The 141,195-nt window shown below is 52.5% G+C and overlaps 2 protein-coding genes and 2 long non-coding RNA genes across 9 annotated transcripts; 1 reads left to right on the top strand and 3 right to left on the bottom strand.

The window, feature by feature from the left end:
- Positions 1-7,382: 7,382 nt before the first annotated feature.
- DUSP7 (dual specificity phosphatase 7) lies at positions 7,383-14,955 on the bottom strand. Of its 2 annotated transcripts, XM_055274895.2 has the most exons (3): positions 14,267-14,949; positions 12,356-12,790; positions 7,383-9,522 (listed from the first exon to the last, which is right to left on the bottom strand). In XM_055274895.2, exons 1-3 carry the CDS (start codon positions 14,781-14,783, stop codon positions 9,215-9,217), a joined length of 1,260 nt encoding a protein of 419 aa, XP_055130870.2. In that variant the 5' UTR covers positions 14,784-14,949; the 3' UTR covers positions 7,383-9,214. The 2 variants fall into 2 exon arrangements, with proteins under 2 accessions (XP_055130870.2, XP_055130879.2); XM_055274904.2 differs by lacking the exon at positions 12,356-12,790 and having other exon boundaries at positions 14,267-14,955.
- Positions 14,956-26,055: 11,100 nt separating this feature from the next.
- Positions 26,056-30,396, bottom strand: LOC134736194 (uncharacterized). The gene is made up of 2 exons (XR_010120023.1): positions 27,931-30,396; positions 26,056-27,763 (listed from the first exon to the last, which is right to left on the bottom strand). It is a non-coding gene; the product is annotated as an uncharacterized lncRNA (long non-coding RNA).
- Positions 30,397-33,580: 3,184 nt separating this feature from the next.
- POC1A (POC1 centriolar protein A) lies at positions 33,581-113,992 on the bottom strand. 5 transcript variants are annotated; one of them, XM_055274985.2, is made up of 11 exons: positions 113,653-113,992; positions 110,341-110,425; positions 109,143-109,314; positions 108,537-108,716; positions 106,309-106,416; positions 105,172-105,287; positions 97,474-97,607; positions 83,629-83,697; positions 80,900-80,998; positions 54,823-54,966; positions 33,581-34,295 (listed from the first exon to the last, which is right to left on the bottom strand). In XM_055274985.2, exons 1-11 carry the CDS (start codon positions 113,668-113,670, stop codon positions 34,197-34,199), a joined length of 1,224 nt encoding a protein of 407 aa, XP_055130960.2. In that variant the 5' UTR covers positions 113,671-113,992; the 3' UTR covers positions 33,581-34,196. The 5 variants fall into 5 exon arrangements, with proteins under 5 accessions (XP_055130960.2, XP_055130980.2, XP_063492304.1 ...); XM_055275005.2 differs by having other exon boundaries at positions 113,892-113,913; XM_063636234.1 differs by having other exon boundaries at positions 110,341-110,496; positions 113,653-113,716.
- On the top strand, positions 92,929-97,499 carry LOC129480794 (uncharacterized). The gene is made up of 3 exons (XR_008657131.1): positions 92,929-92,974; positions 94,160-94,356; positions 97,374-97,499. It is a non-coding gene; the product is annotated as an uncharacterized lncRNA (long non-coding RNA).
- Positions 113,993-141,195: the final 27,203 nt, after the last annotated feature.

Below are 141,195 nucleotides of genomic sequence, written 5' to 3'. Positions count from 1 at the left end.
CTCTTTGTGCACAAGTCACACAGGTCTGACACCCAGAGCTAGGTAAGTTCCCAGAGGTGCCCCAGACATATGGCCAGGGGTGCTGATGAAGTCCAGCTGGACACAGCACCCTGGCCACCAAGACCTCCAGGGATGGACCTGCACAGAGGGCCATGGGAGCTAGAGGAGGCACCAGAACCCCAGCTGGGGGACAAGGTGAGGGAAGGCTTCCTGGAGGTGGAGACATGTGCACTAAACTCAGGGAAAGAGCAGACAGGCCAGGCACAGTGGTTCACACCTGTAATCCCAGGCGGGCAGATCTCTTGAGGTCAGGAGTTCTAGACCAACTTGGCCAACATGGCAAAACCCCATCTCTACAAAAAATACAAAAATTAGCTGGGCATGGTGGCTCATGCCTGTGATCCCAGCTACTCAGGAGGCTGAGGCAGGAGAATCACTTGAACCCGGGAGGCGGAGGTTGCAGTGAGCCGAGATCGTGCCACTGCACTCCAACCACACAAGAGCTTGGGATTTCTCTGGACGTGGCATGGCAGGTTTGAAGCTAGGGTGGAATCCAATTAAGTTTTGTTTTTAGAAAGTTCTCACGGGGGACAGCTGCTCAGGGGAGAATGGATTGAAGGGACAAGGGAGGAATGGGGGGCATGGAGAAGGGCCCTCAGGTTTCCAGAGAGAATGGAGGTCCATCATGTCTGGGGGCTGGTGGGGAGTGAGGTCCAGCCTGGGCATCAGCCCACGAGCTTGTGCTGAATGGCCCGGGGCCGCCAACTTCCCTTCTCTGGCCCTCTCTCCCTCCAATAGTCAGAATGAGACTATGTCAAGAAAGAATGAAAGAATGGAAGAAAGGGAAGGAAGGAAAGAAGTAAGGAAGGAAGGCAGGCAGGCAGGCAGGCGGGCGGGCGCAGTGGCTCACACCTGTAATCCCAGCACTTTGGGAGGCCAAGGTGAGCGGATCACGAGGTCGGGAGATCAAGACCATCCTGGCTAACATGGTGAAACCCCATCTCTACTAAAAACACACACACACACACAAAATTAGCCAGGCGTGGTGGAGGGCGCCTGTAGTCCCAGCTAATCGGGAGGCTGAGGCAGGAGAATGGTGTTTACCTGGGAGGCGGAGCTTGCAGTGAGCCGAGATCGCACCATTGCACTCCAGCCTGGGCAACAGAGCGAGACTCTGGAAAAAAAAAAAGAAAGAGAGAGAGAAGGAAGGAAGGAGAGAGAGAGAGAAAGAAGAAGAAAGAAAGAAAGAAAGAAAGAAAGAAAGAAAGAAAGAAAGAAAGAAAGAAAGAAAGAAAGAGACAAAGAAGGAAAGATAAGAAAAGAAAAGAAAAGAAAAGAAAAGAAAAGAAAAGAAAAGAAAAGAAGAAAAGAAAAGAAAGAAAAGAAAAGAAGCCAGACACAGTGGCTCATGCCTGTAATCCCAGCACTTTGGGAGGCTGAGGCAGGCGGATCATCTGAGGTCAGGAGTTCGAGACCAGCTTGGCCAACATGGTGAAACCACATCTCTACTAAAAATACAAAAATTAGCTGGGTGGGTGGTGGGCACCTGTAATTCCAGCTACTCAGGAGGCTGAGGCAGGAGAATTGCTTGAACCTGGGAGGTGGAGGTTGCAGTGAGCTGAGATCGTGCCATTGCACTCCAGCCTGGGCAACAAGAGTGAAATTCTGTCAAAAAAAGAAGAAAGAAGAGAAAGAGAGACAGAGAAAGAGGGAAGGAAGGAAGGAAGGGAGGGAGGAAGGGAGGGAGGGAGGGAGGAAAGAAAAGAAAAGAAAGAAAGAGAAAAGAAAAGAAAAGAAAGAAAGAGAAAAGAAAAGAAAAGAAAAGAAAAGAGGGAGCCAATTGAAGGGGGTGGTGGCAGGTGGAGAATATTGCAGGGGGAGGAAATAGCACGCACAAAGGCTGGAAGCAGGAACAGCAGGAGGTTCATCTCCACTAGAAGATGTCCCCTTCTGGGAGATGCCCCCAGACTACCTTACCTGTTGGAACTGGGTGTCCCTGACTCTCTGCCCCTCCAGCCTGTGCACTCCAGGAGGACAGCCCTGACTCGACACTCCCTCCCAAGCCTTCCCAGCTGTTGCCAGCTCTTCTCTTCCATTTCCCCTGCCCCACCCAGGTAACCTACAGGTGCATCGCAGTCCCTTCAGAAAGGGAGCTCCGGGCTCCTTCCCACAACATGCTGCTTTCCTCGGGCTGGCATGGGTGGGAGCCCAGCTGGTGTCAGGGATGGGAGGGGGTCAAAACCCAAAGGTCTCCTGACCTCTCAGGCCTGGGGTAGTTGAGAGCAGAGACTCTCAAGGCAGCCAGACCTGTGCCCAGACCCCAGTGGGGCCCCTTCCTGACACATGGCTTCACAGTTCTCTGTCTTGGCTTCCTCATCTGTCCGTGGGGGATAATCCAGAACCTCCCTCCGAGAGCTGCTGGAGAGATAAGTGACTTTATCATGTAAAGTCTGCAGGACACCTGGCCCAGCGCAAGGGCCATGGCTGTGTGTTATTATTATGGCTTTTACTGCAATTTGAACTGCCAGGTGACTGACTACATCGGAACAGATCCCAGCCAGGGCCAGGCATGAGGGGCAGCCGTGGCAGGACCTCACGCCGAGGAATGATTCAGCCCCCAGTGCTGTCCTGGGCCCCTGCCGTGTGCCTGGCACTGCCAACACGTGGCTTCTCTAAATCAGCAACAGTAATAGCTGAACGTAAAAGACAAACAACTCTGCTTTCCTTTCAGAAGCCAGTCTGGAAAAATGGAAGCAGAGGTGTTTGTCCCAAAATGCCACTTCTGGGCACGAGGCCCAGGGAAAGAATCTGAGATGCGGAAGAACCACACCCAGACTCCCTGCCCAGAGGTGCTGGTGAGACCACCTGAGTCCCAGCAACCAGGGAGGGACAGTGGTATCCAGCCTGCCTCTCTCCCAGCTGCCAGGGAATAGGGCTGCAGGGGCCTGGCGCCAGGGGTCCGGGGAGAAGTGTGAGCTGGGTCTTTGCTCCTGTAGTTTCTCCACCGGGAGCCCCATCCCAAGCCCCCATGCTAGGTTCTGTGGGGTGAGGAGAGAACTAGGTTTCGGGCATGCGAATTGGGGGACCAGACGCAGGCTCAAAGGGGTGTGGTGCTGAATCTGAGGGCCAGGTCCCTCAGGGTCATTATTCTATCTCTCGTCAGTGGAAACACGGAATTGGAGAACTGAACGGGGGAGGAGGCTGGTCTGAGATCACACAGCAAATTGGCAATGGTTGGGCCAAAGAGGTGCCCCCAGCAGGGGTGGGGATGCCACAGCTAAATGAACTCACCTGGGCTCCTGTTCCGGAGGTCTAGCTGAGCGACAGGCCCTTCATCCTGCTGTCTCCTCTTGAATTGGCAATTCTTATCCCCACTGTACAGATGAGGAAACGGAGGCCCTGAGATGGGCCGTCAGGGCTGTGCTTTCCTGGGGGACTTCCAGAATGCATAAGGATCTTGGGGCCCCCTGGCTCTCCCTGGGTGCCTAGCATGAGGCGGCACAATGAGGGTGAGGCAACCTTCCCTCAGGGGAGGTGAGTGGGGGCTCAGGGTCCTGTGGGCCCACGCATGCCCCGGCTAAGCTTAATCCTTCTGCGTGGCACAGTGGCTGGCTTTCAGGCTGTGGACGTGGCGTCAGACAAGCTGGGACCCTCTGTTCACACCATGGGTCTCGATTCCCATGGGGCCCAAGTCCTGCTGGTCTGCAGATGTGTCCTTCCCGCACCCTCTCCAGCCCTCCTGACCCACCCTCAACAACTGTCCTGGACTCCTCCCTGTCCCCTGGCCTGCGACCTTGTCTTTCAGGCCGCTCTCACTCACCAACTAGATCTTCATTGTGACAGCCAGACCCATCAGCCCTGTGCCTGATGCCCTCTAGGGGCTCCCCTGTCCCCTAAAGAGGCTCCTCCCTGGCCCATGACGCCCTGTGGAAAGGCACTGCAGCTTCTTCTCTGCCTGCAGCCCTGAGGCCAGAGGAGGAGTTGAAGGCACGGAGGGAGGCGTGTGGAGACCCCACACATGCACGGAAGCTACACGGCAGACAATGGCCCCTGGAGGTGTGCGACAGGACAGCCCTGGGAAGGGGGCTGGCTGCCTGGGCAAAGAGGGGTTCTAGCAAGGGCCGGAGTCTGTGTCACAGTCACCTGTGGGGGCTCATCCGACCCAGCCAGAGACAATGGGGCCCAGGCCTCTAAGAGTTGCTAATGATGGTCTTTAATGACCGTGCCTGGAAAGGGATGACTTCACCCAGGACGCACCCTGATGAGAGGAGGCTACAGTCACAGGCAGGCGGCTCCTCCATTGCTATGAGACCTGCATGGGCTTGTCTAGTCAGAGGATGGCGAAGCCGTGTGCGTGTGTGTGTGTGTGTGTGTGTGTGTGTGTGTGTGTCTGGTCCCTCACAGAGCCAGGGCCTAGTGAAAAGCCTCAGGGCAGCAGGATGGGGGGCCCAGCTTCTACCTTGCCTCACTCTATGACATCCCTCTGCAAACCTCACCTTCTCCATCAGCACAGGGCTGGGAAGCAGAGTGATTCTGAGCCTTCCCAGGGCTCTCAGGTCGGCTGGGTCTTAGGAGTCAGGTGAGAGCACTGTGACCTGGTGGGGCCCAAAAAAAGCAGGGGAAAAGATGTCAAGGATCAGGACCTGAACACCCTCCATCGGGGCACCCAGAGGTTAACATGCTACTGTGCTCCCTCCAGAGAAAGCTGGCTCCCATATCAGGCCCTCTGGCTTCTGCCAAGGATCTGGGGGTAGGTGTTGGTGTCCCAGACACATCCATTCTGACACAGAGGGAGGTACAGTGCAGTCATGGTGTTGGCCCAGGTGCACAGTACATGGGCAGTGGCAGGGAGGGATGGGCTCCAGTGCAGGCTTGCCACCTACCCCCACGCTGGTCCATTCATGAGGCATGACTGCCCTCCGGGGAGGGGCCCCGTGGGGGTGGCAGGCAGAGCAGGGCCCCCTCCTGAGGGCTCCCTCTGCCCCCAGGCTCAGAGCGGGACCACCCTAGGGAAATGTTCATCTCTACTGCGGTCTCCTTGTCGGAACCCCTTCAAGGTCACCGCTCCACAGCGCTCCAAGTGCTTCCTCGTATCCAGCCTTAGTCCTCATGTTGCACTTGATTCATTTATCAGAGGACAAGTTGAGGGCCCCATTATCTTGCCACCCAGTGTGACATCACCGAGCTTCCCTCAGGCATATTCCCTCCCTGGGACTGCCCAGCCGGCACAGGAAATGGCTGCTGGATGAATGTGCAAGTGAGTAAGTGTCTTGGATCCTCCTCCCATGGGAACACTAAGCGGCTAAGGAGTGGACCAGGTCCCCGGGGCCAGGGCTGAAACGGAGGCAGAAACAGGGACCAAGGAGGCAAACAGACTCAAGAGAGCAACAGGACTGGGGACAGAGATAAAGCAGGTGCACCCCCGGAGAGCCAAGTGTCCAAGAGCTCAGGACCGCTGGCACGGAGGGCCTCAGCCACAGATGGCCTGGAGCAAGCAGGGCCCGCGGGGGAGAGCATGGCAGAAACGGGGTGGGATAGGAGGAGCTCAGGACACGGGGCCATGAGATGGGAGCCCAAAACCCAGGGGTGGGGGACCACAGTCCAGTAAGTGTGGCCCGGCCCAAGGTCACAGAGCAAGGACCCAGGGCCCCAGCCACTCAGCCATGACCTGGCCCTCTGTCCCCCAGCAGGGAACCTTAGCCAGGCCCAGTGCTGAGGTAGGAGTTTCTACAGGTAAGGAGGACACAGACGGTCAGAGAGACCACTGGCCCCAGAGTGCACAGGGGTAAGTGGTGGGGCTGGCCCTCTTCAGGCACTCCCAGTCCTCCGTCTGAAGAGCCGGCTCAGGAGGTGGCTGCCGCTCCCACCCCCACCCCGTCCTGTGCTTGGGCACGCTGGCACTGCCAGGCACTTACTCGGTTTGTCGAGGGCCCAGCCTCCAGCCCAGCACCCGCGGGCTTCCCCAGGCCTGGGCGAGGGCAGCAGGAGGGAACAAAGGCCCAGTCTCTGCCTGCTCAGGCCCCCACCCCCTTTGCCTGCCCCTGGCACAGAAGGAACAGGGCCCTGAGGGAGCCCAGGAGCAATAGCAGCACCGCCCCCTTGTCGAGGATGCAGGGAGAAGCCCCCTCCCACCCACACAGGCCTGCCGGCTGAGCGGCAGGATTCTCCCATGCTCCAGATGGGAGTGTTGGGGGGTAGAGCTGAGGGACTGCAGTCACATAGCTGAGATTTGCACCCAGGCCCCACAGTGGGCAGAACCTGCCCTCTACCCCTCGCCACAGGCTGCGCATGATGGTTGTGACTGTGTTCTGGTGCAGAGTAACTGAAGAGCAGAGATGAGGGAGAGAAGAGGAGAGCCTGGGCACCCCAACAGGGCGAGTCCCAGGCTGAGCCGCCCTCACCCTCTCGGCCCTCCGCACCTACCTTCCACCTGGGTCCAGCTCAGTGCTGATCACACAGTTTGCTGAAGGGATAGAGCTGGGGAATGTCAGAAATGGGGAAACTGAGTCAGCTTCCAGGCCTCTTAAGTCCTTGACTGGGGCTCACCTGATCCAGCCAGAGGCAAGGGAGACCTAAGCCACTCTGGAGCCTCCATTTCCTGATCTGTAACTCGGGGCTTGTTGCCTACTGGAGGCCTCACTTCCCCAGACTGTGGCCCCCATCCTTCTCCAGACCTCCTCCCTGCTCTAGCTCAGGGCCTCGCTTAGACCCCCACCCCCAGGGGAGCCTGGACCGAGGCCCGCGCCCACCCTTCCTTGTACATGCCTGAGCACGGCTCATTCCTCCCTGTGAGCCCAGGCCAATCATGTGCTCATCATTGCCACAAAGCTGAAAAGCACTCAGGAACCAGGGGCAATCGGCCTAAGGGACCTGTCCAAGGCCACCCAGCCCTTAAGAAGCAAAGAAGGGCTGATCTGTCACTGCCCACTGACATCCCAGGACCTGCAGGGGCAGGGTTAAATGCACATTCCCCTCTCACCCACACAGCAGCAAGAGAAAGGGTTAGGGTTCTGGGGGCTGCAATCTGGGCAATGCCTAAGCAGACAGCCTCGGACAATGAAGGGCGAGTCAGGGCTCAGTTATGTGAACTTGGTATATACAACCTCTCAAGCCTTGATTTCAGCAGAAGCCCACAGAGAAAGCCCTGATGCCTCTGCCTGCCAGTGCCTAAGGGCTGGGGAAATGCCACCTGCCCCAGCTTCATCCAGAAACTTTGGCTGCTCCCTCCCATCTGCGGGGCACCTTAATTGGTCTAAGCAAGTGCCCAGCAGACCCCAAGCAGAACCAGGCAAATGCCTCACACAGAGCAGGCACTAGGATGCCTGTCGACAGTACTCCTTCCCCTCCTTCCCAGGCCCCAAGCCCTTATCGGACACGACTCATTTTAAAGAAAAAATAATATTTATTTGCAATATAAACAAAGTCCCGTTGTTGGTTCGGGATATATATATGTATGTGTGTGTATATATATATGTAGGGTCACAAATCTTCCTTCATAAGATCATAAAGCAAAACTGGCCACCTTCTGGCATACCCTCATTTACACAAATCTGGTACATCTTTCTGGGTTTTCTTTTTAAAAATAAAAGAGAGAAAAAGAGAACCATGTACAGCATGGAAGCTTGTTGTCAATTTCTCGACTGTGGCAAGATTTTAATCTGCTGCCCTAAAGAATCCCTGAAAGCCACCCCTGTGAGGTAAGAAGCAGTGGGGCAGAGTTTTTCTGGGGCCTCACTCACATGCTGAGTGCTGCTCCCTCAGGGACCCTGGCCTGACCCCTCTGCCTGCCCCAGGCCCCCATGCAGTCCTGACACCTGGTGGAACTGAGGCTGGAGAAGGAACAAAACTGGAGGAAGATAACGGAATCCGTGGCTTTGTTCTGTGGAGGCAGGGGGAAGTGAACAGAGTCTCACTCCCCTTCTGCTGATCCATCCTTGCCCCACTTGCCCCTGCCCTAGGGTTGAAATGGGTGCAAGTCTCCTGGCAGTAGAAGGCATGGGCAAGATGAGGGCAGGGCAAGCTTCCAAGGGGACAAGGGGGCTGGGAGTGGCTAGACCAAAGCGACAGCTAGGGAGAGGGAAGAACCTGGAGGTAGGGCTGGGCCCCACCACCTAAGCTCTCCCCAGCCACTGGGCCTCCACTCCCAGTTACAACAAGAGAGAGGAGAGGGAGAGAGAGAGAGAGAAACAGACAGACAGACAGAAGTAGTGGCTAAGTATATAAAAGGGCTCAGAGCCCAGGCCCTCCTAGGGGCTGAGCCCAGGGGGCTAATGCTACTGCCTGGCAGCCCCCTGCGGCCCACCTCCTGGGGGACAGCGGCAGGGCCCCAGGTTCCCCACCTTCTGCCTCAGGGAGGTCTGCACGGACCATCAGAGGGATGGATGAGAGGGCAGAAAATGCAAAGACCACCATCCAGCCCACCAATCACAACTTGCAGCAGTCATCACAGGCGAATGCAGGGCTAAGTCAGACTAGGCCAAGGGTGGGAGGCAGCACGACCCGGGGTCCCAATACCTGAAGAGCAGTAAGCCACCCCTTCAAGAAGGGCCCGCCGAGGAAACGGAGGCTTCACACATGTGCAAAACGCATTTGGTCAAGGTCAACATGGGGTCTGTCTTTTCCATTAAAAAACAAAAACAAAAACAAACACGATACTTGCTTTTTGAAATTGAACAAAAAACAAAACTGATAACATTTCTCTCTCTTGCAGGATCAGGAAAGGGATGAAATACTGGGTTATACAATCCACTGTTGCATGTAGCCTGAAAATAACACTTTTTGTTAAAAAAAAAAAAAAAAAAAAAGAAAAATCAAGAAGAGCTCAAACACTCTTTGTGCTCCAGGGAGCTTGGATTTACCTGCCAAAAGTAAAAAGTAAACTCAGGTCCGTGGATGTGTCTTTAAAAAATAGCCAAACTGGCTGGGCCATCAGCAGAAAGGAGCGTCCTGGACAGGATGAGGCCCTGGTGGACGCCCAAAGCCACATGTCCGAGAGACGAGGCCTCTCCAGCAAGCCCTGCAGTGGGAGACCTTGCCTGTGGGCCCCGCCCCCAAGGATGGTGAGGGGCGCTCCGACACCGATCAGCCTCGGTCTCTGGGCACAGGCGACATCTGGGGGTTCCTCAGGCCAGAGGCGGCAGGCTTGGGCTCTCCCACCTAGCCCTGTGGAGAGCCGAGCAGGGGCCTGGTGCCATGCCCCCCCGTGCACCAGGCCTCACGTGGACTCCAGCGTATTGAGTGGGAACAGGTTGTGGTTGGTGGGCGTGGAAAAGTAGAGCTGCTCACTTGGCGCGTGGTTGTCGCACGGGCTGCTTAGCCCCAGCGTCCGCTCAAAGTCCAGCAGCTGCCCCATGAAGTTGAAGTTGGGCGAGATGTTGGACTTTTTCCTCTTGACAAAGTCGTAGGCGTCATTGAGTGACAGGTTCATCTTCTGCATCAGATAGGCCACAGTGACCGTCACTGAGCGGCTGATGCCTGCCAGGCAGTGCACCAGGACACCACACTTCTTGGAGCGGGCTTCGTCTGAAACACATTGGCATGGGTCAGGGAGGTGCCTCCTTCAAGGAGCCTTCCCACATGGGTGGGCAGGTAGGGCTGGGCCACAGAGGGCAGCATGGTCGCTGGCTGGTCTTGCCCGACCCCTGAGGGACTTGGCCAAACCCAGTGTGGGTAGGGCAGCAACTTGGAATAGAGGTCAACAGCACTGCTGTGGAGAGGGCTCTGCACACTTTAGCCCCAAGGCACTGGACACCCGTGTCTCAGTTTCCTCATCTATAAAATGGGCCTATTTATGCACAGTGGTCTCATAAGGACCTGAGCCAAGTGAGGGGTCAACAAACATGAACTACTGTAATGCCTGTGATCATGGCTAGTCCTACCACTGCCATGTGCGTTACGACTGCTGTCACGGGTGTCACCTGCATCCTCTTGGGTCATCTGCACCATGGCCAGTAAGCCCATTTTATCAATGAGGAAACAGACACACAGACAAAGTGGCAAGCCCAAGGCCACACAGAAGCTCCTCCTAGCTCAGTGCCCGCTGCTGCCAGGCCATGACCTGGGACTGGGGGCTGGGCTGGTTCTCTTGGAGCCGCTCCCATGGGTTGTCCCTGAGAGTCTCCCAGGAAAGTGGCCTGAGGGAGGCTCCTCTGGAAGGAAATAGGTGGCCTGGCCCTGCACTTTGCTCTGCCCTCTGCCCAGTTAGTCCCCAAGGCCTTAACTCCAGCTCCTAAGACACAGGGACTGGGATGATGGCCACACTATCACTTGTGATGGGGCTTCATAAGTGAGGTGTGCTTAAATGGGCCCCACCCCTGCCACTTGCTAGACTTTCCGCAGCAGGCCCATGTGTCAGTGATATCTCCTACCACAGCCAACTGGATGTGGCCAACCTTCCCATCCCCTTTCCCCTCCAACCCTCCCAGCTTCCCCCAGTGCCACCCTCAGACTCCTCTGTGACACATAGAAGCTCAATAAATACTGGCTGAGCTACTGAACAACTCAGTCCTGTAATCTCTCCTGGACCCTGGGGCAGCTGGCCTGTGTGCCACAGCTGTGCCAGGGACATAGATTCACAAGAGGCAGCCATGGGGTCCTAGATGTCCCCACCACCCTGACTCTGAACCCTCCAGGAGCCAGGCACACAGCTAGCACTCAATCAATGCCTTCCTACAAGATGACACACGGGTTCACCCACTGTTCTTCGTTGCCTTTGTCCTGACAGAGCTTCCTCTCCCATCCCCGCCCAACCAAGGATTAAGCATACAGTAGGTGCTTCCTCCAGACTCAGGGACTGACAGGGGGCCCCATGGCTAAGGCACTGAGGCAGGATCATCTGGCGAGGAGACAGACATTGTGGCTTCATGTGGAGCTGTGTGGTCTGACCTCGAGATTGGGGGTGGGAGAAGGGGGTGCTGGGACCAGCCTCCAGTGGTGACACCAGGATGTGAGGAATGCCTGGCCTCCAAACCCACTTCCAGGTGATCCAAAGAGAGTCTGTTTCTGCTGGCTTTATTTTTGGCCTTTTCAGGGTGTAGCTGGTGACTGATCCTGTCCCACTGACTCCTAAGGGATGCCTGGGCCTCAATTCCTTCACTTGTCAAATGAGGAAAAAGGTCCCCCTACCCATATGGGGAGGGGCTTTCAGGAAGGATAAAGGTACCCACTAGCCAGGCCCAGCCTGGCGAAGCCTGCTTCCCTCTCTCTATTCCACTCCCTCGTTGGGGGAGTTCAAATGCTGAGGCAGCACCCCTAGCCCTCTTGGCCCAGGGGGTGGGGGGCAGGGCTGAGAAGCTCCAGGCAGCCCCAGTTGCAGCCCCTCCCCCAGGCCTCAGCTTCCTTCCTTCCTCCCAGCCAGGCACCTACTTTTGGTTCCCAGTAAGCGGATGAGGCGGGGAAGCCTCCCACTTCCTGTTGTTAAAGCTAGCCCAGCCCAGCCGACACCAAAACGCCCTCCACTGGACACAGCTGCCATCGGGAAAAGACAGCCCAGGCCACCCCCACACCTTGCCACTGGAGGCTGGGCAAAAACATTGGGTTACCAGGCTCAGAGACAGAGCATTTACATTCATCCTGAGCCCCCGTGCCCCTTCCTTGCACCCTGGGCCAGGGGAGATGACCTGTGGTCTCAGCATCCAGCTGGCCAAGGAGAAAGCAGCGGGGACCCGAGTCTGCTGAGGCTGGGGATACAGGGACTCAGAGGGCACTAAGCCAGACAGCAGGACACACTGCTCTGGGGAAGGCCTTTCTCCACTCCTCCACCTTCTCTTACACTCCTCCACCTTCTCTTACACTCCTCCCTACACTCCAAGCAAGTCCTACAGGCTGCAGAGAGCATCTGGAGCTTGACTGAGCTAGCAGTCACCACATTTCAACAGCTGCCTGTTTGGGGTGTGCCTCTGGCTCCAGGGCTACCTTTCAGCCCATCTTAGGTCCACATTAAAGCCCAAAGAGGCATTATGACAACCCCATCCTGGAGAGACACGTGTGCTGAGGCGTGATGTGGAGCAAGTGAGACCAGTGGGAGGTCTGTGCGCTGTGATGTTTCAGCTTGCTAAGCCTGAAACAACATCTAAGCCAGGAAAACACAAGCTGGACAGCAGAGAGCCCATGAGGTGCTGCCAGCTAGGGGGAGCTCAGGACTCAGGAGACTGCTCAGGCCCCAACAGGTAGAGGGGCCCAAGGGACTCGGTGACTCACAGTAGGCATAGGTACACCCACGGGCACATGCTGGCACACGCAGGGCACACACAGGTCTCAACAGGCCCAGAGGTACCCAGTCAGGCGGGGGCGCCACCCAGAGTCCTGCATACACCTTGACGCGCACACACCCCCCTGCCCAGCACACAGCACCTACCAATGAAGCTGATGGCCTCAGGGAAGAACTGGGAGAGGTTCTGGCTCCAGTGGTCAGAGATGGGGATCTGCTTGTAGGTGAACTCGCCGCCGTGCTCGAAGGCGTTGGGCAGGTTGGGTGTGACATTGAGGATATACTTGATGCCGTACTTGCCGAGCACGTCCAGGTTGGTGGAGTCCTTGGCGCAGCCGAGGTAGAGGTAGGGCAGGATCTGGACAGGGAAGGCTGGTTGGCTGGATGGCACAGGGCTGCCGTCCGACTCGGTGGCACTGCTGGGCAGCTCTCGGTCCGACTCGCCGTCGGAGCAGTCAGAGCTGATGCGCAGGCCCCCCAGGCCCAGCACTGAGGTGGGTGGCGAGCTGCTCGGCGAGGAAGAGCTGTCCACGTTGGTCTCGCAGTGCTCAGAGTACTCTGTCTGAAACTTGTTGAAACCACCTGTGTCCGGGGTGAGACGGGGCCTGGGTGAGAGGCTGGCGAGAGCCCAGATGGGCTGCACAAGACCAGAGATGGCCAGGACTCCCCACGCCAAACACCACACCACCGACGGTCAGCATGGGCCATGCCAAGCGTGTTACACGTGTGCCCTCTCTTGTGTTCTCTCCATCTAAACCATGACCACTTCACAGATAAGGAAACTGAGGCCCCAGGAGGTGAAGTGATATGCCTAGACTCCAAACTGGTACCCATAACACTTCAGGGCCCCCAGCCATGCCACCAGCTTTAGGGCACTTGAGGACAGGCCCCAGCTAATTCCTCTTCTGCAGCTCCCACGCACACCTAGCACCCATGGGTGTTCAGTAACAGCTAAGTGGTAAAGAAAAGCAGACAACCCCATCTTAGCCAGCACCTCTGGGTTGGCAAACTCCTCTTATAGATGAGACCACAGGTGCCAGAGCCACATCTGGCTCAGAGGCAGAGAGGTCCTTGGCTTCCTGAATGGGAGTCTAGTGGTTGCCCAGCCCCGAAACTAGAGCTGGGGAGGGTAGTGGGAAGGTACTGGCTGGCCCCTTCCCCCCAGCAGGGGCAGGGTTTTGAAGGGGGACCTGGCTCCACTTCTCTAGAACCCTCCCTTAGAACACAAGCCCCCCCCCACCCTTGGACCTGCAGCGGGGGAGGGCCACTGGGGCGATACAGGGACAGGAGAAATGGGGAGCCCCTTGCAGCGAGGCATGGGCCCTGCGCCCGAGGGTGCCGCAGGCCTCCCCCACCTCCCGCCCGCACGCCCGCCCCGCTGCCAGCAAGAGGCCATTTTGGAATGTTAATTGGAAACACCGGCCTCAGCCACTCGCCCCCCGGTGCTGCCTCTCCCTTCTGCAAGGTCCGGGGCAGCAGGCTAGGGACCTGGGGGTCCCGAGAGACCCGGGCCAGAGCAATGGACCCTGCCCATACCCTGCCCCAAGCGCCTCCTAGAGGCGGCAATTCTCCGGTGGAAGGAGCAATATCCGGATCCAGGAGACCCCAACCCAAACGGTCTCCATGCGCTGGAGATGAGGATGGTGCTATGAAAGGTGCCCTTCCTGATCCTGGCCTTCCAGAAACACGAATTCCAGGCTGGACCTGGGCGCCCTGCCGCTTTTAGGGTTCTGGGAGACGGCGCCTTCCACCTCTGAGGGGCTCCAATGGAGCCTAGGCACTACTGTCGCCCCATCAACAGGAAAAAAAGGAAACCTCAGGCAGGGGAAAGTTTGTTCCACCCACTCGAATCGTGCCGAGAAAGGGGGCGCAGAGGGAGCACCGCGCCTGCCAAACCACACAGTGGGGACCCGGCTCCAGGAGGGCGGATGCGGGCCGGGGACGACGTGGCGCCCAGAGGGGCAGGCCGAGCGCGTGGAGAGGAAAGCGCCTCCGAGGGGGGCGTCAGGGAGTCGCGGGGAGCCCCGATCCCGTAAGGCGTCTCCGTGCTGCCCTCACCTTGGAGGTAGTAGGCCTGGCAGCCGTCGTCGCGCAGCTTCTGTAGGAGCAGGCCGAGCACGGAGGCGGGAGCGCCGGGCTCAGGCTGCCACTCGGCCGTGGCCTCGTCGTAGAGCAGCACGGTGGCCGCCTTGCAGCGCGTGGCGAAGCGCTCCTTGTCGGCGTGGTTGGGGATGATGGAGCGGATGGGCAGGTTGCCCTTGCGCAGGCGGCGCAACATGAGGCCCGGGATGGCCAGGTTGATGGCCGTCTCGATGTGCGACGACTCGAAGAGCTCGTGCGGCCGGCAGTCGAGCAGCAGCAGGGACGCGCCGCCGCGCGCCTCCAGCTCCTCCTGCAGCCACTCGGCGCTCTTGCAGGGCATGGCCCCTGCCCCCGTCGCCGCGCCCGCCCCAGTGCCTGCGCCAGACCCCGATCCCGCACCGGGCTCGGACCCCGCCCGGGTGCCCCCAGCCGCCGCCGCCCCCGAAGTCGACATGTGCGCCCGCGCTGGGGGGCCGCGGAGCTGGTTTTTCATGGGGAGCGCGGGCGGCCCGGGGCCGGGGCCGGGCAGCCCTGCTCTGGGACGGCGCCCCGGCCGCGCGGGCCCCAGCCGCGTCTCCGGGCGCCCGCCTCCCGCCGAGCTGCGCGCCCGCCGCCCCGGCCTCCCGGCCTCCGTCCCGCCCGCCCGGCCCTCCGCGCGCACCGCGGCCTGACAGCCCCAATTAAACAGCGGCTCCGGCGGCCGCGCGCCGAGGCGTTCTCCGGGAGGCGGGGCCGCGGGGGCCGGCCCCCGGGCTTAAAGGCGCAGCGCCTCCACCGCCCCTCCCCACGGGGTACGCGGGCGCGCTCGCGACCCGAGCCCGGGAGACCAGCGGCGGGGCCCTCCCCTACTGCCTCCGCACCGTAGCCCCCTGGACTAGCCCGGAGCTGACTACGATCCGCCTAGGGGCCCCGGCCCAGACGCCCTCACGGGTTCACTCTGCGTGTGTTCCCAAGCTCTTCTGGACACTACGGGAAGAGAGGACCTGGGGGCGTCCTATGCCTGGCATCCCCACCCCACATTCACAAGAGCATAGTTTTCCTGGGACGGGGCGTGGTGGGGGGGTGGTCAAGCTGAGCAACCTCTCCTCTTTCCGCCTGTCATCCCATTCATTTTTTCTGTCATCCAGTTCATTCAACAAATGGGAATTGAACGCCTACTACGTGCCAGGCACTGTGCTAGGCGGTCACCGTTTCAGGGGACCTCATCGTTCCCCTGACGGTCACAGGCTCCAGACCTGAGGCGGAACGTCTCACGCCAGCAGGCCTGATGGGAAATCAGAACCTGGGCAACTGGCAGGGTAGGAAGACTCAGGGCCGTGCCACCTTCCGTGGGCAGGGGTGGAGAAATCCTGGAAAAGACCAGCTCTGGGAAGGGAACGCCAGCCCCTTAAGAAAGCTTTACAAGCGGGGTGGTGACAGGCGCCCAGTGAAGCGCCACGTGACTTTTTCCACGGGGCCGGTGGGAGGGGAATGCTCCTTTATAATCAGCTTTCCTTCCCCTGCCTCCCTCTGAACGGACCAATCAACTTCCGCGGTAGGCGGGCGCCTGCCATGCAGATGGCCAATCCTGGCCGAAAGAGGCGGTGGCGGAGGGAGGCGGGGCCCGCCGCGGTTTCCACCCAGCTCGGGGAAGTGGGCGGGGCCTCCGCCAGCCCTGTGTGTCGATTTGCAGGCAGGCGGGGCAGCGGAGGTGAATGGACCCGCAGGTAGCGCTAGAACAAAGCGGCTAGACGCAGGCGGCGCGCTTGCGCAGGACCTGCAGTGCTTTCCCTACGGAGCCTGGGTAGCAGCTCAAGGCTGGATCCTGCCGTCTGTCTGGTCCATTCTTTTGCCTGGCGGGGTGCCCCTCCTTGGGGCTTAACCCCCCGACTCCGCCCGAGGCTGGTCGGCTCTGAGACACCTTGCCCCCATCCCTGACTGGGGGAGCGGTGATGCTTGAGGGACGGCCTCTGGAAACCCGAGGATTTGAGCTTTCCGCTAACCTCTGACCAGAAGGCACGAAAAGGGGTGACTCAGGAGCAGTCCCCGCCCGTCTTTCAAGCGAGCGATAGTCTTTCTGAAGGGTTTCATCCTGGGCCACAGGGCTGTGTCCCAAAGGAGCAGGGGTCTCTCCCACAGTCACACTCTCAGAGTGTGAAAGGAGAAGCAACTCTCCGCCCAAGGTTGTCCTGGGGGTCCTGGGCCCGTGGAAAGAGCTTCCAGGGCCCGTGGAAAGAGCTTCCAGGGCCCGAGAGGCCAAGACCCAGATTCTGTCCTGCCACTTGCAGGTGTGTCGTGTGACCTTAGTATGGTTCTTCCCTCTGGGCCTCGGTTCCCCCAGTGTAGGAGAGTGCTAGTGTGGACAGAGCCCAAGCCGTCTATGAATCCATCCAGCTGGGAGGACATGATCTGAGGCCAGGCCTCTCGGCTGGCAGGCTGGATGCTGCTTGTCAGGGATGGAGGCAGCACTCAAAAAAGAGGTCTGAGCAAACTCCCAGGGGAGGGTGAGCTGCTGAGCAGTGCACCATTCACTCAGCAAGCCTTGCTGAGGGCCTCCTGAGTACTAGCCTGCCTGGAGCCGGAGTGACAACAGTGGAACCTCCATCCTCCACTCAGGCCTGGCTACCTCTCCCCTCTGCTCCACCATGGGGCTGGATGCCGGTCTGGGTGCTCCCCCAGGCCTACCACAGGATGAACACAGACCCCCCTTTCTCTAGGGAAGAGACTGGTCTTGGTGTTCCCTCCCCAGACGGGTACATGGTAGCTCAAGAAGGTGTCCAATAAGTCAGGGTGACATCCCTGAGGGGCAGGCCAGAGTCACATCAACAAGAGGCTCATGCCGTCCTCAAGTGAGACTGGGCGCGTGTCCCACGGTGCTGAAGCATACTCGCTTCTGAGTGCCTGGTGAGGAATGGGCCATTGCTCTCACTAGCAAGGGAACAACTGAAATGGGAGCCTTCTCTGAGCCTCCCCAGCCCCCACTACCCACACATGAGGAAGAACTACCCTAGAGAGAGGAAAGGGGTCCCGCCATCCCTCACATTAGCCTGCAATGACTCCTGTCTCTCTCCCTTTAGACTCCTCTAGTGGGGCATACGCCCTGGAGGAGAGATCTGTGAGAATGTGTGAAAAGCTCCCGTAGCAGGAGGAGAGGGCGTCCTCTAACAGGGAGGTAAAGAGAGGCAGATTTGGATGAGTGCAGGAGAAGGGGGAGCATGTGGAGAGGGAGTGATGGTGGAAGCAAAGGGTTGGCAGGAAAATTAACCAGCCCCTGAGGTGCCAGCAGGACCCTGGGCCCCCACTGGGCAGGTTGGAGGAGGTTGGAGGAAAGGCCCTAAGTCTTGATTCTCACTGTGGGGAAGAACCCTCAATCCCAGACTTACAAGGCCCAGAGCAGTGCAGGAACTCGCCTGTGGTCATATGGCAGGAGACCAGAGCTGTCCCTGTCCGGGGCCTTGCCTGGCAGCTGTAGGCTTCCCTCAAGGGAGAGGGTCTTTCTTGGCAGGAACCTGGTGCCCTGGGTGATTCCAAGGCCTTGGAATCATTATTCCTCTTTAGAAATGTGGTCTTTCTTGCCTTTAGGGTTCAGGCCTTCCCTCACCTGCAGCTCCCAGGAGAGGTGTCCAGCTCACTAGGGTCTCCCTGAGGGGCAGGGTTGGGGAGTGGGAAAGAGGCTGCCGGAAAAGGTCTGTCCCTGGGGATGAGCTGGTTTCAGGAGGGAGAGGGGAAGTGCAGGTGGGACATGCTTGAACTCTCTGAGAGCTGTCCCTCCTTCCCACACAGCCTCAGGCCTTTTCCCCTGCCTGGACAGTTTTCATCCTCAGCCTTTGCCTGCCTTCTGATCCCAGCTCAGAGTCTCTGAGCACAGAGGCCTCCTCTCATCATCCGGGCCCAGATTAGCTTCCCTGCTGCGTGCTCCAAGGACCCCATCCCCTCCTCACCCCATCTTTGCTCTGCACCCTATCACAGTCACTGTCCACCACCCAACACCATCCACCACCACACCACACTTGTCACCCAGAACGCCCAGGGGCAAGTATGCCCTACCTCAAGCCTGCTGCTCCTCCTGCCATCCCTTCTCATCGCGTTCAGCCAACTGCCAGGCCTGAACCCACAAGGCACGTCTGGAGCTGCCTTCCCGGTCTGCACACATCCAACCTCAGAACCACACAAAGAAGGGGCCTTCCTGGCAGCACAAGGCCTCGCCATGGTGGGAATGTTTCATGGCCCTTTGCTATTCCTCTGGGAGGAGCTGAGGGTCCCTAAGAGCAGATGTGAGCTAGTGTGTACCCCCTTCCCCCCAACACACACATTCATATGGCTGGTTGACCAAGGAGCTGTGTCATCAGAACAGTTCAAGTGCCTAAGAAACAGATTTACCTTTTCCCACTAGTGCCCATGATTTCTTGCAAACGGGCCACCATGCTTCTAATGGACAGGCTGAGGCGAGGGGAGGGTCAGCTCCCTGCCCTCCTGGTCCTAAGGAGGCTGGCACAAATCTAAGCTAAGGAGGCGGCTTTCTACTATGGGTCTGTCTCACATCCCACTGTAAGGGATGAGCAAGGGCTGAGCAGTCTGTGGTGCCTGTTGCTGGAGAGTAAGCCAGCCTCTGCCCAGACCAGCTCCACCAGGCTGGAGAGGTGCTCCGATGGAGGCCTGCTGAGACATAGACTTGCTCTGCTTGCCCTTGAACTTTGGGACAGCTTCTTCCCCAACCCTTGGTGGGGTGCCTGCCTGGGCCGGTGTTCAGACAGCAGCATCTAAGCCAGGCCAGGAGAGGACTGTGAAGGGCTGGCAACTCTTCTGCCCTGTACAGAACTCCTGGCTGCACACATACACATATACACGTAAGGATACATACAACACAGGCACCAACACACATAGTCCTACCCATATAACCACATATGCCCATGGGCACATAAGTGTATGTACAGAAATACACAGATACGGACCTATACATCTGTGCAGAAATATACAATACACGTGCACACACACTCTGTTGTATGTAGACACACACGCTTCCAGACCCACGTCTAGGTGCTCGCCACTCCTATTAGGGGAATACCCACAGACATGTCCTCCAGAGGGGCGGTTACCAGGCTGGTGGGATCCACGGTCCTCTCCCCTCAGCCCTCTAGTCACCTAGGCTCACATTGTCCTATTGGCTGTTGCTGGTATCTCCATAGCAACAGGTTCTGGATGGAACCGGAGTCCACCCCTGCCTTTCCAGCAGGGGCCTGCCAGGCCCTGGGTAATGGCAGTGTAGTGTGGGAAAGCTGGGACAGCTCTGGGGTGGGGGAGCCACGTGCCCATTTATCTGCACCCTCTCCTGCCCAGGTGTGCAGGGCAGACCTGGTGAGAGTGCAGGGCCTGGGGGAGCAAGTAGCCCTGGCAGAAAAGTGGGTCACACCCAGGATGATTAGAGCACAAGACATGGCTAGACGGAAGCAAGGGCCTGGGAGATCTGTGGGGAATCCCCAAGGCTGCTTGGAGAAGGCAAAGGGAAGGGGGAGGAGAGAGCCCGGCCAAGAGGGAAGCCTCCCTGTTCATTCTCAGACATTTTCTCAGCACCTGCCCCATACCAGGGAGTGTGCAGGACAGTGAAGGCGGGACTCAGATGGCACAGACCAACATAATTCTTCTCTCTCAGAGCTCCCCACCCAGCAGTGACAGAGCAAGCCCTTGGCCAGCCTCTCCACATGGAGTCCCTGGGGTCACTCACTTGAGAGTGTACCTTTCCAATCACAGCCCAAGGGGCCAGCCCAAGGATGGAAAACAGAGGACACACATCTACTGCTCTTCCATGCTTTGTCCCTGGCAGACATTACTAGTCAACCACAGCACATTTTCTTGCTGAGCCATGCCCTGGTCTCAAAACCCTTCCAAGCAGGCATGATCAGCCGATTGTCATAGGCAAGAAAGCTAAAACCTATTTGCTTAGGTTTTAGTTCATAGCCAGACCAGCTATGCCCTCCCTGTCCCCACTGCCAGCTCAGTTCACCCTGACTTCCTCCTGCTTGCTCCCTACACTGTGCGCCAGATATAGTGCCCCTGCCTCCACATGTGTCTTCATTCCATGCCCCCACCCTCTGAAATCATCTCCAGCTTCTGAGGGGCCACAGCTTCAGAAGGCCTTCCCTGCCTCATTGCAACAGTCTGCACCTTCTCCTAATCCTTTCCTGTGGGGCCCAGCATTTTACTTCATTTTGTTTTATTTTTATTGTTAGTTTTTTTGAGACAGTATCTTGCTCTGTCACCTAGGCTGGAGTGCAGTGGTTTGACCACAGCTCACAGCAGCCTCGAACTCCTGGGCTTAAGTGATCCTCCTGCCTCAGCCTCCCAGAATGCTGCGATTACAGGTGTGAGCCACCACACTGGGCCAAGTCCAGCATTTTCTACCCTCTACCCACTTAAGGGCACCTCAGCCTGCAGGGTCTAGGGTGGGGCTTCACCTCTGTGGCTTCTTCCCCTAGGTTAGCCTTCCTTTCATCATTGAAGTCCCATTTCCCATGAGGTCACCAAGGTCCTGGGCCCCACCCTGCCCTCCATTCCAAGCTCTCCCAGGCATGGGGCGCCCCTCAGAGCAATGGGGATCTGCTGGGCTGGTCAGCCTAGGCAAGTGAGCATTTAAAACTCTGCTTGGAGCCAAGTTGGGACTGATGTCAAGAGGGCCTGGTTTCTGTTCCCGCAGAAAGACCACACCCTGCTTTGTCCCCACTCCATTGCAGCCTCTTGCTTTCACATCCTCAGCCCTGTATTCACCCCAGATTCCCCAGTGGGGTGAGCAGAGCAGGACCTGTCTGGCCGTTCTATAGATAGGAAAGCTGAGGCCCAGGAAGGGAAGTGTCTTGCCCAAGGGCCTGGCTCCAGCCTCAGCCAGTTACTCACTCACCCACCAGGCCTGGGGTGAGTCATGGTGGCCCAGGTGATGGGAAGGAAACACATAAACACGGGCAATTGGGAAGGACGGTCTGCAGGGAGGGTGGATGCCCGCCTCAGGCTCCCAGTGATGAGTTCCCACACAGGCTGTCTTGGGCTTAATGGGCTTGCACACTTCCAACTGTCTCAAAACATCTTCCATTCTGGCCTCGAATCCAGGCTTTGCATCAGCCCTGGGAGCACTGCCAACCTATTTTACAGATGGAGAAACTGAGGCCCATGGCCACAAATCAAGCAGTGGCAGGGGGCTGGGCCCCAGACTAAAAACCTAGAGCTCCTCTGACTGTGGCTCCAGTCTCCTCCAGGCTCAAGTACAGTCCACAGGGAGCCCTGCTCTGCCAGCTCTTTCCCGTCTCTGGGGAGGCCCAGCGCTAGCAGGGTGGGAGACAGACTGGGAGGACAGGCAGCTGTGCATGCCCATAAAGAGAAGGGCTCTGTCTTCCACAGAGCATTCGTGCTACCAAATGCCTTTTCCACTTCCATGACAGAGATGGCTAATCCATCCCAGTACTCAATTTCAGAAGCCATCTGGCCACCACTACACAGCCCAGATTCTCCCCCTTCTCCCCTAGACCACCTGCTGCGCCTCCTCCCCGGGCCTCTGCCTCCATCCCGACAGTCATTCCCCACACAGCAGCCAGAGGGATCTTTTGAGAAGGTGGAGGCAGCCTCTCCTCCTCCACAGCCTCCCACTGTCCCTGGCATAGAGTCTACACTCTGCATAGAGTCTACACTCTGCTCTGTGACCCCTCCTCTCCCTCTTCTCCTCGTCCTGGATTCTCCAGCCGCTTTCACTCTCTCAACTGAACTTCCCCAGCCTGGGCTCCCTCTGCAGGGCCTCTGCCCTCATTGATCCCCCTGCTGAAACGCTCTTCTCCCAGCTCTCACCTTTGACTACCTTCTTATTCTGTCCCCCAAACCCACTCATCCTCTAAGGGCCACAGTGGGCACCTGGGAAGTGGCAGAGCCAGGATTGGAACCCTGGCCTACTTCTAGACTCTTCTGTGTTGTCAGCCATGAGCACATGGTCCTGTGATTTAAACATGTTTGGGGCCAGACGTGGTGGCTCACACCTGTAATCTCAGCACTTTGGGAGGCTGAGGTAGGTGGATCACTTGAACTCAGGAGTTCGAGACCAGCCTGGGCAACATGGCAAAACCCCATCTCTACAAAAAAAAAAAAAAAAATAGCTGGGTATGGTGGTGCTCATGTCTGTAGTCCCAGTTCCTCAGGACACTGGGTGGAAGGATCTCCTGAGCCTGAGGGGCAAAGGCTGCAGTGAGCCATGATCATGCCACTGCACTCCAGCCTGGGCGACAAAGCGAGAAGCTGTCTCAAAAAACCAAGGCAAACAAAACCCACAAACGAAACAAAACATCTTTGGCCCTCCGTTGCCACACTCGATGATCCCAGAAGCCTCTTACTTCCATTCCCTCCTTGGGCCTTGGCCTGTTCTGTATGACCTGCCCAGAGTCACTCAGTGAGAGTCTCTGGAGCCAGAGGGCTCCCTGCCATGAAGGGATGGACCTGCTGGCACCTTGCCTGGCAGGCCTCATCTTGGCCTTGGACCATAGCCCTTGATCTCCCCCCACCCAGCTACAGCTCCTCCGTCCTCCACAGAATGAGCCCCAAATTCCCACCTTTTCATGGACCTGAGGGTCCCTGGGGTCTTAAGCCTGGGTTTTAGTCCTATACTACACCACCACCCCCCTTCAAGCCTGGAGGAGGGGCTGGGCTGGGTCAGGGGCTCTGACTCACCTGGGCACCCCATCTGCTGACACTGAGGTCATCCCTAGAGAGCCAGGAGAAGACACTCAACAGCCCGGGGAAATCAGGTGTGCTGCATCTGATGTCCTCGGGCCTCAGAGGCAGGCAGAGGAGAAGGGGAAAGGACTCAGATAAGCCCAGGTGGACTGGGTTCCCTGCTCCAAAGCCACAGGTGAGGGCTACACCTTCGCCTCTTGCATCCCCTTCCCCACGATCCTCAGCATCTCTGCCCTGGGATGATCTCTCGCCCTGCCTTACACTCCAGGGCTTGTGGGCTGCACGCCATGAGCCCGCCTGGTAGCCTGAGGGATGGGAGCCAGGGCTTTGCAGGAGCAGGAATCCTTAGCTGCATGCCCACCTGGCCACCATGGCACCCTTGGCCCCCTGCTCAAAGTTTCTGATCTTTCGAAGGCCACCTCTGCCAGGAAGGGCCTGGAGCCCAGGTGGTGTTAGCAGGGGATGGGGAGGGGGAGAGGACATCTCGGGCAGGCATTTGCTCAGCCAGTGCAATGGCAAGAAGTAGTGATGGGGCTGGGGGTTGCCCTGGTTCTGTCTTTGCCAAACCAGCCTATGGTTTTTTGATTGGGAGAGCTGGCAGTGGGAGGTTCCTGACAGTGAAGACAGTCCAACTTTTGAGGCGGGGAGGGCAAAAGAGGCCAGGAGTTCTCATGGCACCTCGTGGGCGGACGTGCCAGGGGCTTAATTGCCTCATTAGCATCTGCCTGCTGCCTGGGCCTGTCTGGTCCCCTCCCTGCCTGCCCACGCGGCCCCGTTTTTCAGGAATCCTTCCTATGAGGCATTGATGGTGACAGTGAAGGTGACCATGACGAAGCTGGGAAATGGCTTGGGAGCCAGCTGGCCTGGCCCAGGTGCAGGGTTGCTGGCTTGAGGCCTCATAGCCCAGCACCATTCCACGTGGTTCAGCTGGCCAGCTGCCTGCTGGGACCTGGGTGCAGGCTGTTCCCAGGTAGGCAACAGCAGGAAATAGTCTAGGGACTCCCCTTCCTGCCCTGGCCCCGCCCAGCCTTAATCCGGCCACAGGGGCACATGCTTGGATGACTCCCTTCCTGAAAAGATCAGGCCCTCAAGGAGGGAGGAGTTCAATGGCTCTCTCAGGGCTCCTAGTGGGCCCTCCAAGGTGGGGACAGGATGGACGAGGGCCTACTCTACCTAGAACCCTGCCCACCTCCCTGCCCCTCCCCGTGGCTTATGTAGTCTCCCAGCAGAGGACAGCACTGCCCTGATACCCATCTCCAACAGGACAACCCTCTAGCCTGAGCCCTAGGAGCAGCTGAGAGCCCAGGGCTGGTGGGCTGAAGAGTGTTGGGAGGCATTTGGCTGGAACTGGAGCCCTCCCCAGAGACCCTGAAGCATCAGCCAGCCCACAGCCCCAAGGCCCCGCCCAAGAACTCAGTTTGAGGGGTAGCTGGATTCCCCAGGCCATGGGCACTACCCAGACTTGGAGCTCCCAGGAACAGCTAAAAGGCCCAAGTTGCTGGAGCCCACGGAGCTGGGGAAACACAGCTCTGCTGCCTGCTATACACTTGGGGGGCCTCTGCAGTGCCCCAGCCCCTGGGCCTTAATCTCTCCATCTATAAAGCAGGGCAGTACCTTCTGCCTCCCCTGATTCCCAGGGAGTATGGGGCAGCCAGGGAAGTTCCACACTGGGCCCATCAGAGGAAAAGGAAAGGCCTCTTTGTCCTAAGTGGCTGGGTATGGGCCCTCGACTACCCCTATGCACTTTGGGCAGCAGGAGTGGCCTTGGCCTGACCACCTGTGCCAGAGAAGGTCAAGTGCTGACCACCTGGCAGGCCCTTTGCCAGGCATAGCAGGACAGCCCTATGTGGCCCTCAGGTGACCAAAGTGTGAGTGTGCCATGTGTGTTGGGACAGAGCAGGGATAAGATTGGGTTGGGGTGGAGATAGGGGAGCTCCAATCTTGACCACCACTGGCCTCCCCTCTCCAAGCCTCAGTTTCTTCCTCTATAAGGAGTCCCCAGATCCCGGGCTGTGGAGAACCGCCTGAGCTCCACCTCCTATCAGGTCAGCGTCGGCATTAGATTCTCATAGCAGCGCGAACCCTATTGTGGACAGTGCATGAGAGGGATCTAGGTTGCATGCGCCATATGAGAATCTAATGCCTATGATCTGAGGTGGAAGAGTTTCATCCTGAAACCATGCCTCCAGCCCAAGTCCATGGAAAAATTGTCTTCCACGAAACTGGTCCCCGGTGCCAAAAAGGTTGAGGACCGCTGGTCTATAAAATGGGGCTTCAGTCTACCAGGCAAGAGTGTTGCAAGGCAGCAGATGAGCTATGTTAAGGGCCTGGTCCTGCCTTCTGCTCAACCTCTTTGTGCCCAGAAAGTAGAGAGAGGACCTAGGGGTAGTCAAGGATTCCGTGTGGGAAGCCCCCTGGAGCAAAGGGATGAGAGGGGGCCTGTGAGCAGCTGTGCCAGGCAGTGTGGGCAGAGGGGGCTCTGAGCAGAGAGGCTGGCCCCCATAGGGACATGGGGACAAAGGAGCTCGTCTGAGCCTAGAGCCAGGGGCTGCCCATCCCAAGGCTGATGTCGCAGTGGGAGAGTAGCGTGGACACTCCCAACACCCTGGGCCTGCCCGTGCAGGTCCCATCTCCTGGGGAAGGCCCTGCCTGCCAGCCTTTGCACCCACGCCGGCCCACTCGCCTGCCTGTTCTCCCACGGGGAAGAAACATCAGCGTAGGGAGAAACTCTGGGTCATCAGGACCCAGCTGGCTCAAGTGAGGTCCCACCAGCCCCCGCTGGCTCCTGCTCAGCCATCCTTTGCTGTCACCTCCATCAATTCCTACCCTTTGCTCAGACCCAGCAGGTAACAATTCCTGATGGGACCCTCAGGGAGCTTGCCCTGTTGTGGGGTTTTGACCCATCCTTACTGCCTACTCACTGTTCTTTCTGTACCATTTTCTAAAGTGGGTTCTGTAGAATCTCAGGCCTGCCAGGTATGCTGCAATAAAAATGACCATGTGGTCAAATGTCTGGAAACACTGTGAACTCTATGGCCCAGTGGCTGTACTGCATGGGAGTGTATTAAAGGCTCTGACAATCCTTCAGGGAAGTAGTTGTCTTTACTTTGTTCATCCTGGCATTTCCCAAATCCTGGTGACCATAGCACCAGTTTGTTTTGCATAACCTCCGCTAACAGCCCATGGAACCGGGCCTTCGCTGTGTCCTCTAGGGAGGATGTGGAACTCTGTTGCCTGGTGGCTGTTCTACGTACCATATTCTCTTCCCTGGACTTCCGTTCCCGTTTTTCAGATGGGAAGCTGAGGGCCATCGAGTTCGTCACTCAGAACTCCATACCCTTGGGCCTGCTCAAGTGGCCCTGGGATCTGCTTTTCACACACAGGTCCAGCTGCCCCGGTGGGATCAGAAACCACCCTGGCCCAGCTGCTGGGGCTAAGATGTCTCACCAGGCGCCAGGATGCGGCTGGAGAGGAGAGGAGTGAGATGAGCTGGCCGCCAGGCCATGCTTCCTCCACTGGCACCGGCTGGCTCCTTGTGCTTTCCAGCCTGTGACTGCACAGGGCCAGACAGGGGCCAGACGTGGGGAAGCCTCTGTGGCTCAGCATGGGGGCTGCGGACAGGGCCCCCTCCCCAAGCCCGGGCCAGAGTTGGGTTACGAGCCCTGAGGGTCTCCTAATGAGTTCCACATGCTAGTGGATGCCTCAGAGAGGAAATGGGAAGGGGCTGGGGAAGGGAGAGGGGGCCTGAGAGGGAATTGGAAACATGTGTTTGTGGAGGAGGAGGAAGAAAGGGAGGAGGAAGGGAGAGGGAGGAGGGGAGCAGGAGGTGGGAGGAGAAGACGTTATCCCCAGGCGTTCTGGTGCTCATCCCCAGCAAGGTTGGCTGCCAGGCACACAGGCCCCTGCAGGAGGCCCCCAGGCCAGTGGTCTGCTGTGGGAGTGGTGGGAGAGGCCCCTTAGAGGCCTACTCCTCTCCTTCAGACAGAAAAAGCCCAAATCCCTTGCTCTGCTTGGCTGGGGTTCAGAGCCACTAGCTGGGGCAGGATAGAACCAGGTGGGTGGGAGGGTCTGTGGGGGCATGAGAAAGCCACCCCACATCTCATCGGCCAGCCAACAGTGAGATGCACATTTGAATCCAGCCCAGCCACCTGCACCCTACCCGAGAGGCCATGGTGCCTCGAGGCCACTGATCCCTCCTGCCCTGACACCACCTCTGCCTCTCTCAGCCAGCAACCGGCAGAGAGGCGGCCCCACTCTCGCACCCTGTCCTGTAGGGCTGGGTGAGGCACCTGGCTTGGCCTGGTGGTTGGAAGCCTCAATAGGAAAAGGCTGTGCAGGAGTCACGCGGGCACGTGGGGTGGGGTGTCCAGTGAGCAAGACCCATGGCAGTTACTGAGCAAAGTCCAAGGGCCTTACAGGGCACAATGGCTCCCACTCCCAGGAGCACTGGTTGAGCCCCAGGTTGGCCCAGCCGAGCAGCTGAGGCTGAGCCTGGAGTGGGCCTTGTAGCCAGCTGGTAATCAGCTCCCATTCCCACCCATCTCCCTGGGCCACCGATTGCAGTCCAGCAGGGACAGTGCCAGCTCTTAGCGCTTTGTGTGAATTGTCTCGGCAAGTCTTCCCAGCAGTCTTATGGGGTCACTTTTGCTCTTACCCCATGTTATGGATGAGGAGGCCGAGGCACAGAGAGGTGAAGTCAGAGTATTCCCAGCAGCAGGAACAGCAGGTGCAAAGGCCCTGGGGCTGGAATGTGCCTGGTGTGTCCAAGGAACAGTGAGAAGGCAGGTGTGGCTGGAGGAGAACGAGGGGAGGGGGGGAAGAGACAGTGGGTAGAGGTGGGCAAAACCGAGCAGGCCTCAGCTGTGGGGAGCACTCCTGTGGCCTGTACTTGGAGGAGGCTGGGAACTGCTTGGGAGGTTGGGCAGTGATGGCATGAGCTCTTTTACAAGTGTTCTTACTTTTTACTCTTGCATCTCAGCAGACTCTGGCTGTGTTGAGAACAGATGGGGTGGGCTGGGGGCAGAAGTGGGAGACCAGGTAGGAAGTGAGCAGGCAACATCTCAGCAGGTCTTGGCTCCTTGAGGGTCTCGCTCCAGATGGCCTAAGAGGTGGGGAGGCCTGAAGCTGGGGCGGCTGGAGGTATGCTCACCTGACCCGCCCCAGCCTGAGGCTTCCATTCCCCACCAGAGGGGACCACGGAACTAAGACTCCCCTAAACCAGAGGCATTTATCCCCAACAGGAGATTTCGGGATACCTCTCAAAGGGCCACGGTGGGGCTTCACAGTGGCCCTATTCCTGGACACACTGTAATTACCTGGGGAGCTGGACCCAACCCCAAGAAGCAGGGGCAGCCCTGGGAGCACAGGTCAGCTTCACGGTTTCAGCCAAGGCGGCTCAGGGCAGCAGCCTAGATATGGGCCATTGCTGGCCTCTGCGACAGAAAGTACCTTCTGTTTCCAGTTAGCAGGTGCATGAGTGCTGCTGCCTGGAAGGCCAGGGAGCACTAATTACGTTGCTTCTCTTGCTTCAAGTTTCAGAGGCTTCTGAGGAACAAATCCAGGAGCAAGTTGTCTTAGGAGGGAGGTTCTGGGACCTGAGCTGGGGTGGAGAGGGTGGATGTGATGGCCCTAGAGAGCATGGCCAGCACTCCCATTCCAACCTTGGGCACGAGGACATGCCTTTGGGGTGGCTGTGGCTGGAGTCAGAGTTTGAGGGGCCCAGTGCAGAGGTGGCGTGGGCACCATGGGAACCTCTGAGGGAGCTGGATGGTTCTAGAGAGACCTTCCAGGTCAAGGCAAGGACCCTGCCCAAGCCTAGCCAGGGAGGGCGGAGGTCTGGAAGAAGATACCAGGTGGGTAGGGCATCTGCAGAGCACATATGGCCTCAGCCAGGCTGGAGACCAAGACGACAACATGGGCTGGATAAATGTGGGCCCAGGTGCTCCGGCCGCTCATGGCTCTGAAGTCAGTCCTGACTTCAAAGTTGAGTCCAGATGCCAAGCTGGGAAGCATGGAGATGGACAAGGGCTGGCGTCAGTATGTGTGGCTGAGTGACACTGCTCAGCATGGGCCTTGGCTTCTGCAGGCCAGGCCTCTGCCCACTGGGTACCCACAAAAAGATGCCAAAGTCCCACTTTCAGGAACACACGCTGGTGCCTAAAAGAGAAGCTTAGGGCTGAGAAAAGGAAGCCGTAGGAAGACATCACTTCCTCTCCTGCCAGTGTTCCTTGTACCAGCGTTCCGATTTCTCATGGGTGGCAGGAGAGAGCGGGCAGGGGCAGAAGTGTCTGCCACAAGCAGCACTCCAGGCGGACAGGGCTCTAGATGGCCTCACCTAAAGTGAAAACAACTACTGGCCTTGCTCTATAAATAGGTTCTTGGGAGAGTGTTTCCACACGGGTAGCTCCTGGCAGGAGGAGGGGTTGGCACAGGATGCACTTCCTAATGACTTTCCTGCAGGCTCTATGGGCTGGCTTCAGCCTTGTCTTGGGCATGGCCGTGGGGGCCCCATGGGTCACGGAGGCAGGGTGAATCTTCTAGGGAGGCACCCCCCACAGTGGCCGAGCGAGGGAACCCAGGGTGCCAGGGCGGCCTGGCTGGGGCAGGCTGAGCCTACCAGGCAGCAGGAAGAGGCCCTGTTCCAGGACGGCAATGCTCACAGAAAGTGGAGCCATGCCCCAGGGAACCAGGACCGCCTGGCCTGCCACCGCTGCCTTAGCCATGTGGTTTCCTCAGCAGCCTGGGCGGGCAGAGCAGGGGTGGTAAGGAGAGAACCCCCAAGGGTTCTCTAGGGAGATTCTGCTACCCCTTAAATGACCACACACCAATTAAATTTGGAGCCATCAGGGGCCCATCTCAAGCAAATCATTTCGGAAATGAGGTTAATGACAGGGCACTGGGGTGACAGGACCAGTGTGACTCACCATGCCCTCGCTTATTCAGTGGGCTGGACTTCCGGGATTCGGGGCAATCACAAACACCCACCCTCAAGCCTGTGCTCTCCCCAGAGGTGGCCTTAGTGACAGCAGAAGAGATAGCCTTAGAGTGCTTGCCTTCTCGGGTGGGGAGGGGCCCAATCCCTTCTCACCACCGAGGACACCCATGGCAGGGGCCATGGGATCAGGAGATGAGAACTCTAGCTACCTAACATTACAAAGCCAGAGGGACCCTAGGACCACAAGCCCCCCATCCCCACTGGCACATGGGGCCAAGTTCCAGGGAAGGGGCCTGACCCGCCAGGCCAGTGGTGGGATAACATCAATGGTGATACACTAACCACACTTACTTGCACCAACCACTGTAGTGAGTGCCCAATGACACAAGCACTATTGTACAGAGGCCCATAAAGGTCACAGAACTAGTCGGAGAGAGCCAGGGTTTGGACCTGGGCCATGGGTTGGGGACCTCCTGACCTCACCACTCTGCCCTTGCCCCACAGAGCACCCCCCCGCCCACCCACCACTGAGAAATCATGATGCTGTGGCAATCAAATCACAGGACAGAAGGCCAAGGACTGTGCTGGGTGGCAGGATGGCCAAGTTCCCACAGCAGGCTGGCATGTGCTACCTGAGTCTCTGAAGTGGGTGACTAGGTGGCCACAAGCCTGTGGCAACCCCTCGACACAGCCTGTCAGGTGCTCCCAGGGTGTGGTGACTTGGGTGAGAGGCGGAAAGGCTTGCCACAGGCCGGGGCTGGACTTGATGGCTTCTACCTGGAAGCTGCCTGCCTTGGTCATCTCGGCCACCTCTCAGCTTCTCCAGCAGGAAGTACAGGTTTATCCCAGGAATCCACAGAAACTGGACAATGGTAGGCAGCAGGCTGCAGTTTAAATCACAGACATCTATTCTTTTATTTCACATTGGGAAAATTAGGGCATGAAGGGGTTGGGGAGGCGAACGATGGGGAATTGCTGCTGATATGCACTTTACTGACAAAAACGCTAAACTAACTTCATCTTCCTAACACAAAAGAGATTCCTGCAATTTGGTTTCTGAGAGCTCAGTTACCAAATCCAAAATTAGGAGAGATGACGGCTGAGCCGAGCCATTTGCATTTCCAGAAGGGCTGCTTTTGTGCTTGGCAGCAAGAGTGGGGGATCAGTAGCAGCCCCAGCTACAGGGAGCCATCGGGTAGGGCTGGCAGAGTGTCGCTTAGGGAGATTCTGCAAGAAAGGCTCCGTCATGTGGCCCCCACACCTCGCCAAGCCACCTCAAACCCACCCAGGCCCCACACTCCTTGCTGCCTGTGAGGGCCCTACACTCCCAGGCAGTGTGGTGTGCAGCTCAGGGGGCCTGCAGCATGTCCACACGGGGAGCGGGTGGGGGTACAGAACTGAGGCTAGAGGGACAGTGCCCACAGCGGTCACAGCTGCCTAGGACCCCGTTTCCCTCCCCCCAGATTCTCACTCAGAGCAGTGAGGTCCTGAGTCAAGCTTCGCATGAGCAAGAAAAGGAACTCAAGAAGAACTCAGGCCCCAGGTGAGAGCCTTAGCACCCACCCCACCCCCAGCTCTGCCCTCAGCATGGTGATACACATTGACCCCCTGGCTTGGTGGAGGCAGTCTCTGTGCTGTTTTTTGTTGTTTGTTTTTGAGACGGAGATTTGCTCTGTCCCCCAGGCTGGAGTGCAGTGGCATGATCTTGGCTCACTGCAACCTCCGCCTCCTGGGTTCAAGCAATTCTCCTGCCTCAGCCTTCCAAGTAGCTGGGATTACAGGCATGAGCCACTGCCCGGCTAATTTTTGTATTTTTAGTAGAGACGGGGTTTCTCCATGTTGGCCAGGCTGGTCTTGAACTCCTGGCCTCAAGTGATCCTCCCGCCTCGGCCTCCCAAAGTGCTGGGATTACAGGCATGAGCCACCGCCCCCAGCCTGTGCTGTTTTAAAGAGCAGCATTCCAAGAAGAACATCCTGCCCACAAATTCCGGGTCTGGCTGGTGGCTCCATCAAGGGAGGGGTGTGGGCGTGGACACCCAGACCACTCTAGCAGAGCCCTCCGACAGTCCGTGGGGCTTGAGCATGGGCCTATCCAAGCTTGGCCCTGGCTCTGGCCTGTCTATCTGGACAGCCCACGTCAGGCTGTCCCAGGACACGCCGATATCATACTACAAGAAGTGTGTGGGGGCGAGTCCTTCCTCCTGACCCCTTACATCTAGTAACCAGTGGAGCTTCCAATGGCAGTCAACAATCAGGGACAAATACCACACCACTACTCCTAAGACCACCTCCCGCAACTCCACATGTCCTCCAGCAGACAGAGGTGGATTTCACAGAGATTCCAAACTCGATCCTGATGTAAACTGAAGACAGGGGTGATGGCAACCTAGGTCTGGCCTGAGAGCAAGACCTGCCACACAACGCCTTGGAGACCCTGCGCATGTCCTGCTGCCCCCAGCGAAGGGCCGTCATCTGTCTCTGGAGATGACCTTGCCCTGGGCTGGTTGCTCAAATCATCACAGTCTCCACCCATGGTAGGTCCAAGCCCAGGTCTGGAAGCCACAACAGGCAGCCCAGTGCTGGTCCAGTGGCAGGAGGGCTAGCATGGGAGGGAACCGACATGACTGGCCCCACAAGTTGCACCTCCTCTTAGCAGGCTGACCTGCAGTTGCCCAGACTCTCCTTCAAAGCCTCCTGAGGTAGCCAAGAGACTTACCTGCCAGCATGGACCAGCAGGCCTGCCAGGCTCTTCCACACACCGGCAGGGCCACGTGGGAAAAGTGCGGCAGGTCCCAGCAGCCGCCAGATCGCCCTGAGCCCGCAGCTTCTTCCCATCAACAGTGCAGGGGGAGTATGGTGTTGATAGCAGACCCTGTAGATCCAGTGGGACTGGTGGGGATGGGGAGTGATGGGCTTCTCTTGAGCACCTGCTCTGCACTGAGCACAGTGCATTGCTTACCTTGTCACCAGAGGAGGGTATCACAACTGCTTCACACAATAAGAACCCAAGATTCAGAGAGGTTAGGTCACAATGTTGAGGCCACACAGCTGGCAACAGGCAGCTCCCTCCCCACCCAGTGTAGGCCAGAGAAAGCGTCCCGTCATCAGGACTCAACACAGCTGCCCTCTTGTCAGTCCAGGCTCTGAGGCATGCAGGCTCTGCTTCCACCTGGAGGCTGCAGAGGCTGTGAACCCACTGACCATGTGGTACTGACAGCGCTTGGGAAGATCTACCATCACCTCCCATTCCCCAGGGTAGGGCAGGTGTGTTTAAGGATAAAGACCTCCTTGGCTGGCTGAGCCCCAAGAAGCTGAAGACAGAAGGCATGGGTGACACATAGACACAGGGAAAACACTTGCCCTGGGTTCCCCAGCACAGGGGCAGAGGTAGGACCCTATGGAAGCCCTCAGGAGCAAATGGAAACTCGGGTGCCTGAGGCCTCTGAGTCCCAACAGAAGCAGTCAGTGGGGGCCAGCCAGAGGGAGGTGGGTGCATGCAAGGGCTCTGACTGCCCTTGTTCCCCGACACCCTGAACACCTGCAAACAGGGGTGTCCTGGCCTCGGAGGCAATCCTGGTGGAGGCCCTCCCAAATCACCATTCTCATTCTGTTTGGGCCCTGGGGATGGGAAGATTGATTAAGTGTCATCCAGCATAAGCCACTCCTGCAACAAGTGCAATGAAGTCAGGTTTAATTTCGAGATTCCTGTGCCCTCACTCACGCAAGGAGGAAGTCACCTGGCTCCAGTGAACACATGTGGAACAGAAATCAGGGCCACTGAAAAGCCACCACCCACTTGAGAGGGCTTGTTCCCAACAAACCTGACTCAGATGGGCGCACTTTGGGCCTTTAGTCAGATTTAGAGAAAACCCCCGGCTCATCCAATCAATGTGCAGTCAATTTCTACGCCATGGCAGAGGTAGGAAAAGCCAGTCGTGTGTCCAAATGATGAGTGAAAATCAAGGCATCGTGGGGCCACCTCCTCCAGAGGACCCTGAGGGAGCAGACATTTTCAAGTGGCTCCTTTACATTAAGCAAAATGTAGTCCTCTCAGTTGGGTCTGAAGCATCATTTGTGTGTGAGCCCGGCCCACTGGGGACCTCTGGCTGTCAGGTGGAGAGCCTCCTGGTGCAGATAGCAAGGTGGAGGGCAGAACTGCAAAAATCCAGGGCTCCAGTATGGATGTGATTCCCACAGAGTTCAGTCCCTTTTATTTACCCAAGTCCCACAGTACAAATCCCTGGCCTGCCACCCGCAAATCAACCGAGCTCCTGATTCTTGCTCCCCTGATCACGGTGTTGCTCTCTGCATTATTAGCTGCTGGTTCTCCAGACACTGCTTCAGCTTGTCTTCTGTCAGTGTTAACCGCTGCTCCAGGATGGAGACTGTCTGCAAAATAAACAGTGGTTGGGTCAGAACACAGAAGGGCCACCAGGCTGCTCTAGGGACCCCCTTGGCCAGTCCCCACTTGGCCGCCTCAGCCACTGCCCAAATGCCAGCTGGCTCTTTCTACCCAGGGGTTCTGTCAGGCCCCTTGTCTCTGGTGCTATTGGGACAGCCCTTGCCTTTATGTCTGCTTCTCCTGGCTCTGGATGGCTGATCTCTGATGTTTGTGGGCAGGGGGTGGGGACACAGTGAGGGAAACTAGATGGCAGGTCCCATAGCCTTTGGTCATTTCTAAAGAGAACCAAGGGGTCAGGAACCCCCCACCCTGGTGGCCTGGCATTTATATTGGAGTTCTGGAGCAAAACCAGCTTCCTTGTCTGAACCAGGCACTGTCCATAAACAACTGGAGACCATCAACCATCTCCACTCCAGCGGTGAGAAAACTGCACCCACAAATGATGGCACTCCACTTGGGTCCTTCCCCTCACACCTGGAAGAGCCTCCCGGGCTGGCAGGGGCAAAGGCAGGGAGGTGACTCTCCTTATCCCAGGAGGGTCTCTGCCTGTCCAAGTCCAACCGATACTACTATAGGATATGTCATCTGGGACTTCAGCCCAGGGCAATCACAGGACATGACAACTTCATCTCTCTGAGCCCACTTTCTCCTCCCAGTGCACAGGACAACCAAGCTCATGGCCTAGGTAACTCAGCAGCCCAGTAGTTGCTCACTCTGACCATGCTTGTCATCATGCTGCCTTCCTGAAGCTGGGCCCTTGCTCTCCTGGCCTCTCTTACACACCCAGCACAATGGCTCACCTGCGGACCTGGCTGCCTGGCCTGCCAAAGGCCCCCAGCTGCTGGAGCTGCATGTGCTTCATGGGCCAGGGCCAGTCTTGTAGACATAGCTCCCAGAGAGGCTGGGAAAAGCTGCCTTCCTCCTCTGGCTTTGGACAGAGTGTCAGCAGAGGGGCAGCACTGTCTGGGAGCCCGCATGCTCCCCAAAGAGGGGCTGGACCAGAGCAAGCCTGCCCCACTCATCACTTGTGCAGGTTGGACCATGCTGGCCATGACGCCTTTGGCATCATTTCACTTCCCTCTTTAGGGTTGGCTGAGTGCCTTACTGTATGCCAGGCCCCTGCTGGCCACTGGATGAGCCCATGTGAGTATGGCAGCCTTGACTCCAGTACTGTGCAGCCCACAGGCATCAGGAGGGTCAGTTTAACCTCACCCGTGTGCTTTCCCAAGAGGTTTTGCCCCCTTCCCTGGGGCTCCATGAAGTCCTGGGCCTTGGTCCAGTGGAAAGGAAACTTTCTTTCATACATGTAATAAAACATTGAAACATTTTAGGAGGGAGTTTCCCCCTCTAAGGCTGCTATAAATTCTTGCAGCATCCTGCACAGACATCAGCTGCTGTGGAGGGTGCTCCGCCTGGTGGCCGGCCCCTTCTAAACGAGCCAATCGGGGCTATGAGGGCTCTGAACCCTGTGTCACTGGACAGAGCCGGGAAAAATTGCTGCCCATGGAACACAAACTGCACCCTGAGAGGCAGAGCTGAGCTGAAAGAGACCATCATATTCTCCCTGTGCTGGCCAGCCAGCCGGGGAGGGGGTCTGCAGCTTGTAAAAGTGGCAGCGGAAACAGTCCCTGGCTGGCCTGGGGCAGCATTCCTGGAAGTTTCCACTGGCTGCTGTGAAACTCACAGGGCCAAAATCATTCTTCATCCAGACTTTTTCCGATGGCCCCAAACTCAAGGCCGCAGCAGAGGAGCCTGTTTTTCCTCTTCTGCCTCTTTTTTTTTTCAAACTTTTCACAGGAACCCAATTTGCAAACGTGGAGATAGTGGGCCCAGAAAACGTGGGTGAGGTGCTGGGCCAATGTCAATACAAGCGCCTCCACTTAGTTCCATAGGGGCCCATACTTCAGCTCAGTAGGAATGTGACCACTGAATGTGTCTAAATTATTTGAAAAGAGAAGCATCACCTGTTTCACAACCAGCCCCCTGCATGAAGGGTGCCACCCCGTTGAGGCCTTCCTCTCAGAGCTTTGAGGATCACTTCACAGCACAGTAGACAAACAGGCTTTTACGAGGCCCAACACCCCTTAAGGCAATTTATCCCCTCCAGCCTAGCTTCAGAGGAGCTGTGTCATCTCTGTGTTGGTCTCAGCTTCCCCTGTTCCTTCTCTGCCAAGGTGCCGGGTGGTGGCCACCATCAGGGAGAAAGAAGTCCACCAGGCCCTTCCCAGCACATGTGATCCCAGCTGCCCCCACTCTGAGCCAGGAGAAGGCCTGGAAGAGCAGGATGCTTTTTGGATTTCTGTACATTAGAATGCTGTCTGGCATTCTCTGCTCCATGTAGTTTAAAAAAAAAAAAAATCCTACTTTCTTAAAAATTTTTATATTTTTCTTAAAAATCAAATTTTCTTAATAAACCATAGGGCCTCATTTTCACAGAAAATGGTGACTCCTCATAGACAGTGAAACATGGAAATCTCTTTTTTTTTTTGAGACGGAGTCTCGTTCTGTCACCCAGGCTGGAGTGCAGTGGCACAATCTCGGCTCACTACAAGCTCCGCCTCCCGGGTTCACGCCATTCTCCTGCCTCAGCCTCCTGAGTAGCTGGGACTACAGGCACCCGCCACTGCGCCCAGCTAATATTTTTGTATTTTTAGTAAAGACGGGGTTTCACCGTGGTCTCGATCTCCTGACCTCGTGATCCGCCCGCCTCAGCCTCCCAAAATGTTGGGATTACAGGCGTGAGCCACTGCACCCGGCTGAAACATGGAAATCTCAAATGCTGCTGGTGTGCCTTCCCTCTACAAGGGGAAGGAAGGGGTTCCCCCATGATAGAAATGCCCCATCGGGCATCCAAGTGGCAAAGTGGAGACACACTCAGGGCTGGTGGCACACACAGGTGGGAGGGCTAGCAGGCCACCTGCAGGGAGTCTGTCTGGGCCACAGGCCCAGAGCAGCCAGGACAGGCCACCACAGTGCCACCGTGCTTCCCCAGCTGCACGGGAGCTGTGGGAGGAGGGCAGGAGAGCATCTGAGGTGGCAGAAGGGGTGTGGGGGGGGCATCCCTGGCACAGACTGGTTTGGAGCCATATCATGTGGCCTTGTTCAGAATATGTATGATCTTTACCTGTCGGTTCAGAACAAAAAGTAAGCACATCCCCATATACCCATATGAGGGTTCAGAAAATATGTGCTACCTGGGTGTACACAGGCCACTGCCGTTTCCGCCTGCTGCCTAGTGGCCCAACCCCCAGCGGGGCCCAGCCAAGCAGGCTGCTCTCATCGCCTCATGCTCCATCCAGCCCGGGAATTCTCCTGCTACACAGCGCCTGTCCTCACCAGGCTGGAGACAAGGCCACACCTGCCCTGGAGGGTGAGGAGCGCTCTGCAGGCAAATACCTCTGCGGCCTCCCCGGGTCCACACTCCATAGCCTGGAAGCCACGACTTTCATTTATTCAAGGAAAAATGAGCGCTGACCTTCCAAACAGCTCCTTGATCACACTGCCTCTCACCCTGTGCTCTGTACAGGGGAGCAGGGGCCAGAGGTCTGGTCCTAGCCCCTCAGAAGGTCCCCAAAGAGGTACAGGCTGTGTCAGGTGCCAGGTGTCAACAAGGGAAACTGCTTTGCCTGACACAAGCATCCATGGCTTCTGGCTTTGGGGCAGGGTAAAGGGAAATTGACGAAGGGGTTGAGGAGTCCAGGGCTCTGGCTGCTAGAGGGGCAGCCTGGGCAAAGTGGCCAGGAAAGATGGCCCATCTCCCAGAACTCCCTCTTGCTGGGGTCCAACTCTCCCACAGTGCGGCCCCTTCTGTCTGCCGACCTTGGAGAAACCAGGCAGCTCACTCCCTCTCCTGGGACTTGGTGCCACCCTGGGAACATTCTTAAGTCCTCCGTGTAGTTGGGGTGTGGAGCCTAAACATGAGGGGGACCAGCAGGAGGTCCTGGGACTGGGCTCAGGGCGGTTCATCCTGATGATTGACTCTCTGCTCTGTGGGCTTCTCTTGGCAGCTGACTTTCATGGGACGCTCATGTGTGCCAAAAACTTCAACAAACCTTAAGCGTAGGGGCTTTTATCATCCCCATCTTACAGATGAAGAAACTGAGGCACAGTGAGATTAAGTAACTTGCCTAAAGTTACACAGCTTATCAGTGACAAGCCTAGGCTGTGAGCCTAGGTGACCTGGCTGCAGCGCGCATGCTAAAGCACTGTGCAGTGTGCATCTTGGCTCTGTCCCCATCAAGAATGCCAAAAGAGAGGCCTGCTGGTGTCCCATCACACTTCCAGCCCTGATGCCCAAACCCAGGCAGCCTGAGGAAAGACTCGGGGATACCTGTCCTTACCCAGCAGCGGCACCTGCTGTCCTGGTTTAGGCTGCCTGGCCTAGCTGCTCCAAATTAAATGAGCAGAAGCTCCTACTTCAGCCATAGTGGGAATGGACATCCCCCAGGGTCACCCACGCCCTCACATTGTCAGGCCTCATGTGTCACCTCCCCCTGAAAAGCAGTCTCTTACCTGGCTAAACATTTAGGTTTGGAATTATTACAAAGGTCGTAAGGATAATTCATGTCAGCCATGAAAACTCAATGCTATAGGAACTCAAAGGACATAGTAACAAGAACCTCCTCCTGGATGCACCACGAGAAGCTGCCCCAATCGCTTCACTGTCAATGCTTCTTTCACCAGCACTTGTGCCACTGCAGCATTAAGTGATCAGCCCCAAAACACGCTGTGGAACTCGCCTAGGTCACTGCTGGGTGCCCCATCCCCTGAAGACAAGGTTCATCTTTAAACAAGGTACCTCTCTCGCCCTAAATCGGGGTGACAGGAAGCCGGAGTGAGGACCCTATGGCCGGGGCACTGTCACTCCTCACCCGATACTGTCTGCCTCCCAAGTCAAGGCCCTCATGGCCAGTGTCAGGAAGCTTCATGGGGTGTGGTCAGCAGGGCTCCAGAAGTTTTATCTTCAAAGTCACACCTGCCCCAGGTTCACCTGGGGGCTCATTTCTGAACCCTTTTCCTACTCTGTTATCAGCAATTTCCTGGAAGCCATGGCCCTTCTCAAGAAAACCTTGGCCTTGAAATCACTTGTTTGCCATCGAATGTATTCTGTTGTTCTCGAGACCAAGGGTTAGCAAACTACAGCCAGCTGCCCCTTTGTGTAAATAAGGTTTTATGGACATGCCTGCTGGCTTCCGTATGGTCTCTGGCTGCCTTCTGGGTCCAATGGCAGGTTGACAGAGGCTGTATGGCCCACAAAGCCTAAAATCTTTACTGTTTAAATTTGCTGACCCTTGCCTCGCTCTTCACTTACTCAAACTCTCACAAAGCACCTCCCCGTGCTGGCCTGTGCCTGGCCCAGGATGATAATACGCAGACTCGGCTGGGTCCACAGGGTGCACCCCAGTTCAACGAGGCAGATGCCACGCAGGCGCATAGACAGTGGGCTGCACTGGGGGGACAGAGGGGCAAGAGGGGCAGGAAGAGGCTCGGGACCCAAAGAATGGTGTGCGCGAGGCCCTGAGCTGGCCACTAAGTTAAGAAACAGGAGGGATAGACCAAAGGAGGCGCGTGTGCTGGAGCAAGAAGAGGGGGCCTCGGGGGAGACAGGAGATGGGGCTGGGCTCTGCAAGTCACGCCGAGCAGCTTCATCTTCACCCTCAGAGCAGGAGGGTGCTAGGCTGAGGGGATTTGAGACCCCTCTGGCTACTACACAGGGACAGTCTGGGAGTGGCTTCCTAGCTGTGGGAAGGTGAGGTGCAGGCAAGAGAGAACGAGAGGGGATGACAGTGGCTTGGACTGGGGCAGGAGAAGCCAGGAAGGAAAGTGGACAGAACCAGACAGAGCCACAAAGAATGAAGCACCAGTACCTGGTGACGAGTTAGATGGGGGTCTGAGAGAGGAGATGTGCTCCAAGACCAAGAACACAAGACAAGGACCGGCCCTGCAGGAGAGGCAGAAGACGGGCTCCAGATTGCACAGGCTGAGTATGAGGACCTCCAAGAATGCTGAGAGGGTCTGGCAGGCATGGGGTGGCCTGAGAAGCCTGAGCCAGCAGCAGAGTTGCACTGCATTGTTAAGACTGGGACTACTGAGGATCCTATCGAGGGCAGCCAGTGGATGAGGAGGGAAGGAAGAAGGGAGAGGGGGGAGGGCAGTGGACCCACAAGGCCCCTGCAGGCTGGAGAGCAGAGTCCAGCGCAGGGGAGCCGAGGGCCTTGACAGGACCCAGGGTGATGTCAGCGATTGGGCTGAACATCCTGGAAAGCTCCTTGGTGGGGATGAAGGAGGGACTGCCCAATCCAGGTGACCCAACAGGCAGGATGCCGAGATGCTGGGGACCAAAACCAAAAGCATGGTGACAGGCTAGCTTGGGCTGGCTCTCAGTAGCTGGACAGTGGATCTAGGGGCTCGGGCCAGGTGGTAGGGCTTCCAGCCGTGATTCATCAACCTGAGCTCTCCAAGGAAAATCCCCCCAAGAAAGGGTGAACAATGGCATTCTATTTGAATCCTAATTTTCCTGCTCAGGGGAGACACTGTGATCTGTCCTATTGGGGCAACATTCAGAGAGCGAGTGTGCCTTCTCTCACTCGCAGTTCAAGATGTGTAAGAAGTTTTATGTAACACCTTAAAGGGCCTTCTGAGCATGGTATAAAAAGAACTGATTTTAAAATGACAGGCTTTTATTTTTAGCCCCCTAAAAATTGTAGTGATGCCCAAAGAAATTGCACTGAAATACAAGTCCTCAGAGACATGTCTGGCACCTGGGCCCCCAACTCCAAGTAGAAGAGGAACACTGGGGACATTTCAACAGATACCCCCAGTCTGCACCTCACTACCTCAGATGCGTCCTTCTCTACTGACATAGAGTAATTAGGTGTCTGCTGAAAGCCTGCTATGGGCCCCACAGGCCTCCGAGATTGGAACAGTTGAGCCCAGATGCCATATCATCCTCCACACCCACCAATGGCACAAACTGACCAGTTCAGGTGTCCTGCCTGGGACAGAGCCTGGGTTTATGCAGCTCTGCTGGCCTCTGAGGTGGCTGGGGGGAGAGCCTTAGCTCCTCTGAGGTATGTGATGGGGACTGGGGCATCACGAGAGTTCAGAGGGGCCTCCGTATGACCCTCCAGCTGGCGAGGGGCATGGGCAGTGTGACACTCCCATGGGCTCTGTAGAGGTACAGGAAGAGTTCCTCTCTGGACAGGAACAGAGGAGGTGGGAGCATAGTGCTTCCGGAGAGGGTGAAGCCCCCACCCTCATACGTGGCGAAACAGAGCAAACAAGGACAGGTGCGACTCACCTGGCTGCGCCTCACACCCCGTGGAGTGACGTACAGTCCTTCATGCCCACTTTCTCCCCCCAGGTCTAGTTACACCCCAGCACTCTCCCTGGGCTACGTGGGCTTTTCCTTTGTCCCTCCTTTCTCCTGCTGGCCACCTCCTCCCAGTGTGATCTCCCCTTCTTTCAGCCCCAGCCTCTTTTTCTCCCTGGCCTGGTTTTCTCTTGAGGTGGGCTTGTCCTGCACTTTTTTCTTAGCTTTTCTCCCAGTTCTCATTTCTATTTCCTTTCAAGGCCTCTTCATTCCCTTTTCACTCTGTGTTTGGTGAGAGGGCGAGGGGAACAGGAGCAGAGCGTGTGTCTGGCCACCTGGGACTGAGCTCCGGGTGGAGTCAGGCCCCTGCCACGGCTCACCTGCTATAGGGCTGATGCCAGGGCTGCCCGGCCTGGGAAGAAGAGCATCAACTCTGACAGGAAGCCTCTGGGAGAAAGCAACACAGGATGAGCCAACGCAAGTGCTTTCCAAGTACTAGGTGCAGCAGGTGCAAAGGCCCTGAGGCACACTCTTGGAACTGTCAGGAGGCCAGGGTGCTTGGCCTCAAGTGGTTGAGCAGGGAAGAGGTATAGGCCCCAGGGCCCTCAGCTCAAAACAGAAGGGAACAGAGAAGCCTCCACTCCCTGGCACTGCCTCACCAGGCTCACAGGTCTGAGTAGGCACAGCCAGGGAGGATGCTGCTACCACATGCCTGTGGGCAGTTTGTAGAACGCTGGTTCCAGAATAAACTCTGGGAGAAGAGCCTCGACCTAGGAACTGACCACAGCCACCTGGTCCTACAGTCCATGAAACGGAAGTGAATGGACAGACTGGCACTTCAGAGAACAGACCAAGGGCACACCCTCAGAGACAGGTCCCTTCCAGGAGCTGCTCCTCCTCCCATGACCATTGTCGTCACCACCTTTGCTGAAGGCTTCCCTCATGCATTCATGTACAAATATGGCAGGGAAGCTGAAGCCGTAACTTCTCCAAAACTGAGGAGTTGTGGGACACTCACGACCCTCCTTGGGGGCAGCCAACATCATTCACTCCCATACCTCTGTCAGGCACCCACCACAGGCAGCCAACAAGGGACCCTAGCTCTTGGGGGCTTCCAAGCACTGACACGGCTGCAGCACCAGTCCCGTCTGGGCTGGGAGGAAAGCTACTCCACCACCACTGACAGCAAAGAACATCTTAGGGGCAGGAAAGAACAAGGGTGGCCAGATCCTTAAAAATATTTCTCCAAGTACAGGCTTCACTCGAGGCTTCCCCACTCCATCCCCCTGCCCCCCAGCTCTGGGGCAGCCCCTCTCCCCAGGGGCCTCCTGCTCACCTTGGCCAGGGCCCTTCCCCATATCCACAACCTGCTCTTAGCAGAGCCCTGGGTGGTGGTACCTGGGGCCCTCCTTGGTGAGTGGTACTGGTTCTTATGGGAGCCTCCTCTGAGCTGGAAGACAGGTGGCATGGAGGTGGACAAGGTGGTTGGGCCAGACTGATGGGTGGAGGCGGAGCCAACATCCAGCCATGTGTCCCACCAAGCACTCTGCCTGAGCTGGGAACACAGTGGCAAGGGGAGCTGCAACTGGCCTGGGTTGTCAGGTTTGCAGGGAGGCCAGGAGATAAGGAATCAGTGGCTGATGAGGCAAGATGGAAAGCCACACTGACTGAGAGAAAGGAGAGGCAGCAGCTGGGTGAAGCCTGGGAGAGGCAGTAGGAGGGTGAACACACAGGGTCATGCTATCCCAGGCCCCCTGGCGGCCACACTGGGTTGGTCAGCGTACCATTGGCAGGGGCAGCCACATCAGGGCTCCGCCCTCACCAGACTCAGGCAGGCACTGCATCCCCCGCCCCGGCTGGGCTCCTCCTGCACTAGGGCCTCCCAGGCAGGGCTCAAGGCACTTCCCTCTTGGCACTCAGGTGCCCCTCCTGCCTGCTCCTCTCAGTCCCCATCCTCACCCTAGGCTTCCTGGTGACTCCCCTTGCCCTGCTCCTGGGACACCTTTCACCTTCTGCCTCCTCACTGCTTCTCCGTGCCCCTTTCCTATCCAAGAGCTCAGGAATAAAGGCCAGACTCTGCGGCATGGCATTCCCGTGGCCCTCCAGGCCCTATGCTGCCCACCAATACTGCCTTCCCTGCCCAATCCCGCCCACCTGAGGCCCGCCCGCTCTCCTACCCTAGGAGCCTCCTTGCCCTGGCCCCGCTGCTAGGATGCCTGCCTTCCTCCCCTCATGGGTGTGGGCCCTTGGAAAATGCCACTGAGGGATTCCTAGTGGGGAACCTTGGTCCCATGCGGTAAGCACGAAGGCTCCTCAGCTACATGGCCTAGGTTCAAAAGGAAACTTGACCACTAACTCGCCGAGCAGCCTTGGGCAAGTTACCAGACTCGGGGCTTCAGTTTCCTTGTCTGTAAAACACATCTTTCAAAGTCACTGCAATATTCATATTAATAGCTAATGTGCATGTAGCACTTGCTCTGTCTGGCTGGGCACAGGCATGCACTATGGGGAACATGACTCCTCTAGCCATTGCCCTGGCTGAGCTCTGGGATGTTGGGGGAGCCATGGGCACAGATGGGGCTTGACGAGGCCCCAAATAGGGCAGCATGTGGTCAGGTTTGGGAGGGTGTGAGCCATTGATGCACGTGGTGGTCTGGCTGCTTCTTTAAGTTCTCCTGTGATGAAAAGCTCCTTTTAATCATTTCCCGGGTTGTGGTTGATGTGGGCGCCCCCACGAGGTCTCCCTGGTGAGGCCGGGGTTCTCCAGTCTCCTCCCCACCAACACAGGAGCCAGATAACTGGGCCAGAGGTGGCGTGGCCCCCGCTGCTCTGAGTCTCAGGGAGAGGGCACAGTCACCCAGCCACACCACTGAGGACATTTGTGGCAGGCCAGAGCAAATGTCCTGGGGCTGGCCATTGACTCAACACCCCTGGTCTCAACTGTGCTGCACTGAATGTCTAACTTTCCTTTGGCTTCACTGCAAAGATGAAAAATGTTGAATTAATCTCCCCTGTAGCACGGTTTTAACTTTACTCAGATTCTCAAGATCTAAAACAGATACAATAAAGGGGGAATCTCTTTGCTGTGGGGTCTCATGAGCTATCAAAACAAAGCAGGGCTGCCGGGCCCCACTGCCTACCCTAGCTCTGCGTTGTATCCTGCCAACTCCAGCTTTGTCACTTGGTGTACGCCTGTGTGTGTACACATGCAGGACCCTGACTTGCTGGTGGTGCCCTTGCTAGCCTGCTGCCACATGTCAGCAGTGACTGGGGGACCAAGGGGCCAGCCTAGCCCTCTGCAGACAGGGCCTGCAGCACCTTCACACCACCCAAGGCTCTGCCTCCTGGCCCTAGCCACCAACCAGTACCTAATGGTCTGCAGCTCAGGGGCCTTCATGTCAGAGGGTACAAACGATGCCCCTCGAGCAGCCTGTGGACATCAGTCAGTCTGCATGCCAGTAACGAGGACAGAGATTGTTGTCTATTCTTCCTCATCACTGTCTTCCTGCTCCTAGGCAGCACCTGGTACACAGCAGGTGCACACTGAGTACTGACTGGATGGACAAATGCCCAGCCCTGAGTGCTGCGGGAATGCAGGGAACACAGGTCTGGTGCCTGCCAGCCCAGGTCCCCCAGGCCAAAGGGCAGGCCTAATCTAGGGATGGGCCCACCCAGCTTGTGAGGAATACTCACCCCAGCGTGGGTCTTGGACCTGGTGAGCTTGAAGGGATAGAGGGAGAGTGGGGCGGGCAGTAGGAGGGGCCAGGCCCCACCAGCTAGTCTTGGGAGGGAGGAAGCCTTATTGTTTTGGCAGGTAGGGGCGGGAGTAAAGGAAGCAGTCCAGTTCCTCCCCTTCCCACCTCCGTCCTGGTCTGATGATGACTAAAATCTTTGAGGCCTGAACCTCAGAGGGGAAGGAATGGAGCTCCCCTCTCATGCTGATGTCTGACATGCTAACATGCCCAGGATCACACACAGCCGATTCACACAAAAAAACAATTTCTAAAAAAATTCCTCCCAATCTCTCTAGGCCCAGCAACCATCTTTTTAACCACTCCCCCAACCCCACAGTCTGCTGCAAACAACAGAAAATGAGCTTTTGGTCCCTTGAGCCTACGGTCCGCGGTTCTGTTTCACATTATCTCAGGGATATAGGATTTCTCTGACGGTTTTGCATCCCCCAGCCCCCACCTCTACTGAGGATTAGCTCTCTTTGGGAACTACATGAAACACTATTTTCTATTAGTGGATTAGCCACCAGATTAAGGAATCTTGGCTATTTGCCTTCCTCATGGCTTAAAAGCAACTCCTTTTAAATGAACACAGCTCCCTTTTCCATATCACTCTTTCTCCCAAAAGGAGAAGCTATAAAAAGTGGGTCCACTCAGACCATTCATAAAACTGGATGCTCCTGGGACCCATGGGGTGCTGCTCACACCCAAAGGGAGGACCTGAGCCACAGCCCCACTGACACTGGGGTGGGTTCAAGCACATCTCTGCCAGCCATGTACAGGCCACCAGGGAAGCCAAGTAACTGACCGGGATAAACCCCAAGATGTAGGACACCAGTCATGCTTGGCCATAGGCTTTGCTGGACTCTGACTCCAGGGTGGGTCCAAACAGGGCTGAGCATGGGGTGTGGACCTTGGCCTTGGCCGCCTTCTGCAACCCATTTCTTCAGAGGCTGACTTTTCCAACAATCCATATAAAGTAGTTAGTTAACTACTTTCCCAAGACCCAATAAGACATGATCATCCTAAGCCAGACATCTTGATAGCTTGCTGGAGGCCTGGAAGTCTCAGTATAGCCTGGCAAGTCAGGCTGCAGCTACCACCCAGCAAGGCCACCTCCGGGAGGAAGAAGGGCACAAGCCACCAGGGATGGAGTCTTAAGGCTCCCCCATCCTGCCAAGCATCCACTGATCCACAGTGGGGAAACCTGGGCAATCATCTTGGCGGGCTTTCTGGAGCCACTGGCTGGGCCCAGATCAGAAGAGCAAGGGGCACATAATTGCTTCCCAAATGCCATGCTAAGTTCAAGACTTCCTGTGCTTCCTCTGCTTCCTCAGCCATGGCCACTGTGGGCATGATGAGGTTCTGTACCCATAGTACAGGCCTAGATCAGGGCCCTTTACAGACTGCATGGGAGGAAGCAGCAGGCCCGACTACAGCCCTTCCTGGCCCTGCTGTGGTGGTGCCTCATTCAGGAAAACACCAAGAGGTCACGGGGTCAGCTGTGATGAACTAGGCTGTGGCTTGCTTAATCTCAGAGCCGTGCAGGCCAGTTTGGGGCTCCTGTCATAACACAGGCCCCTTTCTTGTGGCCGTGTTTGGCCTTTCCTTGGAGGGCCCTCAGGTCCCAGAGGAGCAAGGGCAAATCACGTGGAGTCCCCTCCCTTCCTCTTCTCAGAGCAAGCCTAGATTCAGCCCGAATGAGATGTCCCTGCAGGGGCCTCTCTCCCTGCTCCCTGCCTCTGCTCTCCACCACCCGCTCCCACCCACCACCTCCCAGCCCTCCCCCATCTCCAAGCCTGCTCAGAGCTTCATAGAGGAAATCTCATATGTCCGACCATGAACATTCCCAGGCCCCAGAGATAACCACGGCCACTGCCGAGCCCATCTGGCAGGCAGGGGCCTTCAATCTGCAGCCTCTTTGGGAAGGGGGTGCTTTCTGCCACAACCACAGACGGGATAAAAGATGGAAAACAAGAGTTTTTTGCCAGACTCCCATGGGAGCTGCCATCCAGTCCCCCTGCAAACACGAGCTTGCCCGTTTTTGAGTGCTGTTCACAGGCTGCGTGTCACGAAGGAGGAAGGGCACTGGCCCTGACCTGCGACTTGGGGAAGACAGGCTCCCCTGTCCTGCCACATTTGCGAAGCCAGAGGAGCCTTTGGGAAAAATGCCAAAAATAGTAACAGGGCTGGGGAATGGCCAGGGGCCCAGGCAGACAGACATTTCCCCCAGTCCCTCTGCCACCAAGTGTGTCCCTGGCACAGACCAGACAGTGTCTTGAGTCCCTCGTCCCCCAGAAGTAGCCTCTTAACAGAAGGAAAACAAGCCTCTTGTTTCCAAACCCCCACAAAGAAGTTCAGGTTGTCCTGAACATGACTCTGACCAAAAAGGCAATCCATGAAGGTCCACAACAAGGAGGGTGGCTACATCCACTCTCGACCAAGTAGGTGAGCTGGCTAGATGTGCTGACGCAGAGAGGGGACCGATTTTTGCAGAAACAACCCACCACCACCCTTATGGCCCTGTCTGCGAGTGGGAGCAGTGTTAGGAGGGCTGCACACGCCCTCCTAGGATCATGGGAAGACACACCGGGTAACTTTCACTCTATGCCCTCCCAACGAATTCTGTCTGGGTGCACGTGGGAGGACCAATCCCCAGGAAAAATTGTATAACTATAAAATTAGGGGTCTATTTCCATAAGCAACAGCAGGTCCTCCCAGGAAAGAGGGATACAGAGAGCCCCTGAGAGTAGTGAGGCAGCTTGGCCCACATCAGGGCCAGGCACTGCCAACTTCCCTGCCAGTGTGGAACCAGATGCCTCACCTGAGCAGCCTGTCAAATAGGAACTTCCAGGACTACCATGGGGGTGGGGGTGGGGGTGGGGGGGAGCAGGTTTACGGTATCTCAAAGCAAATAGGCCATTCTCTATCCCCAAAGCAAACAGGCAAAAATCCTTGGCCTTGATGAGTTAGGACAGCAAAATGCAATGACTTGAACATTTAACAAAATCAAATGCCAAAGAGACCCAAACAAGCAGGGCTGGCGGGCCTGCTCCCTGCCTGCTCCCCACCACATGCATTTTCAAGTCCCGGAGCCCAGCAGCCTCCATGAGTCACAGGAACTGGAACGTGACATCACAGCATTGCTGTGGCCAGCCTGAAACACTGGGTGCCATAAAAAAACAGTTGGAGCAGGAATTTCATGGCTCGGTATTTTTAAAAAGCAGCAAGACGTGAAACTGGAGTCAAAAATAACTTTGCTGTGGGCTTCTGAGGCAAAACCACCAAGCCGCGTGTTGGGCCTATGCGGGGCCCCCTCACAGCAGCCTCCCCAGCTCCTGGGTCATTGTCCACACCCCCGAGATCCACCTCCTTGCCCTAAGGAAGGCCCAGGGTCTCTGCAACTTCCAGACACCACTGGAACCTGTTACTCCTGAGGGCAGCTGAGCACTGTGCAGCAACCCTCTGGCCTCTTGAGGGTCCATGAAGGAAGCCACGGAGCCAGCGTAGAGGTGAGCTCATGTAGCAGTGGCTGTTTGTGGAAACAGCCTCTCTCCCTGCTCACTGGTGAAGTTTTCCGGCATCTGTGAAAAAGACCTCTAGATCACCTGGCAGCACCCCCAAGAGCACAAGGGGAAAGAGTACCAGGGTCAGGGCCAGGGCCTCTGCTTGCACACCTACTGGGCGCCCATCCCTGGGCAGGCAGGCCTAACAGCCTTGGGGTCCGGCCTAGAGTCCTCCAGGGGTGCTCAGAACGGAGGAGCCTGGCCTGGGGGCAGGCAGATGAAACAAGGCCCCAGGGGAAGTCCTGGCCCCACCTGAGAGGCTGACCTCTGCTGCCCACCCCATGAGACAGGCAGACAGAGGGGCAACGCTTAACATCTGCCCTCGGTGGAAAGCCAAAAAGAGGCAGAGCTGGGTCTGAGCAGCTGCAGCTTCTGACTCCCTGTCTGGTTTTTCTCTGGAACCCCTGGGCCTCTGGGGTCAAGCCAACTTTCTCAGAAGACTTGAGGCAGGCCCAGCAGGTGAGTGACCCCAGGGCAGCCACAGGCGTGTGCTCTCTCCAGAGGGGATAGGGGAGGGGTGGGTCTCAGGACAGGCTCAGAGCAGGGCCCTTGGACCCTGAGGGAGGGGCGTGCGATCTCTTAGTGGGGCAGGGAGCTTGCAGCATGTGACGCCCATGCTCCTGACCTCAGGCCCAGCAGCTCCTGAGAATTCCCATAGGGGGCTCGAGGAACAAAAAGCCCTCCAAAGAAAATCTTCAGTTCCATTGTTAGGAAATACATGTTCCCTAAAAACCGTTACAATATCTACATTCAAAGAACAGCTGTCACAGATACACCATATATATCTTCAAAGAGCTTCCATCTTGGCCCCTGTTGCCTAGGTCCAGGTGGAAGGGTCTGATCTAATGGGCCCCATGACCCATGCCTGATTTTCAACAGTGTCTATGTGCACCCCAGTGCCTCTGTCACCTCCTGTGCCCTCCTCCTTCCTGGGGTTGGGGAATGACTTCTTTCTCCCCTCTTTTATCCTCCTGCCTAGCCAGACACTAGTCTCACTGGCAACTCAAAAGCATTTCTGGGACTTGAGTCCAGCAGTATGGGGACTGTGGAATGTCTACTCCTGTCATTCCTGTGCCACAAGCCTGCCCCAGAGCTTTCCCATATTGCTCCCAGGAGAACATCGACTCACTGCTGTGCTTCACAGAACAGCTGGCACCAGTCTAGCACACCCAGTTAACCAAGAGCCGCACAGCAGAGCTCAGAGGACCCAATGAGGCGTCTCTCCCCATTTTACAAGGGAAGAGACTGAGGCTCTGGGATTGACGTCACCTGCCCAAGGTCACCCAGGTGATGAATGGTGGAGGTGTGCCCAGGCTGACGGGCAGGTGGCTCACTGGGTGAACAGAGCAGCCCTGAAACTCAAGGAGGAACAGTTGCTCCCCACAGCTGGTGGGGAAGTGTAAAGCTGAACAAACCCCAGCTGCTCAAAGTATGGCATCAGCTGGGATCAGGGCCCAGAGAGGCTTAGCGAAGAAACCAGTGACGCCCCAAACAGCAAGCTCAGTGTTTGCTGGGGCAAGGAGGGGTCATCCCCACACAGGGGCAGGCCAGGGCAAGGGTGTGTGTGCTCTTTGGCTGGTGACCTAAGGGGCTTGGCCTGCTGGGCTCTCTGATCACAGAGCCCTGGGCAAGAGCTTCTGGCCTTACCTTTCAGGGAGGTCAAGTTTGGTTTGCAGAATTTCTTGATGAAGCCATCCCTAACTCCACCAAACTGGCAAGGGAAGCTAGGGAAGCTCTGACCCACAGTGGTTGAGATCAGGATCACCTGGCCTCCTGGAGAAGCCCCAGGCTGGCTGGACCACGAGGCTGGTCCAGGCACAACAAGCCGTTATTAACACGTTATCTGCACCTGGCATGATGCTGCTGCCACGCGCCAGGTGGGAGGATAAAGTGAGGGCCACAAAGGGAAGTCCTTGGAAAGTGGCAGGACTCAGATAAAAACCAGGAGGATGACAACTATGATGAGTATGTGATCCCCACACTCTGAGGACTTTCCATCTAAAACAACTATGTGGGGAGGCCTGAAGACTGCACCTGCTCGACTCACAAGGTCACCCCAAAGTCTATTTTCCCCATATAAATACACTTTTGAAAAATAATGTATGGATTTTATAAAAAAGGCACTCAAAAAAGTAAAACACCAACCCCATTTCTGGAGTTAAAGGGTTTCTGATGCTGTACAAGTCCCACGGGCAGTTTGGTTTCCTCTTCATCTGAAAGGCCTCTTGGCCTGGGAAGGCTGGGGGAAGCTGCCCCACTTGCTGGCTTGCTCCAGAGACCAGGAGCCTTGCAGGGGCCAGCCAAAGTGCTGTTTGTCTCATCGCCCCTGGGATGGGGCCATGATAGCACTGCCCTTGTTTGCGTCTCAACTTCTCTGTGTCCCTATCTCCACTCTACCCCAGACCCTCAGCATGGGTCAGGCCTCGACTTTTCCTGGTGTCCCGTCAGGTGAGGGTGAACTCCTGGGCTGCTGCTTCTGTTACCCCACACCAGAGGACCCATGGCCTTGACCCAGTGTCTGGACTCCCACTTGTTTCCAGTGATTCCAGTTGCCAGCTCCTCTGGGGAGGCCTGGCTCTGACCTCGGCAGATTCAGTCCTGAGTTCTTCCTGAAGGTGGGACTGGGTCTCACACAGGGCCCACCACACAGAGTGGGCTCAGTAAATGTGTGTGCATGGAAGGAACCTGCCACCTCTGCTCTGAGGGCCAAGGAATGGCTCTCCTGGGTAGGGAAGGGTCTAGCTTCATGAGGCAGTGGAAAATTGGGAGAGCTATTTCTGGTGCTGTCATGCAGATCCCCCTGGCCCCCAAGCCTTGGATAACAACAATGGCAGCAACAGGAACAGCACCCAACACATCAGCAGTGCACGGCGTTGTCAGGTACTGTTCAAGGAGCTTCCCAAGAGGCCTATGAAGTGGGTACTATTATCAGCTCTGTGTTCCAGATTTGGAAAGTAAGGCACACAGACTCAAAGTGACTTGCCCAAGGTCACTGAGCTAGGCAGTGGGGAAGCCAGACAAAGCTTGAGCCACTCCTCTCCCTTGGCTCATTCAGCTTCCTGGCTTCCAGGCCTTTCCTTTACACAGAGGAGCCGCTGAAGGGGTCACCCTGGGGAGGACTGAGATTGGGCCCCTGACCCTCAGACTGGTGCCAGACAGGCCACAAACATCCAGAGAGGTGACCTTGCCACATGGGGCCATACCAGCCTGTTGAGCAGGAAGGCAGGCTTTGAAGACTGTGAGCCTCTGAAATAGGGTGTCCTACCCAGGGGCTGGAGACTCTGTGACTCACTCAGAAAACATCCCTGGCTACTGCCCCCTGCATCCCCATGGCTCTCCCCTGGAAGGATGTTCTGCAGGATGGAGGCCTGAAGGACCCGGAAGGCAGCTTTCCTCTCAAAGGCCACTCTGAAGTAGACTTCCCTGTAGGAGAGGGAAGGGATGGTGGGGGCGACAGAGGAGAACAGCACAATTCACATGGATGACTTTGTAGTAGGAATCAGTATTGGGGTGGCTGGGCATCCCACCCCTCCAGAACACAAAGGCTCTTCAGGACTGGGCAGATGGCGAGGAGTGCTTGCTGATGGGGTGGCACCCGAGACCAGTATCCACAGACCAAGTAGGAAGCCCAGCTGAACAAGCCGCTTGGGAAGATGGATGGTGGTGGCCGCCTGGCACTAAGCTTCAGGGGAGGGCTGGGTCAGTCTGGACCATCCAGAGCAGGGCCTGCTGTGGGCCTGCCTCTGCTGGGCCAATGCCAAGAGAAAGGCACAGGGAAACTTTCAATCCCCTGGTGGAGATAGCTCTGGCTGTGGCTGGAACACCTCAGCTAGAGAAAGCCCCAACTCCAGGAGAGAAAGGTTGGCCTAGAAGACAACCAACAGCCAAGCCCGATGAGAACTTGCCAGGATTAGCACAAAGGTGCTATGCACAGTTCTGAAAATGGGTTGAACTTTAAGGCCTCAACTGGTGCTTCATCTGCAGAACTCAAGTTTCCTTGGGACGCATTGAGTCCGTCAAGAACATGCCTCGCTTTATGGCATCCAGAAACACACAGACACTGTCCGTTTTGCAAAGCAGGTGACTGGCTGATATTGTTGGCATCTGGTCGGGGGTGGCCTGCCAGTTGGATTTGCAAAGGGGCTGAATGGTGTGAGGTAGGAACAGGGTGCCACAGAGGCATTGAGACATCCAGACACCCAGCCATGGGCCAAAGGCCACAGACCACAGGCCACAGGCCAGCCTTCACTTATTCTCTGCAATGCAAGTTTTTTAAAAGTTACTATCATACTCCTAACTGTGAACACATAACAAAACCTTCCATGTGCACCCCCAAAACACAGTGACAGGAAATGTTTTTAGTGTTATACTCCTCTGGATCCAATGAAGCTATTTTTAACCACCTTCTCAGACTTAATTTCCAATTTTATCCTATAAAGTTCTAATTGATTCCACCTCCCCTAATCTCTCACTTGGCGAGGCTGTGAAAAACATGAGGCAGTTGCTGACGGGTTTGAAGTGGGGTGGTTTTTAAGTCTTTGCATGCTGCTCACATCTCTCTCAGCACATGCCTTCTTCTCAGGGCTTAACAGCCTCTCAGCAAGGTCTGTACTCTGTGCCTTGGAGTCCCACAGCCCCCAGTCATGACATCTGGCCTTTCCCTTCAAGAGTGCTTTCTTCAGTGGGCCCAAGGTGTGCCATCCCAGCTGGGCTCTGGTGACACACCCTGGAAGAGCTTTTCTCACTTAGCCCATGATCCCAAGCTGGAGAAAGGATACCATGCCATCCCAGCTCTATTTCCATTAGTGACATCAAGGGTCCTTTGCATCCTTCATGTAAGCTGGATTGGAGACCACTCTTCCTTGCTTCCCCATCCCCTGCCCCCTGGCTTTAACACCTCTTTTCCTAGTGGGCCACATGTGTCCCTCTTGCAGCCTCGCTCTACCCATGTGCTGGCATGGCAGAGGATGATCTGCAGAGTCCCAGCCTGGCCTCAGGAGCCAAGGAGATGAGGAATCGGGGAACCTCTAAATCCTGCCTTGCCCCCCACCCCATGACCACATATCCACATGCCAGCCACCTGGAGCTTCACTCATTCCCTGGACGTGCCCATGGCCTCTCCAGAGCCGCAGGCAGCCAGGACCTCTCTTCTTCCCTCAAGTGAGATGGCCCTGCCAAGCATGCCCCCAGTGCCGGCCACCACTTGTCAGGGGATTTTGCTCTTACTGAAACTGCTACACTATGAGCCTGTGTTATGGCTGCCAACCTACGCTCCAGAGGGCAGGGCCCATATCCATCTCAGTGACGAGAGTGGCCAGGGCCACAACTAACATTTATTGAGCAGCTACCTAGGGCCAGGCATGGGCCAAACATTTCCCAGATTCATCTCCCTTAATTCTCACCATGAATGTGGCAGGGAGAGCCCACAACCACCAGCACATTACAGATAAACACAGCAGGGCTTGGAGAACAGAAGGGATTTCCCCAAGGTTGCACAGAGGATAAGGAAAGGGCCAGGCTCAAACTCAGAGCCTAGGCTCTCAGAAGCCCTGACTCACTACTCAGTTCCCTGGCGTGCCCCTGCAGTGCCCATCCAGCAAAGAGTGGGAGGAATAAACAAACACAGTGTTTCTTTCAAAGCTCTTCAGTGGCCCAGGCCAGCTCTAGGTGAGCACACTCCAGTAGTACCCAGCATTGGGGATTCTGGAGTCTAGTGGCCTGGCCAGGGCTTGAATGGCTCCAAGAGCCAGGATCCCCGGGAAGGCTCTGCAATGTCATTAATCTGGGCTGGAAAACAGGTCCATTATAATTATGTTTTTAAAAATCCAACACCTGTTATCCAACTTCAAATGGTCCAAATGCGGGACCAAGTGCAGATGACGGGTGAACCCACAGTGTGGCCTACCTGAGTGAGGACATCCAGCTGGCCCACAATGTGCTCCAATGTGCTAGTCAGTGTCTGGGGCACGCTCACAGGCTCCTGGGGCTGGCTCTGCACAGACTCCACACTCCTGCCTTTTCCTGGGGGGACAGGGAAGTCCACTTCTGGCTAAAGACAGAAAGAAAAAAGTTCCTCAGTCTATCCAGTGCTTGAAGAAATACTGTGAGAGGAATAGCTCCTCCAAAGGATGAAAGGGAAAACCACCAGCAAATTTGAGAAGGTAAACTCTAAGTGTCAGTGAGAAACAGCAGCGTGGCGGCGTTCCCACATCTGGGTCCACACACACACCTTTCCAGGAAGAGGCCTTAAGTGGGGAGTGGAATCAGAACACCTCGTGGTCCAGGCAGGAAGGGGCCTGGGGAGGAGGGCAGGTAGGCCAGTGAGTGGCCTCAGCCTGCTCTTGGAGCCCCTCAGGGAGGCTAGCTGCCTCCCATCTCTTCAAGCAGCTGGCACCCACCAGCAGGCATCCAGGTGAGTCCAGAGATGCTGAAGCCTGGCCTGGGCCTGAAGTCCCTCCTCTTCCTGGTCAGCTCAACTCTAATTCCCCACCCTTCAATATGGGGATGTGCCAGGCTTCACAAATGTCTTTCCCAGGCCCGAGAAACCGTGGCCCAGAACTTGGTGGAAGTGTGTGTGTGGCAGGGAGAGGGGTGTTCCAACCCCACCCTGGCCCAGATCCCCTGGAAAAACAAAGATTTCTATGTGCATGTCCCAGGCTGGCACATGGCTGGCAGGAATCAGAATCCACAGGAAAGGCACCCCTGGGCTGCTTCAGATAGGACTCCAGGAGGTGAGGGGCTTCGTGTTTCTGTGTAAGGCCCTTCAGCCCCTAAATTCAGCAAAGTCAGCTCCTTGCCTTATGCACAAAGGCTTCTGTGGACCGAGGAGGTGCTGTGCACATGTTCAGTGGGCGGGATGCTGGAGCCATGGGTGTCCAAGGGCAGGGCTGGTCTTAGAGCCTGCAGTTCCTCTGTGGACTTGTTCCCGTGGGAATGCGGTTCAGCACGTGGACCCTACCTGCATGTTTTCCTTTATTAGGTAAGTATTCTATTCTCATAGATCACAAACTTTCAAGGGCATGCTGATTTGAACTTGGAAAAATGCTGGCCCTCATGGTAGCTACAGGAGAACTTGAATGTGAGACATGAGCCAGAGGGATGTTCTTGAGATCATAAGCAGCACCGCGTCCACACACCTATCATCAGCATGTCGGCCACTTCCGTGGCCATTTCTAAGACTTCGGCCATCAGGGCTGGGTCTCTTCCAGTCCTCCAGGAATCAATGTGCTTCAGATCTCAATGCTTACCCAGAAGCCCATCCCAAAAGGAAATTTCAGAAGTCCACCAGTCTTGCTAGGAGAGACTTCAGCCTACCACAGTGGCCCCTAGACTAAGGCAGTTCTGTCAGGAGACACAGCAGAGTGCAGTGGTGAGGAATGGTGACTCAGACAGTCACTAACCAGCTCTGGGCCTCCACTTCCTCATCTATAAAATAGGGATGAAGACTGGGCCAGTCCTTCAAACGGCTGGGCTGTGAGACATGCTTATCTGAAGCTACCAGCAGGCCTTTCTTAAGAAATGTTCAGTGCTGTGCCCACTCCTTCCAGAGGACCCCCTAACAGTGCAGACACACACTCTTCCACTGGAAGAAGGGTGTGAGCAGGGAACTGTTTTGTCCCACAGCCAGCATTGTCATGGAATGGGCCAGAGTCTGGTGCTGCTGGCTGCCTAGGAAGGAGGGAATGGAAAATGTGAGTTTCCGCAGAATGGCCCAGAAATGGACAGTGCTGAGCTCAGCCTCTGGAAGCACAGTGGACGCTGCAGAGAGGCAGTGTGAGTACCACTGACTTTAGCAATAGAAACCCTCCTGGATGAGCCAAAGCTGAGCCAGCTCCAAGGGAGTATTAAAGACAGCAGCCACGGCGCTCCAAGCTGGAGAGGTGGCCTTTACAACAGAGGGTTGCGGCAGCCACCATGTTTTCCCACCTATACCACACTTTCATGGGCTGTCTCCATTTGACAATAAAGAGAACTCAGGCTCAGTCAGAAAATGACTGTCCAAAGGTAACCAGCCTCAAACTCCAGGGCTGCCTTGAGCCATTTCCCTGCCTGCTTGCCCATTCCCATCAGAAAATATCACAGCACTTAACACTCCATCAGTCCAGCAATCACCATGGTTTACTTGCCATCCACTGTGTGCTCTCATTTAATGTCACCTCACTTAATACATGTAACCTCACTTCATCCTTATGATGGCCCTTCCCAACAGGCATTACTAACCTTATTTTTCAGACATGGACCCTTGGGCTCAAAGAGGTTAAGTAACTTCTTCTAAGTTACCCAGCAAATAACAGAATTGGGATCTGAACCCAAAGTGCAGGCTCTTCCCGGACATGAGACAGCCTCTGGCAGGTGACATTGACTGTGGCTGGGCTTCCATGTGCACAAATCCTCTCCAACATCCCCGTGGAGGCCTCTGAATCCTGAGTCTAATGCCTTTTGCGTCACTTGCCCAACACAGCTGCCCTGGAATGATTGCCCAGCACAGAGCTGAACGCAGAGCAGGCCCTCCACAAACACTCAACACCTCAAAGAACGGGGCCCACCAAGGTAAAATTCCTGTGTAATGAAACCTCCCCACTGTCTGCACTGCAGCAAAGGGCCAGTATCCCCGCCCCTCAGAGCTCTGTAGCCACTCACCTGCATGCCAGCACTCTGGAGCTGTGGCATTTCCCTGAGAGCTGGGCAAATAAGCAAGAAAGCAGAGATAAGAAAATGACACCCAAGAGTGGAAAGAGACAGTCGTACCAGAGCCATGAGTAATGACAGTGGCAGAATAACCCAAGCAGCATTTAAATGCAAAAGTCACATCAGCATTTTGTCTGTTCAACATCAAGGAGTCCTAGGGGTTTTGCCTGGTGGTTCTCAGTTAAGTATAACATGAATAAAATGACACAAAGAGGCCAGACACAGTGACTTACACCTGTAACCCCACCACTTTGGGAGGCCAAGACGGGTGGATCACTTGAGGTCAGGAGTTCAAGACAAGCCTGGCCAATATGGTGAAAACCTATCTCTACTAAAAATACAAAAATTAGCCAGGCATGGTGGTGGGCACCTGTAATCCCAGCTACTCGGGAGGCTGAGGCAGAAGAATCACTTGAACCCAGGAGGTGGAGGTTGCAGTGAGCTGAGATCACACCACTGCATTCCAGCCTGGGCAACAGAGCAAGACTCCGCCTCAAAAGAAAAAGTAATGCTCACTAAAATAACAACAAAGATTAACCCACACATATACTCGTATAGGCCTACAACAATTCAACAACATTTCACTTTTGCCAAATATAAACATCTTAATACCAAAACAAAAGAAGTTGACTCTCAAGAGATGGCTCTAACTTTGGGAAATATCACTTGGGGTCTGCAGGTGTCTCCTCTCATGCCACCCTGGGGTGGGACTCTGGCCTCTCACAGTCGGTTAATGTGTTGCCCTCCTCAGTTCCTGTTTCCTCTGCTGCCTGCTTTTCATACACCACCAGGAGCTCAGCACATCACACACAGTAGGAATTGCCTAAATGTCTGTGGCTGATACTCAGCTACCCAGACACATGAAGAACCAAACCATAACATTTCATTAAAAACAAAAGAAACAGCTTGTAGATCTTCCTTGTGACAAGAAATCAACCCATCTGGAGTTGACTTCTTGAGAGGTCTCTGAATTGACCGTGATCTCACTCTTCCATCAAGATACAAGTATGGATAAGGAGCTGTTGCCTAGGATATATAAAGCTGGGGAAAGTGTTAATTCCATCCTAACAAGAAAAAGACTGACAATCTAAAAGAATCATAACTTCTCTAAATCAGAGAGCTGAAGTCACAGAGCAACCAGTAGCCTGAAATCTAAGGAAAGACAGACACTTCCAAGGAAAATAGAAAGTGAGCATCAGCTGTGGGTCACCTATGGCAAAGCATGAGGAGAAGAGACACCAAATGCCATACGAGTGGGTAAGTTATAGTTTTAACAAATTGCTGGAGACCAAGTGCAGATTAGGGTAAGAGTGCAGAACCCCCAGGTGCCATAGACACAAGTAGAGCTTGCACCCATGCACAAGTTCTCCTCCACAGACCTCCACTGGTCTTTCATGACAAAAAAATGGGGGCAGAACAGTAGATGGAAGAAAACCATTCTTGGAGGTGCAGGCCTAGGGGAGGGGAGTGAGTAAGGAAAGGTATGAAGCCCTGCCAGGACCTCTCCCCTGGAGAAGAGCATCCTGAAGCTACTAGGGAGAAGCAAATATAAAAACACCTCTTCCCTTGAGAGAGAGGCAGCAAACTATCCTGAACTGAGATTATCAAGGTCTCCTTTGAATGAGGAAGGAGCAGGACCGCTAAGAATGTCTCACTTTTGAGACCCAGGGAGACAGTGTCTGCTTAAGACTGAAGCTGGGTAAAGACAACAGGGCCCATGCCAACCCCCTGCAAAACAAAACAAAACAAACAAACAAACAAACAAAAAACAAAGAACAAAGAACAAAACAAAACAAAAAAATAGCAAGCACCAAGCAATAAGCAACAGCAGCCTATCTAGGGAGGAGGGCCAAGAGCATGGAAAAAAGCATGCCCCTCTGAGGGGCATGCCCACAGGGCTGGCTGAAAGGTGAGAGTGAGAAAAATGACTGAGAAAAGCCTCCATCACCCAGACCTCATCCTAGGTACGTTAGGTAACACTAAACTAAGCTCAACTCCTGATGAGACTATTTACCTCAGTCTTTACTGTCCTAAGCATGATGCCTGGCATTTAATAAAACATTATGAGACACAAAAAGGCAGGGAGAAAAAAAAACCCCACTGTCAAGAGACAAAGCAATCAGTAGAAGCAGACTCAGATGACCTACATGTTGAAACTATGAGATACAAAATTTAAAATAACTATGATTAATATGGTAAAGGCTCTACTGAACAACACACATGATCAAATGGAGAATTTCAGCAGAAAGGCAGAAATTATAAGAAAGAGTCAAATGGAAAGAAAAGAAATAAGAAACCCAGTAACAGAGAAGTATGGCTATAATGGGCTCAATGGGAAAATAAATTAGTGATCTTAAAGATAGATCAATTCCTCAAACTGAAACACAGAAGGATAAAACAGAACAGAGCTTCCATAAGCTACAGGACAATACTGTCTCTAACAAATGGACAACTGAAATTCTAGAAGGAGAAGGGAGAGAAATTAGATATTTCTTATAATACAAATTTGCTGGTAAAAAATTGTCAGCTTTGGTTTGTCTGGAGGGGAAAAAAGGTCTTTATTTCCCCATCATTTCTAAAATATTTTTGCTGAGTACAGAACTTTGGGTTGGCAGTTTTTCTTTCAAACTTTAAAGATGTTACTCTTTCAGTTTGCATAGCTTCATGAGAATTCTTCATAATTCTTACATTTGATCCACATATATATGTCTTTTTTTCTCTGGCTACCTTCAAGATTTCTTAATCCTTGGTTTTCAGAAGTTTGAATATAACTCATCTAGGATTTTGTTTTGTTTTTCTCCAGCTTGTTTGCTGTTTCTCTGAGCTTCTTGGAACTATGGTTTGATGCCTTTCATTATTTTTTGAAAATTCTTGGCCATTATCTTTTCAATAGCACCAAAACAACATGAAGTATATATTATTAATAGTTTCCTAGGGCTGCTGTAACAAATTGTCATGTTTGATGGCGTAAAACAATCTAAATTAATTCTCTCACAGTTCTGGAAGTCTGAATCAAGGCAGGGCCACATTTCCTCTGGAGGCACTAAGGGAGAATGCTTCCTTCCCTCTTTCAGCTTCTGGTGGCTCCATAATTCCTTGGCTTATGGCTACATAACTCCAATCTCTGCCTCTGTCTTCACATGGCATTCTTCTCCTTTCTCTGTGTGTCTCTCTTCTGTGTGGCTCTTCTAAGGACACTTGTCATTCAATTTAGGACCACCAATCCAAGACGATCTCATCTTGAGATTCTTAATTACATCCACAAAGATCTTTTCCCCCAAGTAAAGTCATCTTCACAGTTTCTGGGGGTTAGGATGTAGACATATCTTTCAGGGAGGCTCTCATTCAACACACTACAAAATGCTTAAGTATAAATCTAACAACATATGTGTAAAATGTGTATGTTGGAAACTACAAAACACTAATGAGAAAAATTGAAGACCTATACCAATGAAGAGATATATCATGTTCACATATTAAAGGCTCAATGTTGTAAAGATGTCAATTTCCTCCCAAATCACCTATAGACATCAAGAAGTTGATTCTAAAATTTACATGGAAAGGCAAAGGAACTAGAAAAGCCAACACAATTTTGAAAAAAAGAATAAATTAGAGGAATCACATTACATGATTTCAAGACTTAGTCTAAAACTATATTAACCAAGACACTGTGATATTGGTAAAAGGATAGACACGTAGATTAATGGAACAAAGAGAATCCAGAAACTCTAGACCAATATCCGGCCAGTTAATTTTTAATAAAGGTGCACAAACAACTTAGTACAGAAAAGTTAGTATTTCCAACAGTTGATTAAACAACTGAGTATCCACACGCAAAAAAATGAACTTCGGTACATACCTTGCACCACATACAGAAACTAATTCAAAATGGATCATAGACCTAAGTGTAAAATCTAAAACTATAAGGCCGGGTGTAGTGGCTCATGCCTGTAATACCAGCACTTTGGGAGGCTGAGGCAAGTGGATCATCTGAGGTCAGGAGTTCGAGACCAGCCTGGCCAAAATGGCAAAACCACGTCTCTACTAAAATGCAAAAATTAGTCAGGTGTGGTGGCGGGCACCTGTAATCCCACCTATTAGGGAGGCTGAGGCAGAAGAATCGCTTGAACGTGGGAGGCAGAGGTTGTAGTGAGTCGAGATTGTGCCAACACATTCCAGCCTGGGCAACAAAGCAAGTCTTCGTCTCAAAAAATAAAAATAAAAAACAAAAAACAAAATCTAAAACTATAAAACTGATACACATTTTTCCTGTAAAACATAGAAAATCTCTGTGACCTTGGGTTGGGCATATTCCTTAGATATGACACCTAAAGTATGATCCATAAAAGAAAAAATTGAAAAAATGAACTTCTTCAAAATTCAAAACTTCTGCTCTTTGAAAGACACTGTTAAAAAGGATGGTGTACATCATTAATCATTAGGATAATGGAAGTTAAAACCACAGCGACACACAACTATATGCGTATTAGAATAGCCTAAAGGTAAAAAAAACTGATCATGCCAAGTGTTGGAAGGGAGGTGGAGTAACTTGAACTCTCATATACTGCTGGCACGAACGTAAGATGGCATAACCATTTTGAAAAGTTTGACAGTTATTAAAAAGCTAAACATACACCTATTATATGTCCCAGCCATTCCACTCCTACGTAATTACCCAAGAAAATGGAAGCATATTTCCATAGAAAAATATGTACATGAATGTTCATGGCAGCTTTATTTATAATAAAATTGCAAATAGCCCAAATGCTCACCAACAAAACAAAACTGTGGTATATCCATTTGATTAAATAAAAAGGAATGAACTACTGATACATATAACAATGTGGGTCAATCTCAAAATAATTAGGCTGAGTGAAAGAAACCAGACCAAAAAGAATATATAACTGTATAATTCCATTTATATCATATTCTAAAAAATACAAACTAATCAATAGTGACAGAAAGCAGATTAATGATTGCCTGGGGCTGGGGGTGGAGTGAGTAGATTGACTACAGAGAGGCAAAAGAGAACATTTTGGGATGATGGAAAGATTCTATATCTTGATTGTGGTGGTGGTTACATGACTGTATCTGTCAAAACTCAGAGAACTGCTTGCTTTCTAACACGGTGAATGTTACCATTTGTAAATTATAAAGCCTGACTAAAAACAAAAAACATGTGGTTACAACTAAAATGTCCTTAGGGGACCAACCTACCCATCACAGGACACAGTTGACACCATCCATCACTGCCACTCTGCTCTCAAGGTGAAAATCACCAGCTCTCCACTGGGCATTACCAATGGGCCAAACCCAAGGCTGAAGACCCAGGTGAGGCCCACAAGGTCCACCATCAGTCTGAGAATTACAGTTTCCAAATGCAAAGCCAGAGTCATAACTCAATGCAGTTCAATTCCCAAAGCCCCAGTTTCCCAGTGGAATTCGAGAGAGCAGCAGAGATTCCCAGGCAGGGTCTCCCAAGTAGCAGCCATGCAGTCCATGGAGTGTCAGGCCTCCGCTGCTTAGGAGTCTGCACACACCTGGTCAGCAGGCTGGAGCTTGAGCAGAGATGGAACACACCCCTCTTAGGGGGTGAAATGGACAATTCTTAACAGCTGCTCAAGGTGGAACTTTCTACTTTTAATTTCTAACACTGGACCATGCCCTTTGCCCAGCCCGCTCCTGAAACTGCAACTCTTAATAAACAAAAGCATCCAGGAACTGGTCCAAAGCTTGATTCTAGGCAAGAGAGGGGAGAAGAAGGTGACCTGGGGCCAAGAGCTGGACTATCACACTCACCCTTCCTGTACAGACCCAGGTGAACAGCATGTCTGGCCACTGCTCACTGAAAACTAAGGCACGTCACTACATTTCCAAAGCAGAGCTGCCCTGTGCAAAACTGGAAGAAACGGACACAAACACACCCCCAAGATTAAATCTTTTTAACTGAATCTTTGATTGGACTGTTCACTGTACAGCCTGCTAAGTGTGGATGAGGAGACTCACAGACACAGATGTTTCTTAGTCCTGGCCTCAGGCCTTTGACAATTTGCCTTCATGAAAAGTTGACAGGCAGCCGTGTCTGTCTACCTCCATGTTTGCTAAACCTGCCCCTGAGGCGGGAAGCAGGGAACACACCGAGCTCACTTGGACTCAGCCTCATGTCCATCTTCTCAAGAGGAAAGGCACGGGCGTTTTCTCAAATCAAAGCTCAAAAGAAGCCTGTACTGAATTCACCACACGTATCTGCAGACTAGATACACTACAGCCTTATTTGCCCTGTAATTTAGGGTTCTGGCCTAGAATCCAACAGGAGAAGAAACTTCTGATTCCAAACATAGCCCTGAACCCAAGAGAAATTCTGGTTTCCTAAAACCATCTAACTTTTGGCAGTCCTGCCAGTCTTGCCTCCAGGCAACCTGAGCATGAGGGTGGGGTTTTGTCCCACCGCTGGCTTTCATCTAGGGGGTATGAAAATGCAGGGTGCCTTTTCACATTCCCCATGCCAGACTGTGAGTAGGGCAGGTGCTGGGTCATTTTTGAAAGTTCAGGCCGGGCGCAGTGGCTCACGCCTGTAATCCCAGCACTTTGGGAGGCCGAGGCGGGCGGATCATGAGGTCAGGAGATCGAGACCATCCTGGCTAACACGGTGAAACCCCGTCTCTACTAAAAATACAAAAAAATTAGCTGGGCGAGGTGGCAGGCACCTGTAGTCCCAGCTACTTGGGAGGCTGAGGCAGGAGAATGGCGTGAACCTGGGAGGTGGAGCTTGCAGTGAGCCGAGATCGCGCCACTGTGACAGAGCGAGACTACGTCTCAAAAAAAAAAAAAAAAGACAGTTCAGAGACATGGGGCCTGGAGGTCCACAGTCCACACAGCAACCTCCAAAACCAAATCAGATGCTCTACAACTATAGATCACAGTCAGGCCTCAGAGCCACCCCTTGACCTCAGGCCCCTCTCTGCCTATGGGAAACCAACATGGTGTCCTTTGGACTAAAACTTGTGAAGGGGCCAGGTGTGATGGCACGCGCCTGTAGTCCCAGCTACTCATGAGGCTGAGGTAGGAGGATCACTTGAGCCCAGGAGTTGGAGGCTGCACTGAGCTATAATCCAGCCTGAGTGACATTGCGAGAGATCCTATTTCTAAATAAATAAATAAAATAAAAATCGTGAAGGGGTTGAGGGGTAGGTCTAAAATGAAGGATGGGGAATCTGCATGCCTGACCAACCCCTGGATTCCAGGCCTTGTCACACACAGAACCAGGACCACCTGGTTCCCAGGACCACAGGCCATCTCCCAGTCCCCTCTCAGAAAGTGGTCCCTTTGAGGCAGGGATCACAGGTGCCTGTCATCCTATTTCAACCTGTGTTGCTCACAGGCCTTGGGCATGTAGGAGATGCTGTATGCACAAACCAAGACTCCGTTCTCCTCACCCAGGTCCATGGCAAGATGGAGGACCTGCCCCAGGGCTGTGATGGCCACTCCTGGGCTTGACCCCCATCAATCTGCTGACTCCCCAGCCTCTCTCTGCAAGTATTTCCAAGAATTTTCCCCCACACAAAGGGGTGATTTTTCAAAACAGTGAAAGGATTGCCTTGATAGGCAAGAAATGGCAAGTTATTTGGTGTCTGACATGCCCCCAGGAGAAAGAAGTTGATCTGGGAGGTCTATCTTACTGAAGTGACACACATAGGTGAGGGAAGCCAGGAAGAAGAGAGCGAGATGAAGCAGGGAGGTGACGGCTAAGTAACTTCAAACCAGTAGAGGCAGTGAGGAAGCAGCAAGAACATGCCTTGGCACAGTGCGGTTCCTTCCCTGGAGGGGTTCAGAGCTGGTTGGAAAACAACCCCAGCCTTTAGGGGCTGGAGCCCTCCAGGTCATCACACTTGTTACAGTGAGAAATGCACACAAGGGTGGGGGGCAGCAAGGTGGAGCCGGTTTTAGGAACACAGAGCGGGAGGGCTGCATGGTGGAGGCTAGGAAGCCTCAGGAGGAAGCAGGTCCATCCTGGGCCAGGCCCACACTCCTGCTGAGTCTGTTCTGGAGTTCCTGGAGCAGATGCACCTCTGGAGCATCTTCAGAAACCACCACATAGGCAAGCAGGTGACCTGCCCTGCCCAACACCTATGTGGGAACATTCCCTCTCAATACACACCTGCTTCCTTGAGGGCGGCTCTGGTTCAGTTCAGCTCCACGTACACTCCCAACGGCTCACTACAAGCTGGTGCTGAGTATCTTAGGGTTACCTGCCCCCTACCTGGAGACATAAATGCCTACCCTCTCATAGCACATACCTGAACCGAAGTACCCTGGGAGGGAGATCAAGGATTCCGATAAAGCCCGAGTGCTGACTGTAGATTTCTTTTATATTAAACTGCTTTGAACTAATTTTAGAATTGGAGAAAAGTTGCAAAAAATAGTACAGAGAATTTCCATATATCCCTCTGCCAGTGTTAATGTCTTACATAACCATAGGACAATGATCAGACCAGGAAACTAACATTGTGACAATACCATTAACCAAAATAGGAACCCCATTTGAACTTTACCAGTTTTTCTACTAATGTCCTTAGATCCTGATGTTCCAGAATTCCACCAATGCATTTATTATGTATTTAGCCTCCTCCCATCTGTGTCAGTTCCTTAGTCCTCCCTTGTCTTTCATGACCTTGACACTTCTGAAGAATATTGATCAGTTATTTTATCAAATGTTCCCTGACTTGGGTTTTATCATTAGATTCAGGTTATAAATGTTGGACACAACCAGAAAAGTGATGTGCACAGTATCACAGGGTTCATGTGGAAGGGCTTATATTACAGGGAATGTTGACCTTGATCAATGGTGACACTGACCTCTCTGCCAGGTTTCTCCAATGCAAAGTTACTATCTTTCCTGTGTAGTTAATTTTTGGGGACTGTGGATATTTGAAAGGGAATGTGTTGCTGTCATTACAAACTCTCTGTGTCAGCTCCGCTTGCAGCTGCCCCACAGATGAGGCATCTAATGAAGACGAGCGGCAGAGCCGACATCTCTGGGAGACGCCACAGCTCTCAGTGACAAAGAGGAACAGTAGCGGTTTATTTATAGATCCACTTGAAGACAGCTCATTGTAACTACTGGAGTTGAATTTTTAAAACCTCGGAACAAAGGCTGGCTATTTTAAACTCTCCTTGCACTTAGTTCAATGGAGAGTGTTAGAGCCATCGACCACACCCCAGGCATCACTCCCAAGCTCCGTAATTCATACTTTGTGCAGCATCACAGGACACGAGCAAAGCCTGCCAAGATAGATAAACAGGACTGGCTCTGCCCAACCCGCAGAAGCAGCAGCCCTCCAACAGAGCCCTCAGAGCCACCAGAGCAGATCAGCCAGAGCCCTCCACCAGCAGCCCCACGATTCCCAGGGAGGAGTTGCAGGAGGCTGTGTCCCATGGGGTCAAACGGCCTCTCCTTTCCTGGAAAATGAAGTCGCAGACAGCTGTTATGAACCAAGGTTACATCACCTCTTCCCTTCTCTCCCCCTGCAGGCTTCAAAGACAGCCAGTGCCCCCCAGCGGATGCCTGGCCCAAGATAGCTAGCAGTAGCTGGCCCACCTGTGCCTGACCCACCTCCAGGAAGGAGTGAGGAGCTCACAGTACCAAACTCTCCTGGAGGACATCAGGAGTGTGGTGTGAGCCCAGACGCGCCCCTTTCCCCAAGCCCAAGACAGCTCCAGGCCAAAGCCCTCTCAGCTACTCCATCTACCAGAACCATGGCTCAGGGAAGGGGGAGCAGAGAACATGGGTTTTCTCAAAGCTTCCCGCATCCTTATTTGAACAATGACACAATGTGGGAAAATGTGAATGTGGACTAGATATTTGATATGAAGGAACTATTAATTTCATCAGATGTGATAAGAGCACTGCTATTATATAACTAAGAAATGGCCTTATTTGGAGTAAAAAATGATATATCTGGGATTTTTAAAACCACTCAAACTCTTCTTTAAAATGTGGGGGCAACAGATGAAATGAAATTAGCAGAATGTTGAAGCTAGGTGAGTGGTACATGGGGTTTGTTACATTATTCTATCTTTTGTGCTAGCTTGAAATTTCCACAATACAAAGGTTTTTCTGTTTTGTTTTGTTTTAATTAAAAAAACAACAAAAAAAAAACCTTCCTGGTGACTGAAAGGAGCTGTGGAGCTGAGGCCAGGCGAGTGGGACTCCAAGAGGAAGCTCAGCCACAGGATCACCTCCACTCTGGTGTCCTGGGATTTGCAAGCATAGGAGGCAGATGACTTTGTCTAAGTCCACGGAACGTTCTGACCAGCCTTTAGCACTGCCACAGAGAAAGCCCCTGATGGCAACAAGTACTCAGCGAATCCTGCAGCAATGTCCGGACCTTCAAAGAAACTAATTGTAAGATAATCTCCATGGAAACCATCTATTCTGATTTTTTTTCCATGGCAACCAATAAGAACATAAACACAAGCACTATCCAACACCCTTACACCACATGGCAATGCTGCTGTCCAATCTGGAAAATATAAACCACAAAGGGTTTTTTTCCATTTAAAATGAAAAGAAGTTCTGAAACTTCTAGTCTAGGCATGCAGACGTAGTACCACCCTCTGTTGCCCCGCCACTGCCCACACCACCCCATGTCATCTGCCCCCCAAAACTGACAAATAAGGCCAGAAGGTAGCTTCCTTCTTTTAGTCTGAGACCATCAAAAATGCCAAAAGGAAAGACAGCCCGCCTTTAGCCTTACACACTCAACTTATGCTGCCCACAGACGTGAGAATGCTTTGACTTCCTGAGCATTTTTTATGTGCCAGACACATACTGAGCACCATGGCAAGAGCAAGGCCCCAGCCCTCCAGGGAGAAAAGTTAGGCCTGTAAATAACAGACAACAGGAGAGGGGGGCTGCTCCAGGTAGGAGAGTGCTCCGGGCAGGTGGAGCAGGAAGAACTCACTGCTGCCGGCCTCCCAAGGAAGGCTGCATGGAGGAGGTGCCATCTGGAAAGAGACTAAAAGGATGAGCGCAACACCACTAGGAGCAGTCAATGGTGGCCCCAAAAATCAGTCAGACTTAAGAGACAGGTTTATTTCTACCTGTGGCTCATTTATTTCATTTTCAGGTTTCTGAGCTTAAAAAAGTAGAATGAGGCCGGGCGCGGTGGCTCACGCTTGTAATCCCAGCACTTTGGGAGGCCGAGGCGGGCGGATCACGAGGTCAGGAGATCGAGACCACGGTGAAACCCCGTCTCTACTAAAAATACAAAAAATTAGCCGGGCGTGGTGGCGGGCGCCTGTAGTCCCAGCTACTCGGAGAGGCTGAGGCAGGAGAATGGCGTGAACCCGGGAGGCGGAAGTTGCGGTGAGCCGAGATTGCGCCACTGCACTCCAGCCCGGGCGACAGAGCGAGACTCCGTCTCAAAAAAAAAAAAAAAAAAAAAAGTAGAATGAAAACAAAAGAACAGAATAAAAGGGAAGAAAGATCCTTAAATGCCAAAGCCCTCGGTTCTTGTCTACCCTCTCTGCTTTGCAGCAAACAATTGTTACAAGACGATTCTTGTGGCCTCTGTGGGCTCTCCTGTGGAGAGGTGATGATGGGGCTTTAGATTGCCTGTCATCACTATCGGCAAAAAGGCAGTGTCATAGCAGTGGCCCCAGTGTGTGAAGCAAAAAGTCCTTCAAGGCATGCAGCCTGGCTCTGCCTGGGGCCATGTGTGCCTTGTAGGAAAGCATCACAGTGTTGAGACCCCACTTTCTGTCCTGTGACTCAGGTTCATTTCCCCACACGCACATGTGGAATCTCCAATAACCCTGAGCCCAAGCTTTGGCTGCCAGGGGAAAAGGAAAACCCAAAACAGTTCTGGAACTCTTGAAAGAGATAACGAAGCTCTCAAAGGAGTGTGTGGGCCTGGGTTTATATGCCAAATGTGTACTGATGCACACAGAGCTGGACCCAAGGGCCTCCAGACTTTGTCTGGATTCCTGAGTCAGGTTGCTCTGTCTTCCTGATACTGTGATTGTCTTAATACGCTTTTCCCTGGATGTCTGAGAACACACCTGCCATTGGTTTAAGTCATTAAATAGGCCTTCCTTCCTCAACATCATGCAACTCTCCTCTGGAGAGGAACCTACTTGCTTTTAGAATGGATGGGAATTTTTCTAGTGACAGGAAACACCATTAGCCCCTCAAGGGGGCAGTTCAGAGAAGGGAGTTCTGGCTTCCACTCCAACCTTGCCACCTCTACCCTAATCGCTGTTTCAGGGCTTGTTTCTGCTCTTGCTACCTGGAGGCACCTCTTCAAAAGGCTCTGCAGGCCGGGCACGGTGGCTCACACCTGTAATCCCAACACTTTGGGAGGCCAAGGCGGGCAGATCACCAGAGGTCAAGAGTTTGTGACAAGCCTGGCCAACATGGTGAAACCCTGTCTCTACTAAAAATACAAAAATTAGCCAGGCGTAGTGGCAGGCCTGTAATCCCAGCTACTCAGGAGGCTGAGGCAGAAGAATCTCTTGAACCGGAAGGCAGAGGTTACAGTAAGCCGAGATTGTGCTATTGCATTCCAGCCTAGGCAAGAACGGCTAGACTCCGTCTCAAAATAAAAATAAAAATTTAAATTTAAAAAAAAAAAGAGGATCTGCAAATAAGACCTTCATCTGGGGTTCAAATGTTAAGCCATATACACCCAAGCCATCTCCGGCTCAGATAGAGACTCTCACCATCTGCTTCCCTAAAGCCTAGCAGGCTGTCTGGAGGATGGGAGCTGGCCTAGGCATCCACATGTGCAGGGTGAGAAGTGCGAGACAGGACATCAAGACAGCAAGGGAGACACCAAGGATAACATGGGAGACAGGTGGCCTGGAGAACACAGATCCAAGAATAGGTGACTGGACTAATGGCAGGAGTACTAAGGGGCAGGACAGAAGGCGGGACAGAACAACAGGCCTGGCAGAGGCTCACAGCAGAGCCACAGCGAGTCCCATCTTCCTTACTACTGATGTCCTCAGCTGGTAATAAAACCACACGCCTGCCTGTCTGGTTGTAAACAGAGCCTTGGTAGATGCCTTTGGGTTGAAAGGGCCCACGAGGCAGCACTGGACTTTCTTTCTTGCTTTCTTTCTTTTTGAGACAGGGTCTCACGCTGTCACCCAGGCAGCGATGCAATCATAGTTCACTGCAGCCTTGAACTCCTGGGCTCATGCAATTCTCCCACCTCACCCCTGAACAGCTGGGACTACAGATGCATGCCACCAAGCCTGGCTGGGCTTTCTTTAAACAGTGCACTGAGATTAGAACCAAGGTTGGCTGGGCGTGGTGGCTCACACCTGTAATCTCAGCACTTTGGGAGGCCAAGGTGGGTGGATCACCTGAGGTCAGGAGTTCAAGACCAGCTGGCCAACATGGCGAAATCCCATCTCTACTAAAAAAATACCACAAATTAGCCGGGTGTGGTGGTACATGCCTGTAATCCCAGCTACTCGGGAGGCTGAGACACGAGAATTGTTTGAACCCCGGAGGCGGAGGTTGCAGTGAGCCGAGATCATGCCACTGCACTCCAGCCTGGGTGACAGAGCCAGGCACTGTCTCAAAAAATACCAAAACCAAACACATAAAAAAAGAACCAAGGTCATACCCTTTTCCTCTTCTGGAAAGCAGCAGACTACAGCGGGCTGCGAAGGACACTGATTTTCTGATTGCCTCTCCCAAGCTGTACCCACGACGAGTCATAGAAACTTCGAAGATAAAGAGACTTACTTCTTCCCCTAATTCCCCTGCCCAGGATGCCATGGTCACAATAGGCTAGACTGTTTTCCAAAAGACCAGTGGTTCTCCAAGTGAGTCCCTGGATCAGCAGCATCAGCATCACCTAGAAATCTGTTAGAAATGTGAATTCCCTATTAAATCGGATACTCTGGGTGTGGGGCCCAGCAAGCTGTGTTTTAACAAGCCCTCAGAGTGATTCTGAGGCACACTAAAGTTTGAGAACCACTGCAGGAGGCTTACTACGATAACTGTCAAATGTTAAAAGGCCTGTTTCTTCACCATCACTGCCTGGGAAGCCCAACTAGCATCTCCTAATGGATTTCTGCAAATGCTGTCCTCGTGCTTATCAAAGGCAACTCCTCCCTCGTGGGAAACATAGTGACTATTTAACATTGTACCTGGCAATAACATCAGTGGTAGCCTCTGGACGAAAAAGGAGCTGGGACCCTGCCCTGGGCCTGGGTGGCCCCACTTCCAGGAGCACTGGCATCTTTGGTGCTCCTGGATCTTGCAAACACCACATTACTCACCAGCCACTGGCCAAAGGTGCTCTGTTTCAAGCCCCAAAACTGTAGTTTGGGGGCTGGGCATGGTGGCTCACGCCTGCAATCCCAGCATTTTGGGAGGCCGAGGTGGGTGGATCACCTGAGGTCAGGAGTTCAAGACCAGCCTAGCCAACATGGTGAAACACTGTCTCTACTAAAAATACAAAAGTTCGCTGGTGTGGTGGTGTGCACCTGTAATCCCAGCTACTCAGGTGGCTGAGACAGGAGAATCGCTTGAACTCGGGAGGCAGAGGTTGCAGTGAACCGAGATCACGCCACTACACTCCAGCCTGGGTGACAGAGAGAGACTCCGTCTCAAAAAACAAAAACAAACAAAAAAACAAAAAAAACAAAACCTGTAGTTTGGTAACAAATATTGAATCTTTTTTATTTTTAGTATCCACTCTCTTACCACTGAAACTAAGAAACCCAGAGCACTTTCCACGAATTCTATTGAGATAAAGGTGGAGGAAAATGCTACCCGAGTATGAAAGGGGACATCTTATCTGGAGGCCCCTGCCACCCAAAGCAAAGGCTGCTGTGGCCTCTCTTCTGCAGGAAGGTCTGTTGCAGAGTGAGCCCATGAAATGAAAAATGCACAAAGGACACAATGTCAACTGCTGGGGAGAAATCGGGGTGCAGAGAATTGAGACAACCTGCGTGAGGTTACAGGAGACACGCCACCTCAGGCTGGGTCCCAGCCTCGGCTCAGACCAGCACACTGGGGCAGTGCAGCTCTTACTGCCAACTAAGTTCTTGAAGTGGCTCCCAGAGCCAGAAGTTTCTAGCATCTACCTTCCACCTTCCTAGTGGGGCTGCCTGAAAATCCTTTCCAGGAAAGACATGCTTGTAAGCTGCCTGTTCTCATACCAGGAAGGTGCCTAGCCAGATCCCTGGCATCCCCCATGCTGTGCCCAGCCCCAGTACATCCCATGTAATCCGGAGATGCCCCACAGAACTGGAACCACAGGGTCTGCAGGGGGATTACACGGATGAGTACAAGGGAGGTGCACTTGACAGAGCATTGTGGGAATGTAGACACCAGGAGACCCTGAAGCAGCACTGACAGGGGTCCACACATGAGCATGTATGTGCACACACACAGGGGAAGGCATGGTTATCTGTCCCAGGGGTGAGGATGCTAGGCTCCTTTTTCCCACTGAGAAACGAGGAGACGCCCCCTTGCTCTTTTCCAGTCGGGGTCTCTTATTAGTGTTCCTGCGCTTCAATCCCAGAGACAAGGACTTGGCTGGGGCCCAGGCTATTCACCAGCAGGTCACCTCTGGGCTCAAAGTTCCTCCTCTGTGTGGCATAGGGGGCAGGAATGAATTTCCCCCAGGAGCCAGAGATGGGCCACCTGGTATAAGTCCCAGGAAACATGAAAAAGAAAGCCCCCACTGTTCCTAAGTCATCCCATAAAGCTGGCCCTGGCAAAGCCCCACAATAGCCACACGAGGTGGAATGGTGCCCCTTAGAAGAGGGTCTGCTTTGCCATTTCCACCAAGCTCTCATTCACACTGATAAAAAGGACTGTGGGCAATGCCAGCTATTCAGCCAAAGGGTGTGAGCAAAGTGAGAGCCACAACACATTAATAGGCACATCTTGACCCCCAGAGATGCCCTGAGCCCAAGGGCACGGGCAGCTTGAGGTGTTGGGGGTTTGGGCCCCATGAAGCCATGCCTTTTCCAAGTTGGGTAACTTGCCTGGGCATCTTCTGACTTGCCTGCAGCAGGCAGAAAGCCAATAGTTCCCTTTAATGGTATTGTTATTTTAAGAGATGGGGGTCTCACTACATTACCCAGGCTGGTCTTGAACTCCTGGGCTCAAGCCAGCCTCTTGCCTCAGCCTCCCAAACTACTGAGATTACAGGTGTGAGTCACTGCATCCTACCAACTTTAATGGTCTTGAAAAAATTAGATGCCAGGATTGGGGTCAAGTGGAGAAGGGAGAGGCTCTTCTCTAAGACATATAAATCTGGGGTTCACTCCTGCTCCAAACACCTACAACACCGCTCTTGCTAAGAATCCCTTGAACCCACACTTCTCCCCTCTACAGAAAGCGAATGCCAAACCATAAATCTGTGTTCTCATTAAGCGACCCAAGTCCTCCCAAGTGAGAAGCAAATCTGCCGCAAGGTCTGAGGGCTAGTGTCCCCTAAAATTCCTGTGTTGAAATCCTAACCCCAAAGTAATGGTATTAGGAGGTGGGGCCTTTGGGAGGTGATTAGGTCATGTGGGTGGAGCCATCAGGTTTGGATTAGTGCCCTTATGAAAGAGACCCCAGAGATCTAGCTAGCCCCTTCCACCACACGAGGACACAGTGAGAAGGGGCCATCTATGAAGCAGAAAACAAACCCTCACCAGACACTAAACCCGTTAGTGCTTTGCTTGGACTTCCCAGCCTCCAGAACTGTGAGAAATAAAATTTCTATATTTATAATCTACCTAGTCTATGGTATTTTGTTATGGCATCCTGAGCAGACTAACACATAATCTATGAGGCAAGGGATGAGAAAATACTTAACCAGTATAATGTACATTATTTGGGTGATGGTTACACTAAAAGCCCAGACTTCACCCCTACACAATATACCAAGTAACAAAACTGCACTTGTACTTCTGAAATGTATACAAATAATTTTTAAAAATCTATGAGGCAGATGAGGTGGAAATGGGTCTCCTCTCCCTGCTTCTCCAACCCTCTAATTCCTCAGGCAAGGCACCTGGAGTGAGAACCCAGATCTTAAAAATCCACAGGCACCCAGGACCCCCAGATCCAAAGCATAAGGGAAGATCTAGTGCCAAGAATCTCTAGGCCAGGAATCAGGGTCCCACAAACCCCTAAGTGAAGCCCACCCCTGTGGCAGTGCCCCAAAACAGAAATGTGGGAGCTGAAGGACAGGCACAGGAGGTGGCTGGTGCTTTACTCTCAGTATCAGAGGAACTAGGAAGAAGAAATAGGCCATCCTTCGGCACGGATGAGGCTCAGGTCAGATGTTCTCAAATGACCCACCTCCCTCTTCCAGAGGACAGTTCAAGCACTGAGGCTCTGGGGATCCTGGGCATCCTGTCCTGAGGAATTCCATGGCAGAAGGACAAGTCTGTTTCCACCCACTCACAGATCTGCTCTCTCATCTGGGAGCACAGAGGACTTGGGTCTGCCATCAGGAAACACAATTTTGATGCCTGCAAGGGTCTAAAAACCTCACTGGCCCTCACTACAATGACCTGTGGAGAGGGGTCAACATGGAAAATTATAAGTGCTCCCATTATTGCCCACTGTCCCTCACCCCAGCAAGTTTTGAACACATAATCTCCTGGATTGGCTTTCAGTCAGGGAGGGGAAAAGAACCCTTTTTAAAGTAGCTAAAGCTTGGTGGGGCAGGCATGGTAGTTCACACCTATAATCCCAATGCTTTGGGAGGTGGAGGCAGGAGAACTGCTTGAGCCCAGGAATTTGAGACCAGCCTGGACAAGACAGGGAGACCCTTTCTCTACAAAAAATTTTAAAAATTAGGCCAAGTGCGATGGCTCACGCCTGTAATCCTAGCACTTTGGGAGGCCGAGGCAGGTGGATCACCTGAGCTCGCGAGTTCGAGACCAGCCTGGCCAACATGATGAAATCCCGTCTCTACTAAAAATACAAATTTTAGTCAGGCGTGGAGGTGCATGCTTGTATTCCCAGCTACTCGGGAGGCTGAGGCACAAGAATCTCTTGAACCCGGGAGGCAGAGATTATAGTGAGCCAAGAGAACGCCATTGCACTCCAGCCTGGGTGACAGCACAAGACTCTGTCTCAAAAAAAAAAAAAAAAAAAAATTAGCTGGGTGTGGGGGCACACGCCTATATTCCCAGCTACTCAAGAGGCTGAGACAGGAGGATCGCTTCAGCCTGGGTGGTTGAAGCTGCAGTGAGCCACAATTGTGCCACTGTAGTTCAGCCTGGGTGACAGAGCGAGACCCTGACTCAAAAAAAATAGCTAAAGCTTGATGAGCACTTGTCATGTGCCAGGCAGATGCACCATGCATGAAATCCCATGAAGGAGGGCCCAGCTTCTCTCCAAACGACAGAAGAGAAAACCGTGCCTCACAGATGTCTGGCCACTTTCCCAGGGCCACACCCCAGGCAGGGTAGAGAAAGGATTTAATCACAGGTTGGCTGGAAGCTAGAACCCAGGCTCTTAACCACAGATGAGCTTTCCTCCTTAAAATGAGATCTTGAGAGGTGAGTGGAGAAAAGCACTCAGCCCTAGAACTCAAGGTTAATGTGTGAACCGGACAGCAGCCAACCCTTAGAACTCAGAAAGTGGGGTTTTTTTCCTCCCATTTCATTGAATTACCTAGAATTCTGTGTTCTCCTCCCACCCCACCCAGCGCAACCTTTCTTCCCCATTGCATAATTGGCCCTCAGACATTTGGAAGGAGGGCAAAAATAAGTCAATCAAGCAAATGCATTTTTGCTATTTAAAAAGTGGTTAAAAAATGCTTCTGTGGTTGAGCAGAAGTCCATCCTATAGTGGCGGGGGTTTGGGAGGTGTTAAATTCAAGGTCAGCCAAGATACAGGGGTCTTTATGCCTCGGGGACAGGCCCCAAAGAACAGACAGCAAGAAGGTGGACAAGAGTAGAGGGGGCCAGGGCTGTGGCAGGGAACAGAGCTAAGCACTAGACCCTTGAAAACACTAGCACGGGCACCCAATGCAGACCACTCCCAGGGGCTCCCATCCCTTGCCCACACTCAAGCCCCTCTGGGAGGTGCTCATTTGCCTGCAAATGGCTCTTCTAACCTTCCTCTAGCCTTGTAGCATGTCACAAGGCAAAACATGGAGCTTCTGTCCACCCTCGGGCCAGAGCATGGCCTGGAATCCTTCATCTGCAATCTTCTAAGCAGAGAAGGTTCCCCAGCCACAAGCCCTGAAATCCCTCCTCATGCACAACTCAGCCAAGAATAGAGGGAAAATGGAACCCATTATTCTCATTCTGAATGGCTGGGAAATGGCTTTTGCTTTTCAACATGAAATGTGCCTAAAAATAAGCTGTGAATTTCAACCAGAGGTTGAAAATAGCTCTGCAGTGAACAGAGCTCTATTCAGAGTGGGCTCAAGGACAACCTTCATTCCAAGATCTGAGAGCTGAAGTACTGCAGTCAGAGAAAGGGTCATGGGCAGGGGGTTTTCCTGGGCAGAAGGACCATCATAGGCTCACAGGGCTGCCCCTGCCGTGGTCTGCTAGTGGGTAAGTAAAGTAGGGGGTCCATGCAGGGTCTGCCCCTCTGGCTTTCGAATGCTACACTGGAATGGGGGCATGGTGAGGAATTCAACACCTACACCTGCCCAATGGGCTTCCTAGAATCCCTAAATGCCCAGGAGTGTTTCACAAGGCTTCAGGGCCTGAGGCCCAGGGCGTAGACAGAGCTGATGTAGGCAGAGGATCATTAGATTCATGAGTTCTTGGGGCATGGCTATGGTGCCCATGAGCTCTTTGAGAGGTCGAGCCACACTGGTCAGCCACCAAACCACTGACCAGATATTCTCCCAGAGCCAGGGAAGCCTTTAGTCAGGAAAGGCAAAAACACTCTCCAATTTTTAAGTGAAGAAAACCAAGTAGTTGCTAAAGGCAAAAGGTTTTTTTTTTTTGGTTGTTTACCATCACCTCCAGAAGACTGAGACCAAACAAGATTCCTACAAAATGACTTCTGTTAGAAACCCAGGCTGAGACACCTGAGCCACTATTGCTGCTGGTGGTGGGAGCCCAAATCTGGCCCAATTGAACAGAGTCCTCACACTCAGGGCTGCTGGAATAGCAGTCCTCGTCTGCATGCCCCTCTCCCACCTCATCCCCGTGCTCCTCCCACTGCTAAGACAGCCCCATCTCTAGACACATTCCCACACTCCTCCCACTGCTAGGTCAGCTTCTTTTCTGGGCTCCCCACTGAGGCAAGACTTATTGCAGTGATTCTAAGCTGGGGACAATTCTGCCCACCAGAGGGACATTTGGCAGCATCAGAAGACTTTTTTTTTTCCTTCCAGAGACAGAGTCTCACTCTGTCATCCAAGCTGGAGTGCAGTGGTATGATCGTAGCTCACGATAGCCTCCAACTCCTGGGCTCAAGCGCTCTTTCCGTCTCAGCCTCTCAAGTGACTAGGACTACAGGGGAGTGCCATCATGCTCAGCTAATTTTTAAATTTTTTTGTAGAGACAGGATCTTGCTGTGTTGACCAGGCTGGTTTGAACTCCTAGGCACAAGCGATCTAGTCTCAGCCTCTCAAAGTGCTGAGATTACAGATATGGGCCACCATGTCTGGCCTAGAAGACATTTTTGGTTGTCACAACTTGGGTTGGGGGGAGGGTGAAGATGCTACCGGCATCTAGTGAGTAAAGGCCAAGGATGCTGCTAAATATCCCACAATGCACAAAACGGCCCCCCACAGCAAAGAATGATCTGGCCCAAAATATCAATAGTGCTGAGGGTGAGAAACCCTGGGTTACTGGAAGGCCAGTACATGGACAGTGCTGGAGGGACAGAGGCTCATCAGACTCACAAGCTCCTGAGACATGGCTGCAGTGCTCCTGGGCTCCCTATGGGGCTGAGTCACTCTGGCCAGCCATGGAACCAGTCTCCAGATATGGTCTCAGTGCCAGGGAAGCCCTTGGGCAAGAAGGGCGAGAGCACACTCATCAGCTTCCCTTCCTATCTCAGAAGAAAACTGAACCACTGAACAGTGTTATAAAAAGTAGCTCTCCTCAGTTTGGAAAGATGAAGATCTGGAAATAGACGGTGATGGTTGCACAACACTGTGAATATATTTAATGCCACCAAATTGTACACTTAAAAATTGTTAAATTGGTAAACTTTGTGTTATATATGTATGTATCACAATAAAACAAGGCAAAACAAACTAAAAACCTAGCTGTCCTCTTGGCCTGGGAGTCCTCAGATTAGAGAAGTCCTGAAGGTTGACACCACATGGCATGTGTGTGTCAGTGAAAGTGTATCTGGAAGAGGACTTACATCCACTCAGGGTCTCAGAGGGGCTTATGACAAATAAGGAAATGAGGTCCGATCTGAACCAAGAATGATTTTAGGATTAACAAGTCACTTGGCGGGGGTCTCAAAGTTCTTGTCAGAGCCTGCCTATGGGGGTATTCAGGTACCATGTGCAAATGTTGGTTTGGGAAGACCAGGTATTTTGCCTGGGGCCACACATCCAGGGTTCAGACCCAGTTCTCTGACCCCAGGACCCACATCCTTTCCCCTATTTGAGGCCCACGCAGTGAGGGCCAGTGGGCAGAGCTGTGACTACAACTCCGACGTGAGTCTGTAGATAGTATGGGAACAAGTGGTTGCTCTAAGCACTGCCGAGCTGTTCACCCACTCATGCCCCATCCTGCCATGCTGGGATCTCCCACTCACAGCTCTGGGAAGCAAAGGTGCTCCATACTCCATTGCTGAGCCAGGACTAAAGGAACAAGAAGCAGTTCATCCAAGTTATTTTCCTAATAGCTGTAAGAACATGGGATTCTCCCCCAGCTGGTAGATATTAACCATTCCCAAGCGGCAGATGTCAGTGCCCTCCCTTGAAATGCGGAAAAGCAGCCAGCAGTCCTCTGCCACCTAAGTTTCTAGCTTTGCTCAGAGGGGTCAGCCTGGTGGGACCCCAGGTCCAGGCATCTGGGGAAGGTGACTGAGCCCCAGGTGTCTCATCTGTGAATTGAGCAGTATATTTACCCACTCATTCTGATGAGATAAGGAATAAACAGGGTAGCGAGCATAAAAGGCCTTGGCTGTGGCTCACCAGAAGTGCCTAATAGAGAGAGATTCACAGGAAAGAGGGCAGGGACCTAGAGGTCTGCTGGGTCCCAGGCGCCTCAACCCTGCAGTGTGAAATGCCTTTCTGGGTAGAAGATGAACTGGCAGCAAACAGTGCATCATGCAGCCCAGTCATCCCCCAACAAACCCAAAAGCTGGAAACTGGCCACGGATTAGCAAGTACAGAGGACAGCCAAGAGACCAGCCAGGACGGCAACCCTTGTAAGAAAAACCATAAATCCCAACTGGGCCAATGCCTAGAGGCAGCCCAGGACACAAAACAGGGGGCATGTGTGTGTGTTGGGGTGGGGAGATGGAGGGTCTATCTGCTGCAGCCACAGAAGCCCTGGGACAGACTCAGGAGGCTTCCTAGTTCTATTCTGGGCCCCAGCCTTGACTTGCTGGAGGCCTTGGGTGAGCGGCTTCCTGTTGTTTGGGCCAGTATCCGTGTGGGGGAGGCCACACTCTCTCTATGGTCGAACGGAGAGACATCTGAAGAGCCTGTGGCCATAGGAGCTTAAAACCCTCAAGGTTCTACAACCTTGGCTTCAATATTTATTTCAGCCCAAGCTGAATATGACCTTATTTAATGAGACTGTATCAGTTACCAATTTTTTCCCCAAATATTTATCAAAAATATTAACTATTTAAATTCAGGAACACTGAATATTCTTTTACTAACAGAGGTACTAAAAATGGTTTGTGGCTGAGGAACTTCCTCTCCATGGTTAGAAAAAAAAAGGGAGGGAAGTGAAAGCAACAGGGCTGGGCCTTTCCCATTTGTCCCAGCTGTGGCTTCAGGCCCTGAACTCTCTAGGAGCCCCACATTTGGGTCCCGTGACCCAGGGTTCAGTATGGGACGGGTCCCTCGTCTCCTAAGGCCTCAATCAAACAGCAGCAGATGCCATGGAAACACACTCCCACCAAATGGCACAGGCCTGGGGCACCCGGCAGCTTGCTGTAACAGCCTCTTTGTGTCTTATTCGTTCACTCTAGATGGAAAACAAAGCACCACAACTTCCAAAGTATTCGGTAAATGACAAGATCTTACTAGGGTCCCTTTCCCGAGACAGGCCTAAACCTCCTCCCTCACCGTCTCCAAGCCCAGAGCTGTTCACCATGACCTAGCCCACCAGAGTCACACAGCTCAGGACATGCCTGTCAAGCCACTTACCAGATTCCCCATGGAGCTGGCCAGTGTGGCTGGGGGCCTCGGCACTTTCATGACTTCTCCATGATCAACAATATCAAAGTTACTCTTCCAAACCATCACCTGCCAAAACCAACAGGCACACCAAGTCAGGAGGAGAAAATCCCCTTGCCAGTCCTTCACTGAGGAAATGGGCTCAGAGGCCATTCCCAAAGTTCTGAGCCATGGTGGGATAGTGGTCCCCACCTGACACCCCAACTCAATTCCGGGACCTACCCCACCTCCCTGGGGAGCAGGCTTTGTGGACAGGCCTCAAGAGGACCTGGATGTGACCAGGATGGACTACCACAGCGTGACACCACCAGGCCTTCGCACTTGCTGGTTCATCTTCCTAGGGTGTCACAGGCCCGAGCTTCATGGGGTTGGCTCCTTCGCAGGCTGAAGTGTCTGCTTCAACAGCACCACCTTCTCAGAGAGGCCTTCTGTGAATGTTCATCATAGCCCTCTATTTACTTCCTTCATAGCATCAGAGTAGGGAGTTATTTAATCCCCTTTTCATTGTTTATCATCTGCCTCTGAACTAAAATAGAAGCTCCTGAGGGCGGTGGCCTGGCCTGTTACACTGTGAGAAGTGGTTAACACATGGACTCTAGGCCAGAACACTCCTTACTGAATGGCCCAAGGCAAGGGACTCAACCTCGTGCCTCAGTTCCTGCATCTGCGAGACGGGGATGAGCCTAGTTCCCATCTCATGGGGCTGCTGTGAGGCTCACAGGAGACAGCCTGGCAGACGCGGGCACACAGGAAGTACTCAACAACACACTCATCATCCCAAGGCTAACTCAGCCATGAAAAACACGTCCTATTCCGGGTGTCCTCCTATCAACAGGACCATGTCCCTCGGCTCCTTGAACACAGCTGAGGGAGGCACCTGGCTGGGGAGCAAGAGCGCTCCCTGCTGGAGGCTGCTGGCCATACATGACGGTGTGCTTCCAGGGCCACTTCCAGGATGGCCGGCTTGGGCGTCACAAGAGAATTGGGGAGTGTGTGGCCAGCGGTCACCTGAGGCCACAGAAAAACCACCATATCCACACAAGATGAACACTCCATATGCCCTGGACACCATCTTTGTCTGTCAGGACACAGCTGTGAGCCTCGTTCTTCAGGAGGCTCCTCACCACTCTCTGAGCAGCTCCACTGTTTCCTCTCCCAGATGGATGGCGTCTAGGGTCGTGCACATATCACCTTACAAACAGAACGTTAGCACACATGCACCCTTGTTTACAGGGTCTTCATGTCACTGCAAATCTAACTGCTGAGTAAATTCCTAACAGTAGAGTGGCTATCATGAATGCAAATAGACAATGCCAATGTCACTCTGAAAAAGCTCAGAGTAGATATTAAACAGGCAGCCTGGGAGCTGATGGCAGTGCTGCTGGACCTACTTTCCACCAGGCTGCCTCTCCTACTATGTCAGTTGATTCTACCATGACTCTATTTACTGTGGGAAGTTACCAGTTTCCCTGTCTTCTAAGCAATAAGCCAGGCTTCATGCTCAGGGAAGGCTCAGGAGTCACTTTTGCCTTCTTCCTCCCTCGTCTGCTAGAGCAGGACTGGTGCTGGTGTGGGAAGACGCCTGCTGTCTCTAATCCAGGCTGTGGTCAAAGAGCCTCCAACTACCCTCTGCCTTACTGGAAGAGACTCAACCAAAATTGGTAAATTTGGCTGAGACCAGGACTCATATAGGCCAACAGGACTCTTCTAGGCTGAGCAGCCAGAGCTAAGAGACTGGGCAGCGGTGGAATAAACATTCTCAGCCATCCATCAGGTCAACAGTGGCACAGAACAGCCACCCTTTCCTCCTTGCCTCATCAGGGGCTGTGGTTCTCTGGACAAGAGGACCATGCGGACACCGGAGAAACACTGCTGACGGGTGGACTCTTCAGTGCTCCTGGCCTCCCCAGTGCCAGGGTCTGAACTAGGCCCCAGAAGCAGGATGCCTGCCAGGAGACAGGTCATTGGTGGTTAGCAGTCAGGGCAAAAGGCACCAGGGCTGACAGGCTGAAGCCTCAGAGCAGAGGGTGACAAGGTGGGATAGGACCTCTTCACAAAGTCCTCTCTCTGCAGCCAAAAATACTGAAAATGCTGACCCCTCAAACAGTGTCCAAGGGGGCTGGGAGCAAAGGGCAGCAGATGACAGAGCAGAGGCTCCCAGGGCAGGAGAATGACTCTGAAGTGAGACAGGCCCCAGTACCTGCCCCAGCTCTAGCATCTGCTGGGACTTAGTTTCCTCATCTACAGCATGGGAAGATGAGAGAGCCTCATCTCCCACATGGAGATGTCATGAGAATTAAATGAGGTATGAAGCTCTTGTCACATTGGCCATATTCCCAGGCCTAAAGTAAGATCATATTAATAATAATCATTATTTATTTATTTGGAATCAGGAAAATAACTAAAAAAGCAACTTTTCATGACAACCATAGCCCAGCCTCCTTCCACTAAGCACTAGCCTGAGCAGTGAAGATTCTGAGATGCGGCCATGAGGTCGGCACCTGCAGGAGGCCCATTCTGGGGTGGCAAGGGACCTGGATCTGGGTACCCCCAAGCTCCATCAGGGCCTTTTTAGTTGCTGAAAGCCACCAAGGAAGCCGGTGAAACCCAGCCTATCCCCCAAACACCCTGTTTGGTTCTGAGCAGAAATCAGCTCAGATTCCCTTCTTCACCATTTCATTCGACTACTCTTTACTTACTTGTTCATCAGAGCCTCCAGAAGCAAAATACTCCCCCGTTCTTGAAAAGGCAACAGTGGTGGCTGGTCCCTGGCAGAACAAACAAAAAATAACACACATCAAAGGTCATTCTCCATTCTAAATGCACAGGAAGAAAACGAGACGTTCCTGAATGAAAGCAGCAGCAGGATAAAGGACCAAGAGCCCACTCAGCCCACAGTCCTCCGTAACCTGTAGCCCAGGAGCCTGCCTGCAGCCAGGTGCAAGCGCCACCGCTCAGGCTTCTGTTCCTGAGCACTACAACAGGGACAAGGCCAGGCTATGAGAATGTGGGTGACAGAGATGAGTGAATGGGACAGTCTGTGCTGGCAGCCCTCCAGGGCTGGCCTCATTGTCCCACTTTCCCAGTAAGAAACCACAGGTCAGAGAGATGCACGGAGTCACCCCAGCCACAGCACTGAGACCAGAACTTGGTCCCTTTGACCCAGACCAACCCCAATATCCAACATCTCCCCAACACCGCACAGCTGCTGACCAGAGAAATAGGGATCTCCAAGGAACAGCCAATGGCTCAAGCAGACAGGGCATAGTTCAGGGCACAGGTGACAGGAAGGAGGTTTCCAAAGGTTCTTGGGCAGCAGAGCAACGTGACATGTCTCTCTAATGTGCATTCACTTTTCTTATGTTCAGGCCATGGGTAGTGATGTGCCTACTCTGGCTTCCCAGATGCTGAAGGTCTGCGTGACCATCTGAAGGGGAATGCCAGGCACGCGCCAGGCCGCACTCCAAGGGCTGGAGAGCAGTCCAGGCCGGGGGGGATGGGGGATGCATGATCTCCTAGTAAAGGAGGGTTCTTCCCCACATACCTAAAATCCATCCCAGAAAGGTGCTCAGATTAAGGATCTGTTTAGCTATGACACCATGACCACAGCTACCACCATCTCTTCCTCCCAGTTGAACTTTTACTGTGGCCAGTACCTGGTATTCCCAAGCAAAATCAGATAAAAGAGGTTCTCTCCTAGAAGACAGCACAGCCACTGTCACCAAGTCCACCTCAGTCCCCCCAGACCAGTGCAGGGAGTGGCAAGAGCCCCAACTGCCCATGAGATGGGCTCTGGCAGCACATCTACAGCTAACTCATCAGTGAGAGGAACACTGGGAGGTACCTTCCACTCAATGCCAGAAAAGACCAGCCAAGTTCTGGGAGGGAAAAGGGACCTCGAGGCCGTGGAGGAAGGCAGCTTTTGTCTCCCAGAGAGACAGGCAAGTTGAGAGGTGCCATTCAGCCTCAGACACACTGGACAGCAGGGAGTATGCCCACCCATGCTTCCAGAGTCCACCTTCGGCTCTTCCTCTCAGAGGTGCTTGTAACACCTCTGATGAAAAAAGCGAGTACAACACTGGTGAACACCGAGCACTCAGGCACTCAGAGCACAGCAACACCTGCATTTACCCACTGAATCCTGAGAGGACAGTCTGTGCGGTGACCCTTTGCCTTAGTCCACTTCTGTTGCTATAATGGAATATCTGAGACTAAGCAATTCATAATGAGCAGAAATGTATTGGCTCACAGTTCCAGAGGCTGGGAAGTCCAAGATCAGGGGGCCAGCATCTAGGAAGGGCCTTCTTGCTGAGTCATCCCACAGCAGAAGGACAAAGAGAGAGTGACAAAGAAAAGGGGGCCAAAGTCATCCTTTTATAAGAAACCCACTCCCGTGGTAACAAACCCACTCCTCCAAGAATGGCATTAATTCATACATATGGGCATGGCCTCATGACCCAAACATCTCCCATTATGCCCCACTTCCCAACAACCCCACAATGGGGATCAAGTTTCTAATACATGAACTTTGGGGAACACATTCTAACCACACTACCCTTCCTAAGGGTGCCACGTCCAAATGCAGGGAACAAAGCCTGAGAGGACACAAAGACAATGCCTCTGGTCTACACCTGCCCTCCTGCCTTCTTCACACAGGTAGAGCTGCAAGGGCCCAGGAATGCCCCACTCCCAGCAGCCCTGGGAATCCTAAGCCACCATTAACCAGGATAATATAGATCCACTTTTAGTAACAGGGGAACAATGCCCAATAACATCAGTGAGGGTGAAATCCCAAGTGTAAGACATCACAGGCTGTGTGGCCCCTGCTCATGCAGGGCCTGACTGCAGGATGGGGGTAGGGCATCCATCACTCAGATACCCTTTCAGGTGGACAGTCACCAAGGGGTTAACAGAGGGGTGTGAGGTAATTTCAGGTAACTTTTACTTGATTCTTAGAAATGCTGTCATTTTTCCGTTACTTTGAACCTTTTTTTTTTTTTTTGAGACCGAGTCTCCCTCTGTCACCCAGGCTGGAGTGCAGTGGCACGATCTCGGCTCACTGCAAGCTCCACCTCCCGGGGTCACGCCATTCTCCTGTCTCAGCCTCCTGAGTAGCTGGGACTACAGGTGCCCGCCACCACGCCCAGCTAATTTTTTGTATTTTTAGTAGAGACACGGTTTCACCGTGTTAGCCAGGATGGTCTCGATCTCCTGACCTCGTGATCCACCCGCCTTGGCCTCCCAAAGTGCTGGGATTACAGGCGTGAGCCACCGCGTCCGGCCGAACCTTTTTTTTTTTTTTTTGAGGCAGAGTCTCACTCTGTTGCCCGGGCTGGAGTGCAGTGGCGCGATCTTGGCTCACAGCAAGCTCCGCCTCCTGGGTTCACGCCATTCTCCTGCCTCAGCCTCCCGAGGAGCTGGGATTACAGGCACCCGCCACCACGCCTGGCTAAATTTTTTTTGTATTTTTATTAGAGACGGGGTTTCACCGTGTTAGCCAGGATGGTCTCAATCTCCTGACCTCGTGATCCACCCGTCTCAGCCTCCCAAAGTGCTGGGATTACGGACGTGGGCCACCGCACCCAGCCATGAACCTTTTTTTTTTTTTTTTTTTGAGACAAAGTCTGGCTCTATCGCCCAGGCTGGAGAGCAATGGTACAGTCTCGGCTCACTGCAACCTCTGCCTCTTGGGTTCAAGCGATTGTTGTGCCTCAGCCTCCCAAGTAGCTGAGATTGCAGGCACCCTCCACCACACCCAGCTAATTTTTATATTTTTAGTAGAGATGGGGTTTCGCCATGTTGGCCAGGCTGGTCTTGAACTTCTGGCCCCAAGTGATCCACCCTCCTCAGCCTCCTAAAATGCTAGGATTACAGGCATGAGCCACCACACCTGGCCAACTTTGAATTTTTTAATAATGAATATATGGCATTGCTACATTAATACGAACACCAAACAACAAAACTACTTTCATTGTGAGGAAAAACAAAGACGAAACAGAGAAAAGAGAAGGAAACCAGTACATGGAATGTCAAAAAAGATGGGCCTTTTGCCTGCCAAGAGCTCACTGAGTAATGGCAGGTTTCCAAGAAGTCACAGCAACTAAGGGACAAATACTTGCAGGTCACTCTTCTTTCCTGTCATGGCTCAACCACCAGAGGCCAAGTTGGGAAAACGTGGTGGAGTCAGAGCAGCAGCAACAGCAGCAGAACCAACAAAGCCTTCAGCTCAGCAGGGGTCAGGACCAGAACGCAGGCGTTGGAAGCCCTGCAGATAAGGAGTGCTAGCGCTCCTTCACGAGACCAAGCCCCAGGAAGCTCCAGCGATGAAGCAAGTGATAAGCTGTGCAGATCAGCAGTCCTCCCTAACAGTGCCTGCTTACCAAGAGGACCATGCAGCCCCTGTTCCAGGTACCTTCCACGAAGGCTCCTGTTCCTCTGCCTAGCAGCCCAGGGCACTCAGAGGACAGCACAGAGAACACCTGGGCTGTGCTGTGGGCCAAAGCCAACATGTACTGTAGAAGAGACTGTCCGCTGCTGACACGCTTCAGGGCCTAGTCTGGAGGCCCCAGACTACTTCGGCCCCTGCCGACCTTCCAGGCTCTCTCCTTCTCCCTGCCCCAGTGCTCCTCAAACACCATGATCTAGACAGAAAAGGTCCTCTCTTTCTCTATATTCTTTCTGCTGTCACCTGCACTGAGTTCTTAATTCAGGTATTTTCAATTTTTTTGGTTTTATATAAATCCATTTAAGGCTACAAATTTGCCTCTGATGATACCTTCAATAGATCCTGGAAGTTTCCAGTATGCAACATTTTCAGTCATTCACTTCCAAATGTTTAGTTTCCACTGTGATTTCCCCTTCAGCCCATTGGTTGTTTGGGAGTGCATTCTAGAATCTCCAGGCTGGGCATGGTGGCTCATACCTGTAATCCCAGTACTTTGGGAGGCCGAGGCAGGAGGATCATTTGAGGTCAGGAGTTTGAGACCACTCTGGTCAACATAGCGAAACCCCGCCTCTACTAAAAATACAAAATTAGCCAGGTGCAGTGGTGTGCACCTGTAATCCCAGCTACTCGGGAGGCTGAGGCAGAAGAATCACGTGAACCCAGGAGATGGAGGTTGCAGTGAGCCGAGATCATGCTATTGCACTCCACCCTGGGCAACAGAGCGAGACTCTGTCTCAAAAATAAATAAAATAAAATAAAGTTTCCAAACCATAGGTGCTTGAGGAGTCTCTTCTTACCATTGCCAGCAGCCAGATATGATACATGTTTTTGGAGACTGTTCTACCCTCATGATGGCTTATTCCTTTTATTTAATCAATCACTCTTCATGCATCAGGGTATCCACTTGGGGCAGGGATGTTGCCAAGTCCATCCTCTCCAAAGGCAAGACCTGTCTCTGGGTGTCTCTGCACACCCCTGAGGACTCCTCTGAGCAGCGGCTCCTGGCTGGGCCTTCAGCAGTGTGGATGCCGGCCTGCCCCCAGCTGCCAGAGGCACCCACCTGTGGGAAGCCCCAGTCTCCCTCTGACTCCAGGCCAGGTCCATTAGCAGGGATGCCTCACGGGCTCAATAAGGGCCTCCCTCCCTCCCTTGAAAGACCAAGCAGAGTCTTCAGGGAGATGGTCCTGCTTAACCAGTCATGAATCTAGACACAGCCTGGCCTCCCTGCTACTCTCCTTGCTAACCGGGCCATACCTGGCCCTGGAGCTTGGCTGGACCCACACCCAGTCATTTTACCACACATCACCTTCTGTTGCCAATTTCCAGACCTAAAAAGGACCCACACTGCCTGGTTTCTTCAAACAACAAAGTATCAACAGAGAAAGAATTTTTTTTTTAAGGCAAAACAAAGGAGCCCATGGTGTTTAGATTTCACAGTCGTGCTGGCTCTCGCTCTGCTGCTCCGACAGCTCACACTGACCTCACTGCTCTCCTCATCCTCCTCACCTTCTCCCTCCTCTCGGCGGCCCCTGTGTACCTGAACTCTGACTGCATGCCCACAACAGCTATGCTGGCAAACCCACCACCACCTCTCAAGAGCTGCAAAATATTTTGTGTTGGCTCTCATATGCACGGTCTTCCAGTGAACAAATAGGATTGTCACACCACATGCCCCTCAGTCAGAGGTGAAAGCAGAGTGGCCATCACACAGAGAATGGGACTAAGGAGGCCCAACAGGCCTCTGGGGTGAGTGCTGTGGTCTCCAACCCCTGTGCTCAGACAGAGAAACAACAATCCAGCCCACTGGGATGCTTCTTCCAGAGCCCCACCAAGAGGCTCCTGCACTCACTTACCAGGGTCTGCTGTGAACTGGGCTCTCGGGGCTGAGTGGGGCCCATAGGAGGCCATCATAACTCCACGGACAGGGAGTGACCTCCTGACCCTGGCTGAAGACACCTGCTCCCAGCCCTCAACTCTGGGCTGCTGGCAGGGGACAAAGGGCCAGGCCGAACTCTCGGTTTCTTAGTGTGAAATAAATGAGCCGTTCTCTCTCTGCATGTCCTCTCACCTCTCACAGGAGGTGCCCGACCACCCAAGCTAGGTGTGACCCTCCCAAGCATCGAAACAGTCCTCCAAAATGCCTAGACAGGAGCCACAGAGCTATCACAGAAACAAGGGAGAGGTGGCCCACTCCCAGAGCTGCCTTCCACCTGGGGTGGACAGAGGGACGGCCCACCGGCCCAGCCACTGTCACACAGCCACCTCCCCTCCTTGAGGGTGCGTCCCCTTTGCTGCTGCTATCCCAACCTCAACCTAGGGCCCAGCATGGCACACGCACCCTGTAAGCATCAGTGGGTCCCCTACTCTAAGCTTGCAAGTTCCTGCCAACTAAGCCTCAAAGCATAGCCCTGAGCATAGACAGCAGCGCCTGTGCAGGTCTGGGTCCAGGGCAGGGGCTGCTCACCCACATGGGGTCGGGGGGAGGGTGGCGGGGGCGCATGGCACCGTGTGCAGCTCAGTCACTCTACAGCGACATGCACACCAACTGCACAGCCACAAACACCAGATTTAACTCCCCACCCACAACCCGCCCACCATCCTCTCCCAAATAGCTCTAGAGAACTTAAACCAAGTAAGTGTGGCTCAAGATTATGTTTCAGAAAATACAGAAAGATAAATCTGTATTTCTAGCACACTGCCCCCCACGCTTGCCACACATGGGGCTGTGAGGGCCTCACACGGGGCCTGAGGCTCTGAACGACAGTGGTAGTTGGTAGGGAAGCCTTCCCTCTCCTGACCAGTGTTCCCTTCTGTAAAACGAAGGGGTGAGATGGGATGATAAGGCTCCATTGCAGCTCTGACAACCCAAGTCTGTATGACATCCAGTGAGAGGCAGGGACTCCCTTTCCTCCTGCTTAACGTCACAGTTGTGTCACATCCCCTGATCAAGACTTTCCAGAGCCTCAAATAGGGCCTGGCACCAGTGCCACCACACGGGTCTCCTGATCCACCAGCCATCCTCCAGGAGTCAGGTCCTCGAGATGACTGGAAGGACAGGCCTGACAAAGGGCAGTGCACACGGACGTGTACACCAAGGCACCTGGCAAAGCAAACCCACGAGGGCAGCTGGTGGGGACACCGAGTCTGGGTCAGGGAGTCTCCCCAGCCCCCAACCAGGGGACAGATTCCATGAGCTGCGTGACAAGAGAAGCCAAAGCAGTATGTTCTGGGGGAGACAACAACCCTAAGCAAAAGTAAAAGGCAGATGAACCCCTGAGAGATTCCGAAGGTGCGCAGGAGAGGAAGCGCGCACCTCCAACCCCGGGGGCAGAGGCCACAGCCCCATGCCAGAAATGGGGTGGCTAAGGCACCAGACACCCCCATGGACCTGTTTTCCTAACAAAGAGACTGCCCACCCACTCAGCATCACCAGGAACGTGTCCACAACAGAAACTTCTAATGCCCTTTTATTTATTTTTTTATTTTTTATTTTTTTTGAGATGGAGTCCTGCTCTGTCGCCCAGGCTGGAGTGCAGTGGCGCGATTTCGGCTCACTGCAAGCTCCGCCTCCCAGGTTCACGCCATTCTCCTCCCTCAGCCTCCCAAGTAGCTGGGACCACAGGTGCCCGCCACCTCGCCCGGCTAATTTTTTTGTATTTTTTTTTTAGTAGAGACGGGGTTTCACCGTGTTAGCCAGGATGGTCTCGATCTCCTGACCTCGTGATCCGCCTGCCTCGGCCTCCCAAAGTGCTGGGATTACAGGCGTGAGCCACCGCGCCCGGCCTCTAATGCCCTTTTAAAGAGCTCTCACCTAAAACGGCATCACATCATTTTCCATGAGCTCAAGTGGAAAGGGATTAACATCTATGAGGACCTACAGTGTCCGGTGCTGGGAAATTTAGACACATCCTCTCCTACTGTGAGACAGACAATGGGATGTCAGTCTCACAGGTAAGAAAAGAGGCTCAGCAAAGTCAAGGTCTTGCCCAATGTCACATAAAAAGAGGCAACACTGGAATCATCTGACCCAGTGCCCAAGCCCATTCCTCCCCTCCTGAAGCTCAGGCCGTTTCAGATGAACAAGATGGGAGAGGACCCATGGTTTTTCAAAACCAGAAATGGGGGGGTACAAACTGTTTGTTCCTAAAAATACTGGGGTTTTCCTGAGAAAGCTAAGTATCATCCCCCACCAGACAAGGCTGTGTAACCTCCCCAACTGAACATATCCCAGCACTTGGCCTCAATCAAAGATGTTTGCAAAGGTGACCGATGCAGGCTCTGGTGTTCCCAGGGCAAAGGCTGTGGAAGGAGGGCAATGCACCATACCCTGCAGGCAGCACCTCCCCCATCTGTCCACTCTCGTCTCAGGATGGGCAGATTTGAGAGACAGAGGGCCCTTTGTCACCCAGAGTCCCCAAGCCAGGGAATGAATGTTTTTGTCCCCACCAAAATTGATATTGAAATTGAATTCCCAGCCAGGCATGGTGGCTCACGCCTGTAATCCCAGCACTTTGGAGAAGGTGGATCACTTGAGGTCAGGAGTTTGAGACCAGCCTGGCCAACATGGTGAAACCCTGTGTCCACTAAAAACACAAAAAATTAGCTGGGTGTGGTGGCGTGCTCCTGTAATCCCAGCTACTCAGGACGCTGAGGTGGGAGGATTGCTTGAACCCGGGAGACGGAGGTTGCAGTAAGCCGAGATCGCGCCACTGCACTCCAGCCTCGGCAACAGAGTGAGACTCCATCAAAAAAGCAAGAAAGAAAGAAAAGAAAGAAAGAGAAGAAAGAAAAGAAAGAAAGAAAGAAAGAAAGAAAGAAAGAAAGAAAGAAAGAAAGAGAAAGAAAGAAAGAAAAAGGAAGGAAAGAAAGGAAAGAAAATAAAGAAAAAGAAAGAAAGAAAAGAAAAAGAAAAGAAAAAGAGAAAGAAAGAAAGAAAGAAAGAAAGAAAGAAAGAAAGAAAGAAAGAAAGAAGGAAAGAAAGAAAGAAAGAAAAAGAAATTGAATCCCCAAGGTAACAGTGTTGGGAGGTGTGGCCTTTGGGAAGTGATTGAGTCACAAGGGCTCCGCCCTCATGAAGGGGATTAGGTGCACTTATGAAAGGGCTTGACAAAGGGAGTTTGGTCCTTTCTGCCCTTCCACCTTCTGCATGTGAGGACAGTGTTACTCCCCTCAGAGGATGCAGCATTCAAGCCCCATCTCAGAAGCAGAGGGCAGCCTTCCCCAACGCTAGTACCTTGATCTGGGACTTCCATCATCTGGAACTGAGAAATAACTTTCTGTTCTTGATAAGTTACCCAGTCTCCAGTATTTTATTACGACAGCACAGAACAGACTAAAATAACCCCTTACTCTCACAAAATGAGCCTGCCCAAACAAACGGCCTCTCAAATGGGCCCATGTGTGCCACTCATGTGCCAGAGAGCCACCAAACCACCTGCACGCTGACTCCTGGCTGATAAGCTGCCCTCAACACCAGCACACAGGTCCAGCCCAGGAGACCCAGGGCTACACTGGGTGATAATCATCTTAGCTGGCACTTGGCAAGTCCCTCTGTCCTGGCGCTCCCTGTACCTTAGGAGACAACTGAAAGGTACATCGGGGTGAGTTTGGCCTCAACTCAGACAATAGAGTTGCAGCCCAACAGCACTGCACCCTGACCCTCCTTTTTCTACCCCAAACCTCCCCCACAGTTTCCCCAGAGGGCTTGCTGGGGCCCTTCTCTGGCACCCGCAGAGCCCCCATGCCCAGGTCAAGGTCTGCCTCATCCCACAGCAGCTCCCTGTGGCTGACTTCACTGCTGCTCACCCCCAGCCTGCACTGTCCACTTCTCAGATGCAGAAATAGAAGCTGTCCCACCGGCCCTAAGAGGCAGTGGCCCTCTCTCTCGCAGCTCTCCCAAGCCAACTCTGAGGACACAGCAGGTCCTCTGCATCCAAACCAAAGTTTCATGGGGCTCCCTTCTGCTGGATCAGAATGGGGTCATGTAGCAGCAAGATGGGGACACAAGCCGACATAAGCCTGCTGGTACCCTACCAAGACCTGTGAGCTAAACACAGGAGTGACATCTGTGGGAGTTACGTGGATCTCATGAAGACAGAGTAGACTGGTGGTTACCAGGGCTGGGATGAGGAAGGGGAGCCAGGGAATGAAGGGGTTAAAAAAAAAGAGAATATAAATATATTTATTACCACTGAACTGTACACTTAAAAATGGTAAAGATGGTGAATTATATACATATATGCTACCCCAGTAAAGATATATAAGTAAATAAAAACAAGAAGGCTGAATGCAGTGGCTCAGGCCTGTAATCCCAGCACTTTGGGAGGCCAAGGCAGGTGGATCACCTGAGGTCAGGAGTTTGAGACCAGCCTGGCCAACATGGTGAAACCCTGTCTCTACTAAAAATACAAAAATTAGCCAGGTGTGGTGGCAGGTGCCTGTAATCCCAGCTACTCGGGAGGCTGAGGCAGGAGAATCGCTTGAACCTGGGAGGCGGAGGTTGCAGTGAGCTGAGATCGCACCACTGCACTCCAGCCTGGGCGACAGGGCGAGACTCCGTCTCTGAATGAATGAATGAAAGAAGCAAGAGTGAAATTACAAATGGAATTTTAAAAGTCATATGTACATGTGATAGAAACTGCATAGACACAGGTACTTGTCCCAGCTCTGGCACCCTAGAAGTCATAAGACCCCCTACTAATCCAGACAGCTCTCATTTTCACCACCTGGACTAAAAAAAAAAAAAAAAAAAATGCTTTCCAACCTGCCATCCTCCTTTTCCATAGGACAGAAGCCCCAGGCACCCGAGACCCACTCGGGAGCCCTGGGCTGCTCAGCCACACAACTCAGGAAGTGGCTGATAGCAGCTGCTCTCCATCAGGCCCTTGGCCACCAGGACCCCACCACATCGCCACCTCCTGGAACAGAATGTGAAAGATGAAGTCACCAAAGAACCAGCTGCACATCTTCCTGGAAGGTCTGGGTGAGTGGGAGCCCATGAGGACTCTACACCCACTGCAGAGTGCCCAGGTGGAACCCAGCCCCTTTGTCAGCAGGCCCCTGTGATGTGGCCCCCAGCCAGGCCCTCATCAGTAATGAACATCCTCAGAACCAGTCGGGTGACAACACAGGCCCAGCCCCTACGGATTTCTACCCCCGGCTGGAGCAAAGCTGCCTCTGATCCTAGCCACAGATCTCCATAAGCACTAGGTATTCTGTCCAGCCAGTGGACCCCTATCTTAACCAAATGCCCAAATTAAGGCTGCTCAATTGCACTATGCTCCCTTAGGAAGCCAACATTAGCTGACTCTGTTTTTTGGGGGTTTTTCTGTTTTGAAACAGTGTCTTGCTTTGTCACCCAGGCTGGAGTACAGTGGCACAATCACAGATCACTGCAGCCCCAGCTTCCCAGGCTCAAGCAATCCTCCCACTTCAGGCTCCCCACAAAGTGCTGGGATGACAGGAGTGAGCTACCACGCCTGGCCCATTAGCTGACTCTGAATCACTCCAAACCCAGGGGCAGAGCTAAGCATGACAAGGAGCCACAGCAAACCCTGGCAGACCTGGGTCCCAGGGGTGCCAGGCTGTGGTATGGAGGTGAGCTGGTCTTTGCTGGAAGTAAATAAGGCCTTCTCTTGGGCATCCCTGCCCCATACGTACTCACACACTCACACCCCTACTTTAGCCCTCAGCCTGGCTCTTCAATCATGCTGCTGCACATCATTAGTAAGGACCCCAAAAGAAAGCCCTCTCAAGGCAGCAACCCCACACTGAAGGTGGGAGGGGCACAGGAATCAGGCCAGGTTTGTCCGCATCGGGACCTTTCAACCCAGGCCAGCTGTAGAACCCAGTATTGAGTTGGCACCACCAGTTGGAGTGCATGGTTGGTCTCACCATGGGTCTTAAAGAGGAGGGATGGGAGAGAATCAACCTCTAGAAACGAGCAAGAATTAAAGCAAGTGCAGAGGTGGGGGCAGAGTCAGGGTGACCCTGGGCAATTTGTCTTCCTGAATCAGTTTGCAGAACCCTGAGCAAGCCAGGCCCAGGGGTTCCTACACCTGGATACCTGGAGTACCCCACAGAGGGGCTGGGTGTCGTCGGTATCCCAGGATGAAGAGCCCCTAAAACTTGTGGTAAATCAATCCTAAGTTCCTGTATTTGATAGGGAATTTAGGGGGCTGGGAGCAGAAAATAATTTGAGCCACATACCCTGACTCCCACCTTCATCTGAGCTGTACCCTGGGAGATGGGCAGGGCCTACCCACCTTCCCCTGCCCTCCAAGTACTTTCTAAGACTCAGCCTACCTCTCAGCCAGCCTAACTCATCTCATGCTGCCTTTAGCTCTGTCAGCCCCCCTGTGGAGTCCCCCTCTTCCCAGGCCAAGAAGCTCAGGAAGTAGAGCTATAACATCCATTTCCTATCCCTGGTGCCCAGCCCCGTGAGCTAGAGAGCCGATGATGAATGAACAAACAGACAGATGGCAAAATGAACAGAGGTCGGTTCGTTTCTCTTCTTCTCCTTTCCTCTGGGCATTGTGAGCCTGGTGCCCTGAAGAAGAAATGACCCAGCCCTATCCACACCCCAAACCATCAGCTGTCCCTCAGCCTGGTTCCCATATCTCTAGGTTTAACAGCAGACAAGCGACCACACAACGGAATGCGCCATGGTCCTTGCTTCACTTCCCGGAGAGAACAATGTCAATAGCTTTCGTTTATGTGCCGGATGTGATGCCAGAACACCAGGAATGACATTTTAGATCCCACATTCAAGTGTTCTCAGGCTAAGCGTGAGTTAGCTGTTTAAAGAACACTCACAAAAAGATGTGATCACTTGATAGGCATCTGTTTCAAACTGTTTCTGAGCCTTTTTTTCTTTTTTAGGGGAGCAGGAGCGGTAGCAGCATTCACATGATTTTCAAATGCCCTCCTGGGCATAAGATCCCAAACGGTTATACATGAATCTGTATAACTGGCTGTCCAAGGGCTTGGCTTGTGAACAGGCTTACACCAGGGCCAGCAGCCACCCCCTCTGGATGTGCTGGCCCAGGGAGAACAGGCCCACTAGTCCTGCACACTGGATATGTCTCTGACAGGGAAGGCAAGGGGTCACAACAAGGCTGGGGGCAGCAAGCAGCCTCCAGACCTTGAGGAAGCAGAAGAAAAGGCCTATGTCCCCATCCCCTAGTCATAGCCAAATGGCCCCCAGGTACCCTAACTCAGATGGCAGTGGAAACCCAAACAACAGCTCAGAAAGCACCAGGCTAGACATCTCAGACCTAGCTGATGGTCCAAGACACATAAGCACCCCCAGGGCCTCCCTCAGCCTGGCAGGCAGATTAGGGACAGACTTGAATTCAATGGACTCCAGACCTCCCATCTCAAGTGGGCATGGTGACTACGCCCCAACAGGAGACATTCTGATGACTGCTCTGATCAGGAGGGCTCGGACACTACTTCCTAGTGGAAGTACTAGATGTGAAAGGCCCGGACGCAGGCCAGCTCCTGGGGAGAACTGCATGTGGCCTACTCCCCACAGCCGGCCCCCAGGGACCCAGCCCACCCAGGGAGACCAGGGAACCGGATGCTTTGAAGCTCATTGAGAAAGGAGGCCTCTGCTTCCTTGATTCCATTCCAGGAATTCTCAAACGACAAACATGAAGAAGATTTCCCTTCTTCATCCCAGCCTCTTCAAGACACGTGAGGTTGCCTCAGTCTCTAGACACACTGATGTCTGCCAGTCCGAGGGCCTCCATGAAACCCTGATATCAACTCAGAGCACGGGTTCCAAGACTCAACTCAACCTCTGGACCAAGGGATGGCTGAGGCCATTAGGGCACAGATTCCATTCAGGCCCCTAAGGGGCAGCTTGCTAACCATGCCCAGATGCAGCCCCCAACCCCTGCCCAGTTCAACACTTATATACCCTTCTCAGCTGCACCAGTCACAGGCCCAGCAATCTGCCCAGGTCACACGGAAATGCCTCCATCCATCTCCCTGCAGGCCGTGTGGGTGACAAGCCTGTTTCTGCATCTTGCCCACTGCCCAGACAGCGAGGGTACCACCACTCCACACCACTCAGCACCCGGCCGACACCTCTCACCTGATGCCCGTGGAGTGTGTAGAGCAGCCGACCCTCCATCAGGTCCAGGATCTTCAGGGTTGAGTCACTGGAGGCTGTGATCAGGTAGTTTCCCGACGGGTGGAAAGAGAGCCCGTTCACTGCTGCACTGTGCACTGGGGGAAGGACATCAGTCAGGTGCTGGCTAGGAGGCACAGGGAGGCACAGGGAGCACAGTTGAAGCCCAAGACGGGCAATCAGGGCCAATTGAGGCTCAGCACAGGCCTGATGGGGCTGGGTCAGGATGGTCATTGCTCAAAGGAGCTGTGGGGAACCCAACGAGGATTTCCCAGGAGAGGGGCACAATCAAAAAACAGGAAAAGGCCTGTTCAGAGCCAAGGGCAGGCAGTGGAAGACAGGCAGACAGTAATAGATGCAAAAACCAGGGGCAGCAGACGATTCCTCCATCCTCTCCCACAGCACCAAGCGGTCAAGCTGGAGCAGAATAGAGTACTCAAACATACAAACATAGCCTTTGGTCTGTCCGATATGCTTTCTTTAAAGAAACCAATGGAAAACAAAACCCTTCAAATGTCAATACAATGCCACTGCCATACAGGGAGGACGTGTGTGGGGGCAGATGAGCAGAAAGCTAAGACACTCTTAGGAAGCAGTCAGGCCTGCATTCGGACCCCAAGCCTCCTGCCTGGGCTCATGCCATGACCTTTTTTGAGAGACGGAGTCTCGCTCTGTCGCCCAGGCTGGAGTGCAGTGGTGTGACCTCAGCTCATTGCAGCCTCCGTCTCCTGGGTTCAAGAGATTCTCCTGCCTCAGCCTCCTGAGTAGCTGAGACTACAGGTGTGCCACTATGTCCAGCTGATTTTTCTATTTTTAGTAGAGATGGGGTTTCACCATGTTAACCAGGCTGGTCTCAAACTCCTGACCTCAGGTGATCTGCCTGCCTCGGCCTCCCAAGGTGCTGAGATTACGGCCGTGAGCCACCACATCCATCCTGAGCAAGCATCTTAACCACATTGAGCCTCAGTTTCTCCATCTGTACCATAGCACCTATGTGTAAGAGGTGCTGTGCGGATGTTACTAAGTTAAGCACATGAGATCTTTGCAGAGTGAGCCATCCAATGCCAACATGGATGTTCCTCTCCTTTGCCCCGTGTTCCATGCAACTCCAGGTCCTGCCACTTCACCCACTCAACAGCTTGGCCCTGTCCATGACTCTCTTTTCCCTACCATCCCAGGCTAACCCCACCATCTTTTCTGGTGTCCCTCACTCTCCAAGATCCGGCCACCCCAGCTCTGTCAATTCCCCCAGCCACAGAACTTTTTTACCCCTTGTTTCCAATGGGCCTGGGAGACTCTTGCCCTCCCCTTTCCCTGACCTTAAAGCTCAGTACTGGAAGCTGCCTTCTCCAGGAAGCCTCCCCTGGCCTCCCAATTAGGGCCACCCCCTTCATTTGTCCTTCCAAAGCACCACAAGCCTCCCATCAGTTCACTCTTCACATTCACATGCAACTATCTGACTCACATCTGGATCTCCCATGAGACCATGAACTCCATCAGGCAGGGGCGGTGTTGAGTCCCTGGCTCCCAGCTCAGTGCCTGGCACCGAGCAGGACTCAGAAAGTGGTTGGTGAGCAGGTGCTTAAGCTGGGTATCCAGAAGCCCCAGCAGGTTACACAACTCTCCCTCAAGGTCAACAGCATGTTCTAGATGAAGCTGGGGGCACACTTGGGCAGTCTACATGGGGACAGAGCAACTCCACAGCCAATGCGTGGATCAGCTGTACCACAGCCTCCTAGGGTGGCTTCTGAGGAAAACCCCAGTTTCTTTCTTCCCATTACCACAGGCCTGATGAGGAAAACCAGTGGGACTAAAATAACCATGACCCTGCCAAGTCAGAATTGCCACCAACATAAAGGCAGATTCAAAACCAACCGTCATCTTAGCACTGAAAGGCTGCAAGAACCACTACTGGGTTGGTAAACACACCCAACACGAAACGGCCCTCAACAAGGCCCACGGGGTGCACGCAGTCCCTCAGATGCCAGCCCAGCTGATGTGCTGATGTGCCGGGGAGTCTGCATACGTGTTCCCAGGCACTTAGGGGGAAACAGCCAAGGCTTTACGTAACATGATATTTATATCTGAACAACACCCTCCAAGCACCAGGATCTCCAGGAGGCAGCCTGGAGAGGTACCAGCGGGGTCTCTGAAGCCAGCTCTTGGAGGCAGAATTCAGAGACCTCCCCCAACCAGAAAGTCTGCACTGGGATAAAGGCCACCCCCACCCCTCCATGAGCAGAAGCTGCCAGAGGAACAGCCGGTGGCAGGAGGGTGCAGAAGGGAGGGCATGCTCAGGGAGCTCTGGGCTTCCTAGCACCACCAGGGTGACAGGGTCAGTGTATGGATGCCACACCAGGGGCCCCCACCTGATCAAGCCCATCCAAGGGAAAGAATCTCTCCCAGAGGAAGGGCAACAGAATCCCCACTCCACATAAATGCCAGGAATACCCAAGCCTGGGTAGAAACACCTAGAACCATTTACTCCAGAAGAGGGGCTGGCCTGGCATACCAGGCTTTGGGGGATACCCCAGACACCAGGACCCACCCCACCTTTCCCCACTTGCTCTCCTGCCTCACCCCTGGCCACACCAGCCTCCACTCTCACTCCTCCTGCCTCTGTGGAGGTGGTGGGGAGCGGGTAGTCTATGGAGGCCTCATCGTAAGAACCACCCCTGCATGAGAGTCTACCATGAAGACTAGGCTGTCACATGAGGGCATGAGCCTTCTATCATGATGCCTTGAGCACCAAGTGTCTGAGAATGATCCACTTTTTGTCAAGTCCAAAGCTGCAGGTCTCTTCTTGGCTCCATGGCAGAGATCAGTGATGACACACACTGCCACCTGGGTGGCAGCTGTGAGCTTGTGGCTCTTATCCCATCTCCACCCCAAAGAGAGAACTCTGACTCCAGGTCAGAGATATACCAACATCAAACTTCTACAGATCCTCAGGGGCCCAGGGATGAGGCCACCACAGCCCCTGCTCCCAAATACCAAGAACTAGTCATGGCTTGTGGGCAGTAGCTGGTCTAAGCAGAGACCTGAGTACACCCACTCCATGCTGCTCTGCCTATAGAGGCCTTGACAAACCTAGGCCCACTACCTAATGGGCTGCAAACCAGCCAAGGGCCCAGAGAAAGCCTGGGTGCCCAAGCAGGAGGTACCTCTCTGGAGAAGACCATGCCAGGGCCAAGCCCCACCCCAACATCCTTTCACAAAAGGACCGCTCATTTTCCCCAGGGTGGTCTCTTGCGACGCACAACTGATGTTACTAGTGACATGGTGGCTCTGGGTTGACAAGAGGCTTTGGATTCATACCACAAAGGTGCTCTGATACCAGCAGCAAAGGACACCCAAAACACCCCTCTGTGTAAATGCCGTGTAAATGCTCACTTCAGGATGGTGGGAGAGTAGGTTGGCTAGATCAGGTGGGACAGCACCATTGTACCCCAATCAACCCTTTTAGTCTCAAAACACCAAGTACAGGGTACAGGCCTGTCCTGCTAGCTGCAACTACTTAAAACCCTCCGGCCGAGCACGGTGACTCACGCCTGTAATCCCAGCACTTTGGGAGGCCGAGGTGGGAGGATTGCTTGAGCTCAGGAGTTCAAGACCAGCCTGGGAAATACAGTGAGACCCCAACCCCATCTCTGAAAGAAAAAAAAAAAGATGAAACCCTCCATGACAATGTATGAGACCAGGCGGGGGTGCAGGGGTGCACTAAAGACCAACGGACAGAGAGCCTGGGACTCTATGAGTTCTAAGCCCTGCTGACAGCCAGCCAAAGAGACCACCTCTCCCAGGGAGCCTGGGGAGTAAATGGCTAGAGTCACCGAAGTGCAAGGAACCAAGAGTGAGACGGTCAACAGAATGCCAGACTCAAAGGCCCTGAGGTGGAGACTCAGACCCATAGCTTTCCAGGTGTGTAACTGTGGGCTGCATGCTCCGCACCTGTGAAATGGAGGGTAGACCTACTTTGCTGGCCACCCAGGCCTGTCACTGGATAATGGACCTGCACGTGCTGTAAGGCACGAAGCACATTACAGGTTCTGGGATGGGGGCTGCTGCTTAGATGCCTGAACAGTCTTAACGTGGGCTCAGAGCATATGGAGCTAACCCACCACCACAGGGATTGGCACTCCCAGGGCTCCACCAGCCCAACTCCTTGCTGAATTGAGAAATCAGAACTGCTCTCTGCAGTGATAGGCCAGAGCCAAGAAACTCCTTACCTGGGAGGAGAGTCAGCCAGCACAAGACAAATGGCTCCAGCTGCCTCCAATAGCCCAAAGCCCCAAGTGGGCTTCAACTCCAACAACCCCAGCAGGAACAGGAAGTGCCCTCATAGAGCACAACCATGGACGGCTGGACGCAGGCAGGCTGGGGCTTGCTAGCCACACACTGCAGTATCATTAACCAAATCCTCTCACAACAGCCCATCAGCCTCCAACACCCGAAGGTCATTCTGGAAGTGCCTGGTGCCCATCCAGAGTCACTAGGGGAGACACTGAATGTCACTGTGTCCGTAGGTTTCCCTTGGGTTTCCTAGGGATCAGGGACAGAAAGCAGATCAGGCGTCTGTTGCCAGAGTACTGGGAGCCCTTCCTGGGGAATGAGCCTCCAAAGAGATTCCACTGCACCTATGGGGGTGGGTGAGCCACTTGGGTAAAGGGTTTCCCCCTAGTTTCAGCTGAAGGTTTTCTGGGGAGCCCCAAGACCAGAGCAGACCTGGCCATGTCCTCCCATCAGCAGAGGATGAGAGGTATGTTCCCCCTACCCAGGGAGCTCAGATCAACCTGGCTCACTGCACCCCTAAGGGTCAGCCTAGAGGCTATGGGATAACTCCACTATCCTGTGAACACAGACCACTGGTCACGGCATTGAGCAGGGAGCTCAGGGGCAACCGGCTGTGTTTATGGGGTACTCCAAATCCCGCTAAGCCTCCAATCTACACTAGGGGTGGCTTAGGGATGAGACACTGCAGGCCCACTGAGAGGCTGTCATAAGAGGCAAGGCCAGAAGCACAAGCAGACTGCAATCTCCCAGCAGGGCCTGTCAGCCCACACACTCAGCTCCACTCAGGACTCAGCCCCTGGAGCTCATCTGAGTCCACCCACACCTCCCCAACCCTGCCATCATGGAGATCCGCCCCTGCCCTCCGCCAAGCCTGCTCCCTCCAGGACCCCGGCTCCCTCTCCCCAGTACCCACCACTCTCCTCGGCCGCTCTGCATTGCTCCACCTCCTGACAACCCTCTTCACAAGACCCCACTCTCCTTCGCTCCCCAGCCTCTGCCCTCCTCAGATCTCCCATGCTTGGAGACGGGGTTCATACCTCTCACTCTGGCTGCTTTGTGGACCTTTATCTTCTGTGGCCCCTCAATTATAGGGGCTCAGAATGTGACCTCAGCCATTCTCATATCCCAGATCCCTGGGTCCAGCTGGCCCCTCCACCCCAACAGGGTCAGCTTCTCTGCTTCTATTCAACCTCTGCAACCCATCCCCCACTCTGATGCCAGCCCCTACTTTGATACCGGGCACAGCCGGACACCTACCCATCACTGGAACACATGGGGCACACCAGCCCCCAACCCCAGCAGCCTCTGGACACCGCTATCCTCTCAGATGTCCTTCTTCCCTTCATATCTTAAATGAGGAGGCCAGTCCTAGCACTGCCAATCAGGCCACATCTTTGAGGCCCCAAGCTGGAGATGGCATCCAAGGCCCTTCCCAAGGGGTACCTGCTGTTATACACGTGAACACCAGGCCCAGGCTCCTGATCCATCAGAGATGGGCCTGGACCCTCCCAGGGTCACCTAGAGATCCTCTCTGCCCAGTGTCAGGACTTATGTAGCACAAACCACATACCCAGCCCTGTGTTATAATCCTTTTGTGGCTTTTCCCATCAGAGCCTCACAAAGCCATGAGGAAGGCCTATTGCCACCCCTTTTACAGAAAGGAACCAGAGCATGTGCTCCTGACCACTGTCCTGCCTCGTCACCTTCCACTCCCATCTCTCCCTGTCCAAGTCCTCCCTCCTCTGCACCTGCCCATGTTCCCCAGGCAGCTGTGCAGATGTGCCTCATCCCCGAGCCCCAGCCCTTCACTCAGGCCTGGCCCAGAGCAGAAGGCTGAAGGAGGCATGGGAGAGGTATGGGCTCCAAGTGGAGGCAAGCCCCACTGCTCTTCTGTTCCAGAAGCCTCTGTCTGAAAGAGCATTGGTAACAAACCCCAGGGCTTCCTATGGAGGGGGGTGGGGTGGGGGAACAGGTTCTTGTGGCTGGCCCCTGCCACCTGGTGGTGCTGTAGGGTACTACAGGCCTTAACCAACCAGGTTGGCCTCACCAGACCAGACAGGACCAAGACAGTGTCATTGTCATCATCACTAACATTGTACCTCCTTCCCCCCATTTTGTGCCAGCCACCCTCTCAATTCTTGATATGAAACAACTCATTAACCCTCCCAACGCCTCCTGCGAGACAGGCCCCATCATTGTCCTAGAGGCCCCACAGAGTCAAATGACCTGCCCAATATCACACAGCCAGGAATGCTTTAAAAGCCAGCGGCAGAGCCCACTCTCCACCACGTGCTGTTCAAGACCAGGATCTTCTCCCCATTCTGGGAAGGTGTGCTCACCTCCATTACCCCAAAGAAAGTGCTGTCCTTGAACACCGTCAGCTAGGAAGGGTGTGTGTGGCGGGGGTGGGTGGGGTCGGAACCCCACACCTGTGTCCAGCCATGTCCTTCCCATTTCAGGTGTGGCTTAAGGAAGCGAGCCCAAGAACTTTAAGCTTAGTCCCAGGTTAACAACCACGGTTCTTCAAACAACTCCAGCTCTGCCTCCTTCCTGGTCTCAGCCCTGGTCGTCTTGCTCATCTCTGTTTTGCCAGCTACACAATTCCCAGTTTCTCCAGTGACCCCTCACCAGCTCCCTTCCCTGAACCCATCCCTGGAACTGGGGCGCCTCATGGCCCTGCCCACTCATACTTGCTCTCAGGCCAGTTCCCTACCCAATACTCTCAGCTAACTCATCCTGGGCACGTCTAAGTCTGCCCTCGCCCTCCAACTCCCACCTGGAGCCTGACATGAGCCCATGTCCACTGCCTGCCACCCTGCCTTCCAAGGGCTACCATCCTGGGCCTGGCCCCTAGCTAAGTCAACCCTCCCTATGACTCTACAACTGTGGAGGACACTGTAAGACCAGAGGTGGCCACGGTCCCACCAATGCTGGCCTCTACTGACAGCCCTGCTCCCTTTACCACAGGTCAAGGGCTGTCACCTTGGCCCTGGAGGGCAGAGCCTCCATCACCAGGAAAGGCAAGTGGCATGCCCCTGAGAAATGGTCCTCAAGGGAAGCCCTGGACAGAGCCCCAATGAGGACTCCCCATCTGGCCCTGCAGTATATGTGAGATTCTGCCACTTCGGAGGTGGGCATTGAAGGGCTCAGAGGAAGCTAGGTAGCACCAGGCTCCATCTCCTGGCCAAGGTTCCAAGCCAGGCCAGCCATGTCACAGACTCTCACCCCTGGAATCCGAACAGACCCAGGACACCTTCCTGCCCAAGGCCATCTCAGGCCCATTTAAGCACTACAGCAGCGAACAACATCCAACACCAGCACAGTCCCACCAGGGCTGCCCTTGGGACCAGGAGGCTGTTCACCACTCACACTGATAATGCTGCAGCAGCCGGTGAGTCCGCACGTCCCACACCTTCACTGTGTTGTCCATGCCAGCAGCGGCAATGCACGTCCCACTGGGGTGGAAGTCCACGTAGGTGACAAAGCTGGAAAGACAGGGGCCACTATGCACTATAGGAGGTCTGCCCTGGTTCAGGATGGACCCAGAAACATTTAGTGCTTTCCCATCCCTGTGTCCTGCCCATGCTGTTCCCTTGACCCAGACACCTCCTTTCTGTCACATTTGTTTACCAGGTGGCCAAGGGAGAGCAAGAAGAAGTAAAAGGTGAGAACAGTGGCCAGCAACTAAGGTGGACTGACCAGGGAGCACATCCCACTGCCAATTTTAAATACAACTTGAGAGAGCTATGTTCAAACCCAAAAGTCAGCCGGGCTCCCCTGGGGTTTTCAAAGTTGGAGCTGGTATCCTTCCCAGGGGTGGCTGCAGGGCAGATCCTGCCAGCTGAGGCACAGGTGGGAAGGTCCAGCAGGGCTACAGGGCCATTGGCCCACTCCTCTCTAGGAGACAGGCCAAGGACCCTCACTACACTCATATGTGATACCCAGGCTGGTACCATGTCCACCTCTCAAGGAGAAGCCCTTGTGGCTCCCAGCCCAACAAAGAACGGCAGAAGCTGGGGTCTCTATTCAAATGCGGGCACCTCTCTCTCCTGATGATGTGGCACAATATGAACAGGCTCCATCTGCTACAATAACCCAACAAGAATTTTATAAAGCCATCATCATGGATAACATACCAAGAGGCTTTAAAATGTAGTTTGGGTGACTGAGTGTCAACTGCTCACAGACAGACATGTTGTAATCCTGAGAAACAGAAAGTGAAGGAGAAAAAGAGGAGCACAAATAATTACACAGCTCCAAAGAATTGCATGGCTTGAGGTTAAGCACTCCTGCTATTCGTGGCATGGGGCCAAAGCTTCCATCCACACAGCAAAAGATATAATGCTAGGTTGCCAGACCTCACAAAAAGCACCAGACAAGGGGCAGCAGTGATAAGACTGCTGGTCCCACGGCTCCAGCCACTGAAAGCCACTGGGCCTCCTCATGCCTAGGTCTGTGCTCTGTGCTTGAGCGCCTACAGGTGGAGGACAGCATCTAGGGACTCACCTGCCATGCTCGCAATACGAGTGGACACATTCCCGGCTGCTCTTGTCCCACAGCTTAACAGTCTTGTCATCACTGGCAGACACGATGAGCCGCCCGTCGGGGGAGAACCTGAACCGGGTGGGGCGCAAGTCACACCACAGACCACAGACTAACAGACAACATGGGCGCCACACACCTTCTTCCACAGCCACTCTTCCCCGAGTGCCTACTATCTGCCTGCAGGAACTACCCGGGGTCACATGCCCTGCTGTGATTTTTTTTTTTTAATTTGAATACCCTAATTTGTCTTTTCAGGAACAAATGCATTGCATCCTAGGAGGCAATGTTACTTCTGTTTATTTGTTCATATCTTAAATTATACTTTGTTTCTGAAAATAGTTAACTTTTAGCACTTGATCAGTTTTCTTTTTTCCTTCTAAAGAGTTTTTCAGGAAACTGTGACTAAATTTTGGTTTTGGTTTTGTTGTTTTTTAGACAGGGTATCACTCTGTCACCCAGGCTGGAGTGCAGTGGTGTGATCTCAGCTCACTGCAGCCTCAACCTCCTGGGCTCAAGAGATCCTCCCACCTCAGCCTCCCGAGTAGCTGGGACTATAGGCGTGCACCACCACACCCAGCTAATTTTATTTTTTATTTTTGTAGAGATGGGAGTCTCACTATGTTGCCCAGGCTGGTCTTCTAACTCCTGGAGTCAAAGGATCTTCCCACCTCATCCACCCAAAGTGCTAGGATTACAGACATGCGCCTTCAAGTTTGGCCTATGACTTAATTTTAAATGTTATAAAAATGTTTCCTTTATTTTTTTCTTCCTGAATCTGTGAAACTTATTGATCTTTCCTGTTGCTCTTGTTTTCATTTTCTTACGTAGCTTCATGCACAACCAGCCCCTCTCCCATCCCAACAGCAAACTCTGACCAAAAGGGAAAAAGAGAAATTCTTCCTGACTTACAGGAAAACCAAACATAAATAAACAAAAAGAAAAGAAAAAAAAAAAAGGTGCCTGCCTCACGAGGGAGCACAGAGCAGCCTCATGCACATAAAGCCCCAGCACTGCCCCGACGCACAGCACATGGCAACATGCAGCCGACTGCCTGCCGGCAACATTTGCACAAAGGTGGCCAAAAGCTCACCATCAGTGTCATTACTCTGGGACCAGGTCCTCCGAGTCTACATTTGACTCAAGTGTGGGTCAGCAAGACACAATCTGCCAACAAAAGGCATGAGGTCCTGGGGACTGCCACCAAAGGCCCAGTATGGACTCGACACCCCAGTTTGCTGGCCTGGCCCCTCCTGATCTCAGGACCCTAGTCATAAAGCCTCTAAGAGCCATCAGGGGTCTCCCAGGACAAAGGAATGGGGGTGCCCTGGAGAACAGTAACTTGTATGGGGTCCCCAGAAGAACACAGCTCAATAGTCCCCAACTTCTGACTCATGTGGTTTCTTAATGTCACCTGGCACCCCAACCCCTTCCTCTGAAGCAAAGATATTTGACCCATGGGGCAGCTCTGTTGAAAGGAATGAAATAAGCTAGAAGTAGGACTATCTGTCTGCAATTCTTGGACCTTGAAAGGTCCTTTGGGTCACCTGGCCCCCTCTCTGCATAGCACTGGCTCCCTGGCCAGCAGGAAGGCTAGCCTCCAGGCTAAGCCCCCCATCTCCGAAGCCTGCACCCCCATCTGGGAGCTCTGGAGCAAAATCATCCTCTGAGAACATCCCAGAGGAAAGTAGGCAAGCCTTACTGTCAGAGAGAGTTGGGTTCAAACTCCAGCTCTGCCACAGACCCACCGTGTGCCCTGGGACAAGATACTACTATTCTGAGCCCCCATTTCCTCATCTGCAAAATGGAAATGTACCACCTAGCTTGCAGAACTGTCTTAAGGAACAAAAAGAAAATGTGTAGTGGTAGTACTGAAAGTACCTAATTGTTTTTGATAATAAATGGCCCCTGTTGACCTAGTTTGTGCTTTGCCAACACAGATGTCAGAGGGTCATCATGGCTGACTATGGACTAACTTACATGTCATGCATCAGCTCCATGAAGCTTCTCGACAACTTACAATGCAGGAGCTATTATTGTTCCCATTTTACAGATAAGGAAACCGAGGCTGAGGAAGCTTAAACAATGCCTAAGTAACTTCCCCAAGGTCACAAGTTGGTACCTAGCAGCCCCTGGGCCAGCCTCCAACCCCCAGGGTTCCTCCAAGGGTCTCCAGACAGAACAATGCTCACTTGGCACAGCGGACCCAGTTGATGTGCTGGCTCAGGGAGAACAGGAATTTCTGGCGATGAGTTGCCCACACTTTGACTGTCTTGTCGTCAGAGGCTGTCACGAAGGACTGGCCATCACTGCAGAAGTGGACACTCCTCACTGTGGCTGTGTGTGCACGAAACGCAGTTGACTCACCTTTGCTACAAGGACAGGCATCCAAGAGTGAGGAAACCCATAACAGTGACATGAGAGCCCACAAGCACATCAAAGCTCTCCTACTCCTCAAACACCCCTCCCAAAGTTAGCCAAGCCCAAGTACCCCAGTCTCCACGAGGGAAAGCCAGAGCCTCTCCTATGTGAACAGAGCACCATCTCTAGGCCCCATCCACATGAACACAGCATCAGGTGGCATTTCTTTAGGGATAGATGGGGTCAGCCCAGAACTCCTCTTCCAACCCTGAGGGGAGGGCTCCAACTGCAGCCCCAGCCTCTGATGGCACCTCTTCCAAAGCAGAGTAGAAGTCTCACTGTGACCAGTCCAGAGCCAAGCTAGGGGACCTGGGTGGGGATGGCTGTGGCACCAGGGCCCCAGACTCCAACAAGCCTCCTCAAAGTGTATGACTCACACATTGGGTACCCAGATGCGGACAGTCTTGTCTCGGGAGCCGGAAGCAAGCAGGTGTCCCGAAGGAGAGAAGTTCACACAGGTGATGGCATCCTTGTGGCCAGCGAAGCGGTAGGCGCGTGACTGCGGCTTCATGTGCCAGACCATGAGGCATGAGTCCATGGAGCCACTGGCTGAGGAGGACAGTGGGTGATGCTATGACCCGCAGCTCTAACGGGCTTCAAGCCTCCACCAAGACGTTGGAGAGGCAGGGGGAGCAACTGGCCCAGCTCCACCTTCCCTGGCATCCACAAACAGACCGTGAGAAGTCTCCCATGGAGCAGAGCACATCTCGAGGTATGGTCTGGAGGTGGAGAGCCTGTGGCCCAGAGTTCTCCAAGGAGCACACCCACATGGGAACAAGACCGAGGCCCTTCCCATGCTAGCCCTGGACTGCAATCTAGAGCTCTGGGAAAACTCATTCCCATGGGGCCCAGGGTCTCCCCCCAGACACATCCTGAGGGCACCAGAGAGCAAGTCCTCCCTGGCTGGGAAGCCAGCCCCTCCCATTGAGAGGGCCCAACTCAGTACGAAGCCTAAAGGAGGTCCCCAAAACTGACCAAAAATCACTTCAGTTCCCTCTTAACCTTTACACATCAGAGGGTCTTGATGACAGGATGAAGGGGCAAGCCTCCTCTGCAGGAACCAGAAAGTGCAGTCATAAAAGCTGTGTACGAAACCTCATGCAACCAAGGAAGGGGGACACTCAGCTGCAGCATAAGAGCAGTGGGGTTGAGGGGGGTGCCCAGCTCTGCTCAACAGCCTTCTCACCGACAAGGCTCTTCAACAAGGTGTGCCTTATTACTGTGGGCAACAGAATCAATAAAGCTTCAAGGAAAAGGAGTCACTGTTTAGGGACCACACCAAAAGACAGACCCAAAAGGTGGCTAGGGTGTGCAGAAAAGACCGAGATCCCAGTCCCACCCTCAAAAGCTGTGTGGCCTTAGCAACGCCCCTAACCTCTCTGACCCTCAGGCTCTGCATGTAAAATGGAGCTCATGAAGCCCAGTGCCCAAAGAGCTGGCACGCAGAAGCAAGAAGCAGGTCTAGACAAAGCTGTGCAGCCCTTGTGCTCTGCTTCCCACCCACCACCCCTCCAAGGTAAAAACTTGGCCTGTTCAGCTCATAACCTAGCACCTAGACAAGGTGCCTCTTCTTACCCAGCTGCTTTGTGTTGATACTGAAGTCCACACAGGTAACTGCATCTCGGTGGCCCTTAAAATGCCTTTCCAGCGAGGGGTCCTCCTGAGGGAGAGCCAGGGTCAAATGTGTAAAGCCTGGGTGAGGAAGGGGCTTCCCCAGGGCCAGCACTTTTCCTACAACAGCCAGGGGAGTAGGGTTAAAAATGCTCAAGGCATGATCTTATATAAAGAAAATGCTAAGGAATCCACTTAGGATTAGTTTTTACTAGGAATAGTTTTTACTATTCGAATTAATACATCAACTGCGGAAATGCTTCAACAAAAACAAAAAAGAACAAATGAGTTCAGCAAAGTTGCAGGATACAAAATCAAGACACAAAAATCAATTGTCTTTCTGTACACTAGCAATGAATAATCCAAAAAATAAAACTATTTATGATACATAAAAAAATAGGAATAATTTAAATTAGCCGGGCGTGGTGGCGGGCGCCTGTAATCCCAGTTACTCAGGAGGCTGAGGCAGGAGAATGGTGTGAACCCGTGAGGCGGAGCTTGCAGTGAGCAGAGATCGTGCCACTGCACTCCAGCCTGGGCGACAAAGCGAGACTCCGTCTCAAAAAAAAAAAAAAAAATAACAGGAATAATTTAACAAAAGAAGTCCAGGACTTATACAGTAAAGACGACAAAACATCACTAAGAGAAATGAAAGAAGACTTAAAAAATGGAAAGACATTCCACGTTCATGAACAGGAATACTATTGTTAAGATACAATACTACAATACTACTCAGATTGATCTACCGATTCCACATAATTCCTATCAAAATCCCAGGTGTCTTTTTTGCAGAAACTGACAAGCTGCTCCCAAGATTCACATGAAAATGCAAGACACCCAGAAAAAAAAAAAAAAACTTTAAAAAAAAAAAAAAAAACAGATACTGTAGAAAGCAATTTGGCAGTTCCTCAAAAAGTTAAACATAGGTCAGGTGCAGTGGCTCACACCTGTAATCCCCACACTTTGGGAGGCTGATGCAGGAGGATCACTTCAAGCCAGGGGTTCAAGCCCAACCTGGGCAACACAGCAAGACCCTGACCCTACAAAAAAATTAAAGAATTAGCCACACGTAGTGGCTCATGCCTGTATTCCCAGCTACTCAGGAGGGTGAGGTGGGAGGACTGCTTGAGCACAGGAGTTCAAGGTTGCAGTGAGCTGTGATCACATCACTGCACTCTAGCCTGTGCAACAGAGCAAGACCCTGACTAAAAAAAAAGTAGTTAGCCAGGCACAGTGGCTCACGCCTGTAATCCCAGCACTTTAGGAGGCCAAGGTGGGCAGATCACCTGAGGTCAAGAGTTCAAGATCAGCCTGGCCAACATGGTGAAAATCCCTCTCTACTAAAAATACAAAAATCAGCCGGGCATGGTGGTAGGCGCCTATAGTCCCAGCTATTTGGGAGGCTAAGGCAGGAGAATCGCTTGAACCCGGGAGGAGGAGGTTGCAGTGAGTCGGGATCGCACCAGTGCACTCCAGCCTGGATGACAGAGTGAGACTCCTAATCAAAAAATAAATAAATAAAATAAACATAAATAAATAAAATAAAAAATGAAGTAGTTAAACGTGGTTAGCAAATGACCCAGCAATTCTAGGTAAACACCCCAAAGAGTTGGAAACATGGTTTACACAAAAACTTGTACACAAATGTTCAGAGCAGCATTTTCCTTAATAGCCAACAAGTGAATGAACCCAAATGATCCATCAACACATGACTGAATAAACCAAATGTAGCATATTCATACAACAGACTATTATTCAGCCATAAAACGGACTGAAGTGCTGATGCTTGCTGCAACATGGGTGAACCTTGAAAATATCCTAAGTGAAAGAAGTCAAACACCAAAGGCCACATTTTGTCTGATTCCATTCATATGAAAAGTTCAGAATAGTCAAATCTATAGAGACAGAAAGTATTAATATATTAGTTTGCCAAGGGTTGGGAGAAAATGGGGAAAGGGAAGAAGCAGCGTGAGTGTTATTGAGTATGGAGTTTCTTTTTGGGATGATGAAAATATTCTGGAATTAGTGATTACAGTTGCACAACACTGTGAATATACTAAAAACTACTGAAATGTACACTTTAAAAGGTGAATTCTATGGTGTATGAATATCTTAATAAAGTTAAAACACCAGAGAGAATATTCTGGAGACTCTCTCCATCCAATAGCAGCTTGTGTCTTAACACTTGAAGGGTTATAATTCAGCCATCCAAACATCTCCCCCTACTCTAAGTATCAGAAACCTCAAAGAAGCATTTTGGGTGCTCCAGGAAGCCCAAAGGCTCCTCTTGGAAAAGGATGTCCTTGGGGCACAGCTAAGCCACTGCCACTCTACAGAGCAGTAACCAGAACAAAGGCCCTATGGCCTTGTGCCCAGCTCCACCCCTAACGCACCTGTCAGAGTCTCCTTTCAACAACAGCCTGGGGGAGGGTCCCCAACAGGGACTTCTGCTCTCACCTGAGCTTCTTGAAAGAACATGCGTAAGAGAGTGTCCGCCTCTAGGCTCAGTGGGCAGAAGCAAGTTCTGGTCCACCCCTGACCAGTAGGTCCCGTGGTATCTCTCAACACCGCCTCCCCTCTGTAGTTCCCTACATGTGGGCCTCATCTCCCTCAACAGTGGTTTATACATGAGGGGACAGGAAGTGAGGTAGAGTACCAGATTAGGAGTCAAAAGGTCTGTATCCTAGCCTGGACTCTCCGTCCATGTCCTCAAGTGCCTCAGGGCATCACAGGCTACCACCCAGCCTCCCTGACTCTCCAATCAGCCAGAGGGCCTTGCCCGTTCAAAGGAATCTCTCGAAATGAGGACCTCTGGAGGAACGTGGACTCAGAGAGGGCGGCTCCGCCCGGCTCACACTGCAGGCCCGGGCATCCCAGCGTCCTGCTGTACCTACCTGCTGGAGCAGGGTGTACCCTCAACAAGACCCCACGCAGCCACCCACTGCTAAAGACAGGGAGAATGGCTAGAGAGGCCCGATACCGGCCCCAGGTCACACATGAGTCAGGACTTGGCCGTGTGTCCCTCGCTAGGATGCAAACTATGGAGGCAGAGGCCTGTTTGTTCGCTCCAGAAACCCAGCGCAGGGCCTGGCGCAGGAGGCGCTCAGGAAGTGCTCGACCCAGCGCCGCCTGCACAGACGGTAAACTGGACCTGAAGAGGACCACCCTGGAACCTGGCGCCCCGCCCGCCCGTCGCAGCCATCGCTCTGGCCACTAGGCGCCCAGTGTCCCAGCGGGGAGATTGACGCCTGGGGAGTTGCATTCAGCTGGGCTTACCGCACAGGGGGCAGCCATGGCTGGGCTGGCGGCGCCGAAGGCAGCTGCGGTGGCCGTTGCGGCCCGTTCAGTTTCCGCGCCCCCAACGGCCACCAATAGCAACGCGGGCCGCGTCGGCACGCCCCGCCCACCGCAATTAAAGGAGAAGCGCCTCAGCTTTTTGCCCGACGACTGGAAGCAGAGCTGTATGACCGGCGCCACGGTCTCCGTGCCCAGTTCCCCAAGCCCAGACAACTCACAGACAGAGCAGCCAAAGGCCTCTGGCCACCGCCATTCGTTCCGCCTGAGAAATTAAAAGACCCAGGATGAGGGGTTCACCCCACCAGCCCGTCGTCCGGCTACTCTAACGGCGAGCGCAGCCTGCTGGGAAATGCAGTTCCAAGCCGCCCACGCCCCTATGTCTGGAGGAAGGTGGAACTACACTTCCCAACATGACATGAGGGCGGGCCGGGTTTTACCACCCGAAGCGACGGCCTTAAGGATCCCGGAAGCGGAGGACACGTGGGTTGCTGTGACCAGATTGCATTAAAGCACCCCCGCGCGCCGGCCTAGCCAGGTTTTCCCCGCAGGAACCTATTGAGACTGAGTATTCGCCCCTCGGGAACTCTCAGTGGTTCGCCCGTCCGAACGTTCTTAAGACAAGTGTCGATTTAAAATAACATGAGTTACTCGGATTCATAACCATGGAGTGGAGAGATCAAAGTTCGATTCTCAGTTCTCGCCCTGATTGGCTGTGTGTTCTCAGGAAAAACGCCTCTGCTCTGTGCCCCAGTTTCCCCATTTGTAACACGAGGGAGTGTGGTGCAGCCCGGCCCTGTCAGGATCCTTAAGGCCTGAGAAGCTGTTAGAATCCCAGTCTTTAAAAGAAGGAGAGGCCGGGCTCAGTGGCTCACACCTGTAATCTCAGCACTTTGCCACTTTGGTAGGCCTAGGTGGGTGGATCACCTGAGGTCAGGAGTATGAGACCAGCCTGGCCAACATGGTGAAACCCCATGTCTACTAAAAATACAAAAATTAGCCGGGCGTGGTGGCACGCGCCTGTAAACCCAGCTACTCGGGAGGCTGAAGGAGGAGAATTGCTCGAACTCCGGAGGCAGAGGTTGCAGTGAGCCAAGATCTCGCCGCTGCACTCCAGCCTGGGCAACAGAGGGAGACTCCGTCTCAAAAAATAAATAAATAAATATAAAATAAAATAAAATTTGAAGGCCACCAGCAACCATCTGAATAGGCTCCCTGCTTGGCCAAGGCATTCAAATTTAACCTGAAAGAGTGGTTCAGGCCATGATGGGAAGTGGGGGTTGGACATGCCTCATTATACCCTACAGCATTAACATCAACAAAAACCTTAAGTCTGATAAGAAACATTTACGATCTATTTTCTCTGAAACCTGCTACCTGGAGGCTTCATCTGCATGGTAAAACCTTGGTCTCCATAACCCCTTATCTTAACCGAGATATCCCTTTCTACTGATGATAATTCTTTCAACCAATTGCCAATCAGAATATGTTTAAATCTACCAATGACCTGGAAGTTTCCCACTTGGAGTTGTCTTGTCCTTCCAGATCAAACCAATGCAAATCTTACATGTACTGATTGATGTATTTTGTCTCCCTAAAATGTATAAAACCATGCTGTGCCCAGGCCCCTTGGGCACATGTTGTCAGGACCTCCTGAGGCTGTGTCATGGGTGCGTCCTTAACCTTAGCAAAATAAATTTTCTAAGTTGAGACCTGTCTCAGATATTTTGGGTTGACAGTTTGGCAACCACGAAAGGATTCTGAGTGGAGGTGCCCCTGACCTTTGACAGATCTCCTGTCGGTGCTTGGTACCAGCTTGAGCTATCTTTATGGCTCAAATCTACAGGACAATTTGCTAAGGCCTGGGAGCCCCCCTCCACAAAATTCCTGATCTTCCCAAATTTGGTTAACATCTAAAGTTTATTTTACTGTACAACTCCTTTTTCTGGAGTTTTACTTGTTTCCAACAAGGAAGGCAGGTTTTCCTGCTTCCCTGACGATGGAAGGCAGGTAATTCCTTTCTGGAGTTTGAGCTCGCTTCCAACAGAGAAGGCAAGTTTGAGTTTTCCCTACTTCTGGGTTGGTAGAGAGCAGTCTTTAGCCTAAGACCTGTTCTTAGATAAGTAGCCGAATTGGAGATTTTCTTGGCTGAAGTTAAGGTTAACAACCAGCTGGTCTTAATTTTCCTTACCATTAGAGTGCTCAGTAATCATATAAATTGTGCGATCAAGCCCGGCGCGGTGGCTCACGCCTGTAATCCCAGCACTTTGGGAGGCCAAGGCGGGTGGATCACGAGGTCAGGACATCGCAGACCATCCTGGCTAACATGGTGAAACCCCATCTCTACTAAAAATACAAAAAATTAGCAGGGCGTGGTGGCTGGCACCTGTAGTCCCAGCTACTCGAGAGGCTGAGGCAGGAGAATGGCATGAACCCGGGAGGCGGAGCTTGCAGTGAGCGGAGATCAAGCCCCTGCACTCCAGCCTGGGTGACAGAACGAGACTCCGTCTCAAAAAAAAATAAAATAAATTAAATAAATAAACAAATTGTGCGATCTTTTCTTTTTTTTGCTTAACTGATTTTTGTTGTTGTTTGTTTCTGTTTTTGTTGTTTCATTCTTTTTCCCATTGAGGTTGACAAATTATATCTGACTTGATCAAATCTGAAGGAAAGTTCCAAAGTTTGGGGAACAAGGCCTCTGAATTGGCTAAATTCCCACAACAGAAAAAGAAAAAAGCCTGGGCATGGTGGCTCATGCCTGTAATTCCAACACTTTGGGAGGCCGAGATGGGTGGATCACCTGAGGTCAGAAGTTCGAGACCAGCCTGGCCTACATGGTGAAACCCCATCTCTAATAAAAATACAAAATTAGCTGGGCATGGTGGGGGGCATCTGTAATCCCAGCCACTCAGGAGGCTGAGGCAGGAGAATCGCTTAGAACCCGGGAGGCAGAGGTTGCAGTGAGCCGAGATTGCACGACTGCACTCCAGCCTGGGCGACACAGCGAGATTCCGTCTCAAAAAAAAAAAAAAAGAGAGAAAAACAGCCAGCAAAAAGAAAAAATAAGGAGAGATTTTTTATTTTGATTACCTAAGGGGCTTTATTTACATAACAAGGCCACCTTTTTGCTAACCAAGCCAAACTGAAAGAGGAATGCCATTGCCCCAAACTGCAGTTCCATAGCTAAGGTTCTGCCCACTTTTTTTCACCAGGACAGCCTGGGTTTGGTTCCTAAATCAAGCCCTTTTTGGTTTGATATTTGTGTTACTTTTGAAATACCAGCTATTTGTTCTAGCTAAAATATGGTAATGATATTTAAAAGGATTTTTTTTTAAAGGAGCTTAATGGCTAAAAGTCAACTTACTTAAAAGCTAACATCCAAGATGGTGTGTGTGTGTGTGTGTGTGTGTGTGTGTGTGTGTGTATTTAAAAGGCTTTTATGGTTTTTTCCTCTCCTAGTACTTTGGTTTCTTTCAGAAAAAAAATTATTTCTTCTCTATCAACTGAATTATTTTTTATTTTTATTATTTTTGTGTGTGTGAGATGGAGTCTCACCCCCGTTGCACAGGCTGGAGTGCAGTGGAGCGATCTCAGCTCACTGCAACCTCCACCTCCTGGGTTCAAACGATTCTGCTTCCTCAGCCTCCCAAGTAGCTGAGATTACAGGCGTGCACCACCACGCCCAGCTAATTTTTGTATTTTTAGTACAGGCGAGGTTTTGCCATGTTGCCCAGGCTGGTCTTGAACTCCTGACCTCAGGTGATCCACCTGCCTCAGCCTCCCCAAGTGCTAGGATTACAGGCATGAGCCACCGCACCCAGCCCTGAATTCTGTTTTCTTTATTTCTTTTTTTTTTTTTAAAAGGAGTCTTGCTCTGTCACCCAGGCGGCTGGAGTGTAGTGGCTCAATCTTGGCTCACTGTAACCTCCACTTCCTAGGGTCAAGCAATTCTCCTGCTTCAGCCTCCTGAGTAGCTGGGATTACAGGCATGCACCACCATGCCTGGCTAATTTATGTTTTTTTGTTTGTTTGTTTTTTGTTTTTTGAGATGGAGTTTCATTCTTGTTGCCCAGGCTGGAATGCAATGGTGCAACCTCAGCTCATTGCAACCTCCACCTCCCGGGTTCAAGCGATTCTCCTACCTCAGTCTCCCAAGTAGCTGTGATTACAGGCATGTGCCACCACACCCGGCTAATTTTTTTGTATTTTTAGTACAGACGGGGTTTCTCCATGTTGGTCAGGCTGGTGTCAAACTCCCGACCTCAGGTGATCCGCCTGTCTTGGCCTCCCAAAGTGCTGGAATTACAGGCATGAGCCACCGTGCCTGGCCAATTTTTATATTTTTAGTAGAGACTGCATTTCACCATGTTGGCCAGGCTGGTCTCAAACTCCTGACCCCAGGTGATCTGCCCACCTCAGCCTCCCAAAGTGCTGGGATTACAGGAATGAGCCATCGTGCCCAGCCTTTTTTTTTTTTTGAGACGGAGTCTCGCTCTGTCGCCCAGGCTGCAGTGCAGTGGCGCAATCTTGGCTCACTGCAACCTCTGCCTTCCGGGTTCACGCCATTCTCCTGCCTCAGCTTCCCGAGTAGCTGGGACTACAGGCGTCTGCCACCACGCCCAGCTAATTTTTTGTATTTTTATTAGAGACAGGGTTTCACCATGTTAGCCAGGATGGTCTCAATCGCCTGACCTCGTGATCCACCCTCCTCGGCCTCCCAAAGTGCTGGGATTACAGGCGTGAGCCACCGCGCCTGGCCTTTTTTTTTTTTTTTTTTTTTTTGAGACAGAGTCTCACTGTGTGGGCCAGGCTGGAGTGCAGTGGCACAATCTTAGCTCACTAGAGCCTCCATCTCCTGGGCTCAAGCAATTCTCCTGCATCGGCCTCCCAAACAGCTGGGATTACAGGCATACGCCACCATGCCCAGCCAATTTTTGTATTTTTAGTAGAGATAGGGTTTCACCGTATTGGCCAGGCTGGTCTCGACCTCCTGACATCAGGTAATCCACCCACCTCAGCCTCCCAAAGTACTGGGATTACAGGCGTGAGCCACCACTCCCAGCCTGAATTCTGCTTTCATTTATTTCTGCTGTCTCTCCTTTCTCTTGCCACCCTCTGCTGCATGAGGAACCTAAAATAGTTTCTAACAGCCTGAGATTCCTTAAAGAAAACAGAGAAGGTGTAAGACTCCCTTTTGGGGAGAAAACTCTGTTTTTCCTTAGGGAACCCCAAGAGTGTATATGGACAAGTTTATCTCAGATCTTAAACTGCTTGCTTTTGTATTGTGTTACCTGATTTCTTTTCTTTTTTCTTTTCTTTCTTTCTTTCTTTTTCTTTTTCTTTCCTTCTTTCCTTCTTTTTCTTTCTTTCTCTCTCTCTCTATCTCTTTCTTTCAAATAGTTATTACCAGAGAGGTTACTCTTGGGTGTTTAAAGTAAGGAAAAGTGTGTAGTTTAGGCACTTAAAGAAATGTCTTGTTTAAAAAAAGGTGCACTGTAAATCATCATGTGGTCTAGCCTTATAGTAACTCTCTTTTCGGAGACCCAGTATTCAGATTGGGCTCTTCCCAGAGCTCAGAGAGCCAGTTAAAAGATAAAGACTAAATTTAGAACTACCTGTCAAAATAAAAGTGGTTTCCTTATACAATCTTATGATAGATTTCTGTAATTTTATGTTTGATTTGGCATCTTTTTTTTTTTTTTTTGAGACAGAGTCTTGCTCTGTCACCCACAGCCTGGAGTACAGTGGCGTGATCTAGGCTCACTGTAAACTCTGCTTCTTGGGCTCAAGTGATTCTCCTGCCTCAGCTGTGATTACAGGTGCATACCACCACACCCAGCTAATTTTTGTATTTTTAGTAGAGATGGGGTTTTGCCATGTTGGTTTCAAACTCTTGACCTCAAGTGATCCACCTGCCTTGGCCTCCCACAGTGCTGGGATTACAGGCACGAGCCACCACGCCTGGTTGGCATCCATCTTTAATCTCTTTAGTACCACTAGACTTTTCCTCTCTGTACCTTGAGATGTAAATTTAGCTATCCAATTTTTCACCTAAGAGTTTCCTTTATTTTTATTTTTATTTTTTTTCAGACGGAGTCTCGCTCTGTCACCAGGCTGGAATGCGGTGGCATGATCTCAGCTCACTGCAACCTCTGCCTCCTAGGTTCAAGCGATTCTCGTGCCTCAGCCTCCTGAATAGCTGGGATTACAGGCACGTGCCACCACACCCAGCTAATTTTTGTATCTTTAGTAGAGAAGGGGTTTCACCATGTTGGCCAGGATGTTCTCGATCTCCTGACCTCATGATCCACCCGCCTCGGCCTCCCAAAGTGCTGGGATTACAGGCGTGAGCCACCTCGCCAGGCCAAGATTTGCCTTTAATATGCAAATTTAAGACTGTCTATCTGACAACTAACTGCCTCAGGTAATAAAATGGGTTATCAAGAAATTGGAAGTCTGAAATAGAAGGGAAAAAGGAGGACTTATGAATCTATAAGATCTATTTCTGTCTACATGTCTAATGCATCTAGGCATTTATGTGTCATGTAGATGATGTTTCACTGCTAAAAAAATATATATGTAAGAGCTCTAATTAATTGGCTTAAAGGAAAAAAGGCACTTAAATACTTTATCTGAAAAAATACAGACTTTTTCTTTTTTTTTTTTTTTTTTGAGACAGAGTCTCATTCTGTCACCCTCACTGGAGTGCAATAGTATGATCTCAGCTCACTGCAACTTCCACCCCCGGGTTCAAGCAATTCTTGTGCCTCAGCCTCCCAAGTAGTTGGAATTACAGGCATGTGCCACCATGCCTGGCTAATTTTTGTATTTTTAGTAGAGAAATGGGTTTCACCATTTGGCCAGGCTGGTCTCGAACTCCTGACCTCAGGTGATCTGCCCACCTCAGCCTCCCAAAGTGCTAGGATTACAGGTGTGAGCCACCACACCCAGCCAGAATGACTTATTTTACAATGACCCATGATCCTATTTTGTGACATAGTTACTGGATCTCTGGGATGTCAATTTTTCTGCCTGGAAGCCTCCGTGGCCACAGCACCTTTGCCCAAATTCTTGTCTTGCATCCAGGAGAAATCAGGTATGCAGACAAATGAAGGGTGAAGAAGAGTTTTTGTTGTTGTTGTTGAGATGGAGTTTTGCTCGTTACCCAAGGTGGAGTGCAATGCTGCAATCTCGGCTCACTGCAACCCCTGCCTCCTGGGTTCAAGTGATTCTCCTGCCTCAGCCTCCCAAGTAGCTGGGATTAGAGGCACCCACCACCACGCCCAGCTAATTTTTGTATTTTAGTGGAGACAGTGTTTCATCATGTTGGCCAGGCTGGTCTCAAACTTCTGACCTCAGGTGATCCACCCACCTCAGCCTCCCAAAGTGTTAGGATTACAGGCATGAGCCACCACACCCAGCCAAAGAAGAGTTTTATTTAACGTTAGAATAGCTTAGAGGAGTGGGTAGCTCCTGTCTGTAGGCAGGTCATCCTGTTGAGTGCTCAGCTCTCAGCAGAGAGGAGGACTTAGAGAGGGTGGCTCCTCTCCGCAGGCAAGTCATTCAGATGTCTCTGCAGGTCTCTGAAGCTCTCAGCAGAGAGGGTATTTCCTCACTGCTGGCAGGTGGTCTGTGAAGCTCTCAGCAGAGAGATTACTCCTCTCTGTAGCTGATCATCCCATCCTGTCATCTCTGCCCTCTTCATCCTTTGGCCATGCTCTGCCCTACTCTGACTGAGCCCAGGGCTTTTATGGACCTCAGAGGAGAGGAAGTGTGTGCCAATTGGTCCATGGGCAGCCATGGGTGGGCCCAGGAGAGGCACCATGAGTCCCCACTCCCCACCCCATGGGACTGGCAGCCTGGACCCCAGCCTTCAGGCCTTCTCTGCCCTGAAGGTGGGACCTTACTAGGGATCTTCCCCCTTCCATCCAGGACTCTGCCTCCCACTGCCATTCAAATCTCCGGGGCTTAGCCCCAACCCTGCTCTGAGATCAGAGCAGGCGCCAGAAGTGGAGAGAGGCCAGGCAGTGAGAGCAGACACCCCCGAGCCTGCAAGGATGGGGTTAGTGGGTGGGGGGAGGTCCTCCCTGGGGCCCCTGAGGGTGCAGGCTGCAAAGACAGCCAGGTCCTGTGCCCTAGAGGACAGCTGCACCCAGGAAGGCAGATCCTGCCTGCTCCCAGCCCTCCCCCAAGAGCACAGGGAGGTTAGGATCCATAGCTGCAGTTTGGGTGGCTGTAGCCCTGCCCAGGAGGGTGGAGCTCCTGCCTGCTCCATAAAGCAGGAGCCCTGGGTCTGCAGCTGCAGTTTGGGCAGCTTCAGTGGCACCTGAGGAGCTCCCGCCCCAACTCAGAAGAAGCGGGGCTCCCAGAGCTCCCACCATCTCCATGGTGTATGCAGCCCGAGCCGTGTCTCTGTGCTGCAGCCAGCCTGATGGCATAGCCACTGCCATCAGTATCAAGTGTTTTAAGCTTTTTATATTTGACAAACTCCCCAAAAGCACATTCTAACTTCAGTTTGCATTTTTTTTAATTAGTCACCTGAAGTCCAGAAGAGATATATTAGACTTGTTTGAGATAAATAATAAAATCATACGGGAAGTATTGTCAAATATGAAATGGTGTTTAACCTTCTTTGGATTATATTTATATAAATGTGTTATTATGTGTTCCAGAATTATGTAAAATTCCTGTGATTCTGATATGTCTTAGCATATGTTATCAGAAGTAATTATGGGTCAGGCACGGTGGCTCATGCCTGTAATCCCAGCACTATGGGAGGCTGAGGTGGGTGGATCAACTGAGGTCAGGAGTTCAAGACCAGTGTGGCCAACATGGTGAAACCCCGTCTCTACTAAAAATACAAAAATTAGCTGGGCATCATGGCAGGCACCTGTAATCCCAGCTACTTGGGAAGCTGAGGCAGGAGAATTGCTTGAACCCAGGAGGCAGAGGTTGCAGTGAGCTGAGATCGCGCCATTGCACTCCAGCCTGGGTGACAAGAGTGAAACTCCATCTCAAAAAAAAAAAAAAAAAGTAATTATGGTTATTATGTAAAATTGTTGTATGCCACAGAAGTAACCAAATTTCCTTGTCAATTGTGTCTTTAACTATGACTGCTCTCAGACTTTATCATCCACAGTTGTTTTACTTTTATCCTTTACAAAAGATGTTTTTTGGCCGGGCATGGTGGCTCACGCCTGTCATCCCAGCACTTTGGGAGGCTGAGGTGGGTGGATCACTCGAGGTTGGGAGTTCGAGACCAGCCCGACCAACATGGAGAAACCCCGTCTCTACTAAAAATACAAAATTAGCCAGGCATGGTGGCACATGCCTGTAATCCCAGCTACTCAGGAGGCTGAGGCAGGAGAATCGCTTGAACCCAGGAGGCGGAGGTTGCAGTGAGCCAAGATTGTGCCATTGCACTCCAGCCTGGGCAACAAGAGTGAAACTCTGTCTCAAAAAAAAAAAAAAGAAAAAGAAAAGATATTTTTTATAATCAGCTATAGGACTCTGACAGGTGCTCTTGAATGCAAGTTTCTGATAACTTTGGAGACTGTGACAGTAGAATAGAGGAAAAGCTTCCAAGACTCCCATGGAGAGCTGAAATGTTCATGAATATCAAACAGAACAGGGATTAACTGCATGGACTGAACTAATAGAAGACTGAAAAAATCCTTTTATGATTTTTGCTTAAAACATTGCTTATCTGGCCAGGCACGGTGGCTCACACCTGTAATCCCAGCACTTTAGGTGGCCCAGGCGGGCAGATCACCTGAAGTCAGGAGTTTGAGACCAGCCTGGCCAACATGGCAAAACCCCATCTCTACTAAAAATACAAAAATTAGCTGGGCGTGGTGGCACATGCCTGTAATCCCAGCTACTTGGGAGGCTGAGGCAGGAGAATCACTTGAACCCAGGAGGCAAAGGTTGCAGTGAGCCAAGATCGCACCACTGCACTCCAGCCTGGGTGACAGAGTGAGACTCCATCTCAAAAAAAAAAAAAGAAAAAAAAGACTGGGCGCGGTGGCTCATGCCAGTAATCCCAGCACTTTGGGAGGCTGAGGCAGGCAGATCACCTGAGGTCGGGAGTTGGAGACCAGCCTGACCAACATGGAGAAACCCCGTCTCTACTAAAAATACAAAACTAGCCAGGCATGATGGCACATGCCTGTAATCCCAGCTACTAGGGAGGCTGAGGCAGGAGAATTGCTTGAACCCAGGAGGCGGAGGTTGCGCCATTGCACTCCAGCCTGGGCAACAAGAGTGAAACTTCGTCTCAAAAAAAAAAATTGCTTAACTTTTGTTTTTCAGAGCCAAGAAAACTTTCTTTTTTCTTTTTTTTTTTTTCAAGATAGTCTTCTTCTGTCACCCAAGCTGGAGTGCAGTGGTGCGATCTTGGCTCACTGCAACCTCTGCCTAGCAGGTTCAAGCGACTCTCATGCCTCAGCCTCCCAAGTAGCTGGGAGTACGAGTGCACCACCACACCAAGCTAATTTTTGTCTTTTTGGTTTTTTTGTTTTTTGTTTTGAGACGGAGTCTTGCTCTGTCGCCCAGGCGGGAGTGCACTGGCGCGATCTCGGCTCATTGCAAGCTCCACCTCCCGGGTTCGTGCCATTCTCTCACCTCAGCCTCCCCAGTAGCTGGGACTATAGGCGCCTGTCATCGCGCCTGGCTAATTTTGTTTTTGTATTTTTAGTAGAGACGGGGTTTCATCGTGTTAGCCAGGATGGTCTCAATCTCCTGACCTCGTGAGCTGCCCGCCTCTGCCTCCCAAAGTGCTGGGATTACAGGCGTAAGCCACCACGCCCGACCAATTTTTGTATTTTTATTAGAGTTGAGGTTTTGCCATGTTGCCCAGCTGGTCTTGAACTCTTAGCTTCAAGTGATCTGCCTGCCTCAGCCTCCCAAAGTTCTGGGATTACAGGCATTAGCCACCCCACCTGGCCCTGTTTTGAGCTATTTGCAGCTTTTAACAATTGAGTAAAGTGTATTGCTATAAACAAAATTTGGAACATATTTCTCTCTACCTCATTTTTTCCAAATTTGAAAACTATTTGTGAGTATTCTTTCTTTTCTTTTTTTTTTTTTTTTTGAGACGGAGTCTCGCTCTGTCGCCCAGGCTGGAGTGCAGTGGTGTGATCTCAGCTCACTGCAAGCTCCACCTCCCGGGTTCACTCCATTCTCCTGCCTCAGCTTCCCAAGTGGCTGGGACTACAGGCGTCCGCCACCACACCCAGCTAATTTTTTTTTTTTGTATTTTTAGTAGAAACAGGGTTTCACCATGTTAGCCAGGATGCTCTCAATCTCCTGACCTCGTGATCCGCCCACCTCGGCCTCCCAAAGTGCTGGGATTACAGGCTTGAGCCACCATGCCCGGCCGTGAGTATTCTTAACTTACACTATATATTTATTTGTGTAAGTACAATAAGAATCTGTTTTCTTTTGTAACAGGACACAATTGGAGACACTGGTTATTCTCTCAAGGCTTTGACTGGAATGGCATGCTTTCAGACAGAAACACACTCCTTTAAGGAATCAAAGTTGACTTATACAGCCAATAAAGCCCCCAAGGAAAGCTGGCACCTTGTCTATACAGTACCTGTGCAGGGTTCCTGACCCGTGGTAAGTAAAGAATGTCACTTTCTGACAGGCTTAGGAGCCCCAGGTTATCTTGGGACCTCAAGAGGAGACAAATTTACCCAAACTCACATAGGTATTAATATTTGACAGCACAAACCCAGGGCTGGGCTCCAGGCTTTAAAAAAGTCTTATCTGAGATTCCTTACAAAACAAAATTCCATAAAAGCCAATTACAAAAAGATCCTATGTGGTAAATAGTTATTCTTGCTGCACTTTATACAAATAATCAGGCCAAGCATAAGACTAAAGCTTATTTTTGTAGACAAATCAATCCTACCATGATTTGTCTTTTGTGAAAATGGGGACTAGAGAGACAGAAATTACGTTTCAAGATAAACTATAGTACACTTGTTATTAGATTCTAGTCTTACCTAATGTTTTTCGATTTTTATTATTTTCTACAGTTTGGACTGAATTCTAAATTTGTCCTGGCTACAGGTCTCCAAAATGCTTTCCTTTTTTTTTTCCTTTCTTTTCCTTTTTTCTCTTCCTTCTTTCTTTTTCTTTTTTCCCCTATTTTCTCTGATTTGAAATCACTGAAAATTAAGCTGTGCTTTCTTAAAGCCCTGTGAACTGAAGCTAGACAACTTAAACTTCAGAACAAAATAACAGCAACCTATTTACATACATAAGCCACTTTCATACCTGCCTACCAATGTATGGACTTCAGGGTAATATGGCCTATATCAGTTTTCCAAGATTGTTCTTTTGTCGTTGTTCGGTTGTTGTTGTTTTTCTCCCTTCCTCCCCCTATTTTCTCTTCGTAGGACATGAGCCTTCACAGCCTGCTAAAAATGATCTTTCCTAATAACGTGGGACCTACTCCTCTAGGAATAAACCATCCTACCAATGAGAGATCAGACGAAACCTGAGACCAGAGTCTCATTTTCTTTTTCTTTTTCTTTTTTTTTTTTTTTATTAAGACAGAGTCTGGCTCTTGTCACCCAGGCTGGAGTGCATTGGCATGATCTCGGCTCATTGCAGCCTCTGCCTCCTGGGTTCCAGCAATTCTCCTGCCTCAGCCTCCCAGGTAACTGGGATTACAGGTGTGTGCCACATATACAGGCTAATTTTTGTATTTTTAGTAGAGACAGGGTTTCACCATGTTGGCCAGGCTAGTCTCAAACTCTTGACCTCAGGTGATCTGCCCATCTCAGCCTCCCGAAGTCTTGGGATCACAGGCAGGAGCCACCACGCCCAGCCCAGAGTCTCATTTTCTTCTAAAATGCTTTCTCTGAAAGATTTTAAAAAGAAAAGGAGGCCAGGCACAGTGGCCAGGTGCACTAAGGCATAAGTGACTATTTCCTCTACCCTTCTTTCATATATATTAATAAATTGTGTACTTAGTGAAAGGCTAATCAGAAACTCAAAGGAATGAAATCGTTTGTCTGTGATCTACCTAGGACCTGGAAGCCCCCTCGCTGCTTCGAGTTGTCCCACCTTTCTGGACCAAATCAATGTATATCTTGCAAGTATTGATTGATGTCTCATGTCTCCCTAAAACGTATAAAACCAAGCGGTGCCCCAACCACCTTTGGCACATGTCATCAGGACTTCCTGAGGCTGTGTCACAGGCACGTCCTTAACCTTGGCAAAATAAACTTTCTTTTTTTTTTTTTTGAGCAGAGTTTTGCTCTTCTTGCCCAAGCTGGAGTGCAATGGTGTAATCTCAGCCCACTGCAACCTCTGCCGCCCGGATTCAAGCAATTTTCCTGCCTCAGCCTCCCGAGTAGCTGGGATTACAGGCATGCACCACCACACCTGGCTAATTTTTTGTATCTTTAGTAGAAATGGAGTTTCACCATGTTGGCCAAGCTGATCTTGAACTCCTGACCTCAGGTGATCCACCCGCCTCAGCGGGTGTCATGGCGCTGGCCAGGTAAAGGCTCCATTTGCATAATAAAAGTCTCTTCTCAGGCTATGTAAATAGAACACCTGGTCAAACCAATTCCCAGGGTCCTATGTAAATCAAACACTGCCTTGTCAAGCCTCTCTATAAAATCAACCGCACCTTGCCCCAAGCCCAGAAACCCACTTGGGCGCCCCGTTACTCTGAACAAGGAAGCTCTCTCTTCTTTCTTTTGCCTGTTAAACTGTCCACTCTTAAATCCACTCGGTGTGTGCGCGCGCGGGTGTGTGTGTGTCTCCACGTCTTTGTTCTCAACGAACCTCGGGTATTTCCCCAGACAATGACACCACTTCAACTATACAAGTACCCTCCCTCTAGGCCCAGGGACTGTCATGGAAGAGGCAGATATGTGAGACTGTAAGGGCCAGTTTTGAGGGATAGAATTTGGTCAAGGTCAGACTCTCCTAATCAAGGATGGGTACAAAGATGCCTAAACAGCTGGTAAAACAAGGGACTTTGCCTTCTAAGCTACTATGTGTCACCTTTGCATCCACTCCAACTGTAAATAATTTCCTGCTTCCTGTGGAATTAGAAGAAAAAAATTACTGATAGGATAATGATACCTCATAACAAAGCCTTCTGGGTATAATACTCCCAGTTATGAGTTGTGCAGATTTTTTTTTTTTTTTTTTTTGAGGCAGAGTCTCGCTCTGTCGCCCAGGCTGGAGTGCAGTGGCATGATCTCTGCTCACTGCAAGCTCTGCCTCCTGGGTTCACACCATTCTCCTGCCTCGGCCTGCTGAGTAGCTAGGACTACAGGTATGCGCCATCATGCCTGGCTAATTTTTGTATTTTTAGTAGAGACAGAATTTTTCCATGTTGGCCAGGCTGGTCTCGAACTCATGAGCTCAAGTGATCCACCTGCCTTGGCTTCCCAAAGTGCTGGGATTACAGGGGTTAACCATCACACACAGCCAAGATATATATTTCAGAATTTTTTTTTGTCACAACAATGCTTATGTTTTGTATAGCTAATTGCTGTAAGCCTGTAACTAAAACCAAGATTATAGTAGCTCAGCTGGGCGCAGTGGCTCATGCCTGTAATCCCAGCACTTTGGGAGGCTGAGGTGGGTGGATCACTTGGTCAGGAGTTCGAGACCAGGCTGACCAACATGGTGAAACCCCATCTCTACTAAAAACACAAAAATTATACGGGTGTGGTAGTGCGCGCCTGTGGTCCCAGCTACTCGGGATGCTGAGGCAGGAGAATTGCTGGAACCCCGGAGGCACAGGTTGCAGTGAGCTGAGATCACACCACTGCACTCTAGCCTGGGCAACAGAGTGAGACTCCATCTCAAAAAAAAAAAAGATTATAGTAGCTCAACTTACAGAAGGTAAAAATAAGTCAGTTTTGTAACATCACCTTTGACTTTTGTTTGTTGGCTTTCTACTTAAAAATAGTAATAATATTAATAATAATTTTAAGGAGTAATGAATGCTTGTCCATGTCCATTCATATCTGGCCTAAAACAATTAATTGGCTGTAAGTCTTGTTGGCTTTAAGTCCCTTAGCCATAGGGAGTCCCACTGAGGGACAGGATGGACCCAGGGCAGGCAGCCATGCCACCCCAGCAATGCTATGGGAGAAAATTAAAATCTGGTGGCCATTGATGTTGCCTCTGGCAAATCTTGGCCAGAATGGGGACAATGTAAACCAAAAATAAAATTTGGGCCAGGTGGCTCACACCTGTAATCCCAGCACTTTGGGAGGCCAGGGCGGGAGGATCACAAGGTCAAGAGATCGAGACCATCCTGGCCAACATGGTGAAACCCCATCTCTGTTAAAAATACAAAAATTAGCTGGGCATGGTGGCTCATGCCTGTAATCCCAGCTATTTGGGAGCCTGAGGTAGGAGAATTGCTTGAATCAGTGAGCTGAGGTCATGCCACTGCACTTCAGCCTGGTGACAGACTGGCAAGACTCCGTCTCAAAAAAAAAGAAAAAAGAATAAATAAATAAAATTTGATGGCCCCTGATAACCATCTGAATGGACTTCCTTCTTGGCCAGGGCACTCTGAAATTTAACCTGAAAGACTGGTTCAGGCCATGATGGGAAGTGGGGGTTGCACATGCCTCACTATATCCCTCCAGCATTAACATCAACACAGACCTTAAGTCTGATAGGAAACATTTACAATCTATTTTCTCTGAAACGTGCTGTCCGGAGGCTTCATCTGCATGGTAAAACCTTGATCTCCACGACCCCTTATCTTAACGAAGATATTCCTTTCTACTGATAATAACTCTTTCAACACATCACCAATCAGAATACGTTTAAATCTGGCCAGCCGCGGTGGCTGACACCTGTAATCCCAGCACTTTGGGATGCCAAGACAGGCAGATCACATGAGGTCAGGAGTTCAAGACTGGCCTGGCCAGCATGGTGAAACCCTGTCTGTCTCTACTAAAAATACAAAAATTAGCCAGGCGTGATGGCACGCATCTGTAGTCCCAGGTACTCGGGAGGCTGAGGCAGGAGAATCGCTTGAACCCGGGAGGCAGAGGTTGCAGTGAGCCAAGATTGCACCACTGCGCTCCAGCCTGGGTGACAGAGCAAGACTCTGTCTCAAAAAAAAAAAAAAAAAAGAATATGTTTAAATCTTCCTATGACCTGAAAGCCCCTTCAGGTTGTCCTGCCCGTCCAGATCAAACCAATGTAAATCATACATGTATTGACTGATGTCTCCCTAAAATGTATAAAACCAAGCTGTGCCCAGACCATCTTGGGTACAGGTCATGAGGACCTCCTGAGGGTCTGTCATGGCTCATTATTAACCTTTTTGGCAAAATAAATTTTCTAAATAGACTGAGACCTGTCTCAGATGTTTTGGGTTCACACCACCAACACTCACATCTTATTCAGTTGTTCTCTTGCCTGCCAGCCAAACACTTAGGGCAGAAAAATTAAGGAAGAAAAAAAATTAAATACAGAAAAATTGCAGTGAGCCATGATCACACCACTGCATCCCAGCCTGGGTGACAGAGCGAGACCCTATCTCAAAAAAAAGAAAAAAAAAAAAAAAAGAGTTTAGCTTAACCTGCAGAACAAGCCCAGTGTCTCTTTTCTGTTCATCATGGGATATAAAAGCACGTGACTTTGAAATTAGCCGAACCTGAGTTCCACCACACTTCGCTTTCTTCCTTTTGCAAGCCATGAAATCTACAGCAAGCTAGTGAATATTTCAAAGCCTCTGGTCCCATCTTTTTAAGATGAAAAAAAAAAAAAAATAGGCCTGGCGCAGTGGCTCATGCCTGTAATCCCAGCACTTTGGGAGGCCGAGGCGGGCGGATCACGAGGTCAGGAAATCGAGACCATCCTGGCTAACACGGTGAAACCCCGTCTCTACTAAAAATACAAAAATAATTAACCGGGCGTGGTGGCGGGCGCCTGTAGTCCCAGCTACTCGGGAGGCTGAGGCAGGAGAATGGCGTGAACCTGGGAGGTGGAGCTTGCAGTGAGCCGAGATGGCACCACTGCACTCCAGCCTGAGCGACAGAGCTAGACTCTGTCTCAAAAAATAAATAAAAAAAAAATAATAAATAATAAAAACATTAATTGGAAGAATGAATGGACTAATTAAAATAAATTGTATCAATAAAGTTTCTGGAACATAGTAAGTCCTAACCTCCTAACCAAAAAAAAAAAAAAAAAAAAAAAATCTACCCATTAAATGTAAGGCTTCCTTTATTGTTGTTGGGTGGTAGTTTTGGTTTTTGTCAATTTTAGCTATGGAATACTCTGGTCTACAGAAGCTTGTAACTTAGAAGATTGAATTTAGAGGCTGGGCGAGGTGGCTCAAGCCTATAATCCCAGCACTGCATTCCAACCTGGGCTATAGAGCAAGACTGTGTCTCTGAAAAAAAAAAAAAATTGAATTTAGAGAAACTCTTCCGTAAATGGTTTTCAAACGTTAGATTTATTCAAAGTGAGAGTCACTAGAAGATTTTACTCACCCTCCTAATCTTTCCAGATCCTTCTGTCTCCCATCCCTATTCACCAGGGAGGAGGAGCTGAAGGTGCCCCACCCCCTCTTGCTCATTTCTTCACCAAAAAATGCAAAGTCTCTGACAACATGTAAACAGCCCAGGATCTGCTGCTAGTACAACCTGCATAAACCAAGTGCCTCTATTCCCTGACTGGGCAGGCCCCTACCCCAGTACTACCTCCATTAGATTGGACTCCAGTTCTGACTGAGGCCTCCGTGTAGGGGCAGAGCTCAGTTTTGAAGGAGCCTCAATGTTGGGGGGACCTTCTTATTGAGGAAGCTGGAAGAGAGCTATTTTAGCTATCTTTTTCTTTTTCTTTTTAAATTTTATTTATTTATTTATTTATTTATTATTATTATTATTATTATTATTACTATTATTATTTGAGACAGAGTTTTACTCTTGTTGCCCAGGCTGGAGTGCATTGGTGTGATCTCAGCTTACTACAACCTCTGCCTCCCAGGTTCAAGCGATTCTCCTGCCTCAGCCTCCCAAGTAGCTGGGATTATAGGCACCCACCACCACACCTGGCTAATTGTGTATTTTTAGTAGAGATGAGGTTTCACCATGTTGGTCAGGCTGGTCTTGAACTCCTAACCTCAGGTAATCCATCTGCTTCAGCCTTCCAAAGTGCTGGTATTACAGGCATAAGCCACCACGCCCGGCCGTAGCTATCTTTTTCAAGTCCCCTTGTGGCAGGAAGGTGTCTACCCTGGTGCAAGCCCACAGGTGGACTCCCCTACAAGAGCCTGTCGTCACTCCCCAGCCTGCTGACCATGAGCCAAGGCCACCCAGGGTGGGGCAGAGAAAGAAGTGGGAAAGTCAGGGATCCCACCCACCAACTTAGCCCAGCCAGCCCGAAACCAGAAAGCCCCATCAATGCTATCAGTTTGCCCTACCAGCACCTGCTGGTGGCCTGGGTTTGAAACTCTGAGCAGGACAGCTCAGGGTTTGTCCCAAGGTCAGGCAGGCCTGCGGATGGGCCCAGGCCCTGCCACCTCTGAACTGGTGATCTAGCAGGAGTCATACCACCTCTCCCTGCTGCAGTGTTCTCAACTGTAAAATAATCATAATAATTTGCCTGCCATGATAGAGGAGGGGAGATTCCATGAGCTCTTCATTAGTGTCAGAGCTTGATGTTGAGCTGACACTTAATATGAACTATGTGACTTCATACTTTCCCTGCTCCAATGATCTGGCCCACACCTCTCTGCCTCTGCTCCTACTGCTCTGCCCTGCTCTGCCTGCTCTAGCCACATTGAGCTTCTTGCTGTTCCTTGAACAAGAATGTGCCAGCCACTCTCTCATCTCAGGACTCTTGCACCGGCTGTTGTCCCAGTGTCCCCATGGCTCTATCTGTCACTTCCATCTCCAGCGATGCTTCCACTCAGGGACTTTCTGTAGAGTGAAGAACAGGGGATTCAATTCCACAAGTGTTCAGGGAATGCCAGCTGTGTGCCGGGGCCGGTGCTGGGGTCACCAGGCTCTAATGGAGTGGCAGGTGTATACCCGCCCCTGAGCCTGCCTCAGCGGGAGAAGCAGGTGACTAGCACCAGAGTCCTTGCTCCAAGGAAGCCAGAGAGGAAAAGGACCACCAAGCAGGTTGAGCTCAGGGAGTGTCCTCACGGGGGTTCAAGCTCAGCACCAGGAGGGCCCCTCGGGTGGCAGGATCAGGGGTTTCTGAGAAGAGGAGGAGAAAGCATTTGGTGTGTTCAGGGGGTACTGAAAGACAAGCAGGTATTCCACAGTGACATGGGTGCCCCAGACCATGGAAGGATAAGTGTGGGACAGAAGAGATGCACAGCTTTTTTGGGCTGAGACAGGCAGTAGCAGGCCTGTCTGGTGCAGACTCACTTCTGCTGCCTTCTGCCCATCAGCTTCCTTGCCTCTCAGGGACTGTCCTGCCCCCCACAACCCAGCTCAGCTGCAAGGAAGTGAGGGGCTCATTCAGGTGACAAAGGCCCCCCTCTGATGAGTCATCTTTGGGTCTCAGGTAGGCCTAACCCCCCCACAAGTCATTCACACACTCACTGCCAGAGCAGCCACCCTGTGCAGGGGCGAGACTGATCCCCAGAGAGGATGGACCTTGTCTTCCAGTCCTGGACGAGCACAAAATGGACTCGGACAGATGTGGGGTGATTGTACTTGTCAGCCTCCCTGGGGCTTACTGTGTGCTCCCTCACGCAAAGCCCCTCTATGGTTCCCCATGCTCTTGGGATGAGGTCAGACTCTCCATTGCCCGCCTGCCCCACCACCTCTTCAGCCTCTCGCCTTGCACCCTGCCCCACCAGGATCACCCCATGGGCCAGACCTTTCCAGCCCATTACCTGCTCTAAGCTGTTCCCTCTACCTGGGAGGCTCCTGTGTCTGGGCTCTTTTGGAAAAATCCTGCCCCCAATGTTGGTTCAGATATCCCGACCTCCCATGTGCTGCCTCTCCTCTGGACCCTCCACCCCTACTCCGGGGCTCTGGCTGCTCAGCCTCCCTCAGGCCGGCTCCTCCTCCACTACGGCTACAGGAGCCAGGTCTTAATCTAGCTGAGGATCCCTGTTGTCCTGGAGGGAGGGTCCTGTCAGTTCACTCTGCTGCCCTCTTTATCAGACGTGATGGATGAAGGTGTGTGCACCTGTGTCTGCATGCATGGCTGAAAGGGCGTGCATGTCTGTGCATGTGAGTGTCTATGTGCATGCACAGGTATGCGAGTGTGGGTACAGCGGTGTCTGTGTGTCCATGGCTGTGCCTCTGTGTGCACGTGTGTGTGTGTTTGACTGTATCTGTATGTGCATCTCTGAATCTGTGTGTGCATGGCTATGTCTCTGAGCGCTGTGCGTGGTTCATGTGTGTGTGCCTATGTGAGACTGTGCATGATCCTGTGCCTGTGTATCTTGGTCTGGGTTCCTCTAGAGGCCAACCCTGGGAAAGGATTCAAGAATAACTGTAATTCATTTATCTGGAGGTGATTCTAGGCAACAACCGGAGGGGGCGTTATGAAGCAAGTGACTTCTGTGGGAGAGCCGGGCTCAATCCTGCTGGAGAGCTGTGGACAGGCTGCAGACCATGCCAAGGTCACCCCAGCTGAGGCATGAGGGAGTCGAGAGGTTTTTCCACCCATTCTCGGCAGCCCTGGTTGAGATCCGGCATCTCTTGTCTGCCTACACACAGGCCTCAAGGCCCCTGGGCAAAGAAAGCCCTCAGGCACAGGGTCTCCAGTACTGGCAGCTGGAAGTCAGGCTTGTGTCACCCAGATTTGTCTGACAAATCAATGGTGACACATTGTTTTTGTCTGACAAAAAAATGGCCAGTGGGAGGGGCCCAGGTGGAAAGTCAACACAAGTCTCTCCACTGTGTGTCCATGTTTATGTGTATGCTCTGTGCCCTGTCGTGACACCTGGACGCAGGGACTCCAGTGACCTCTCCTTGCACAAGCCTCTGCTGGTTTGGGAAAGATTGGCACAACATCAGCCAAACCCTGGCCTTGCCTTTTTTCCCTCCCGGAACCAGGCTGGCTGAAGATCTGAGCCATGGATGTGCACCCACTTTGGGGAGTTCCCGCCCTTGGGCTAGAGTAGAGGCCAAGAGTCAAAGTGTGGTGGGGGCTGAGGCAGCAGGATCGCTCGAGCCCAGGAGTTCAAGGTTATAGTTATGTTTGCATCGCTGCATTCCAGCCTGGGTAAGACAGCAAGACCCTGTCTCCAAAAAAAAAAAAGAGTGGTGGGGGTAGGGACAGGGAGATGAGGAAGGCCCTACAGTGGAGAAAGCACCAGGACCAGAACCCAGCCCTCCTTTGTCTGAATCTTGCTGCCCACAGGAGCCTGGACAGTGGCCAGGGAAGGTTCGAATGCCACACAGGTGAGCTTGGCCTCTGCCCTGTAGGCAGTGGGAAGTGCTGGGAGCTGGGCGTCCTGTAAGGCGCATAGTCAACGTTGTGAGTAGGGCTGGATGTCGAGCTGTGAGAGGGAAACTAGAAGGTGGAACATCTAGAGGAGGCTTTTAAGAGAAGCAGAGCGGCCAGGTGCAGTGGCTGACACCTGTAATCCCAGCACTTTGGGTGGCCGAGGTGGGCAGAACACTTGAGGTCAGGAGTTCGAGACCGGGGTGACCAGCGTGGTGAAACCCCATCTCTACTAAAAATACAAAAAAAATTAGCCGTGCGTGGTGCTGCATGCCTGTAGTCCCAGCTACTTGGGAGGCTGAGGCAGGAGAATTGCTTGAACCCAGGACGTGGAGATTGTAGTGAGCCAAGATCGAGCCACTGCACTCCAGCCTGGGTGACAGAGCAAGACTCTGTCTCAAAAAAAAAAAAGGAGCAGAGCTGGGCAGATGGTGCAAAGCCCTAAGTGTGAGAGGTGACTAGCCCAGGGCCAAAAGGGGTGTGACTGGGATGACACCGGCAGGGGGTTAGTTCTCCTCTTTGGGGAGGGGTAGTGGCCAGTTACCACTGTCTCAGCAAGGTTCAGAAATTCAGGAGCTATGGGACAGGGCCAATGACAAGGGGCCAAAGAATGGGGGAAGGGGGAGCTGCCAGGTCTCACTGGGAAAATCTAATGGTTATTGGGCCAAGGGGAGTAGAAGGGGTTACGGAGGAAGTGTGAGAATAAATTGGGGAGGGTGTCAAGGAGCAGAGGAGGCTGGGGTGACACTGGAGGAGTTTCAGCACCCTCAACAAAGAGGGAGCATGGAGGCCCCTAGGCCTGGAGACCTGAGGAGCAGCAGGTAGAAGGGGGCCCAGCCCCAGGGAGACGGTGACAGCACAGAGATGCAGCAGGGGCACTGGGCAGTGCCAGGCTGTGAGGCACCAGAATATCCAAATGCACATTTGGGAGCAGTATCAAGGACTGAGGCAGCTGTGGGGTTTAGGGAGACAGTGGGAGGCACCCCTGAAGCCTACTGGGGCAGAGCAGAAAGGAGCTGGGGCTGGAGCCTAGGGAAGCCAGGACCCTGGGGGAGTCTTTAGGAGCTAGCAGGGAAGGGATGGGTCTCCCCTGAGGTTTACAGAGTGGGGCGCGGTAGAGGGTCAGGGGATGGGATCAAGAGAGAGGGTGACAGGCCAAGGGGGTCCACAGGGGTGAGCTGAGCTCATGGGCTTAGAGTTGCGTAGATAGACTCTAATCCCAGGTGCAACATTAGCTGGCTGTGTAACCCTAGGCAAGATCTTGAACTCTCTGAGCCGCAGTTGCCTCATGTGAAATGAAGATTGTAACTGAAGCCAGGTGTATTATTTTCCAAGAACTGGGTGGCTCGAAACAACAGAAATGTATTCTCTTACAATTCTGGAGACCAAAACTCAGAAATCAAGGTGTTGCCAGAGCCATTCTCCTTCCAAAGGCCCCAGAGGAGGACCCTTCCTTGACTCTTCCAGCTTCTGGTAGCCCCAGGAGCTCCTTGGATTGTGGCAGCATTACTCCAATCTCTGCCTCCTTCTTCACACGGCTGTCTTTTTTTTCTTTTTTTTTTTTTTTAAGATAGGGTCTCGCTCTGTCACCCAGGCTGGAGTGCAGTAGTGCAATCTTGGCTCATTGCAACCTCCGCCTTCTGGGCTCAAGCGATTCTCTCGCCTCAGCCTCTCGAGTGGCTGGGATTACAGGCATGCGCCACCATGACCAGCTAATTTTTTTTTTTTTTTTTTTTTGGGATGGAGTTTCGCTCTTGTTGCCCAGATTGGAGTGCAATGACGTGATCTCGGCTCACCGCAACCTCTGCCTCCTGAGTTCAAGCAAGTCTCCTGCCTCAGCCTCCCAAGTAGCTGGGATTACAGGCATGCACCACCACCCCGACTAACTTTTTGTATTTTTAGTAGAGATGGGGTTTCTCCATGTTGGTCAGGCTGGTCTTGAACTCCTAACCTCAGGTGATCCACCCACCTCGGCCTCCCAAAGTGCTCAGATTACAGGCATGAGCAACTGTGCCCGGCCTAATTTTTGTATTTTTTAGTAGAGGCAAGGTTTCACCATGTTGACCAGGCTGGTCTCAAACTCTTGACCTCAAGTAATCTACCCGCCTCAGCCTCCCAAAGTGCTGGGATTACAGGCATGAGCCACCACGTCCAGCCTATAGTAGACTGATTTATAATCCTTTATACTCAGTAATGGGATTGCTGGGTCCAGTGGTATTTCTGGTCCTTGAGGAACCACCACACTGTCTCCCACAATGGCTGAACTAATTTACACTCCCACCAGCAGTGTAAAAGCGTTCCTATTTCTCCACATCCTCTCCAGCATCTGTCCTTTCCTGACTTTTTAATGATCACCATTCTAACTGGCGTGAGATGAAAAGAAAATTTCAGGAAAATCCTCAATAAAAGACTGGCAAACTGAATCCAGCAGCACATTAAGAAGCTTATCCACCACGATCAACTTGGCTTCATCCCTGGGATGCAAGGCTGGTTCAACATACGCAAATCAATAAACATAATCCATCACATAAACAGAACCAAAGACAAAAACCACATGATTATCTCAATAGATGCAGAAAAGGCATTCACCAAAATTCAACAGCCCCTCATGCTAAAAACTCTCAATAAACTAGGTATTGATGGTATCTCAAAATAATAAGAGCTATTTATGACAAACCCACAGCCAATATCATACTGAATGGGCAAAAGCTGGAAGCATTCCCTTTGAAAACCAGCACAAGACAAGGATGTTCTCTCTCACCACCTCTATTCAACACGGTATTGGAAGTTCTGGTCAGGGCAATCAGGCAAGAGAAAGAAATAAATGGTATTCGAATAAGAAGACAGGAAGTCAAATTGTCTCTGTTTGCAAATGACCTGATTGTATATTTAGAAAATCCCACTGTCGCAGGGCGTGGTGGCTAAGGCCAGTAATACCAGCACTTTGGGAGGCTGAGGTGGGCAGATCACGAGGTCAGGAGATCGAGACCATCCTGGCTAACATGGTGAAACCCCGTCTCTACTAAAAATACAAAAAAATTAGCCGGGCATGGTGGCAGGCGCCTATAGTCCCAGCTACTCGGGAGGCTGAGGCAGGAGAATGGCGTGAACCCGGGGGCGGAGCTTGCAGTGAGCGGAGATCGCGCCACTGCACTCCAGCCTGGGCGACAGAGCGAGACTCCATCTCAAAAAAAAAAAAGAAAAAGAAAAGAAAACCCCACCTTCTCAGCCCAAAATCTCCTTAAGCAATTTAGCAGTCTCAGGATACAAAATCAATGTACAAAAATCACAAGCATTCCTATACACCAAAAATAGACAAACAGAGAGCCAAATCATGAGTGAACTCCCATTCACAATTGCTACAAAGAGAATAAAATACCGAGGAATACAGCTAACAAGGGATGTGAAGAACCTCTTCAAGGAGAACTACAAACCACTGCTCAAGGAAATAAGAGAGGACACAAATGGAAAAACTCTTTTTAATTTAATAACATCTGCAAAGCACCTATTTCCAAATAAGGTCATATTCACAGGTACTGGATATTAGGATTTGAATATATCTTTATAACAACCCTAGGGCATAGGGTTGCTGTAAGGATTTAACCATAGGCCTAGAACATAGTAAACTCTCAATAAATGGTAGCTTTAAAAAGAAGGGCAGGCTAGGGGAGGCTGAGGGAGCTCAGGCTGGCAGACTTTCCCTGCATGTGTCCACATACTCACACATGCAGAGGAGGCAAAGGACCACCCATGGAATCCACCCAGGAGGGCCAGGACAGGGGACTCAGGGGCCTCAGCCTGCGCTCACCTGCTCAGCAGAGCTGAGCTCGGGGCATAACGTCAGCTTCCTGGGCAGAAAAGCTGCCAAAGTCAAAGCTTTGCTCGTCAGAAAATTCCTTGGGAATGTTGAGCAAGGCCACCACTGACATCATGTGCAAATTCGCAGACAGCCTCTGCACCTAAGGCTACTCAGACCCACAGCCTTGGCTTGATGGGATGGCAGACTCTGTATGCCACCAGCACACCCATCCACAGGGCAGAGGGGTCAGGACATAGAATCAGAAAGGCCCCAGGGACCCCAGTGAAGATTATAGGCAGCCATTCCCCACTCAACAGAGGAGTAGGTCAGAGCCAAGTCTGACATTCCCCCATCCCCTCTCCATACCACCCATGCATCTGGCAGTCAGACAGGCCTAAGCTAAACCTTTTCCCCCCAGGTACCCACCGGGGTCATCTCCAAGCCAGGTCAGGGCCAGTGGAGGTTGGGGTGGAGAAGACAGGCTTGGCCCTAGTTCCTGCCCAACTCAGAACCTTCTGGTTTCTGCCACAGGATGCCTTGCGAGCTTTTCAGGGTCACTGTGGGCAGCTGGGTGAGCTAAGTTCATCTGTACTGCCGTGACCTCTGTGCAGATGCATCAAGAACACAGTGCTCCAGGGTTAGGATGAGGGCAGCGCTGATAAGGTTCATGGAACCAGCAACAGAGCACATAGCTGCCCACAGGGTCACTCCCCTGTGCCCCAGCCTGGACACCTCAGCTCCCTCTCAACCCCTTCCCAAGGTGCTAGGCGTATATGGGACCAGAAAGCCCCCTCTGTGTCCTCTTGTGTGAGAGCCCAGCTGCTTAGATGTTTGTGACTCTGGGCACCTGTGGGCCTGGGATTATGTGTATCTGAGAGATATTCAGGGCGTGCATCTATGAATGTGACCAACAGGCTGCCCTGCCAGAGCAGGCAGGGGTACAAGAGTAGGGGTGGAGGAACTGGGGGATGGGAACAGGTTGCCCCACCAACATCTGGGGCAGGACCATTATGGGCAGAAGGGAGCAAAGGCCTGAGGTGCTCTTGAGGATTTGCAGGGTGGGTTTAAGGGACAGAAAAGTGAGTTGTGAGTGAATGTCAATGAGGTCAGTGGGCCTTGTGGACTCCTGTAAGAACTTGGCTTCTACCTTGAGTGACAGTGCGCCCTGGGGGTGCTTTGAGCAGAGAAGGAACTTCACGCAGCTTAGCTTTTAAAAGATCACTCTGGCTGCTTTGAGATAGATCAGCGGTTTTCCAAGTGTGGTCCAACAGCAGCACCTGAGAACTTGCAGAAATGCAGATTCTCAGGCGCCCTGCTAAATCAGGTCACCGGGGCAGGGCACAGAGATGGCGTCACAGGAGCCCTCCGGGGATGGCTTATACTCCTCCAGCAGCCTTGCTCCAGGACTCCTGGAGAACTCCAACCCCACCAGACCCCACCAGATAGCTGCTACGAGCAGAATGAGTTCTGTGGTCAGCTGCATGTGGGAAATGAGGCTCCTGCACTCACACCCCTAAGTTCTCTCAACACACAGCTTTTTTTCTTTTTGTTTTTCTCTCTTTTTTGAGACTGAGTCTTGCTCTGTCACCCAGGCTGGAATACAGTAGTGCCATCTCGGCTCACTGCAACCTCTGCCTCCCAGGTTCAAGCGATTCTCCTGCCTCAGCCTCCTGAGTAGCTGGGATTACAGGCGCCCGCCATCACACGCTCGGCTAATTTTTGTATTTTTAGTAGAGATGGGTTTCGCCATGTTGGCCAGGCTGGTCTTGAACTCCTGACCTTAGGTGATCCACCCACCTCGGCTTCCCGAAGTGCTGGGATTACAGGCTTGAGCCACCAAACCCAGCCTAAACACACAGCCTTTTAAAGCTTCTTCAAATCCCACAAAAAAGAAACCAGTTCACCTTTGCTCAGGCCAAGTGAATTATATAATACCCTTTCTTAACTTACTTGACTATGGAATATTTTTTCCAGAGACCACTTCATGAACATAGGCCACACTGAAAAATGGTACATTTTGGTTTATTTCTCCGGGCTCCTACACTGCACCTAACACAGAGTGACCACCCAACAACTGCCCTTTGAAAAATGCATGAAGCTCCCCCATGGTGACCCTGATGAAATTCAGGTGACTTATAAACCAGCTGACCTTTCCCCAAGCTCTGGAAGGACTTGGCTTCAGCACCTCATACGCTGACTCCCTGGGCTGCCCTGGGAGTCCAGGGGACTGGAGGTTCCAAGCACAAGAAGGGGAAGAGGGAGGGGCTGCCGCCTTGGCTTTCACGGAACAATGACCT

Source organism: Symphalangus syndactylus, chromosome 1, assembly GCF_028878055.3.
Source record: "Symphalangus syndactylus isolate Jambi chromosome 1, NHGRI_mSymSyn1-v2.1_pri, whole genome shotgun sequence".
Classification (NCBI taxonomy): Eukaryota; Metazoa; Chordata; class Mammalia; order Primates; family Hylobatidae; genus Symphalangus; species Symphalangus syndactylus.
This window is presented reverse-complemented; position numbering and strand designations above follow the sequence as displayed.

What these genes read in the sequence shown, in the direction of transcription:
- POC1A (XM_055274985.2), bottom strand. An exon ending in CCAGCTCCATGGGGAATCTG is followed by an intron (nt 54,967 to 80,899) that starts GTAAGTGGCTTG and finishes TTCTGTCTTTAG; the next exon opens with CCAGAAGTGGACTTCCCTGT. An exon ending in AGCTGGATGTCCTCACTCAG is followed by an intron (nt 34,296 to 54,822) that starts GTAGGCCACACT and finishes TTTATTTTGCAG; the next exon opens with ACAGTCTCCATCCTGGAGCA.
- DUSP7 (XM_055274895.2), bottom strand. Translation starts at nt 14,783, where the DNA reads ATGAAAAACCAGCTCCGCGGCCCCCCAGCGCGGGCGCACATGTCGACT. An exon ending in CCAGGCCTACTACCTCCAAG is followed by an intron (nt 12,791 to 14,266) that starts GTGAGGGCAGCA and finishes CCCCGGACACAG; the next exon opens with GTGGTTTCAACAAGTTTCAG. An exon ending in TGAGGCCATCAGCTTCATTG is followed by an intron (nt 9,523 to 12,355) that starts GTAGGTGCTGTG and finishes AATGTGTTTCAG; the next exon opens with ACGAAGCCCGCTCCAAGAAG.